Source organism: Meriones unguiculatus, chromosome 3 (assembly GCF_030254825.1).
Source record: "Meriones unguiculatus strain TT.TT164.6M chromosome 3, Bangor_MerUng_6.1, whole genome shotgun sequence".
Classification (NCBI taxonomy): Eukaryota; Metazoa; Chordata; class Mammalia; order Rodentia; family Muridae; genus Meriones; species Meriones unguiculatus.
Genome location: NC_083351.1, coordinates 34,408,346 through 34,552,200, shown reverse-complemented (window position 1 = coordinate 34,552,200; position 143,855 = coordinate 34,408,346). Strand labels below are relative to the sequence as shown.

The 143,855-nt window shown below is 45.0% G+C and overlaps 3 protein-coding genes and 1 pseudogene across 8 annotated transcripts; 1 reads left to right on the top strand and 3 right to left on the bottom strand.

The window, feature by feature from the left end:
- The first annotated feature begins 35,671 nt into the window (after positions 1-35,671).
- Gne (glucosamine (UDP-N-acetyl)-2-epimerase/N-acetylmannosamine kinase) lies at positions 35,672-71,247 on the top strand. Of its 3 annotated transcripts, none has more exons than XM_060379841.1 (12): positions 35,672-35,694; positions 41,335-41,540; positions 45,984-46,435; positions 51,073-51,225; positions 53,170-53,382; positions 60,973-61,060; positions 61,971-62,181; positions 64,583-64,712; positions 65,038-65,259; positions 67,011-67,193; positions 69,356-69,472; positions 70,706-71,247. In XM_060379841.1, the coding sequence occupies exons 2-12, from the start codon at positions 41,377-41,379 to the stop codon at positions 70,939-70,941; spliced, it is 2,169 nt and encodes a 722-aa protein (XP_060235824.1). In that variant the 5' UTR covers positions 35,672-35,694; positions 41,335-41,376; the 3' UTR covers positions 70,942-71,247. The 3 variants fall into 3 exon arrangements, with proteins under 3 accessions (XP_060235824.1, XP_021501641.1, XP_060235823.1); XM_021645966.2 differs by lacking the exon at positions 35,672-35,694 and adding an exon at positions 35,701-35,989; XM_060379840.1 differs by lacking the exon at positions 35,672-35,694 and adding an exon at positions 36,878-36,901.
- A 3,814-nt stretch (positions 71,248-75,061) lies between these two features.
- Positions 75,062-96,133, bottom strand: Clta (clathrin light chain A). Of its 4 annotated transcripts, XM_021645962.2 has the most exons (7): positions 95,397-95,752; positions 89,015-89,052; positions 87,548-87,665; positions 81,933-82,044; positions 77,654-77,707; positions 76,466-76,501; positions 75,062-75,511 (listed from the first exon to the last, which is right to left on the bottom strand). In XM_021645962.2, exons 1-7 carry the CDS (start codon positions 95,611-95,613, stop codon positions 75,340-75,342), a joined length of 747 nt encoding a protein of 248 aa, XP_021501637.1. In that variant the 5' UTR covers positions 95,614-95,752; the 3' UTR covers positions 75,062-75,339. The 4 variants fall into 4 exon arrangements, with proteins under 4 accessions (XP_021501637.1, XP_060235825.1, XP_021501639.1 ...); XM_060379842.1 differs by lacking the exon at positions 76,466-76,501; XM_021645964.2 differs by lacking the exon at positions 77,654-77,707.
- A 14,529-nt stretch (positions 96,134-110,662) lies between these two features.
- On the bottom strand, positions 110,663-112,620 carry Ccin (calicin). The gene has a single exon (XM_021645986.2). It carries the CDS (start codon positions 112,534-112,536, stop codon positions 110,770-110,772), a length of 1,767 nt encoding a protein of 588 aa, XP_021501661.1. The 5' UTR covers positions 112,537-112,620; the 3' UTR covers positions 110,663-110,769.
- Positions 112,621-127,914: 15,294 nt separating this feature from the next.
- On the bottom strand, positions 127,915-129,125 carry LOC110553814 (microtubule-associated protein RP/EB family member 1-like; annotated as a pseudogene).
- Between the last annotated feature and the right edge of the window lie 14,730 nt (positions 129,126-143,855).

Below are 143,855 nucleotides of genomic sequence, written 5' to 3'. Positions count from 1 at the left end.
ACAAAAACAAAAAAACACATCCAAAACAAGTAGATGGCAAGAACAAAACAAAACAAAAGCCTCAGGGCTGAAATCCAGTTTAGTGTTTTTATGGGATTCCTGAGTGCAAATGAGTGAGTGGGTCTCTGGTTTTGGTGCCTTTGGGAGCTGTTTTCCTTCTGTTTATTTGTTTTGTCCAATTCTGATGTGTTAGATTTTGTTTTATCTTATTACATTTATTTTTGGTTTTTTTGAGACAGGGTTCCTCTGTGTAACACCCTTGGCTGTCCTAAATTCACTTTGTAGACCAGGCTGGCCTCGAACTCTCAGAGATCCACCTGCCTCTGCCTCCCTGAGTGCTGTGATTACAGACGTGTGCTCGCACACTTGGCTTTTATTTTATTAACTCTAACATGCCTGTTTTCTATAATGTAGGCAGGAAGGGAGTTGACCTGGAAGGGAGAGCGATGGGGAGCATCTGGGAGATGTAGAGGGGTGAAATGGTAATCAGGACATATAGGAGAAAGAAATTGATTTTCAATAAAAGGAAAAACTATTAGTCCCCGACCCTTGGTTCAGTTAGTGTTGGCTGTGTGTGGACAGATGCGGCTCATACACTGGGCATGAGCAACTTAACCATAGCCACATCCACAGAGCATAGCAACTCTCCCTCCTTCAGCAGCCATCAATCATTTGCCAATAGCTCCTCAATCAGAGGCAGGGCCTTGGATTAGCAGTTTTTGTTTTTTGTTTTTTTAAGGTTTATTTATTTACTCTGTATACAATGTTCTATCTGCATGAACACCTGCATGCCAGAAGAGGACATCAGATCTCATTATGGACAGTTGCGAGCCACCATGGGGTTGCTGGGATTTGAACTCAGGACCTCTGGAAGAGCAGCCAGTGCTCTTAACCTCTGAGCCATCTCTCCAGCCTGATTAGCATTTCTTAACCCGTGTTAAAATTATGACTTGGCTTCATGTTGTGCAGCTCTTCTGCACAAGCCTACACTGGTGTGCATCAGTTGTGCCATGTCCAGAAGATAGGATTCCACAGCTCTCATCCCCATCCGGTGGCCCCTTTGTCTGCAGTGGAGAGGTTCAGAGACAACTTGTCAGAAGGTAGGGACTGGTGTGACACAGCTTATGTCCTTTTATGTTCACAAATCAAAATAGCTACATATTATTTTAAACTGTTTCTTTTAATAAACTAAGGTGGAAAATAGGGGAGGGGAGAAAAGTGGTATTTTTAAATGCCCAGGCTAAAGAAACAGTAATTCATAAGGTAGCCAACAGGTGGCGCTACTATACACTACCAAGAGCAGGGACTGAGCTCTGCACGGCTGTGGTTTAAACGTCTTAAGTGGGATGGTGCATGGGGTGCCAGCATTTGGGAGGCAGAGGCAGGAGGGTCACAAGTTTGAAGCCGGCGTGGGCTACATGGTGTGTTGATGTTCCCCCAAAATAGCCACACGTATGTAAAAGATCCAAGTCTGAGCAGAACTTTGCAATTGTGAAGAGTTGATATGTTGCAGATCTAGAGCCAGTTTACATTGATCTATCTTTAGTTCCCCTATGTGTATCCATTCATTCCCCACCTGTGTCTGTCCTAATTCTTGTAACTTTCAGGGAAAGCGTTTTGGAATATATTAACGTCGCACATCACGAGCTTCCACCAACCAAAAGCCTGAGGCTGTCCTAACATAGCACCTGACTCCTATACAGAGACACTCCACAGCGTAACCAACCTCTGTGGAAAATGCCCTGATTTTTGTTCTTATGCTGCGGAGTGACTATTAGACGTGGAGCAGGCTTTGAACATGAGGAAAGGTAAGGAGGGCAATGTGTAAAACCTGGAGGATCTAGTCTGGAGCAGGAGTGAGTCTGAGTTGTGTTCAACCCCAGAAATCTGGACTCCAAAGTGGGAGGAGTGAGGGCCACTCCTTTCCCTGCCCCGGCCCATTGCATGTAGCCCTGTGCCCACCTTTGTCCAGAGCAGAGGAGGTCAAATAGCAGAAGCCAGGTTAGACTTCCCCTCTCCTTATAAGGCCGTGTCCAGCAAGCACCAGGAACTTTTCTTCAAGCAAATGAGCTATTTGCGGCACCTTAGACCCAGCCAATGATGTACACTCACCCCAAAAGCCTCTACCCATTCCCCAAAGGTTTAGATAGCGTTTGTTCCTCCCAGTTAAACTAGCTGCTGAGCAAAGCCAGCCTCCTGAGAGTCTGTTCTCATTGTGCTCACTTGATGCCTGAGGTCTCCATCACACCTGGCCACTCCTGCCTCACCAGTCTGATCTCTGGTGCTGGGAAGGGAAGGGGAGCAGAGTGGGAATGACAAGAAGGATGGCGGCGAGGGCGCAGGCATCCCAGGATGCGTGGTCTGCTTTGTTTTGACTCAGAGCCTCACTGTGTAGCCCAGTTTTGGCTTGGCCTACAAATTGTGATCCTCCTGCCTCCGCCTCCCCAGTCTGGAATTACAGGCAACACTATGCTCATCTTCCAGCAGACAATTTGAATGTCTGGTAGCCCTCCAGAGACGCCATGGACACAGAGTGCTAGGAACATTTCCACTGTGGCAGCAAGGTTGGTGCAGAAGGTCTCCTCTGTAACACAGCCCCACCGCCCCTTTCCCTCAGAAAGAAATTCTTTCATGCAGGTTAGCTCCCAGCACAAGGCTTCTTCAGAGAGGCCCTCAGAGCTGCAGATGGGTTCCTGGGAGAAGGGTGGCTGACTCAAGGCCTGGGGCAGCTTTGCCTTCTGCGGGAACTGGAGCGTGATGTTCCCAGCAAGGCTTTGTGGCTCTGTGGGTCTGTGCCTGACAGAAAGCAAACAAACACTGCTCAGGCCAGTGGCAGACAGGCTGTGGCTACAACAGTGCCCCAGGCTCTGGGCCTGCTGTCTTTCTCTGATCTGTGGCCAGCAGTTAGGTCCAGGTTAGGGTTAGTCCAGGTGGGGTGAGAGCCGCGCCCACATGCTCAGCACATTCATAAAGGCGCCAAGGCAGGGGCCAGTGTGGCCTGTGCACAGAGCATTAATGCCATCAGCTTCTCCATGGCCTGAGGAGAGGGCTTTAGCAGAGGCAACTGCTCCCAGAGGTCTCACCCGCCCTCCCCAACCATCAGGACTGGCCCCTTGCAACTTTTCCTCGGAATACACCACCCAGATTCCACTCAGAACCAGGTCCCACTTGGAACCCAGACCCCACCTGGAACCATAGTTCACATAGCTGCAGCTGGCCTTCAGATCACTACTCTCCAGGGTTAGCCACTCAGTTCATAATATCCGCCCAGGATCGGCCAGAGGAACAGTCGTACACACGTGGCTAGTGGGTGGCGTCGACAGAATGTGAAACACGGGAAGAAAATGACTTCAGGGCTAAGTTTCTCCCAGAGAGCAGGAAAGCCAGCCCACGAGAGTGAGTGAGCAGAAACGAGGAGAGTGGGTGGATTTGTCCGGCTTGTAGAAATGTCTGCTTTCAACCCCCAGTATCAAACATTTTGAAAGGACTTTCTGGCTGTTCAGTGGCACTTGGTGGCTCATAGTGTAATTCCAGAATTTGGGAGGTAAAGGCAGGAGGATCAGGAGTTGTAAGGCTCACATCATAGAGAGGCCAAGGCTAGATGGGGTTACAGGGAAGCCTCTGGGGGGCCAGAAAGAAGTGGGGAGAGAGGATAGAGAGTGGCCTCAGCCTGTTCCTGTCTGACCCTGGAGCTCCTTGGATTCCTAGCACACATTCCCCACCTGTGACTCAGCTAACTTAGCTACAGACTGAGAATCCTGGTTAACCCTGTTTAGCGTCATGCCTGTATGAATCCTCTGAACCTCCTCAGGCACCATTTCCTTGGCTTCTGTTGGGTAAGGAGACCCTGTACAGCATGATAGGCCCCAAACTGAATTCTTTGGTGCAAATGACAGTGGTGACTATTGAGGGACCCCTATATCAAGCTCTGACTGATGTCTGTCACTAGACGTTCCCTAAATGGACAAAGGCATTCCCTGGAGGTCTGGAGAGAAGATTCTGGAACCATATATTGATGGCAGATGGTTGAAACTCAGCAGTGAGTGGAAAATTAAGTTCCCCATCCCTCAAAATGATTAGAGCATTCTTTCAGTTTCTTCAAAATGATTAGAGCATTCTTTCAGTTTCTTCCATAACTAAGATGACATGGGGTTGAGAATTTAGCTCAGCTGATACTGTTTGCCTAGATGCACGAAGCCCTGGATTTGACCTCTAGCACCTCCTGAAACCAGGCATGGTGGAGCACACCTATAAATTTAGAACTCAAAAGGTGGGGGCAGGAGGGTCAGGAAACCAAGGTCAGCTTCAATCATAAAATGAGTTTGAGGCCAACTGAGGCTACATAAGACCCTGCCTCTAAAATAAATAAATGAATAAATAAATAAATAAATAAATAAGCAAGCACCGTTTATCTGGGTTCTTAGGCTTACAGTTCTAAAGAGTTTGCCTGATGTACTTTTTTCATTACCTATCAGATATCCATTCTCTGCTCCCCTCTTCTTAGGTACTTTGCCCAACAATGCATGTTAGGAGGAAATGCATCCTAAGCCTGGCAGTCAGCCCTGGGACCCACGATAGTGAGGAACATCCATTGCCCTGGGCACAGCCAGGACTTGGAGGCAGCTCTGATTCTTCTGAGGTTTACTTAGAGTGTTGGCCCACCTGTGCTCCATCTGACTGCATTGGGAGCTGGCAGAGCTGCCGTTGGAATGTGTCTGTCCTGTCTGGTTTTCTCTTACAGGGAGAACAAAGCGGATTTCCAAGATGGCCAGTGTGTACCATTCCTGAGTGTCAGAAGATCATGTCGTTATGGTGAGTAACCTGTCGACAAACCCCCAAACACTGGCATTGATGCTTCACCCAGAGTGGAGGGGACATTCTGGTGCAGGGAACACACCAGCACTTTCTGCTCAACCATACAACAAGGACATTTGCTCAACTGTGTTCACACAGCTATTCATAATAGCCAGAACCTGGAAAAAACCTAGATGTTCCTCAGCCAAGGAATGGATACAGAAATTGTGGTACATTTCCACAATGAAATACTACTCAGCAATTAAAAACAAGGAAATGATGAAATTTGTAGGCAAATGGTGAGAACTAGAAAAGATCATCCTGAGTGAGGTAACCCAGAAGCAGAAAGACACATATGGTATATACTCACTTATAAGTGTTTATTAGTCATATAATATAGGTTAAACATACTAAAATCTATAGTCCTAAAGAAGCTAAACAACAAGGAGGACCCGAAGGAAGATGCTTCATTCTCATTCAGAAGGGCAAATGGGATAGACACCAGAAATGGGAGAAGACAGGGAACAGGACAGGAGCCTACCACAGAGGGCTCTACCCAGCAGGGTATGGAAGCAGATGCTGAGACTCATAGCCAAACTTTGGGCAGAGTGCAGAGGATCTTATGGAAGGAGGGAGATAGAAAGACCTGGAGGGGACAGGAGCTTGACAAGGAGATTTTCTGCCTAGCACGGTCCATGTCTGGCGGTGCCTGCACAGTCCTTCCAGCCTATCTGGTGTAGGACATGGATCCCCTCCAGCAACCAGACCTCAGATGACTCCTGCTCACTGGCAACCTGCTGTTTACAGACTTGCTATTCAAGAACTACTCTCAGTTGCATACCCAGGCCAACTGAGAGCTCAGAACTATAGCACAGTCAAGTATCCAAAATGATGTGGTGTAAACCTTGCCGCCCAAATTGTCCCTGATTGGCAAATAAAGTGCCTACACCTGGGCTGGGCAGGTGAGAGGTAGGTGTAGCCTAGGTTCGAGGGCTTTTCTTTTGGTGGGGGAAGGGGGTTGCAGAAGGACCATGAGAGAGAGGGAGAGGAAGGAAGGAAGAAGAGAGGAGCAGGTCGCCATAAGTTAGTGTGAACAAGAAGCACATGGTGGGGAGGAGCCTGCTCTGAGGACTGGCATGATGGGGAGAAGCAGCCCAAACAGATCACATGCAAGTACTTATGGGAAATTTGGATGGGACGTGTGGCTGGAAGATAGCACGCTATCTTAGAGGGTTAAGATCTGCCCAGCCCCAACATTTAAGGCATATTAAAAATCTAACAGGTACCTGGGTCTTTCATTTCTATAGTAGCAGGTTAAATAACAAATGCTTTTAATAATCATATGAACCAATATGAATAATAGCCACACCTACATGTGATAGCACTTTAGAAATGACTTGACTAACGACCATAGCAGCAGCTTTCCACTGCCCTCCTTGTAAGACTCCTACGTCGACCTCTGACTCCATAGTATCCAGGTTCTCTCCCCCACTAAGGAAAAGCCTGGGTGCAGGAGAACATCTTGCTGTCCTTGGCTCCCCCCACCCCGCCAATTGTGTGACACACTCAAGCCAAAACCAAGGGAATGAAAACACACAAAATCAAAGTAGAAAGCACGGCATATAAAGAAATCTATTTCTTAACTTCAGTGAGCCTCGGTTACCTCCTGTGAAAAGTGAGTTTAGTAGTCCTGCCTACTGTCAGGATGCGGGGCTTAATGGGATAAAAGATCACATGAATGCTCTGTTACGGTGGCGGACGTGGCCACCTGTCATCCAGGAGCTGCTTTGAAATGCTGCGGGGAGAGTGGGTATGACATCTTTACCTCCTCCACCAGCCACACATCTTCTCTTCGGCAAGTAAATGGCTTTTTGTTCTCTTATAACACTAGTTCTAGGGGGAAATGAGGCCCGTCATTCCACCTCACCATGCCCCTATGCAAACATCAGCTTCACCAAATAAGAAACAAGGAGGCTCTGTTTGCACTGCAGTTGTCTCCCTACCGCCCCTGCCTCTCCTTCAGATCATTTTAGGGTTACTAGGCAAAGGTACCCGGGGAAGGAAATCTGGTGAAGAGCCCTTGGGCTAAGTCTCGCTCTCCAGCTGCTCACAGGGAGTCCACAAGCCAGCTCAAAGCCTCTGTGCTGGTCCGGCCACGCCCTTTCCTGTTGGCTCAAGGCGACACCCTTCCGTCACTCAGGACCCACTGGAAGACATGGGGTTGGTCCAAAGAGTCATGTGTTCCTGACACGTGGCCAGACTACACTAGCCTTTTGTTGTCGAGTACAGAATCTCATGTACATCAAACCAGGCTAGCCTCAGACTTGCTATGTAGCTTAAGATAAACTACTGATCCTCCTTTACCTCTCTAAACCCTGGGATGACAGGCAGGGGGCCACCACACCAAGTTCCCAAGAGCCTTTTTTTGTTGCATGTTTGTGGCATATGTATGGCACACACATTTGTGTGGGGGGTTTCTTTTTCCCTTGGAAGCTAGAGGAGGAAGAAGAGTGCTGTTTTCATCTGTCACTCGGCTTTATTTCCTTGAGATAGGATGTGTCCCTGACTCTGGAGCCAGGCCAGAAAGTCCCAGCAATACTCTAGTTTCTGCCCTTGCCTGCACTAGGGGTACAGGCCAATAGGATGTAGTCACACTTAGCTTTTACGCATAGGTTCTAGGGATTTGAACCCAGATCCCAATACTTGTGCAGCAGTCGATGGCTTTTACCCCCTGAGCCATCTTTTCAGTCCCCACAAGATCCTTCTTAGGGAAGCAGGGAACCTGTGGTGTTCCGTCTTGGTTCAGTCACACAGTGATGACATCTCAGTGTGGCCGTATCATTAGCTAAAGACCGTCAAATTCATTGTCGCCATTGGGAGGGCAGCTCTCCACAGCAGAGGGAAGGGTCTGAGGCTGGAAAACGCCACAGGGACCAGTGGCCCCTGGTCTAGGCCTCAGAGGATCTTATCGTTCCCAAGCTGTGTGTTGGGGGCTGGGGCAGCAGCAGCAGTGGCCCTTCAGCGTTCGTCTCCCATAGCTTCACCCTCTCCTCCAAGCTGGCTCTTGATCAAATCCAGACGGCAAGAGAGAGAGAAACAAAAGGCTTTGTGTCTTCTAAGAAGGATGTGGAGACGGAACTCCGGTGTCTCCTGCTTCCAGAACCTCCCCTTAGGCAGCAGCTGGTCTTGGCTCTTAACTCTCTGCCTGCCATGAACTCAGTCCTTTCACTGGCTTTTAAGGCCTAATATAAGCACAAGGGGCTCTAGATAAGGCCGGTTCTGTTAAAACACAGTTATCCAAATATAAACAGCTATGGTGGGAAAAGAAAAAAATGACGCAGTGACAACAACTAGCGATAGGCCTAACAGCAGGTTCTAAAAAAAATGAATATAAGAGATATTTTGAGGTTTATGAAACCCAGAAGGGGATTTGAAAGCGTCTGAGCTGTGGCAAAGCTGCAGGTGTCTCTAATGGGCAAGTTTCGTGCCTATCTATACTGCTTTTGTTCATTTTGGTTTTGGTTTTTGTTTTTTAACTTTGAACTATTTTTGGTTTTTGGCCCTCGCTGTCCCAGAATTCACTATGTATTCTAGGCTGGCCTCGAACTCACAGAGATCCGCCTGCCTCTTCTTTCCAAGTGCTAGGATTAAGGCCTACACCACCATGCCCAGCAATTGGCTGGTTTTTTGAGACAAACTCTCATTATATGCACCCTCCCACACACACACATTGACCTGAAACTTACTTTGTAGACCAAGCTGGCCTTGAGCGCACAGAAATCCACCAGCCTTTGCCTCCTGAGTGCTGGGATTAAGAAGCTAGACCCCATGCATGTCCAGCTTGCTTTCTGTAGTTTTTTAGATGCTTTTTGTGTCTCACTTGACGTAGGCTAGCCTTGCTGTGCAGGTGAGGATGACCTTGAGCCTGCCCTTCTGGCCCACGCCTTCTACATGCTGACACACCTGTTGTGTGTCTGTGGTGTGTGGCGTGTGTACGTATGTGTGCATGTGTGCTGTATAGGCCTGAGGCAGGCATAAGGAGTCTTCCTTGAAGACTCCTACTTTACTCACTGAGACAGTTTCAGGCGGCCCAGACTCACACTTCAGGCTCGGCTGGCTAGCCGGCTCGATTGGAGAATCCCATCTGCCCCTTTCGGATGGTGGAGGTAAAGGTGGGCTGTCAGCCCACCCAGACTTTACATGGACTTAGGGTTCCAAACTCCTTTTCTCAGGCTTTCTCAAACTCCTTTTCACCAGCTCAGTCCCTAGCCGCAGGTTGCCCACACTCTTAACTGAAGGAAGCTGCGAAGGTGATAAAATCAGGGTGTCATTGTTTTCTTACAGTTACAGACTCTTAGCTCTAGGGGTTTCTCACAGTGAGCCTCTCAGGGCCTCTCCCTGCAACAGGCTCTTTGGCCTGAAGGTGAGAATTTCCAGGCTGCCAGGCTCTCTTAGGCCCATAACCCCTTACCCCCAGCTTAGTGCTATTCGCTCAGGGCTCAGAGCTTTCAGACTCAGGCCTTGTGGGGACACAACTCTATGTCTCACCAGACCCTAGACTTCAAGGCTGGGTTCTTTACTCAGCACTACAGGGAAACCTTGACCTGTGAACGTTCAAACACTGTCAGACCCAAAGGTGCCCTGGACAGCGCTCTGCCGATCTGCCTGTTCATTCTCTGCAGGACTCTCACCTGGCGTGTGCACTGGGACAGAGGATTTCACAATGGCTGTGAATAAGGATGCAGCTGCTGGGGCTCGGAAAAGAATCTCCTCCACTCTGTATCCGTGAAGAGGCGTCTCTGGACACTTGATCTTCTTTGAGAGCTTTCCTATTCATTCGCAACTTGGCTGTTCAGACGAAGAGGCCCGGCTCCCGCCGCAGGTCGGCCTTCAGCCCACCTTCCTCACGAAACTTAGTTGTGTCTGGATTTTGAAAAACGTAGAAAACGCAGCCTTTCCCCTAAATACTTAGAGGTCACTGTTGGGTTGTTAACTGGCTACTTTCCATGTTATGTGTGTATTTTAATTTTCTTCTCAGCATGACCAGATACCTGGCAAGAACAACATAGAGGAGATTTCTTCGAGCTCCTGGTTTGCGGCGTGCAGCTTGCTCATCGTGCTAAGGGAGGCGTGGAGACGGCCACTCCTGGCTGTGACAGCAGGAACATGTGGCTACTTGCTCCCTCATATCTAGCTGGAACAGGAAATAATAAACAGGAAACAAGACCGAGCTAAAAACTTAAAGTCCTTTCCTCCTCTCCCCAGGACATCCCTCCAGCTGAATCCCACTTCCTAAAGGCCCCCTGTGCTTCCCATCAGCTAAGGCCCAAATGGGCAAATACACAAGCCTGTGGTACAGGGCATTTCACATTGAAATCTTTACATGTCTTAGGGAACAGGGGCCCCTGAGGATGGCAGGAAACGACTGGTGTGGAGCATCAGAATATACAATGCCAAGGCGGTCGATGGTAACGACACCAAACCACCACAGCCTATGTGACAACGAAGTTTGAAATATGATACAAATTGCCCCAGTGTGACACAGGGACATAATGTTGGCAAAGAGCATCGATGGAAGCAGGATTGCCAAAAACCTTCCATGTGCAGTGAAATACCCAGATCGCGAGTCCCCAAAAGACCAACAGGCTTTGAATCCGATGTAAAACACACGAGGGTCCTTTATTACAAACTCGAGCTGGGTGGCTGCCCTTACAAGAACAAAGGAGCAAGCGACCCCCAACTCTAGGGGAACAGGGTTTTTAAGGGGTCAAAACGCAAGCAGGGAAGTGTAGGTCTTGGCATTACAGGATTGGGTGAAAGGGTCTCTAGGGGAGCTGACCTTTAAAATGATTGGCTTTCTTTTTTTGAAACTATGTCTCACGTGGGGCTCAGGTTGGCCTTGAAGTCATGATCCTCCTGCTTTCACTTTCCAAGTGCCAGGCGGGATTGCAGGCGTGCACCACCACGCCCACTTTACAGGGTTTCGTGCATACGAGGCAGGCATCCTACCGACTAAGCTACGTGCCCAGAGTGCTCTCTGAGTCCCCCCTCCCCCGGGGTCTAACCTTCCCCAAGCTGGCTTCAAACTCACCAACTAGCTAAGGCGGACCTTGAATCTTTCTTTTTAAAAGTTGTGTGTGCACGTGTGTCTGCGTGTGGGTGTGTGCACGAGAGTGAAGGTGTTTGTGGAGTCTAGCAGTCGGCACTGGATTCCCCTGGAGCTGGAGCTAGAGGCAGCTGTGAGCTGGCTGATGCGGGTGCTGGATGGTCAACTCGGGCCCTCTGCTAGGACGATACATGCTCTTAACCACTGAGCTCTCTCTCCAGCCCTGACCCTGAATTCCTGAGTCTCTTGCTTCTACTTCCCAAGAGCTGGGTTTAAAGATTTGTGCCATTACACCTGGTTTGTTACCTATCTCCTAACATCCATGCTAGTTGTTTGTAGAGAGAAACGGTTCCTGCTGCCAAAGAAACACATCTTAATCAAGGACATGAGAAATAAGGAAACTTCATAACTATAGATGAGATGAAAACTATGATGCAAGAGACAGCCCGAGGCAGAGCATAATTATAACAAGACACGTGGTTTGCAAAATGAAGGTTACAGTGACTTTCTTCTTCTGGTTCATTTTGAGGGCTTGGAAGGGTGAAAGGTTAACAGTTTGCAATGCAGACAGAAGTGTTTGATTATTATGAGAAACTGTCCAAGACATTGAAATGGGCAAAAGTGATGATAAGAGTTCCCTATTATCCATAGGAGACACATCCCAGGACTCCTGGTGGGGGCCAGAAACCACAAATGGTGCTGTGTCCTATGTATTCTCTCTCTGTATCTATGATCAAATTTAATGTGTAAGCTAGCTGAAGACTTGCTTTGAAAGGTATGATGGTTTGAATGGTATGGCCCCCCAGAGACTCATGTGGCCTTGTAGTAGGTGTGACCATGCTGGAGGAAGTGTCACTGTGGAGACAGGCTTTGAGGTCTCCTACGCTCAAGCTACACAGGTGTGACAGTCTCCTGCTGCCTGCTGATCAAAATGTAGAATTCTCAACTCCTTCTCAAGCACCATGCCTGCCTACATGCAGCCATGTTTCCCATCGTGACAATAACGGACTAAACCTCTGAAACTGTAAGCCAGCCCCGATTAAATGTTTTCTTTTATAAGAGGTTCTGTCCTCATGGAGTCTCTTCACAGCAATAAAACCATAATGAAGACAGGCATCTTTCTTAAACATTTGGTCAACTTAGAAATATGGAAGGAACGTTAGCAGCAGACCCAGGTCCTCCATCACCATCAGACCCAGGCCCTCCATCACCATCAGACCCAGGGCCTCCATCTTCAGATCCAGGCCCTCCATTACCATCAGACCCAGGGCCTCCATCTTCAGACCCAGGCTCTCCATCATAGCAGACCCAGGCCCTTCAGCAGATCCAATCTTTCCAATGCTATGTACACTTTTTAGTCCTCACTAATTCCCAAATACATCCCACTTTTCCATGCTTACAATAAGAGGATTGTCACCCAAGGGGTCCCTTGTGGAATTTGTCTTTGGCCAGGCTCAATACTTTTGGATATAAGGGTTTTTTGTTTTGTTTTGTTTTGTTTTTAAAGATTTATTTATTATTTATACAGTATTCTGCCTGCATGTGTGCCTGCAGGCCAGAAGAGGGCATCAGATCTTATTACAGGTGAGTTATGAGCCACCATGTGGTTGTTGGGAATTGAACTCAGGACCTTTGGAAGAACAGCCAGTGCTCTTAACCTCTGAACCATCTCTTCAGCCCTGGGTATAAGTTTTTAAATAATTATTTGTGGGTCTAGAGAGATGGCTCAGTGGTTAAGAGCACTGCCTGCTTTTCCAGAAGTCCTCAATTCAATTCACATGGTAACTGACAATAATTTATAAAGGAATCTGATGCTTTCTTCTGTCATGCAGGCTTACAAGCAAATAGAGTGAGCACATACATAAATAAATAAACATTTGTAAAAAAAAATAATAAATAATTACTTTCGTTTCATTTTGGGACAGGATCTGTGTAGCTCATGTTGGTCACAAACTCACAATGCTCTTGCCTGAGCCTCCCTGAATGCTAAGGTTACAGGTATGAGCCAAAATAATTTGTTACAAAATCCTGTTTTAACGATTATTGATTATTGTTGTTAATCTTCTATGTGAGGCTGGAGAGATGGTTCAGGGTTAATAGTGCTTACTGTTATTCCAGAAGACCCAAGTTCAGTTTCCAGTGCTCACACCTGGTAACTCACAACCACCGAAACTCCAGCTCCAGGGGATCTGGCATACTCTTTTGGCCTCTGTGGGCACCTACATTCTTGCACACATACATGCACAGAGACACACATACACATAATTAAAAATAGGAGTGGTGTGGTTTGGTGGTACACACCTTTAATCCCAGCACTTGGGAGGTAGAAGCAAGAGAATCTCTGTGAGTTCAAAGCCAGCCTGGTAAGTTCCAGGCCAGCCAGGGCTACACACTAAGACCCTGTATGTGCATATGGGTAAGCATGTAGGAGTGTGCAGAGCCGTATGTGAGAATCCAGCCACATGCATTTGGAGGTCAGAAGATAACCTTCCACCTTGCCTGAGGCAGAGCTTCTTTTCTGGCTTTTGGCTACCTGTTCCCAGCTAGCTGGTGTGAGAGCCTCTGGAGATTCTCCTGTCCCTGGTCCCATCTCCCCATAGGTGCTCACACCACTGCATCTGGCAGCTACGTCAGTTCTTCAGATTCAAACTCACATCCCAGTTCTAGAGCAGGTGCTTTTACCCATAAACCATCTCCCGGTCTCTTCACTTTAAGGTAGGGTCTTACTAAGTAACCCTGACTGGCCTGGAACCCGTGCTTCGGCGATTCTGCTGCCGCGGTGGCTTCCCCATGCTGGGCTACAGATGTGAGCCACCCACCAAGCTTAGCGTCTCAGGAAAACCTTGACTCGGATGCTGCCCTAATTTCACAGATGAACATGGAGGCGCAGACAGTCATGTGAGTGGAAATTTCCAGTGCATGCCAGCGGTTTTAAGGGTGTGCTGGAACAGAATATAAAATCCTGTGAGCAGGTGAGTGAAAGGACAGTCAACAAGATTAACGTCACAAACAAGAAAAGCCAGGGCCCAGCCTTGGGTGGTGCCTTTATTGCTTCCTTTAGAGATCCTGTTTCTGGAGCCCTCGCTTCAGAGCGGAGCCTCCCACACAAACCCTCACTGTCTACCTCCCTTCCTGAACAGGAGAGCAAGTTTAGAGTCCACATCAGCAACTCCTCCCCACCTCAAGTCCTGTGCCGGGGTGCCCCGAGGCTAGTGTCGAAGCAAAGAGATTTGTCAGAAACAGGAGAGCTGTGCTCTCTGACCTTTTCTTTCTCAACCACAAGAGCTGGCACAAAATGTCATCAGGCTGACATTAAAAGCTCGGCTGTATTGCTCTCTCTACTTAACAGATTTCACCAACAGGAAGTTTATTGACAGAGCTGGGCACAGCAGCACTCGGCACTCGTGTGTGCACCTGCCGGAGGGTCGGTGGTTAGGTGCACTTGTTGCTCTTGCAGATGACCTGGGTTCAGTTCCCAGCATTTGCACCATGGTTCTGTAACTCCAGTTCCAGGGGATCCAACAGGCTCACACATAGCAGGTACATGCACACACAGGCAAGACACTCATACACATAAAGTAAAATAAGCAAATCTAAAAAGTTTCAAAGAGTAAGTTCGGTTTGAGCGAGACAGCAAGACTTTATTTCAAATGGATAAGTAGGAAGGGAGGGAAGATGGGAGGGAGGGAAGAAGGAAGCAAGAGAGGAAGGGAGGGAGAGAGGGAGGGAGGAAAGAAAAAAGGTAGGTAGAGGGATGGAGGAAGGATAGAAAAAAGGAAGGGAGAGAGGGAGAAAGGAAGGAATAAAAGAAGGAAGAAGCCAGTCACGGTGGCTCACACCTGTAATCCCAGCACACAGGGAGGCAGAGGCAGAGGTGGATCTCTGTGTGTTTGAGACCAGCCTTGTCTACAAAGCAAGTCCAGGAGAGCCAAGGCTACACAGAAAAATCCTGTTTCGGGTGGGCGGGGGGGGGGAGGGGGAGAGGAAGGGAGGGAGGGAGGAAAGGGAAAGGAAAGAGAAAGATTATTAAGACAAAGAAAATTGGGACAAGGAGAGAATGTTAAATTACTTGCATGACATAGCAGAGGAGAAAAAGGAGATCAGGCGGAGGAGCGGAGGAGCGGAGGAGCGGAGGATTTCCAGTGGCTTCTGCTTATTCAGACCCCAAGCACTAGGAAGCACTCCGGGCTTTGGTGCAGCTGAGGACTGCATCCTTACTCCTTTCCCACACCCCTACCCCCTGTTTGCTGCATGACAGAACAGGGACCTTTCTACCCAGTGCGGCCGAAAACAAGCCTTGCTGTTGCTAGACCCAGGAGAAGACTCGAGGACCCCCAGGTTTCCACAGACATGAGTGAGCAAGGCTGCTGAAACAGCAGCAAGGACCAGTGTCTGCCCAGGAGGCCTCTCCATGTGTTAACCACTTCCCTTCCCTGTGATACCTCGTGAGGAGTCTGGGCCATTCTGACCATCACTGTGCCCTGGAGTCTTTTCTTTTCAGAAGTCCCTTCTGTGGTGCCTCAGGGAAAAGAGATTTACTTCCTGTCTCCTTCCCTGGCCTATAGGGCTGCTATGCTTTGGTTGACTCTGCTCTCAACCCCAGGGTCCTTCCTGCTGTGTGGAGCCTTGAGCAGCTGACTGCACTTGCCTGTCAACAGAAAGCAACGTGGTGGCTCCGGAATGCCTCCCTCTCCACATCTCTTTGTTCTTCTTAGCCACTGGCTCCACAGTCACACTTCCTGCTGAAACCTAAACTGTTCCCACTGGTTTTCCTAGAAGCCTCATCATGAGGTTTTCCAAGTTCCTGTCCTGAGCTCTGGACTCTGAGAGGGAATGAAGATGAATCCTGTTCCTGTCCCTCTAATGAGAAGGCAGACGGTATGTCACACTGCTGAGACAGGAGGACACACACAGGCTTCTTTGAGATAGGAAAGTAGGCCTCACAAGGGTAGAGAGACAGGATAAGTCAGGAACAGCCTTGGAGAGAGTGTGTAAAGCTATCTGGGGCCACAGCTAAGGGAGGGCCAGAGGGTCACTGGCTCCAGAGGTAAACCAAGGTCAGGAGAGGCTGCTACTGACTAAGGACAGTCATATCAGGAAGAACTCAGACTGAAAAAAAAAAAAAAAAAAAAAAGCCAAAGGGTTGATTTCAGTTGACAGTTGAAGGTTTAGTCCACTGCCCTTAGGAACTCACAGCATTTGGCCACACTGTGTTAGCAGGAGGCGGCAAAGAGAGGTGAGTGGTGCGGCTCAGCTTGCTCTTCCCTTCCTGAGGTTCTGGGAGCCCACCCCTTGGAATGGTGCCATGAGCAGCGAGCGTGGATCTTCCCATCCCAACTAGACTAATATGGAAACGCCCTCATGCTCAGGGGACAGCTTCCGTGGTGACCCTGAACCCTATCGGAGTTAACCACCAGGGCTGGCCTCTCCTTCACACCTGTAAAGTCACTTCTTGTGATTTTAAAGATCATTACATGAGCCTCGACACCTGTGACAACATTACGAGGGGAAAGCAGTCAGTAATAAAGCACTGGTCAATTTGACTAGCTTGCCAGGCCCTGCGAGAACTGAATCAGTGAGCCTCATGGAAAAGGGACCTGAGTGGACAAAAAGAACACACACACACACACATACACACACACACACACACACACACACATGGCAGGGGTGTACAGGGGGCTCAAATCTATTTCATTTTTAGTCATTTTTCTGTCAGGAAGAATTAGATGAGGAAGCAAGAACAGATGATTATTTAGTATCGCAAAGGCCCCACTTGGCTTGGCCCAGCTTGGCTTAACTGAGCTAGCTTCTCTGCTCCCGTCCACGTGGAGGGAAATCAAGAGCAGAGCGGAATTCCAGTCTGAAGTGGAGGATCCTGTGCACACTTGCTTGGCTCCTTGTTAAAGACACAACAGAATTTCCTCAGCAGTCAGTCTTCCCATCTGTAGGAATCCAGGGGTTGGGGGCTTAGTCTGGGCACTAAAGGGCTCACAGCAAACTGGGCACTGTGGCACACACCTATATCACAGTGCTTGTGAACCTAATACCAGCCCAGGCTATGTAGCAAGCTCCCACCACAGTCTGAGCCACAAAGAGAGAAACTGACTCCCAAATAAAACAAAAAACAAAACCAGACAGAACTTAAAACCAGGCTGTTAACTAATGTAAAGCGTTTGCCAGTGCCACAAGAAAGTTCAGCAGTAAAAGCACTTGCCACGCAAGCATGACATCCTGAACTCAATGCCTGACACTCACAGCAGAAGGAGAGAAATGGCCCCGCAAAGTTGTCCTCTGACCTCCACAGGTGTGTATTGGCACACACGCACACACATCTTTCACACACATAAAATACAATTATAAACTGAACTAAACACTTGCTACACATATGCTGAATGACTACCAATATATCCTTTATTTATTTATTTTAGAAAAAAAAATACATAGCTAACCTTTTAATCTCTCTAACCATAAATATTTTTCGGTCTTGAATGAGTAACCGAACAAGTATACAATGTACTGGAAAATTATCATGTTAAACATAATTTTGTAAATGTTATTGGTTAAAACTAAGTTTAGAAATTTTTTATTACATTTTTATTTTTTTCTTTCGTGTGCATGTGTGCCTCTGTGGGCATGTGCATGCCGTGGTCCACACGTGGGGGTCAGAGGACAACATTTGGGAATCAGTTCTCTCTCCCATCACGAAGGTTCTAGGGACCGAATCCATTTTGGATCCATTTTGGCAGCAAGAATCTTTACTTAATGTGCCATTTTGCTAGGTCATTTTGTTTGTTTGTTTGTTTGTTTTTGTTTTGATGTAAGGGCTGGAGATGCAGCTCAGTTGGTAGAGTGTTTTCCTGGTATGTGGGCTTCAACCACATAAAGCTGGCCTGGTGGCATGTTGACCTCTGAAGGCGGCAGAACCTGGAAGAATGGTGCCCCAAACCGAGGTAGACCAAAGTCTCATGCGGGAGCCAGCTTTATTCGGAGCATCGGACAGTTTACGCACCGAGGGTTGAGGAAGGCCACTGAATAAAGTTCCCGTGGGCAAACTGCACAGGGCAGAACCATGTTTTTCCATAGAGGCAAATAAGCAAATACCAACAGCCAGTTGTAATGAATAATCTGAAGTGAACTCACTCCTTCCTGTCCGCTACACAGGGTGGAGGGGGCACAAAAGCACATTCTGAGGACAAGTCCACGTTTTTGAAGAAAGTGAGGTTGTAAGAGGCCTGGCTTGTTTCCTTGGTGTTCTCTCACAAGTACGCAGAATTCTCCTCACACAACTCCACGCTTGGGCGGTGTTCTGACGGCCGCGTGCCCCATAAGCACACAGGTCAGCCTGGGCTATGAGACATCATCTCAACAGAATTACGTAAAAATAGAAGAACTGATTTGAATTTGATGTTAAGAGAGAGATAAAATTAAACTGTGACAGACAGTGCTTAGGCAGCTGTGGAGGCCCGGGGTCATCCTTCTGTCCGTGTGGAGAGGAAGGGAACTCAAGGATCGAGCTCGGGAACGAGCTGTGGGTAGGCAGCCAGCCAGCTAACTGCACTCATTGCTTCAGAAGTAGTACTGACCTGAGAAATGCTAAGCTGTCCAGATCATCCAAGGGTAAGTGGCTGGGCCAGAACTCAGGCCGTGGCTGACTGCACAGCCTTATCCCTCTCCCAGTCAGCGGCCTGGGAGGAGGGGTGAGCCACATACAGGAGGGTCAGCTCCGGAAGGCAGGGTGCCGGGGCTTCCCTGCAAGGTTCGTACCTCAGTGATGTCGGGAGTGAGTGTGTCTGATGAGCCACTGTGAGGGACTTGATGAAGGAGTCTCCCCATGGAAGCTGCTCTCTGAGAGAAAATCCAAAGAGTGAAAGCTCTGAGAAAAAAAAGCCCACAGAGGTTGCCACAGCCCATATTGATCAGGGCTCACCAGAGGCACAGAGCAATTGTACACACACACACACACACACACACACACACACACACACACACACACACGAAGAGGTTTACCTTAAGGAGTTGATCACAGTGGCTTGTTGAGACTAAGATCTGATGTCAGGCTAGTTAGACTCAGAAAAACTTGTAGTTCAAATTCAAAGGCAATTAGGCCGGAGATCCAGGAAGTGTTCATGTTGCAGATGACTATGAAGCATACTTCCTGTGTGGGAGAGGTCTTTTCCTTGGCCTGGATTCCCTGCTGTGGAGGACAATCTACCGTACTCAAGCCTATCCAAAACACCCCCAGGAGACCACTTAGCAAATATGTGGGTATTGCAGTTAGGGTTTACCTCAGTGATAGAATATGTGCTTAGGAAGTCTACAACCCTGATTCAGTCGCTAGCAGCCCCTCCCCCCATTACAAAAACCTGGATATGGTGGTCCCGTCAAACTAATGTTACATTTCCACACCCACAGATAGGTCTGCAAATCTCCGAGTATTGTATAATCTGAAAAAAAAAAAAAAAAGTTCCCACAGACTAGACAAAGCATCTTGAGATGGGATTAGCCTCCATCACTGCAGCCGCGAACGCTGCCATTTTGTCAGGATCTAGAGTCCCCTAGGGGATTAATCTTGAACATACCTGCCAGGGCTTCCGGCCTGGGTTGAGAGATGGGATGAGAAGATCCTCTCCAACTACAGGCAGTGCCCTTCCCTGGGTTGGAGTCTCAGGCTGAATAAACCAGGAGAAGACTAGCTGGGGACCAGCGGCCATCTCTCCTCACTCCCCAGCTGCGGATGTGACCAGCTGCCTCCCTCTCCTGCTGCGTGGCTTCCCGACCAGGTGAACTGCAGATCAAAATAAACATTGCTTGAAGTGGCTTTAGGTATTTGTTGCAACGATGAGAAAAGTAACTGATCTGATCACCTACTAAGTCCAGCGGCGAGTGTCCTCCTCAAAAGAGCTACATAAAGGACCATACAGAAGCGAAGAAAGCCTTTTGGCTGCACAGAAGAGGCTGGGGTGACTGACACAAGCACGCCAAATAAGCAAAGGAATGTCTACAGCCTGCAGAAGCTGGAAGAACCAAACAGAAGGTGTCCCCTAGAGTCTGCAAAGGAAGCACAGGTCTGCCGGCATCTTAGTTTTGGGCTTTGGATATCAGGAGTGTGAGAAAATATTTCTGCTGTTCTTCATGGTTGACTAATAGTCCTGAGGGAGCCGACACAATGGCAAACACAATCTTCCTCACTGCCCGTAGCCTGGCTAATCACACATGGGCTTGTGCAGGCATGTGTGCAAATGCGTGGGGATGCACACACAGGAGTCAAGGGCAGGAGGATTCACTTCCTCGGAACCCTTCACCTCCAGACTGCTCTCACCTCCTGACCAAATCCTAATTTGCCAAAGGAGCCCTGTGCTTGCCCACTGTTGGCCAGCATTCCTCACTTGCCCGCACCTGAGTTCTATAGTCTCCACTCTTCTAGCTTCTAGTCTTTAAAGATTAGGTCCGATTCTGTCTTCTGGGCCCAAAAAGTCCTAAGCTTTGCTCAGCCCTGGACATGCCCACTGTCACTGTCTCCCAGGTCAGCGCATTTACCCAAGCAGCACTCTGCAGGGCTAAGCACCTGAAAACCCAAGCTCACTATCTGCTCAGCGATTTCCTTTTGAGAGCACGTGTCCCAGGACTCTAGAAGTCTGCTTAACATCTGCTTCTTCTTGCAAGGACAAGATGCACTCGCTTAGACTCTTAGAACCAGACCCAATCGCAAAGCCCCTTTCCAAAGCACAGTTTCGTTCGTGGATCTTACTGTGGAAAACGTATAGGCCAAATGGAAGCAAGGCCAGGGCTAACTCTAAGGCCTCTCCTTTTTGTTTGTTTTGAGACAGACTCACTATGTATCTCCCACTTGTCTAGACCTCACTAGATAGACCAGGTTGGCCCGAAGGGATCATTCTCCCTCTGCTTTCCAAGTACAGGAGATTCGGGCATGCTCCACCTTGCCTGGCTAAGGCATGCTTTTGTTTGTATAAGAAAAGGTAAAGACACAGAACAATGAAATTATATTTCCTAATCTAGAGTAAAAATTTACCTAAACATTGGTGCCACAAAAATGTGAGGTTAAATCTGATTTAAATTCTTGCTTAGCCATCCTGTTCACCTTTTTTTTTTTCTTTTTAAGGTAGGGTCTCATGTAGCTCAGACTGGCCTTGAACCCACTGTGTAGCTGGGGATGACCTTCAAATCCTAACCCTCAAAACAAATTACACTAGTGTCTATGTGGTGACACGTGCCTTTAATCCCAGCACTTGGGAGACAGAAGCAGGTGAATCTCTGTGAGTTCGAGGCCAGTCTGGTCTACAATGAGAGTCCAGGACAGCCAAGGCTACACAGAGAAATCCTGTCTCAAAAAACCAACTCCCCAGCCCCACCCCCAAAGCCAAAACCCACCAACACCACTATCACCAACAACAAAAATTACATTGTAGCCAGGCATGGTAGCTCTCTCCTTTAATTCCAGTATTTGGGAGGCAGAGGAAAGATCAACATGAGTTTGAGTCAGCTTTGATTATAGGGTGAGACCATGTTTTCCCAAATGTACACTATGACTTTAATCCCAACATTTGGGAGGTGGGAGCAGGAAGATCAGAAGTTCAAGACCAGACTGGGTTATACTCGCAAAAAAAAGAAAAAGTCTCAAAATAATCTTATATGTATATTTGTGCATATAAGCACATTTTCAAACCCTCACTCTCCCTCTTTTCCTCCGAATCCAATCCCCTGGTATTCTCCCTGTACCAGACTACAGATTTTAGCCTTCCTCTCTGCCCCCCTTCCCAGGGAAATCAGCAGATCCTGGAAGCACAGCCAGCTCTGCTCCCCCTGGGGACCATCGTGCACCCTTCTCTAGCCCATAACCCTGAGGGTCAGCCCCCAATGCGAAGAAACATGTTCTGAAAACCTGCAGTCTCTCAGAAGCATTCCCCACCAGGCCACCCAGAGGCACCACACTTTCCTGAGAACCAGAGGGGGCAAACAGACACAAAGGACCTAACATCAAGGACCTAACAAAGACAAGCCCACATATCAGCACCCAGAATTATAGTCATCCTAAACCCAGATGCTTATACAACAGTGTGAAAACACAATCAGTAACAGCCAGGACAGCCACAAAAGCTCAGCAGCCCACTATAAAAGACCCTGAGAAATGCATCGTAGCCAGAGCACAGCACAAGGTCTTTGAAAATGCCTTTATGAAAATGATGGAGGTCTTGAAGAAGAAATAAAGAAATCCCCTTAAAGAAATCTATGAAAAAGCAAACAGTGAAATGATATAAGTCAGTTCAAGACCTGAAAGTGGAAATAAAATCAATAAAGAAAACTGAAACTGAAGGGACTCTGCAGATGAAAAATTTAGACACTTGAACAAGAATCTCAAGGGCAAGCTTTACCAACAGAAAGCAAGAGGTGGAAGAGAGCTCTCAGGCATGGAAGACATGACAGGGGCAATGGATACCCTGGTCAAAGAAAATGTTAAGCCTGAAAAAAACCCTGACACAAAACATCTACAAAATCTAGAACAGTATAAAAATAACCAAATATACAAATAATAGAAATAGAAGGAGAAGAAACCCAGGTCAAAGGCACAGAAACTATTTTTAACAAAAACGTAGAGGAAAAATATCTCCTAGCCTCCTAAGAAGATGCCTGTAAAGGTGCAAGAAGCTTACAGAATGCCAAATAGATTGGACCAGAAAAGAAAGTTCCCTCAGCACAAAACAATCAAAACAGTAAATGTACAGAAGAAAGAAAGAATATTAAAAGCTCCAAGGGAAAAAAGACCAACTTACATATAGAGGCAGACCCATTTTATTAACACCTGATGTCAAAATGGAGACTCTAAAAGACAGAAGGGCCTGGATAGATGTCCTAAAGACTCTAAGAGACCAGAGCACAGATGCCAGCACAGACTGCTAGTTCCAGTGAAACTGCTATACTGCAATAACAATAGATGGAGAAAATAAGACATTCTACAATAAAAAACAAATTTAAACAGCATCTATCTACAAATCCAGCCTGCAGAAGGTGCTGGAAGGGATACTCCAATCTAAAGAGGTAACAATATTTAAAAAAAAAAAACCACAAAGAATAAATAATATCAAAGCAGCAAGTCAAATGGGGGGCACATATCACAACAGCAAAATAATGGGAAGCAACCAAAACTGCTCATTGATATCTCTCAACATCAATGGTCTCGAATCTCCACAGAAAGCGTCTTTCTGCTGCATCCAAGAAATGCACCTTAACTTCAAGGATAGACATAACCTCAGGGTAAAAGGATGAAAAAAAGATACTCAAAGCAGATAGACCTAATGAACAGCCGGTGTAGTCATTTTACTGTCTGAAAAAATAGACTTCAAACCCAAACTAACCATAAAAGATAGAGAAGGGCACTATATGCCCATCAAAGAAAAAACTCACTAAGAGGTCATTTGAATTCTTAACATCTATGCACCAAACACGAGGGCATCCATGTTCATGAAAGAAACACCGCCTCAGCTCAAACCACATGCTGACCCTCACACATGGACAGTGGGAGGCTTCAGTGCCCCACTCTCGTCAATAGACAGGTCATCCAGACAAAAACAAAATAGAGTCTCTACGGACACTATAAAATTTAAATAACACCCTGTATACGATCTGGCCACCACGGATTAAAGATGGATATCAACAACAACAGAAACAACAAAAAACTTATCAAATCATGGAAACGAAAAAACTTACTATTGAATAAAAATGTGTCAAGAAAACTAGGAAAGAAATTAAAGGCTTCCTAAAATTGAGTGAAAATGAATACACAACATACCCAAATTTAAGGGACATGACGAAGGTGATTCTAAGAGGCAAGTTGATAACACCAAGTGCCTACATAAAAGAAAAAAACCAAAAACAAAAAGAGAGAAATGGAGATCTCATACTAGCAACTTGAAGTACAACTGAAAGTTCTAGAACAAAAAGAAACAATAACACCCAAAGGAGTAGAAGGCAAGAAATGACCAAACTCAGGGCTGAAAGCAACAAAACTGAAACAAACACAATCAAGAAGTTGATTTTTGAGAAAATTACTAGGATTGACAAATCCTTAGCCAAGTCAAGATGGAAAAGAGAAGATCCAAGTTAACAAAATTAGAGATAAAAGGGGCCATAACTACAGAGACTGAGGAAGTCCAGAGAAGCATAAAGGAATACTTTGTGGAAGCATTTCCTCCATTTTCGGAGAGGGGGCCTGTGGACTGCTGAGAGAGTGCAGGCTGGCACCACAGCGCCCAGCAAGGCACGTTACACTTTAGTTATAGATCTCCTCAGGTGGAAAGGAAGGTTGTGTGGTGGATATGGCTGAATGTAATAGGAAACTGTGCAAATAATTGTTTGCCATTGAAATGGAGGATTGTATTTGATAACAAGCAGATCATTAGCCAGGAACCCTTTGTGGGGGTTCCAGGGCACTAAAATCACAAAGTGTATTCTTTGTAAGCTGAAGTAATTTTCTGTGCAAACATAGTTCAGATGAACGTGATTTGATTTTTCTTCAGTCTAATGGAGCTAAAGGTTCAAAATATGGAGACGTTTGCTAAGGAATCCTAAATAACTCTGGCTTAGTCTCTCTCTCTCAGTTTTTTTTGAGACAGGGTTTCTCTGTGTAGCCTTGGCTGTCCTGGACTCACTTTGTGGACCAGGCAATCTGCCTCTGCCTCCCTGTGTGCTGGGAGTCCAGCCATCCACCACCAGGCCCGGTTTAATCTCTTAATTGCTTGGGCAGATGTTCTGGGTAGATATACCTATGCGAAAAGGACGACACAGATTTTCATTGTAGATATCATTGAGTTTGTATTCAGAAACTCAGAAGAAACTTTTTTTTTTAATTGGAAATAAAATCACTGAGTTGAGTCATCTATCAAGAACAGGGAAGTGACCCTTAGGTGCCAGCTCCCCTCCTACTTCAAAACCAATGTCCAGGAACACAGGAAGAACTCAGAGCCACACTTTTTTTTTTTTCCTTTTGCAGGAGGCGGAGCTTAAGAGTCAGTCTGGAATGAAGGTGCTTACTAATGACCACTTCGTGGCAGCTAAACCAAGAGGACAGACAGCTGCTCACTGGGTCTAACCACACTTCGGGATGGAAACACACACACATTTCCACAGGGAGCAGCCCTTCCCTGGACCTCATGTGAGTAAGGCAGGGCCACTAGGGCACTGTGGCTTTGCTGTCAGAGACAAAGGCCATCAAAATGAGGAAGGGGAGGAATCTGTCACACCTACTATTTTTTAAACGTCTTTTCCTCTTGCTCACTCCGGTCAGTCTAGAGTTAGTCACTGAACAGTCTGGGTTGGTTTCTCTGTCATCACCCTGGCACTCACAACCTCTTTGCATTTCCCAGCAGAGCGATAAAAGCAAACTCTTTCCTCCTCCTCATTCCTGTTTCTTCCGTCAGATGAAAAAGGTTTTGCTGTTGCCCTTTTGCTTTATAAATACTGTTTCTTTTCAAAAGGTATAGTGCTTGCTGAGACTTAATTTTGCTTTTGAAACATGACAGGCAGGCCCTCCTTCACTGATACCCCTCACACCGGAGTTATTGAACAACCACATTGGGGGTGTGTGTCTGAGTTAACCAGGATCTAAGCTGTCAGCCTTGTTTATCAATATTTGGATGCACCACACTGCATGTTATGTTAGAATGTGGTATGTTTAAGCTAAGTTTTGATCGGAACAGATGAGCAGCTACATGCTCTAGGGCACCATCACATGTAAATTGGATGTTTCAGTGTGAGGATCAGCTCTAGTTAAGGAACACTTCTGAGAACTTGTCGGGGGCGGGGAGCATAAGACAGGAGGAAGAAGGAAGGGAGTGTGGGAGGGGGCCAGGATGAATATGGCCAAACTCTGGACAGAAACTGTCTTTATGAAGGCCATTACTATGGCTCATGGTTATCACAAAAATATGTGCCAGGTTTTTATTTTATTTTTTTAATAAAGAAATAAGAAAAAAGTTTTAAAAAAAGAACTTCAGTGGGGTGGTGTCCTTCATTCCAATACAGTGTAGGTGGAGAGGTGAGCGCAGCTGTCTTCCCCCACAGTCTAAAGCTAGCTGTGTCAAGGCAGCGAGACCCGATTTCAATTTGCCTTCAATGAAAATGTATTATTTTATTGTTTAACAATTAAATTCAGGTTTAGACTTTCTGAGCTTCCAGCTGAAACTAAGTTCTTTTTTCCCCCTCATGGTTTTCAGTGAAATCTAGTATGCAATGGTTATCTGTAATTACAGGGGCAAGAGTCACTCTAAGTAACCGCTGTGCCTATTTTTAAGTCTCATAAGATTTTTATGGTCTACAGTACATAAGAGATAAAGGACAGTTTACTGAAAAGACTCAAATGCCACGCACTGGGAACTGTGGTTGAGGAGAACGCCCAGGTTTATGAGGTTAAAGAAATCTTTGTTCGGATCAGTTTGACTTGAGGTATCTGGGACAAGTGGAGCTGACCTATAAGCTGCTGGAGGTTGGAGTAGGAAGCCTTGGCTAGATTTTCAGATTCGGAACAATTTTAAATTATGGCTAAGACACACAAGCAAATGAGGTCAAGCATGGATATTCAAATGACACATGTAGAAGACTAGATACATAATCCTGGGGGCCAACTTTTTGCACCAGGATTTGAGGAAGTGCAGTGGCCAGAGGGTAGAGACAGATCGGAAGCTAGGTGTCCAGGAAGCTCAGAAAGTGGGATGTTTCCAGAACAAGGCAAAAAGCCCGGGTGTTGTGGCATACACCTGTAATCCCAGCACTTAAAAGTGAGAGGCAGGAGGATTGGCATTTAAGTCATCCTTGACTCCACAGTGAGTTTCAGGCCAGTGTGTCGCAAAAAGAAAAAAAAAAAGTTCAATAAATCCTAATGTAAAGGAAACGTTAAGTGAAGAGATGCTGGAGAAAAGGGGAAACAGGTGCCTGGACTGTTGGAAGAAGCAAAAGTGAGTTAGAAAAAGGCGCACGTCCAGAAAAGTCCTGCTTTGTCTAGGACAGAGCCTCACAGAGCGAGGTGCCAGTTTCCATGGAAATTTCTACCTTATTAAATTCAGCTTCGTAATGTTTGAGTCTAGTTGTCTGAGGCCCAGCTAAAATATGTAACAAACGTCAGCAGTCAGCCTTTCGTATCCATGGGGGCATTGGTTTGAAGAAGCCTCAACGGCATCAAAAACGTGGGTATTTAGCCCCTTATAGAAAATGCAGGTATTTTTTCATATAGCGATAATGTCACAATTCTCCTGTACAGTTAAATCTCCTCTAAGTCACTCACAATGCTCAGTACAGTGGAGACACTGTGTCCCTGTTATGCTATATTATTTAGCAAATAATGACACGGAAAGAAGACATGCGCCTCAGTACAAACACATCTTTTCTGAATGTTCCTATTGAAAACTCTTTAAATCTACTGAGGTGGAGCTTGCAAGGAGAGAAGGCTATTTTATAAGAAGAGTTGACCAAATAGTAACAGTAACTGGGAGTCTGGGCAGAGAAGTGGGATGGTAAAAAGTATGGTTGGACACTCAACCTTGCAAGGGAGATGCCATGATCACACAGGTAAGGCTTTCCCAGAATGAGGTTCATCCACTGCACTCTAAGATGTCCCCAATGTGGGAAGTTTGACTGGAAAACAAAAACAAAAATAGCCCCCACCCCCACCCCGAAGATAGTCAGTGGTACTTTGGACGAAGACTGAGAAGTATATTAAAAACAAAAACAAAAACAAAAAAAAAAACCCTAACAGACACTAATCAGGTAGTGGAACCAATCATGTCATGACACGTCAATATTTCTGACCCGTGCTTTTCTCTGGATCCTTAACCTCACGAAAAGCTCCTAGGATTCTACAGACTCATCAAATGCAAAGCTAGAGCACCCATCTTCCCCTCTCCAGCTGTTTACCCTTACTCTGTCTCTCACAGGGCTCAGATCAAAGCTTGCCAAGCACCCACACCCTGAAACAGGAGCTTTGGTCACTCACTCACCCCTCGCTACCATTTCTACCATCTGCTTCTATCCATTCCTTCTCCACATTCTTTCTTTCTCCACATTCTTTCTCTTCTTTTTCCTCCCCACTCCTCTCTCTTCGGGGGCAGGATCTCATGATCTAGCTCATGCTGTCCTGGAGCTCACTCTGCTCTTCCTACTTCAGCTTCCCAAGTATTACAAGTGTGTGCCACCACGTCCGGAGGATTTGGAAATGTTCCTCTCCTCTAGTCCTCCCTCTTCCCAGTCCTTCACCATAAGGGGAGTGTCTGACTTCCTGTGTATGGCACTATGCAAAGCTCTTGTTGACCCAGCCTTGCCTGTATTTCAGCCACGTCACGTCTCCTGTTACTTTCCGAGCCCCCGTCTGTCTTATAACAACACTGAATTTCTCTTTGTTCTTCCAGCTCATTACTATTTTTTATACTTGATCGTGCTAATAAAGAGTATTGTGGGGCCAGCTAGATGGTTCAGTGGATAAAGGTGCTTACTATGTAAGCCTGACAACATGAGTTTGATTCTTTGGATCCCACGATGGAAGGAGAGAACCACTTCCCCAGAATCGTCCCCTGACTTCCACATATGTGTCATAGCATGTGTGAGTGCACACATACACATGCACACACCGTCGTAATGATTTTTATTTTTGAGAAAAAAGCTATTTAAACCTAGATGGTGGAGGATGACTAGGAGGGGGTTGATTACAGAGTGATGTGAGCCTTAGAGAAAAACCAGGGATGTCCAGGACCACCGTTAAATGACTCAGTTTTTACGGACTACATTTCTTACTGATTCAGGATACTATTAGATGCACACAGGGCGAACTTCAAGGAATTTATGATCTGATTATAGAACTAGGTCACAGATGAGGAGATAGCTACTATGACTTATTTTCACAGAATACCAACTGTGATGTTTAACATCACGGTTATAAATGTGTCCACTTAAAAACCTTCTGTAGTCAATAAGTATAAAATGGCCACTCAAGCCAAGTGCAGGAAAGCCAGTGAAGGGAGGGCCATCTTCAGACAGGGTTCAGATGAAGTTTCACAACAGATGGGGTTTGAAATGCAAGTAAGGCACAGGAAGCAAAGACAAGGCCGGGCCTTGCAAATGTTCAACTCAAACAGGGGGGCAAAGCAGGAAGTGCCCATGACAGAAGGATTCAGGCTGGGGAGGACACTCAGTTGATGGAACACTTTCACAAAGCCCTGGGCTCAATCCCCAGCACCACATAAACCTGAGTGTGGGGGAAGCAGCAGTGTAAATCTCAGCACTGGGGAGGTGAGGCATGGGGATTAACATTTCAAAGTTGTTCTCTACAATAGAGCGAGTGTGCAGCTAGCCTGGTATACATGAGATCCTGGAGAGAAGAAGGAGCAGGGGGAGAGGAAAGGAAGAGGAGAGGAAAGGAGAGGAGTAGACAAAGGTGGGGGGGGGAGAGAATGCAGAAGGGGAAAAACAGAACTGAACTTTCTCTGTATTGAGGTTGAGGTAGGGAAGTCCTTGAAGGCAAGTGTAAGTGTGGGTCCATACTGGGGAGGCTGCTGCAGGGCTGTGTATACAAGACTCTGTCTAATGGAAGTCAAAAGAGAAAGCTTAAGAATGAAAGAAGTTCTGAAACCGAGTATATAGAGAACCATGGACAGACAGAGGCACAGTCAAGGCAGTCCTAACATCCAGGGACCAGACAAACTAAAGAAGAAAAAGAAATTATTTGAAACATAGAATTGATTTTTATCCAAGTCAGGGCATGAAAGACACATAACAGAGAAGTTGAGGCCTTATGTTCATGCCGAGGTTTTAGAGATGTTAGTTACGTGTGTTTGGATATGCCTTCGGCATTCATGCAGCATTGTTTTGTTTTTGATGGAGTCTTAATGTTATAGCCCTAGCTAGTCTCCTGAACTTGAGGCTTCCTCCAGGAATGAGCCACTATATCCAGTTTCATACAGACATTAAGCAGCCCACGTGCACTACCAGGCATGGGATCACATTCCTGTAATCCCAGGGTTCAAGGATGAGGTGAAAGGACAGTAACGTTTGATGGCAGTTTGGGCTACAGAGCTGAGGCCAACCTGGGCTACACAGCAAGATCCTGCAGGGCCTTTCCTTCATCCTTAGCTGTATGCTTACTAATGAATATGACTGGGATGCTCCAGTAGCACAATGGATTAAAATGTGGTACTTCTACAACACACACAGGCTATTCCTCAGCCAAGAGTGGACCAATACCAGATTATCCCCTTAGCCTCTGCTGGGGAACCATGAAATTTCTCCAAAGCTTTGCTGCTGATTAAGTGCTATTGACTATAGCTAAGTACCAGAAGGTTCAACGGAACAAACTTGTACCACTTTCAGTGAGACATTATATTTTAGAGAACAATTATGTTGACCCAGTGTTTTATTGCAGAGTCAAAGTTAAAAAAACAAACTACCTCCCCAACTTTTCCAGCTTTTGTGCCAATTTCTAAACTTATATTAGTGCTTTCTTTATTTCTCTAACTTCCAAATGATAAAATTATTTATCTTCATAGTCCACAGTGAAAACCACAGTTTAAAATCCCAATAAAGGACAACATCCAATGGAAACAACAACACTGAGTTTATGCATGTCTTACTGTGCACGTCTCTTCTACAGTGGGAGCACTAGCACAGAGTCAGTGTGTCATCACAGAACTCTGAAAAGCGCAATGACTAGTAACTACAGCTATGAAGAATCATTTAATGGCTCTGAACTATGAGTTTCAAAAAGGCCCCTCTTGCCGGGCACTGGTGACACACATCTTTGATCCCAGCACCCGGGAGGCAGAGGCAGGCAGATCTCTGTGAGTTTGAGGCCAGCCTGGTCTACAAAGCGAGTGCAGGACAGCCAAGGCTGTTGTTACATAGAGAAACCCTGTCTCAAGACACTAAACAAAAACAAACATACACACACACACACAAAAAGGCTTCCCTTGCTGCTAATAGTACCTTACCTAGTCTTTTTGTCAGCCTATCTTTTAACCTCAAACTGAAGTTGACTCGTACACTTTAGGGTAATTCTGAATTCTTTCTCTCGTTGTGTGTGTTCATGTGTGTGAGTGCATGCTATATGCAGGCCCACTTGCTCATTGTGGGTAACTGTGTGTAGAGGTCAGAAGTTACCCTCGGGTGTCATTTCTCAAATGCTCTTCACTTGTTCAGTTTTGCTTTAGGCAGTCTCCCACCGACCTGGAACTCCCCAGAGTAGGCTACTTGGTCAGACAATGTAATCTTAATCTTTATGGGTTTTCCTGGGGCAAGAACATTGCTTCCCTGTGTACGGTAGCGACATAATGCCACTTAGCACCATAGGAGCCACGCTCTGTCCTGAGTGCTGTGAGAACCCTCCGGGACAAGCTGTCTAACACCAATGAGAGCAGAGGAGAGGAGGTGTCCCGGGTGGGCGGAAGCCAGGGTGGCTCCTGAAAGCCCCCGGTACTGGGTCCAGTTTGTGCTCCCATTTTATACTCTAACACCGCAAGCTGAGGTGGACAAGCGAGATTGGTCAGGTTAAGAGCAACGACCCATTGTTTCAGCTACTCCAGGTAGCTGCGAAGCCACGCTTGGCGGCAGGCTATACTAGCCATGCTTTCGACAAATCAGAGCCTAATAATTGGTCTTTTTACATACCTTATTCTGCTTCCTGAGAAGGTTATAAACAACAGAGTCCACAGCCCTAGGTACTCCAGAGACCCTTCAGTCAAGAGCATTATGAGTGAGAACAACTAAGTGGAAGGTGTTTACTCAGTGTGACTTATGCAGATGACTATGATAACTGGTCGCTCACTGTAGCCCAGGCTGGCCTTAAACCCACATTGATTCTTTGCCTCTGGAGGGCTGGGATTCCAGACAGGCCTATCCATCATGCCCAGCTGATTACTTACTCTTTTCCTGCCCCTTGATTGCCTTTGTCATGATTCAAAGCAGAGATGGAAAATACACGACACCATTTCTGCCTCCCTTCTGGCCCTTCCAAACAATAGGGCACACACACACAAGTCCTCTTTCCTGTCACAATTGTATTCCGTCCCTGAGTCATTTTTGACATGGTTCTCCAGGCAGCCATCATCAGTGAGTTGGAGTCCAGGACCAAAATAATGGATGTGGGGGTTCTCCCTGACTTTCAGCTTAGTTGTATTTTCTCACTGCATGATTGCGAGGAAAAGGCATTTGAAGAAAAAGAGGGTTTATTGTAATGATAAAAATGAATTGACACCATGGCTAAGAAGGGGGCACAGTGGTAGATCACTAGCATTGCAAAAAAACCTGAAAACTGGGGAAAAATAAGCCTACCTTCTAAATGGATTGAAGCCAGAAAGCTGCTCAGGCTCCTAGACAAATCAGGCACTGTATTCTCTCCACGAGCACCACCTGTCCTGCCTCTTACGTAATACCTGTGTCTGTGCTTCCAACATTCCCCCCTTTCCCCACTCATACCCAACCAGCTAATCACTGTCTCCTCCTGTCTAAACGCTTCAGAGCGTTAGTGTAACAAACCCAGCTGTTACTGATGTGTTTACCAACTAACCGTAGTCTTGGTGCTAGGTCTTTTAGGGATTATGGACCGGCACCTCCTGAGTAGGCACAGATAATCTGTTCTTTCTTTAGCTTAATGGTAGTGTCAGTTTTATGAAAATGCAAAAGCCACACTTGATTTAGCTATTTATTGACACCTCAGTAAAATGTGTGTGTGTAAGGTCCTGGGTCAGTTAGCCTGGCACACAGAGTAAAAAAAAAAATGTGTATTTCTTCAGCTGCTATGTCCTTATAAGAGAGCTGGGATTAGTTGGCTTCTAGGGATATGATTTTAGGTCTTCACACTTCATGTCAAGTACTTTAACTCACTGATCCATTTCCCCAGCCTACATCTTCGATTGTTAATGGTTTCTAAGAGTTTCAAGGGAAATATTCAAGAATCTCTAACTTTAGAGTTTCTGCTAAATCAGCATGCCTTTTAGAAGCAAAGGCTCTATCAGAATTCTTTTTGTCCTGGCTCTCTCTCTCTCCCCCCATCCATATGACAGCATGGGCCACCATGCCCAGCTAAACATTATTTTTGAAGTTCGTTTGTTTTAACTTTCCACACTGGCTGTGTAGTGATAGAGCGTGTAACTTTAAAAGTCAGATCCTTTCCTGGCCATCTTCCACAACTTTCTTCTATATCACCAATGACAGACAGAATGTCCAAGAGCTCCTTACCCCTTCTTTTGAGACAGCTTTTGCTAATGTGATCAAGTATTTTGTGCCAGGAAGATTTTTCTGAACCATTGGGTAGGCTCAACTTTATTATTCTAAGAGTCTCTTTAAATGAAGGGAAGGCAGGAGAGTCGTAGCCAGGAAAAGCCTTGCTGAGAGAATGTTCACACGGCAAGGAATGCTGTCTCCAGGAGGAAAGGGCAAGGACATAAATTCTCTCCTTCAGCCTCAAAGGGCGGGTCCCCTGCTGCCACCTGTATGCTAGTTTCTGAAAACTCCGTGCTAACTCTTGACCTCCAGAAGCACAGGAATGTATGTTATCCTCAGCCAGCCAGCTTGTGGCACTGTGTTACAGCAATGGTAGGAAGCTAGTAAATAATTTACTCTCTGGTGGGTTCTGAGTTCAGGTCCAGCTTTGAATCTCTTATTAGCTCTCCATAGCTGCCTGTGGCTCTCAAGCGGATCATACTCCAAACGAAAGCTTTTACCTTTCCTTCCCAAACTTGTTCATCACTCTAGCCCAAGTCACCCTAGGAAGTGCCACAATCACCAGCCGATTACTGAATAGAAATCTGGAAGTAATTTTTATTTCTCCCTTATGACTAATCATAAGGGAGACTAATCATAATAATAAGTTTCATCAGTTTTACATTCAAATGAATTATGTATCTATCTACTTCAGTCAAACTTTCATTGGTACCAATGACTGATTCGCAGCTAATCTGGTTTCCACTCGGCAGTATAAATACCCAATAAACACCCAAGAGGTATTTAGAAAAGATGTATACTATGAAATGTGTTAGAAATGGATGTTATTAGAACAGATATGGATGGCAACTTGGTTAGCTTCCAAATAAATGATTTCTCTGTCCTCAGACAGAAAGGTAGTTGATGGATGGCACCTCCTTGTACAAAACCATCCACTGTCTGTACTTTCAGGATCATGTTACCCTTGCTGGATCCAACAAAGCTTCACAAACACCATGCAAAACCAGAGCTTCATTCTTAACTGAAATAGGCCATAAGCTGCAAAAGCTTAATGTGCTTTTCAATCAGCTTTATGTCGGGAAACCCAGTGGACTGCCAGACTGTTTAAATAGCGTCATTGGTCAGGCCGGTGGGTGGGGCATTAATCCCAGCATCTGGAAGCGGAGGCAGGGAGACTGACATGGGTTTGAGACCAGTCTGGACTGTACAGGGAATTCTCTGCTAGCTTCAGCTAGGTAAGATCCTGTCTCAAAAAACTAGAAAATAGATTTGAAAGTTTCACTTGTGCTTTTTTTGTTGTTGTTTGAGACATGGGCTCAGCTGTATTGCTCAGAACACTGCCTGGCTTCTCTTTCTCCTGCACCTAGTTGTGGTAAATTTCACCCTTGTCAGGAGGCTCGCAGCAACCTGTTCTTCCAGATTCTGAGGTATCTGATGCCTTCTTCTGGACTCCACGGGCACCTGCGCTCTAAAGTTCACACACCACAAACTCACTCACATATACAGAATACAAATAAAATAAAATCTCAAATAAATAAACAAACAAACAAACCTTAGGCGCTGGCTGCACAGACCCCTCTCCCCACTTCCTAGGACTTGGAGCCGCAATCAGCCTGACAAAGATGAGGATATTCTAAAGACATCTGTGTCCCTCAGTCTATCAGGCTATTGAAACAACGGACTCAAAGAAGCTGGAATTTCTCCAAGAATCTCATGCTGGAAGAAAGAAAAGGCTGAATTCTGGTGCTGGAAAGAGACTTCACACAGAGCCGACAATTTGCTACGGCCACTTTACTGGAGGAGTTGGGAGTCCAGACAGTGCTGGCCAGACTACAGCTTGAACTGGGCCACTTAGATGTGCTCATCCCTAACTCTCTCTAATATCTGAACCTCAATTTAGGGCTTCGAAAATGGACCTGGGAGCATATCTTTGACCCTCTTTGTCCCTCTTCCCAATATGGCCACACTGAATGACTCCCCATTGTCTGCTGTTTTAATTTATTAGGCTGTTCTCCTTGACTTAGGGAGACAGGTGACAGAACCTGGCTTCCTAGGCACAAACGGTGACGCCCCAAATTCGGTAATAGAATTGCCTAGATCCCTGGAGTGGTTGGCAACTCGGGGTTGGCAGTTACGGTCAGCTAGTACGTGTTTTGTCAGTCCGCACTCCAGAACCTCGTGGCAGACGTGGCAAGGCTTAAATTCCAGGAATCATCTGAGACCGCGTTTGCAGCGTTTGCAGCGGTCGCCTTGGTAGCTTGGTCTGTGAGATGGCTCCCAGCTTGGGTACAACTGTCAAGCGGGAGACCTCGGGCTTCACTGTGGGTTTCCCCAGAGGAGAGGAGATCCCAGGCGAGAACTTGGGTCAACAAACCGAGCGACCGCCACTAGCAGAGCTGACACGACCGCGGAAAGCGCCTGGGCGAAGGCGACCGGCCGCTCCTGGCTAACACAAACTCGCCTAGGAGGGGGCAGTGCCGGGGCGATCGACGGCTCGACGCTCGGCCGGAGCTGGGATCGCGACTGCAGGAGCAACGACTGGGGCTGGGTCGAGCGCCGAGTCGTCGAGCGAGCGGCGCCAGGTAGCGGAAGCCTGGGGGAGCGCTTGCCGGGGCTCGCCGTGCGGGCGGCCGGACGCGAGCCTGCCGAGTGCGGAGGTGGCGCCGGAGGCAGCCAACCCGGCGAGGGCCACGAGGCAGCCGGTGACTCACGGACACCGTGCCAGGCTCCGACACGGCCCGCTGCAGTTGCGGGCCTCGCGCTCCGAGCCTCGGGCTGCGCGGCAAGGCGCCCCTCCCGCCGGTGCGAGGCTCCGGCGTGTGATCCCGGAGCTGTTAGGCTCGGCGTGCCGGCAAATGGGGCCTGGGGCGCGCAGAGGTAGGCCTGGACAGCCTCCAGCCCGTTCCTGCGGGCCTCCCGCGGCCCCGCCGTGGGTGCCGGGGCGGAGGCGTGAGGGAGCTCCAGGGCCCACCACGGCCCAGGGCGGGGAGGGTTTGCCCTGGGAGACATCTCCGAGGCCCGCCCAACTCTGACCGTCTGGACTCTAGGCCTCCTTGGAAATTGATAGGCATTTATATCCATCCCTGAACAGGCTTATAAAATCGTTAGAGCACAGGGGTAGGCTTTGCTCCTTGATAGAAGGGGTGTGGTGGGGGTACAGTAGGGGCGGTGGGAGGAGCACCCAACTGAATTATAGCTCGTCAGAGGGTTCAGAGAACTCTTTGCAGCCCTTCTTTCTTTTTTTCTTTTCTTTCTTTTCTTTCTCTGTCTTTCTTTTCTTTTCTATCTTTTTTTTTTTTCTTTTTCTTATTGCGGTGATTTCCATCTGCTCTGCGTGAAAGGAGGGTGTGTCTCCAGTTCTCCAGAACGGCTTGGATGATTGTGGACTGTACACACAGGGCAAGGGTGTGCAGGGCAGTGACCTGAGTGCAGGAAGGTCATCTACACCTGGGTTTGAATGGAGGCTCTGTCGGTTATAAACTATTTAGCTGTGATTTAGAGCAAGTAGATTTTTCTCTATACCTCAGTGTCCCTGTCTGTATAGGGGAGTGAAGGAGAGGGCTGAGAGGATGAAAAAAAAAAAAATGCTTATAACGCTATGTTAGCACACTGCGGGGTGAAAGCGCTTAGCAAATGTTTGCTGTTGCTTTCTCTGCTGGTGACTACTTGCACAAGTGTACTTAGAGAAAACACTATCTCGTGGTTGGGACATTCGTTTATCACCCGTGGCAGCATTTATAAAGCACAGTTGAGTGTAGCATGTGAGCATTGCCATTTCTTGGAGCCGGGGTGAGTGTGTGTGTGTGTGTGTGTGTGTGTTTTGGGGTGAGGGAGGGGGACTGTAAAGCTGAAAACTTGACTTGAGTTTGAGTCTTCAGAACCCAGTGAAATCAGTCATATAATTCGAGTGGCTGTAATCCCAGCAATCCGAAGGAATCTTGGGAGGGGTGTCGGGCAGAGAACAGAACGCCTGTCTCCAACCAGGTGCAAGTGTAGTGGGGAGCTGGTGAGATTGTTCTGTGAGACAGGCGTAGGCTTGACAGAACACCCGAAGGCAGAGGAGGCGAAGTAAAACCTCTTCTGATGCAAGCCGGCAGCACCCGTTGGGACGGAATGGGCCCCAGGTTTGGGAGTCCTGGCAGGTGGGCTCTGGGTAGGGCATTAAAAAAAACCCTGCATCCTCCCATGCCCTTTATTGGCTGGTCCACCCATCCAGGTGTTAGCCCCGGGCAGCCTTTCCTCCCTGGTGGTTTTGTTTGTTTGGGTGTTTGCTGTTGTGTCTCTCTCACGCTGCCATCCCCCAGGTCTTACAGAAGCTCACTCCTGCACTCCTGTCCACCCTCACTCCTCTTGTAATTCTCCCTCAGCTGAGGAGGACTGATACGGGAGGTTGGCCTTTGAACTACACTTTTGCCCACACAGCCAGCCTGACCCCAGTGCTGGAAACCATTTGCATTTTGCAATGTTTGGGACCTCAGACTTTTGGATGGGGATACAAAGTGCACCCTGACAAATATAAATACAGTTACTCAATTTTAATATTTTGTCCATTATTCCACTATGTAGAGAAGCAAGTTTTATCTTGCTTTACAAAACTTAAAATCCCTTTAGGTAGCTTAAGTCTATTTTGTCACATCACTCATATGTGACAAAATGAAGATGCTGGTCACTATCTTCAGTATAAAAATGTGTCTTTAGTGGTTCAAGTCTTTAATTCCAGTATTCAAGAAGCAGAGACGGGCAAACCTCAGTGAGTTTCAGGCCAGCCTGTTCTATGGAGAAAAATCCCAGGACAGTTAGGGCTATATGTAGAGACCTTGTCCTAAAATAACAAAAAAAAAAAAAACAAAAAACAAAAAACCAAAAAAAGTGCCTTTAGGAATATTTTATGCAGAACAAATAACAGATAATTTGTTAAAGTTCCTAATTTCTGTTGCTCTTGTTTGTGAAAGCAAAATAGTTGGGGTCTGTTGTATTCTGGGTAGCCTTCCACAATGTTAGTTCCTAAAATCAGAAACGAGACCTCTCAGCCCTATACCCGTGCATCTCAGAATTCTGTACAGTGCCCCACATGGAGGAAAGACTTAGTGCCTCTTCACCCAGCATTTTATTTTAAGACTCTCATAACCCTTCACTTATTTGAAAAGCTGATACCTTGCACAGTTGGTTTGGTATTTCCATTGCCTTTAAAATTTTCCATGTTCCGATTTAATTCAGAAACAAAATTATAAATATTTAAAAAGTAAAGAATGTAGCAACAGTTTGTAAAATGTTACCGATTGCATAATATGCATTATGTATATAAATAAATAAGTATGTATAGGAGGATGGCGCATGCCTATAATTCCTGTACTTCGGAGGCTTAGACAGGTAGGTTGCCATGAGTTGGAGGCTTATGTAATGAGTGCCAGGCCAACCAGGACTAAATAGGGCTGTCTCAAAACAGACAGACAAAAAAACCAACTAACCAACCAAACAAAAAACACCACAAATAAGCCCAAGTAACAAATGGTGAGGTCAAGGGGAGGAGAAGAGATGGAAAAGGAAAGGAAAGGAAAGGAAACCAAACCAGTACTGTGGGCTGCTGATTGAGAGCACAGCCTGGCAGATTCTTTATTCTGAGGTGTGTTGTGGCTTTTTCATCTGAAGCCACCTAATCATGAATTTGTATATTTATCTATTTATTGGGTCTTACTATAGAACTCTGGCTGACCTGGAACCTGCATGTAGACCAGGCTGGTCTGGAACTCATGGAGATCTGCCTACCTCTGCCTCCTGAGTGCTGGGATTACAGGCGTGCCACACCATGTCCAGTATGAAAGAATTAATTTTGTGTGTGTATATCTTTATTTTTAATAATTTTTATTCTTCACTTTATATTACATCCCAACTGCAGGTTCCCCTTCCTTTCCTTCCCACAGCTTCCCCATTCCCTCATCTCCTTTCCCCCAGATCCAAAGCCCCTTGCCCCTGAAATAATTAATTTTTAAAATCCAGGAAACATTCTTCTTTAAAAGGTTTTAAGATTTAATCAATTTTCCTAAAAAGATTTGAGTTTAAAAATTAAAGAACGCTTGTGTTTTTCCTCGTTTGTACATCTGGCTTACGTGGGTTAGTCAGAACAATGTTCACTAAGCTGGCAAACAGAGCACCAGCAGATGGAAAGTTTACTGTCCCATGTAAAATAAATAGAAATTGACCAACTGACAATCATTTGCTTTGCCTCACCCATCAAATTAAATATCACCAGCAATTTAGTCAGTTCATATTTGGTCAGTGGAGGGAAGATTATGGACATGAACACTTAAGACAGCCAATATTAAAGAATAGTTTAGTCTTTAATGATTAAGTAGTTCTTGGACTCTTGGCAGAATGCTCGTTTGACATCTTAAAGGAGCTTTTCATTGGGTAGAATTAGCCTTTCCTGGGTATTGTGCTTTGTGAATGTGGGACTGGGCCTCACCATGGGACAGTCTTCATGGTCAGAGAACTCCACACTGATGAATAGATGCTTTAGATGGTGTACCCACTGCAGAAGACTCCTGACAGGCTGTGTAGTGAGTGTCCGAGGACAATGCTGCTCCTATCACATTCTTATCCAAGCTGCCCGGATTCTTAGTTCAGGTTCCAAATATTGATGTACTTCCTCAAACCTAAGCACTGAGGCCAGAGTCCATGAGGTAAAACTTAACATTGCTTTTGGGAAGTTCCCAGTGTTTCATAAAACAAATCCCTCCCCCATCCCTTTCTTGTAGCTCTTTACTTTTGCTCTGTCTCTTTGCCCCTTCCCCATCTTATGTCTCACCATATAGCCCAGACTGGCTTCTAATTCAAGATCTTTGGATCCTTCTGCCTCAGCCTTCCAGGTGTTGGGATTACATGACTTATGGCATATAGGGACAAGTTCTACAAAATAAACATTTCTTGTTCTGATTTTGAGGTTGTGAGGAAGGATGTGGCATGAGGACAGATGAGAAAATAGGTTGGCAGAAGAGTTAAACTAGAGTCTTTTTGTGTATGTGGTAGGACCATAGTGCTGAGAGGAAGATGGCATCTGTGAGGGATGGGGTGAGAAGGACCTGGGGTTTATGTGAATCTTGTCCAGAAGAGGTGACACTTGGCTGTGTTTTGAAGCCTGAGTAGGTGTCTGAGCAAGAGGAAAGGAAGTTTTAGGTAAGCTAGAGGTGCTTACATCTATGAATGGCATAGATCCACTAGTGAAACCACAGGCATTTTGATAAGCTCTGATGCATTGACTGTTAGTAGAGGTAGGGAGATATGGTTTAAAAAACTGGGTGGGATCCAGATTAGCAATTAGGATTTTATCCCATAGTGAGGTATGCTGGTTGCTGTGACAATAGGATCTATGGACTTGGAAGCATCACTTTGAAAGTCTGTGAGAGAAGGGCAGGACTAGAGACAGCACAGCACTTTGACCATTATCTCAGACCCAAGACAAGAGACTGGTCTAAGGAAAATGCTGGTGGGAATCAAGAGGAGACAGATTGAAAGCTCAAGGGTGAATTAACAGGGACTAGGGATATTGGTAATGAAGGAAGCAGCAAGTTATTAGAGCATTTGGATGAGTAGCATGTAACTGAGTTAGAGAGCAAACAAGGAAAATCAGGTTTGTAGCAGAAAATAAGTTCAGTTTAGGACACTGACTTTCAGGTGGCTTGGGGACATATAGCAGAGGTATCTGTGGGCATTTGGAGTCAACTTTGAGGCCCAGCATGGGATCTTAGAGGTCAGGTTTCCTCCTAAGTATCTTTATCTTCCCAAGGGACTGTGTAGTGTGAGAGCAAAGACTTGTTCTTTGAAGATGTGGTCTTGAATCTTGGGGAAGTAATTGTCTTTCTCTAGACCTGCATTTCCCTTTTCGTAAAATGAGGGAGTTAACCAGATGGATGGGTCTCTACTCAAATTCTCTAAGAGTCAACTTTGTTGGTCTCACTTGTAAGTACACCAAATAGTTTTTAATTTTTTAGTCAAACTAAAGAGCTGATATTTGTTTATCTTTTGAATGGAAATTGTGAGAGAAAAGGATGGAGTTGGGCCAGCCTGCTGGAATCTCGTCACGTGACACATCAGTGAGAGTGTCTTGCAGGAGGAGCAGGGGCGGCCCAGATCACAGGCCAGGCAGCAGTGCTTCCAGCCAGCCAGTTCTGTTCTGCTTAGTAGGGATTCAGCTATAAACACTGACTTATTTTTTGTATCATTAGGAACTCTATTTTAAGAAACTCTCAAGTAAAAAAAAGCAAGTCATGGAGAAGAACGGGAATAACCGAAAGCTCCGGGTTTGTGTTGCTACCTGCAACCGCGCTGATTACTCCAAACTGGCCCCGATAATGTTCGGCATTAAGACGGAGCCTGCATTCTTCGAGCTGGATGTGGTGGTGCTGGGCTCCCACCTGATAGACGACTATGGGTGAGATGAGTGTTCTCTTGCTGTCTGGTCTCTGTGTACCTTGGAGAACTTGGGGACCATCTTAGAGTCAGCTTCTTCAGTTATAAAACAGGGTAAAAACCAATATGGTGATGAAGCCTGTCACAGCAGTTCTGTTCAGTAGATTCTTGATAATTGACAGCTGAAAATATTACTGTTTGTGACTACAATCAGAAGAAACATCATATATGTGTATATAATTATATATTATTTATATATTGTATATTATATATACATATAATTGGGCTATAATATGGCTTCGTGGCATACTTTTTCTGATGTTGGGGCTTGAGCCCAGAGCCTCAGACATGCTAAACTTGCTTTACCGCTGGGCAGCCCTTACTTTACTGCAATGTGTCTTGTGAGTTCTAATGGCAATTTTTCAAAACTGGTTTATTGAACTGAGTGTATTGGTATATGTCTATAATCTTACCACTTGGGAAGCAGAGGCAGGAGGATTGCTTTAGATTGAGGCCTGCTCAGATTACATAGTGAGTTTTAGTCCAGTAAGGCCTATATAATAAGACCCTGTCTCCAAACAGACAAAAAAAATTACCAAAAAACAAAAAAATGACAACAAAGCCCAACCCTGGTTTACAGGTCAATCACAAAAAAAGTAGTATTTATGAAACAAAAGTTAGATTTACAAAAATTAATGTATTTTGAGGAAAATTAAAATGTTATATTAGCAAGATTGTTGGTATCATGTGTGTGACATTAAGGTCTGGACTGTATGCAGGGTAATCTGAGAGCCGTGCAGTGAAAAAACCAGAAGGGAGCCTTGGCTTTGCTCTCTGTGTGCATCTACTGCACCCTTGTGGTGTAAACATGTTCATGCCGTCTCCAAAGACTGTTGGGACAACATGACCATGGGAAAGAATCCCCCTAAATCAAACTGTCCCTTTCAGAGCACTTTAAAGAGCAGGACATAATGCACATCGAGAGCAATAAGCTGAGGACCCACCTGTCTCCAAAACTCCACGCAGCAGCTTGCTGTAAGCAGAAAGTTAAGGGGCAGCCAGGAGGCTTATGGGTAGCTCCCACAGACTTTTTTAATTGAAATGAATTCTTGCTTTCTAAGACAATCTACTTGAGTGGTAGGACGGAGTCTGAGCCAGAAGTGAAAGTCTCAGTAGGTTCTCTTGGGTGACAAAGCTCGGGCAGGAAGGCTAGCTGGAAGGAGGCGCTCCAGGAAGTGGTAGCAGCCACAGCAACGGAGGTAAAAAGGTAATATTTGATAGTGAAATATTGAATAAAATAATCAGCTAGTACTTAAGGAAAATTATATGCTTGAGACACCTTCTAACTTGAGGAACTGGGTAATAAGACAAGAATGTAGGAGACTTCATATTACCTTTTTGTACTTTTTCATCTTTAAACTATGAGAATACATTTTCACAAATTTTATTTCATTTTTAGTTTTGTTCAGGGAGGTTTTTTTTTTTTTTTTAGTTTTATGAGATAGTTTGTTTTTGTAGCCCAGGAAGGCAAGGATGACCTTGTTCTGTGCCACCATACCTGGCTTATTTTTGTTTGTTTGTCTAGAGACAGTCTGTATATATAGCCCTGGCTAACCTGGAAACCACTAGGTAGCCCAAGCTAGACTTGAACTTGTGTCCTCCTGTCTCTGCCTCCCAAGTCATGGGATGTATCACTATGCCACCTTTTCATTTTCTTAGGCTTGTTGCTGAGGCTGGCTCCCAAGTCTTGGACTTAATTGATCTTCTGCCTTTCGTTCCCAGATTGGTGGGATGTAGGTACACATTCCCATTCCTGGCTTGTGTAATTTACTTTTACAAGCCAGTCACAGTAAATTACACAAACAAATTCACAGACATTACAACAGTGTGGGCTGGTGAGACAGCTCCTCAGAAAGCCCAGTGACCTGAGTTTGATACCTGGAGTCCACTTAGAGGGGGAGGGGAGAGTCCCTTCATGCATCTCAGCAACCATGTGCTACACTCACACACACATGGTGCGTAGACACGCTCACAATGATACAAAACTTTAAAAAGAAGCTTACCTTCTATTTCAACTCACATAGAGCCAGACTTATGTTTATTAAACTTTAAGAATATTTTAACTTCTTGATTAATTTGAAGGGATAGGAATTCAGTTGAAACTACACTTGAGATTTTGAATTCGGATTTTTCCTGGGCTAGAAATATACAATAAGGAACTCAGGGTGCTGAGGCACACAAACTAGCATTCTGCTTCCCAAATGTGGTAGCAGGTAGGTGTTTACTTACAAGGACAGCCTGAACGCATTTTCAGTTTGTGGTATTTTTAATTTACAGTAGGACTATAAGGATTTACTGTCAGGATTGTTTTCAGTTGGTGTTCTTATACTCTTTAAGAGTTGAATATGAGCCGGAGTGAAGACTCAGCAGTTAGGGGCACTTGTTGCTCTTCAAGAGGACCCAGACTCAGTTCCACCACCTACATGGTAGCTCACAACCGTCTGTAACTCCAGTTCCAGGGCATCTGATTCTTTCCTCCAAACTCCAAACACTGGCACCAGGAACACAAATGTGCATAGACATGCACTCAGGCAGAATACTCACACACATAAAATAAGTAAATCTAAGAAAATGTTTAGAGTTGAATGTGAAAAGAAATCAAATTAATATCAGCAGCATGCTTGTAGATTCATCCATTCGCTCAGGTAGTTACTGTAGACGTGGACTGTACACAGTGGCGAGAAGACAGACCCTGCTAGAACCTGCCTTCTAGTGGGGAAACTGATGGTATACCGATAAGTAATAAAATGCAGAAGCTGAAGTGATAGTTTATGTGTCATGTTCTTCCCTCATAACAAATAAATTCTTAGCCTGCAGTGCTGTCATTACTGGGAGATATTAGGAGTAAATATTAGACTCAAATTATAAAATACTTTTTGAGAAAAACAAGTACAGTTTCTAGGAGTGTCAGAATAGCTCATAGGAGATTATTTCCCCCACATCTATCCCTTAAAAGCTCTGAAAAAATAATTTAAAATACTGGATGACTGTAGTGGTACAGGCCTATAATCCCACCTACTCTCCAAGTTTAGGTAGGAGGATTTTAAGTTCAAGCCTGCCCAGACATCTTAGTGAGACATTGTCTCAAAATGAAAAATAAAACCAGGGCAGGAGGCCCTATGTTCAGTCTCTAGTAACACACACACACACACACACACGCACACGCACACGCACGCACGCGCACACACACACACACACACACACACGCACACGCACGCACACACACACACACGCACACGCACGCACACACACACACACAGGCGCGCACACACACATGCACACATGCGGGCCAGGGGCAGGGAAGGGAAGATGAGAAACAGTCACTCATTCAGTCACAAAAAGACAACTAGAAATGTTTGAAACTGTTGGCAGTTAAACCCCGTGTTTCTCAGAGGTGTCTTAGCACATGACAGACACTTGCATGCTGTGCTCATTATGGCACTTAGCCAAGCTATGGAACCAGCCTGGCTTTTGACCAGTAGACAAGCAGGTCAAGGAAAAGTAGTTTGTATATACAATGGCATTTTATCCAGCCTAAAATTGAAATTATGACTCAAAAAATAGATGGAACTGCTAAGAATTATGTTAAGTAAGATAAGCCATATCCAAAAAGACAGACTGACTGACTGCTGTCTCATGTAGATTATAGATTTGAATTAATATATAAGCATATCTATGTTACATACATAGACATGAAAGTAGAAAGTGAACTGAGGGGGATAATGTCTAAAAGAGAGGAAAAGAGGAGACAGGAGAGGGTTATAGACTGTATGTGATATGAAAGCAGAAAAGACTATCAAGGGGTGGGCAGAAGAAGGGCAGTGGGAGACTGAGGAAGAACAAAATGTAATGACATGTATGTGTAAAAATGTCATGATGACCCCATTACTTTTTGCATACTAGCTAAAAATTTAATTTAAAAAATGGTATAGTATGGTGTCATGCCAGGCATCCTGGATCCCTGCATTTTAATTTTATTTTTTTATTTTTCGTTTAAAAAAAAAAAAGCTTTTTTTTTTTTTTTTGGAAACTTTCCCCATATTATAGTGCCAGTTTCTTCCTAAGGAAAAAAATAGATGGGTGATAAAAAGTAAAAAGCCTGACCATTATTAAAAGTTGAATTTATTTCTGCCCCCAAAAGAAAATTTCTCCCTTACTATTTTTCTGTCTTGGCCCTGCCTGGGAGGGACACAGTTGAGCTTCCGAAGGAAAGGCTGTTGACTATTTATGTAACAGTGAGAATCATGTGTAGGTATATTTGTGGCCTTTGCACTCTATTTGTAGCTTATACTTCCTTGTAATTGTTTTAGCAAGCAAAAGTGTCAGCAAGTGTCCTGCTTCAGGGTTAGCATTGCTGCTTTCTTACATAAGAACATGGCGTCACATCTTGTTGCTCCTGCTTTAGGAACACGTACCGCATGATTGAGCAAGATGACTTTGACATTAACACCAGACTCCACACGATTGTTAGAGGGGAAGATGAAGCAGCCATGGTAGAGTCAGTGGGCCTTGCTCTAGTAAAGCTACCAGATGTCCTCAATCGCCTGAAGCCTGATATCATGATTGTTCACGGAGACCGATTTGATGCCCTTGCTCTGGCTACATCTGCTGCCTTGATGAACATCCGAATCCTTCACATTGAAGGAGGAGAGGTCAGTGGGACTATTGATGACTCTATCAGACATGCCATAACAAAGCTGGCTCACTACCACGTGTGCTGCACCCGAAGTGCCGAGCAACACCTCATCTCCATGTGTGAGGACCACGACCGCATTCTGCTGGCAGGCTGCCCTTCTTACGACAAACTGCTCTCGGCCAAGAACAAAGATTATATGAGCATCATCCGCATGTGGCTAGGTATGTATGCCAAACGTTATTCAGGCTAATGGCTGTTTTCCTTAGAAAATATTGGGTATGTTTCAATCTTTTTGGAAACGCATGGACACAATATTCTGTTAGAGACCAGAGAGTGAAGATTTTATTTCATAGTTCTTGCCTTGAGGTTATCTATAAAAAGACATGCTGGATTGATCTTAAAATCTGTGCTATGTTTCTACAATGGAATGCTTTTGCTCTATTAAATATTTTAGTGAATAGTATTCCCAGAATTCCTTATTCTTTTAACAGTTTTAATATATGTGTTGATGAGGTAATAAGCGAATTTATTTTTAAATTACTTTTATTTTATATTTTTATTTATTTTTATTCACACGTGTATGTGTTTAAACATGAATATACACATGTGCATATGTATGGACATATGTCTGCATATGTATACATTCCTCTGGAGTCAGGTCAGCAGACTTGAGCACTTTAACCTGATGGCCTTCTGTTTTCTTTTTCCTTTTTAGACAGGATCTAGTGTAGTATGGCCTTGAACTTGCTATATAGCCCAGGATACCTTGAACTCCTGAGCCTCTTGTGTCTACGATTGTAGGCATATGCTACCACCATACCTGTCTGTGAGCACAATTCTTACTTTATTGAAAAATTGGGGAAAGGATAAGGAGATTGTTCTCTGGGTCAAATGTTTGTCATATAAGCATGAAGACCTGAGACTGATCCCTAAAGACTCACATAAAAATCCACTGTGGCAGTGTGCCCGTGTCCCAGCATGAGGGGAGACGGAGACAGTAAGGCCAGCCAGTCTAGCTGAGTTGGTAAGCTCTGGTTTGGTGAGAGAGACTGTCTCAGGAGGTAAGCTGGAGTAAGTTGAAGAACACCAACTTCTGGCCCCACACGTGCCTGTACACAAGTATACAGGCACACAGCGTTGGGAGTAAGCTGTGAAACTGTGTATATAATATGAGGCCATTTCTGTAACGCTACAGTGGAAAGGGTGGCAAGTGTATAAACCTAGTCAGTTACTACTTTCCAGTGTGACATCAGCGTACTTTTACTTCTTTCTGCATTTTATTTTTTAGTATAATGGAAATTGTTGTTTTTACTTTTGTGTGTGTGTGTGTGTGTGTGTGTGTGTGTATGTGTGTGCATGTGGTATATGTACATGCTGAGTGTGCACATGTCTGGAGACCAGAGGTTGATGTCCAGTGTTTTCCTCTGTTGCTTATTGTTTGAAACGTGGTCTCTCTCTGAAACTGCCGCTGTTTGATTTGGCCAGACTGGCTGGGCAACCAGCCAAGAGTGTCTTGTCTCTCTCCCCATATCTCAGTGCTGGGATTATGGGCAGACCCTGCTATAACTGGTGTGTGTGTGTGTGTGTGTGTGTGTGTGTGTGTGTGTGTGTTTTGAGACTGGGTCTACTGTGTAGCCCTGGCTAGCCTAGAACTTGCTGTTTAAACTCGGCCAGCCATGAACTACCAGAGTTCCCCCTTTTGCCTCTTTTTAAGTCCTACGATAAAGATATGTGCTTCCATGCTTGGTTCAACCCCGCACCTCCCACCTCCTGGGTTCTAGGGCTCTGAACACTGGTCCTCTTGCTTGCACACCAAGCAGTTTACCAACCAAATCATCATCCCAGCTCCCGTTTTTACTTTTGTGGGATGTGTGGTGTTTGGTGTTAAAGATCAAACCCAGGGCCTTTTGCATGCTGCGCAAGCACTTTACTATTGAGCTGTATCCCTAGACCCCGTTTTTACCTTAATGTCTTTCTAATAGTATTCTCAGAATAGTCAGATGAGATAATGAGTGTTGAAACAGTAACCCTTAAGTACTTACTCATGTAAGGGAAATTGAAATTATTAAAAAGTGACAAGTGTAGTATTGGATTTTGTTGTATTCATAAATAAGCCTTGAAATATGAAATTTTCATTGATTTAGCCTCCTAGGAATTACCTTTTGTTAATAGAGGTAAAGAAAACCAGCTTACAAACGGAAATTTGAATGAGCCAAGTTAATAGTAAAAATACTAAACCTGCTGGGCAGTGATAGTGCACAGCATTAATCTCAGCACTTGGGAGGCAGAGGCAGGTAAATCTCCAGGTTCAAGGCCAACCTGGTTTACAGAGTGAGTTCCAGGACAACCAGGGATACACAGAGAAACAAACAAACAAACAACCAGAAAAAAACCCTAAACCTACAGTGAGAGTACTATGTTGGGGGGATCAGGAATAATTGTCTATTTAGGACTTTTTATGGAAATCATATCTGTTGAATAATGGAATTAGGGAATGGAAAATTGGTAATTGCATAATCGAAGAAATAAATCATTATTTTTGTCCATTTTTTATTGTGTGTGTGAACGTGTGTGCCTCACACACTGAGAGGTCATATAAAACCGTGTAAGAGTCAAGTCTTTCACCTTGTGGGCCCTTGGGCTCAAACTCAGGTTGTCGTTTTCAGCAGCAAGTACCTTTACCTGCTGAGCCTCTGGGTGGGCCCAAATTAGCTACATTTTAATCTAGGCATATTACAACAGGAAAGGAATTAGACTTTCTCATAGGTAAATTAATCCATATGATATATAAGTCTTACCCTTGGATAGATGTGCAGTCATCAAGGATTCCATGTAGATAGTGCTGGTGGAGAGAGCGTGTCTCTTCACTTTGGTTCATGGGTTTTGAGTAAAACTCCCGAATTCTGCTCAGACCATTAGCTTTCCCTTTATCATGGAAAATATGTCACTGAAAAACTCTAATGAATAAAAAATGACTATAAGAAAGCAGAGATGGCTCAGCAGGTAAGGCTCTTGCTCCTGACAGTGCAGTCCTGACAACCCATATAAAGGTGGAAAGAGTACTGGTTCCACAGAATTGTCCTCTGACCCTACATGTATGCAGTGGTGTATATGCTAACCCATATCATGCTCACAAAAGAATACTAATTTTTCAAAAATGAATAAACAGTGCGATACAATTGTAATTACAAGCTTAAAGCCCCATTTGACCATTTATACTTCATTATAAAAAGAGCAAAACCTGGATATTTAGTTTATTTATTTATTTGTTTGTTTGTTTGTTGACAGAGCCTTGCTGTATAGCTCTGGCTATCTTGGTACTTATTGCCTGGCCCAGCTAGTGTTGAACTTGTGGCATTCCTGCCTCATCTTCCCATATGCTCGGCTTACAAGTGTGCACACAACACTCAGCTTTTTGTTTTTTTAAACTGGTGAAAAAGAAAACACAAGACAGTGAACCAGAACTGCCTATCTGACAATAATACATTTTGTACAAATAACACATTTTGCTTCTCCACTAGCAGCTTATGTTTTCACTCTGCTTACAGGAAAATAAATTGTGCAGGTCACTTATGATAATGTGCAACTGTATAGCCTGAGCATTAATATGATCCTAATGAAATCTTAGCAAGGTCAAAAAGATACATTAAGTTTTAATGAGAGACATTCCACAGTAAATGTCAGACTTTGCTGCCAGGAATAGATGGTTCTGGATCAATGGCTTTAGCTTTTTTTCTTCAAAAGTTAAAGATACACACACACGCACACACACACACACACACACCAGGCAAACATAAACAACAAACAAACAAGCATACCTATCCAGGGTTGGTGGCACATGCCTGTAATCCCAGCATTTGGGAGGAGATCAAGAGTTGGGTAATCTTTGGCTATTTAAGAGTTCAAGGCTAACCTGGAATGTACAAGATCCTGTGACAAAGAAAAAAAGTCAAGGAGGGGGAAATGGCTCAGATGCTAAGGTGCTTGACACCAACCCTGGGACCCATGTGGTAGAAATAGACTATTGCAAGTTATCCTATGCATGCCATACCCCTCACTAATAATAATAATAATAATAATAATAATAATAATAATAATAGGTTAATAAAACCAAGTTGTAAAACAGTTATGCTCAAAGTAGAAGGTAAATGAGAAGTGGCAATCACTCATGGAGAAAACTGCTACAATTCTTCCCTGAGTCTTGTGCTTACTCTGTACCAATACATTGTAGAGAATGGCCCTTTGCATGGGACTATAGAAGCTCTTTAGCTTCCCAACCTCCAGGGCTAGTGATGATTGGTGAACCCTGGGTTTAATTCCCACACCCCTGAAGTTGAGGAGGATCCCCTCACTTTCAAAGAAAACACTCTGAAGAGCCCAGAGACAGAGAGTTGCCTTTTAAGTGTTTTCAAAGAATAAAGGTAAAGCATAAAGGGTGAAGAGACTGGGAGAGGAGATTGTACCCTTTGTAGCTTATTGCCCGCGTAGACATCAGTGCTCTGTTACTACTGGGAAGAATTACGAGTACCTCAACTACGTGTTAAAGGCTGACAGCATCCCTCTATTTACCAGTCAGGAATGAGCTTATTCTCATTACAGCACCACGGGTTGTAGCTGTGGGCTAGAGTATAGCTGTACATAGTATTGCCCTATGGATTATGGTACAGGCACTTAGATTACCTCATTTACATTAGCTTGTCCTTTAGACTTCTGCTAACCATAATGGAGAGGCTGTCTCCCTTTTCACCTTTGAAAATGTGTTCCAGGCCAGCCAAGATTACATAGTGAGACCCTGCCTCAAAACCAAGAACAAGAGTCTTAACTAATGAAGCACTCTGGTTCACCTCCTATTAAACAGGTGATGATGTGAAGTGTAAAGATTACATTGTCGCGCTGCAGCATCCTGTGACCACTGACATTAAGCATTCCATAAAGATGTTTGAACTAACACTGGATGCACTTATCTCATTTAACAAGAGGACCCTGGTTCTGTTTCCAAATATTGATGCAGGTAATGGAACGTGAAAATGAAATTATGCCATCTGCCTTTTCACACCTTAATTTCTGTCACCTCTTTTCTTGACTGTCACCTTTTCTTGCCCATGTTTCATTAGAGGCTTTTCTAAAATGCATCCTGGTCAAAGGTTACCTATCAAAATGCTGTGATATTTTTGTCAAGTCTAGTGGAGACAGCAGGAAATAAATACTTTTTAAGGATCTCACTGATCTGCAGTTTGCTCTCATGTTTAGACTTTTCCCTCCAGTTTCCACTAAGAAGACGCTCTTAAGGGCTGTGAGACAAACCTCAGAAGTCAGGGGAAGGAGTGTCTCAGGGCAAGTGTTGATACCAGTGTTGCAGTAAGATAACTTCTATTATTATTTTTTGTTTTCTTTCCTTTGTCAGCTATGCTTCAAAGTATAATCTTGAGTATAAGTAGTTTGGATCTGGGTCCCCAGCCTGTCAATCCTTAGGCCTGCTGTGGATGATCGCCTGCCTGATAGCTGTAAACTTTAGTGCTAATCAAGATCTTAGGCAGGTTGACAGGGATCTGAGATATAAAAGATGGAGGTTAGACTAAGGGATTTTCAAATACTGGTTACTGTAGCTGACATTACTCACTGCAGAACTCTTAGGGTTCTTTTGTTAACAGAGGGGGGACCTTTTCTTTGCTAAGATATTGCCATTTTACTCCAGAAAATCTTTTCTGTTAGAAGAAACAGCACTTTCAGCCCAGACTTTGATCAGATAATACAGCAATATTTCAAAAAACTTTATCCTTCAAGTTCTGTATAAGTAATTATATCTGCTTACCTCCAGATGATGTATTCTGATTGTAGTACACTTAAGAATTAGAGATGGTTCCTTCTGTTAAAGATGGACCCTGATATGTAGTGTGGGATGCATCTGTAGTCACAGCTCCTCAGGAGGCTGAGGGGCGGACACCTGGAGACACCAACCCAAAGAAAAACAATTTCCGATTTAAAGGAAACTTTCTTGAGTCACGTCTTGCATGTGCCTCTACTTTCCATGCAGCAACCCAGAACTTTGTCAGTTCCTGGCTCAGTGCCCCAGTATGCCTGTGATTGCCCGTGGTGGGCTCTTGGGAAGACTAGAATAGTGCATGTGGCCTAGGCTCCAAACCAAAGTGGAGGGACCCTCTGGAGTGCCATATTCTGTAATTGTAGATGAGGGTTGGCATAGAAAGAGGAAAGTGGCCACTTGTCTTGCAGGAGGTTGGACCTTGAGCCTATTTACCTATCTTGGCACATAATTTTTTTTTTTTTTTTTAAAGAAGAGATGCATGCATAGCTTCTGGTGGCTCAATGACGTCTATGCACTGGGGAGCATTGTGTGGGCATTGTCTCGCCTTCCAGTCAGATGAACAATGCACACACCAGCATGTATGCCTACAAACACTCACTCACTCACTCACACACACACACCAGGAAAAAAAGAACGGGAGGGAAGACCACTAAATACTGTTTGTTTGTTTTAAGGTGGTGCATTTTAAAATAAAATACCAGCTGTAGTATTGGTCCCTATCCATATTGCTTTGGCGTTTAGTTCACAGAGGTGGGAGTTTGTGGAAATGTGAGCAGTTGGGCAAAACCAGTCTAATCTGCTCATGTGTGAAACTTCTGACGTTCCTGCTTAGAGACTGCTGGCTTGTTGTTAGACTCTAAGTATGGTGGAAGTTTTTACTAAGGTATTAATACAATATATTGATTTTGCTAAGTTGTGTGAAACCTCCAGCTGCTGATGAGAGGCAGAGAGCTAGTCACACATATGCTGCTCATGAAAGTCTCAGCACCAAAAAGGGGAAAGAGGAATGGTCTGCCACTATTTTCCTAATAGCTGGTACGAGGATTAGGGCTACACTTGTCAGTAAAATGATTTCTTTATCTCGTTCATTAAATGGTTGCATTCCATCATTCAGTCTTTTCATTTTCTCAGGGAGCAAAGAGATGGTCCGAGTGATGCGGAAGAAGGGCGTCGAGCACCACCCTAATTTCCGTGCGGTCAAGCATGTTCCGTTTGACCAGTTTATACAGCTGGTCGCCCATGCTGGCTGTGTGATTGGGAACAGCAGCTGTGGGGTGCGAGAGGTTGGTGCTTTTGGAACACCCGTGATCAACCTGGGAACACGCCAGATAGGAAGAGAAACAGGTATTTACCTTTGCCTATATCTCTGCTAACGAACTAACTTTATCTATTTGTGAGATGGACTGGTGCTGGCAACATTCTTTAAATTTACCTTTTTCTCATTTTTCTTGAGAACTTCATACATGAGTACATGTCTACTCCTCATCCCTCTCCAGTTTTTTCCCACTCTCTCTCAGATTCATGACTTCTGATTTACTATTTTACACACACACTCAAACATACCTACTGCATCCATTTACTGTTGCTTATTTGTACATATGTTTTGGGCTGACCTGGGATTAGAGAATCTATGGGGGAGCTTGTCCCTGGGGAAAACTGACTCTTCCTCTTTCAGCAACCATTGATGGCCTGTAGTCCTTCCATTTAAGGTGAGGCCTTTGTGAAGTTTCCCCCACCCACACTGTAATGCCAGCTGGTGTTGACACTGTGCAGGTCTTGTTTAGGCAGCCATACTGTTGAGATTTAATGGATGCGGCTTCCTTGACACCTCTAGAAGACACTATTTTAAAGTAGGTGTGCTGGTCCTCTGGCTCTTAAAATCTTTCTGTGCTCTCTTCCATGATTTCCCCTCAGCCTTAAGTGTAGGGTTGCTTTGTAGATGTACCAGTTGGGGTTGGCCACCCCATAGTCACTTATGCTCTGCATTTTGACCAGTTATGAATCTCTGGAACAGTCTCCATCTGGCGAAAAAAAAAACTTCTTTATTGATGGATGGGTGAGAGCTACACATATCTGTGGGTATAAGGGTAATTATTTAGAGGGAAGTTAGAAATTATATTGGTTTAGGAAGATGGTGGTAGTAGGTTCTCCCGTAGGGCCTGTGATCTCTCTAGCTACTGCCAGTTGATGAAGTTTACAGTACTAGTCATGACTCCCTCCTGGTGAGTGGCCTTAAGTCCAGTTAAACAGCTTCTGGTTCCCCCAAGATAAAATGCCAGACAGTCATTGTTGTAGGACTGCTGATTGCTTTTCTCCCTTGGCAGCTTGCATGGCACCTTCCAATACTATGGGAGCCACTCCTCAGAGCAGAGGCTCCATTCCTCCAAGTCCTGTGTCCTGGTGTATCCAGCAATAGGTCTTTGTGTTCCAGCTCTAGAAGGCAACCAGGGACAAGGCATTGGCTTATATTGTTTAGGAATCTTTTGAACCCCCTGACCAACAAGTCAAATGGAGGTTTCCCATTCTTAGCTCTGGGGCTTTTGTTAGATATTTTGTGGCTCCTGTGTGGGTAGGGGGGAGATGAGGACATTATCACCTCATGTGGCAGAACTCTACTTTTAAAAAAGTATGTGTGTGTTTTTAAGGAATCTTATGAAATAATGCATTTTCTTAGGGCTTTTTCAAACATCCTTGATGTTATCTCCTTCCCTCTCCCTCTGTATTATCTTCCCTCTACACTCCTCAGCTCAAGCCTCCCCCAGTTTTCCCCTCCCTCACATAGCACCTGTGTCATATTATCCCTCTCTCCCATGGTCCCTTTCTACTTTTCTGGCTTATATGGTTAGTCCAGGTTATATACTCAGATCTAAAGAGTGAGCTGGGGATCCACAAATATGAAACACAGTGTTTATGTTTTTACATCTGGGTTAGCTCATTTGGTGTAGTGTTTTCCAATACTTATCTGTTTACCTGCACATTTCATGATTTGTCTATCCATCAGTTGACAGTCTTGTGGGTTGTTTCCATTTCCTACCTCTTGTGAATAGAGTGGCTGTGAACTTGGATGAGCATGTACCTGTGTCAAGGATATTAGGTTCTTAAGTGTACATGGCCGCATTTGGGGACAATAGGTGAGTGAAGTGAATTGGCAGCTGTAGCCTAAGATCTATAAATAACTCGGAAGATTACCACATTTATAGCTCTACTTGCACTTTTACTGCTTTGTAAGACCAATTAGAGTTAAATACTTGATTATGGTCTTTAGCCTTGTTTAAAAGAGACTAGAGTTGAATGTGTCTTGAGTGTATGAGTGAATGCTGGCCTGTTTTCAGAGCCTGGTATAGTGTCCTTTCAGTCAGTCCTTAGAGTGTGGCAATCATAAATAATGAAAGTGCAAGCAGGATTATTAATGCATGTGCTAACTGAGCTATGTATGTTTTAATATTAACTTATAATGCTGTTTACATGCAAATATGTATCTACAGCTAGTGGGAAAATGCATGTCATTATTGGAAAAAGAACTGGACTAGAACTAAGGATATTAGTTCCAGCTCTGCTATTCATTTCATTTTTTTTTTCATTGCTACCCTAAGAGTCTATTATCTTTATGTCATTCCCAGAATATTATTTTGCTTCCTGTTTTATAGGAAAAATAGAAGTCCAAGATGGAAATTCTTTCAGATTTGTTAATTAAATATATAAAAACACTTACTTCGTGTGAGGCCTTGGGATATGGCCGTACTAAGGAGCTCAGGACAGAGCACAGCTGGTAGAGTGCTCCCCAGCATGCAGGAAGCCCTGGGTTCAGTCCCCAGCACCAAGGCAAGATAATGCACACCTGAAGTCCCAGCACGTGGGAGGTAGAGAGAGAAGTATCAGAAGTTCAAGGCCAGCCTGTGCTACATGAGAACCTTCCTTTGTGGGAGAAAGCACAAGAACGCCCAGTGCCACATGGTGAGAGGAACACTTTAGAAAAGGAGAAGCTCAGATTACCAGGAAAAAAATGTACTTGGGCCCTAGCTAGCATCCGAAAAGAAAGAAAGAGAAAGGAAAAGGGAAGGAAACGGGAAAATTACGGCTTTCTCAATAAGAACTCAGAAAGATGGGCAGACCTAACAGAACTTCATGGTAGTTTGTAGGGACTGCCAAGTGCTGAGCTCTTATATAATTGACATTTTAGTGGGCTGGGGAAGATAAATAAGCAACCCAAAAGGAAAGGACTAGGGTTTCTAGGTGCCATGTAGACTGTAATGCAAGGTAATGGGATGGGTTACATTGAATACGTAAAGGAAGGCCTCTTTGAAAGATGACACTTTAAGTTGAGATCAGCTTTATGGGGATCAGGCAGGAGCAGATGACTAGCCCAAGTCAAGGATGTAAGGTAAGAATAATCTTGATATTGGGGAAACAGAAGCCTGACTGTAAACTACTGGCTAAAAACCAGACAAGAGTTGGGTGTGGTGCTGCACATCTTTAAAGCCAGTACTCGGGAGGTAGAGGCAGGAGGATTTCTGTGAGCTGAGACCAGCTTAGTCTATATAGCAAGCTCCAGGACAGCCAGTACTACATAGAGACCCTCTTTATTCCCCTGGCCCCCAAAAGAGAGGGAAACATTTTTTCTCTCCCAGATGAGGTCTTATCACTAGGCTGTCTCAACCTAACAGCTGCCCAAGTAATGGCATGGAGACTTTAATTTATTAATATGAAAGCTTGGCCATAGCTTAGCTTGTTCCCAACTAGCTCATAGCACAGAAATTAGCCTGTTTATACTAATCTGCATTCTGCCACTTGGCTCATTACCTCTCCCCAGTTTCTTCTAGAGTCTGGCTGGCAAATCCTTCCCCCAACCCCCATTTTTTTTCAAGAGTCCTGTCTCTGCCTGAAAGTCCCGTCTAGCTTATCCTCTCCTGCTTTGGTATAGGCTGTTCAGCTCTTTAATAAACCAAATCAGAAGGTGATGGAGATGTTTACAAAACACTGAGACAGGTGATGCTTCATAAAATTAACAGTACCAGAGTCAGCCTGTCCTCAGTCTTTGCCAGTACAGAAATCAGAATTTGAATACTACAAAGACAACCTTTACACATTGCACAAAAAGAAAATAATAATAATTCCAACAGAGTCTCTATGTAGCACTGGCTTTCCAGGGACTTGCTATATAGATCAGGCTGGCCTCAAACTCAGGAATCCACCTGTCTTCCAAGTGCTGGGATTGAAGGCATGTGCCACCACACCGAACTGAGACAGACTTTTCCTCCTCAAGTTGCTTTGGTCCTGGAATTTCATCACAGCATAGTAACCCAAACAAAGACAGTGGTGTATTGAAGATAGAGAAAAGTTAGGTTTGGGTTTTGTTACTAAGATTACTGGTGCATGTGAGCAGCAAAAGGAGGAAGAGATATAGATAGCCTAGTTTGCCTTCTTTTGCTGTAGCAAACACTTGGGGAGAAAACGGTTTACTTCTCTTATAGCTTATATAGTTCATCATGAAGGGAAGCAGGGGTAGGAACTCAAGATAGGAATCTGGAGGCAGGAACTGAAGCAGAAGCTATGGAGGAAAACTACTTACTGGCTTGCTTGTTCAGTTTGCTTTCTTACATCTACACTCTAGGATCACTTGCCCAAGAATGGCATCACCCATAGTGGGCTGGGACCTTCCACATCAATCATCAATCAATAAAATGTTCCACAGACTTTCCTACAGGTTAATCTGAGGAAGGCAGTTCCTCAATTCAGGCTCCATCTTCCCAGATAACTTCAGCTTATGGCAAGCTGAGCAAAATAACAAAATAAATGAATAATGAAATAAAACAGATCCAACCAACCAGAACAGATGACTTGTAATTTCTTCTAACTATATGGGAAGCCTTTTAAGGGAGGGAATGATACAATATGACTTGCATTTGGAAAAGCTTATAGGGAAAGGAGAGTGTGATATGAAGGAAGGGGTCAGTGCTGTGTCCACTGCTCAGATGAGAGATAACAGTAGCTTAGACTAAGTGGTTGCACTTTGTCAGCTTGACACAGGCTAAAGTCATCTGAGAGGAGGGAGTCTCAATTAAGAAAATTCCTGCATAACATCCCACAGTAGATGAGCCTGTGGGACATTTTCTTAATTAGTGATTGATGGGGGAGGGCCTGGCCCACTGTGGGTGGTACTGTCCATGGGGAGGTGGTCCTGGGTTCTGTAAGAAAGCAGGCTGAACAAGGCATGAGGAGCAAGCCAGTAAGCAGCACCTCTCCATGGCCTCTGCATCTGCTCCTGCCTCCAGGTTCCTGCCCTGCTTGAGTTCCTGTCCTGACTTCCTTTGAGGATAACAGTGATGTGGAAGCACAAGCTGAATAAACCCTTTCTTCCTCAAGTTGCTTTGGTCCTGGAATTTCATCACAGCATAGTAACCCAAACAAAGACAGTGGTGTATTGAAGATAGAGAAAAGTTAGGTTTGGGTTTTGTTACTAAGATTACTGGTGCATGTGAGCAGCAAAAGGAGGAAGAGAATAAATGGTGATGTTTAAGTTTTGTGCTGAGCAGTGGGCATACTTTCATGACATGAGAACACTGAGGAAGGAAAAGACTGGGGAAGGAATGAAATTAAGAGTTTTCTTATGGCCATGTTCAGTTGATGCTAATTAGACCATTGTATTAGTTAGGGTTTTATTGCTGTGAAGAGACACCATGACCAAGGCATCTCTTATAAAGGAAAATATTTAATTGTGGCTGGATTATAGTTTTAGAGGTTTAGTCCACCATCACCATGGTGGGAAGTATGACAGCATCCAGGCAGACATGGTGCTGGAGGAGCCCAGAGTTCTACATCTTGATCTGCAGGCAGCAGACAGAGACTGTGTGCTGCATGGGGTGTAGCTTGAGCATAGGAGACCTCAAAGTCTGTCCCCCACAGTGACACAGCTCCTCCGAGACCATACCTCCTCCAATGAGGCCATACCTCCTAATTAATGCTACTCCCTCTGGCCAAGCATTCAAACGTACCTATTCAAACCACCACAATCATCAAAGCAGAGAGGACAAGGAGCTGGACTGTACCAGGGCGATTTAGAGTTGGAGATAAATTTGAGAATTGGTGGTTATAGATGGTGGTTATATCAATTTGCTTGCTGTTAACAGAGATGCATCCTAAACAGCAAGAAGTTAAAAGATTTTTTTTCTTCCTGGTGTGGCAGCTCCACAGCCATCAGAATTAGCTTATGTTCTAAGTGGTTATTCTAGCCTTTTTTTGTCTAGTCTATATTTAGCCATTTGGAGGGAAGGAAGGGGCAATTTTGTTAAAAGTTGCAAATATTTCCTCTCACATCTTTCTGGACCTAGTCATCACAGACTACATCTAGCAGCAAGGGAAGCTAAAGAATAGTTTTTTTGGTAGACAGTTACATTCCTAGCTAAAACTTTCATCAAGAGTACTGCAAAGTTCCTGGAAATAATTTATACCAGCCTCTTCGTTGTAGGGAAGTAAATCTAGCAGCTCAAAATTGATGTTTTAAGAGAATATCAGATTAGTAAAGTTAAATTTGTGAAGGCTGGATAGAACTCAACAGTGATTATGAAAGAATTGCTTTGTTGTAACACACACACACACACACACACACACACACACACGAGTGCTGCAGAGAAGATAATGAGAATAATGGCCCTCTGCTATAGATAGTGTTTAAAACCAAGGCACTAATGACATTACCCAGGAAGAATGTCTTAAATAGGGCAGAAAATGCAGCCCTGGACCAGCCTTAGAACTCTTCAACATTTAGTGAAATACAAGGCCAGAAAAGGAACTTCCAATGATGTCACAGGAAAATCAGAAAGGTGTTGTCTTTAGAGTCCGAAAGGAGATGGTTTCCAGGAGATGGTGTTGGAAACTACAATGACCCCAAAATAAGAGGTGAAGGAGCTGGATGTGATGGTATGGGCCTGGTGGCACACACCTGTAATCATTGAACTCTGGAGATGGATTTGGTAGTATAATCTCTGCCTTATGTAAGTGGCTGTCACTGTACTTATATAACTGTATGTGCCCCATTCAGGATCCCCTTCCTTCTAATCTTTCAGTAGAGCCAGAGGCCACAGATATGAAGGTGTTTCCTGCTTATCTACTGCTCCTCCTCTTACCTGTGCTCAAAATCCCTACCCTTCTTGCCTCTTCTGGGAATCCACATGCCCATCAGTCAGCCGTTCTCTTCCATGTATGTTTAACATCTTCATCATTTAAACATGCTTAGGCTCTCCTAATTTTGGGAAAAACAAAAGCAGAACTCCCCTTTGACCCCTTATGTCTTTCCAGCCACCTCTCTACTCTTCCTACCTTCTTCTAATCCTTTTAACCAAGACTGTTGAAAACCTGGCTATTGGTGATGTTTACTCTTTCACACTGGCCACAAGATGTCTAAAAAGTGCCTACATAGTGGCTGGCTGGCCAGCCCTGCCGGAGAATGGACTTGGCAGATACCTAGACAAACAGTTTGTCCGAGTTAGATTAATACTCCCTACTCAGGTGTGGTGTTGTATGCCGGTAGACCTACCAGGAGTCTGAAGTAGGAAGGTTATGAGTTTGAGGCCAATTTAGATTGTAGAGCAAGAATGCCAAAATAAAAGAACAAGCCTCTGTGTGGTGGCATATGCCTGTGACCTTAGCACTTAGGGGAGAAGTGGGGGAGTGCCACAAGTTAGAAGCCAGCCAGGTCTACATAGTTAGACCTTGTCTCTAAAATCAAAATCAAACACATTAATCTATCTGATTTCATTGAATGAGCAAAACTGTGATTTCTTTTCTTTGGGCATAAAGACATTGTGTGCTGTAAGGTATTCTGCAATCTGCTGGGTTTTAGGACTAAATTATGAATCCAGCACACTGCTATTTGTTTTTCTTTGGACAGTCACACTTCAAGTCAAGTCATTCTAACATGTCCCTGGATTTATTTAGGGGAGAATGTTCTTCATGTCCGGGATGCCGATACCCAAGACAAAATATTACAAGCGCTACACCTCCAGTTCGGGAAACAGTACCCTTGGTGTGTATACAGCCTTTCATATCAGACTGCTTAAAAGAGGAGCTAACTTAGGCACCAGTTGAAGCTGTGGTCCATCACCCTTTAACCATCTTACTAGAACTTTCCTTCGTCTGCTGGCATGCCCTGGCAGCCCTGGCAGCCAGAGCATGGGAGGACGCCCGCTCCCATGCTCTGCCTAGGTCCCAGCAGAGAATTTTTAAGACGGGACTGCTCATTACAGTAGTACTGCCCTACACTGTGTTTCTCTGCTATAATTGGACTAGAAATAGTGTATCTGATTTTCTTTAAAACTCAGCTTTGGCTGCCATCCTTTAATTTCAATGTGGTAATTTCCCAGAAATGTAAAAATAAAACTTCTAAAATAGCAAAACCACAAACTAAGACAGAAAGCCCCAAATTCAGGTACTAAGTTACAATGTATCTGGTTCTGTGTTATTATGATTTGTAGGGCTGTTGTAGTTTTGTTTTTGTCTTTGTGTTTTGAACAGAGTCTTTCTTCTGTGCAGCCCTGGCTGTTCTAGAACTCACTATGTAAGCCAGGCTGGCCTCAAGCTCAGATCTCTCTGCCTCTATCTCCCAAGTGCTGAGAATAGAAGTCTGTGTCACCATACCCATTGTAATTTTTGTTTTAACTGACAGAAAATAAATTCATGGAGTGATTGATCATATATCACATTTTAAAACAATAGGGTGGGATGTTGTTTTATTTTCTTGTGGTGCAGGAGACTGACTCAGGGCCTCATGCATGCAGGGAAGTGCTCTGCTGCTAGGTAGTTCCCAGCCCAGAGAGGTCATTTTATCAAGAACAGATTATTTCTCCCTGAGGACTCTGATTTCAATGCACTTGCTATATCAGCTGTCATGTATGGCAGAACCATTTCACTGAACTGGCTTTTTTGGATTATTGCAGCTCAAAGATATATGGGGATGGAAATGCTGTTCCAAGGATTTTAAAGTTTCTCAAATCTATTGACCTTCAAGAGCCACTACAGAAGAAATTCTGCTTTCCTCCTGTAAAGGAGAACATCTCTCAAGATATTGACCATATTCTTGAAACTCTGAGTGCCTTGGCTGTCGACCTTGGAGGGACAAATCTCAGAGTGGCAATAGTTAGCATGAAGGTAAAGTCACTGCTAAGCACTTAGCTTCATATGTCACATGTATTCATATTTAAATGTATGCATGGAAGATGGAAGCAGAAAACAGAGGGAGTTTGTCATCATTGCCCGTAGTGCTTTTGGGTCCATTATAGTGTGTGTCTCTTATCTTCTGATTGTTAACATTTCAAGCTGCTGTGGTGCTAATGCTTATAATCCTAGTACTTAGAAGGCTGAGGCAGGAGGATTCCCACAAGTTTGAGGCCAGCCTACACTACAATGTGAAACCTTGTCTCAAAAAACCAAAAACACAGCTAAACTGTTAGGGAATCCAAATCAGTAGATCTTGAGCTGGCAATGGGGAAACCGCTTTAGGCGTGAAAGAGGGCTTTGCCACTCAGGAGGACTGAAATTATATAGTTGAAGTGTGGAGTCCACTGGTCACTTCCCCACCTAGATAAGAGTCTCTATAGGTAAAGAAGTGTGCCTCATTTAGGGAGTGGTCAGCTGGGTACTTCCCCATTTTTCATTCTTATAAGCCTGATCTTAACAGAGTACCACATAGACCATCATTCTGCTAACCAAAACATTGCCAGACTTCTGGCAGGGTGAAAAAGCTTTCATGAAAATAGCAGAAAATAAAAGAAAATAGTGTTAAAATGATCTACCTACTTAATGAAAAATAAGCCTCCCAGAAATATCTGTTTGCAGTATGATAGATATGTAAAGTTTCAACAGTCCTTGAGAAATAGCAGTGGTTTTAAACACAAATTAATAGAAATTTAATGATACTAGGACAATTAATGAAAAGCAAAACAAAACATAACAGCTGTCTCAAGAGAAGTTTAAAGCCTCCCTATATTTTAAAAGTCAATAGACTATTCTTCTAACATAGGATTTTTATCAGTGACCAACACCTTTTTAGAGGTGAAATTTCTATTGCAATCAAGAAAAAAATGTTTTCTGTCTTGTAAGGAATAAAGCAAAGGACAGCAAAAATGAAAATATTATTTATGGGCCATGTGAATAAATTAACTGGCTTCTAGAGTTAGGGTGATTTAGTAAATGGGTATATAGTATAACTAATATGTTCAGTAATTTTCTGATTATATGAATCTGTGACAAGGATTTTGGGTTCCTTTGTGTGAATGTCTGTCAAACGTTCCTGCACATTAGCATCACTCAAGTGCTGTAAGACTCCAGATGTCTGGCTCCTGTCCAGACTCATTAGTTTGGAATCTCTGGAGACATCATGGTTGCACTAAGCTTACTTTATCACACAGTAAACACTGAGAAGCACTCCTGTGGATTTATTTTTAATGATAAATGGCTTTAACTCTTGTATTTCATATGTAAAGGTCAATTAATACAAAGGGAAAAGGTGATCCAATTCAGAGCAACCCAGACTCCTAAGAATAATTAAAACCATAAACCATGATTTACATAAGTAAAATTATGAAATAGTGCCAAAGTCCTGAAAAGGTATACTTGGTGAAAGTGTTGAGTGTTTTTTAAATGTCAGCACCTCACAAATTGGATTACAAATTTAACATAAATATAGTCAACATTTCAATGAGAGTTTCATAAAATTACCATAAGCTATTGGTTGTTTTTTTTTTTTAAATAGCATTATTCTGAAACAAAATAATACACGGTTGAGGTGAATAACAAAACAAAACCCTGGAACACCAAGAATAATTAGGAGGGACTATCTGTGTTTTGTATTAAATTGCAGCATCCAGCACAGTATTTTATACAATGTGGCAATGTGGCAGTCCACATAGAAGTTTGTCCTGAGTTGAGTATTCATACCATTACAGGCTTCAGTACAGTAGATGACTACAATGCAAACATTAGGGTAACTATATGGTTGTCTCAGTATTGAAGTTAGATAATTGTTTTTGTTTGTTTGTTTTGTTTTTTCCAGACAGGGTTTCTCTGTGTAGCCTTGGCTGCCCTAGACTCACTTTGCAGACCAGGCTGGCCTTAGGATCTGCCTGCCTCTGCCTCCCTGAGTGCTGGGATGACAGGCCTGTGCCACTGAGCCTGGCTGAAGTTAGATAGTTGTGTTAGATAGTTGTATCAACCTGTATCAACCTGAAAAGAGGAATTATGAAGTAATTCCTTTTTAATGAAGTAGGCTTAGATTGCCCACTGTTGACCACAAGTCTCAGAGGATCTTCTTTGATGGCTGTGGAGTTGCCATTGTGTCAGCAAGCTTTTGTTGGGGTGGGTTCTCAGGAAATTACTTAGGTTCATCTCAGGGACAGGCATCTACATGTAGGCACTTCTGTCTGCAGCAGCACCGTCTCTGCAAAGGCTGAGTATCCCTGAAAGGCCACCTAACATCCACAAAATGATTGTGCTCCCTAGCTGGGGCACTGAAACAGGCCTGTGCTTTGTTTTTTCTCTCTCCCTCTTTCAGGGTGAAATAGTTAAGAAGTACACTCAGTTCAACCCTAAGACCTATGAAGAAAGGATTAATTTAATCCTGCAGATGTGTGTGGAAGCTGCAGCAGAAGCTGTGAAACTAAACTGCAGAATTCTGGGAGTAGGTGAGATTTTAAACTACAAATACAAGAAACATTCCTTTCTGTGTTCATAGTTCACCAAGTTCTTACAGTTAACCTCAGGCCAGTGTCTGCCTGTGACTAGGTTCCAGGTTCTCCTTGGGCCCCAAGCATTCCTCAAATGCCAGCATTAGGGAGAAGCATGGATGGTTCTGTAGGTCTATGGGACAGTCCCTCAGAACTGTCCTTGAAGTCCTTGCTAATGTTCAGGATGTTGGGTGAATTAATTTATGTTTGGAGCCAAGAGGGTTGGCAGGCTTTCCTAAAATGGGTAACCAAAATTGTCTTCCATGTTTGGGGTGGAGCTCAGGCATCTCCACAGGTGGCCGTGTGAATCCCCAGGAAGGAATTGTGCTGCATTCAACCAAACTGATACAGGAATGGAACTCTGTGGACCTCAGAACACCGCTCTCCGACACCTTGCATCTTCCTGTGTGGGTGGACAATGATGGCAACTGTGCTGCCATGGCAGAAAGGAAGTTTGGCCAAGGAAAAGGACAGGAAAACTTTGTGACCCTCATCACAGGGACAGGTGAGAGGGAAAGAAAAAGCACTTCAGAATGGACCAGAACTGGCTTCAACCCTCAGTAAGGCACCTACAGCTACACCTTAGCCTTCACTTGCAGCTGGGAGTATGCACACACTGAGGTCAGGGCCTCCTCAGCCCTTTTCTGGGGAGGTAGTTCAATGGTAGGAGCACATGTCCACCATGTATGAAGCCATCCCCAGTATCATTAAGAAGAAAAAGAAAAAAAGAATTTTGGCTAGGCATGGTGGCTCACACGTGAAATCCCAGCACTTGAAAAGCAGAAGAAAGAGAATGCTGTAAATTTCCAGGTCAGCCAGGGCTATATTAACCCTTAAATTTTGTATTATTACACTTTCCTTTTAGGCTCCTGTTGTTTGTTGTTTTGATTGACAAAGATCTCATGTAGCCCAGGCTGGCTTTGAACCCTTGAGCCTACTGCCTTGACCTTCCAAACTCTAGGGCTCTGATTGGTTGTTTTTTTTTTTTCTTCTTGCAAGTCCTCTTTTTGTGTTGAACAACTTAACAAACCTGGATACCATTTTCTAGCTCAGAGCAGTCAGTAAGCTACAGAGAAAGAGGAAGAAGAATTGAGAAATAAGTTCTGGAGACATGATTCAGCAGCTAAGGGTACTTAGGCTTCTCTTCAGAGGATCCAGGTTTGATTCCCATAATCGCACATGACCATCTGGAACTCCGTTCCAGGGGATCCAATACACCCTTCTGACCTCTGCAGGCTACCAGGCACACATGTGTTGCTCCTAGATATATACAGGAAAAATACCCATATACATAAATTTTAAAGTTAAAAAGTAATAGTTGGTGGGGCCTACTGTAGCACACCTTTAATCCCAGCATTTTGGAGGCAGAGGCAGACAGATCTCTGAGTTTAAAGCCAGCCTGATTTACAAAGTGAGTCCAGGACAGTCAAGGCTCTGTTACTCAGAGAAACCTGGTCTCAAAAAACCAAAAGAAAAACAAAGGTAATAGTTGGCAGGACAGCTCTTAAAAATGGTGGCTTCTAAGGAAAAATGTCTTTTACCTCCTTAATGAGAGAGTTAATGTGTTAGTACTCCATATAGGACAGTCATTTTCTTTGTTCTTTTAGAATGGTAGAATTTCAGTTGTGGCCTCAGAATCACATTCTATGTTCTGTGCTTCTGGAAGCAAGCACTGTAACACCACTAGGCAAATGATTGTCTTACCTTGCTTTTCCTGAGGCAGAGCTTGCACAAGGACTTAGGTATGGGCCTTTTCTTATGGAGGAGGTTCTGAGAAGCAGGAGGGAGGCAAAGGGGGAGGGAGGTAAAGTGGAGTACAGCCACTTAAAGGTGTGATGTAAGGGTCACATCTCCCAGGACCCTGAAAAAGCTTCCCACAGCAGCGTCTGGAGTGTCCAATTCCTGCTGGCTCTGTCTCACCTGGGCATCAGTCTGCCAGCTTATAAGGTCTCACTCAGTGCAGAGTAGGCAGTGTGTGCTTGAGGGACCACCCAGCCAACACAGGGTGGGTCAGAAGCCGCAGCTGGTTGAAGCCATAGTAAGCCAGCCAGATGGGCAATGAGATCTCAGAAGATCTACAAATACTTCCTTCCAAAGTCGTACCAAACACACCTTTGGTGCTCCGTGAGCCTCAACCATGTAGAGAAGTGGACGTTTTAAACCTTACACTCAGAGGTTAGGCTAAGCAGATGGGAGCATTGGCACATCCTAGCTGTCTTGTTTCAGGCAGTGCCACAGTGATCTGTCTCCCTACAGGGATTGGTGGAGGGATCATCCACCAGCATGAGCTGATCCATGGCAGCTCCTTCTGTGCTGCAGAGCTTGGCCACCTCGTGGTATCTTTGGATGGGCCTGACTGTTCCTGTGGAAGCCATGGCTGTATTGAAGCATATGCCTCTGGAATGGCATTGCAGAGGGAAGCAAAGAAGCTCCATGATGGTTGGTATTTCTCTTCTTCTGAAGTAACTAACTAAGTGGCAGACAGGTACTTTTAGGAGGAGAAATTACAGAGAGCTGATCATGGAAGCTATGGTTCTCAACTAACTCTTTTTTTTTTCTTCATCCTGGTGCTCCAGGGTATTCTCACCGAGATCTACACTTGTCCTGGGGAGAGCTGGACAGGGCCTACTGCCCCAAGATAGTAGAGGAGTTCTTTTAATTTTGTTTCTCAGCCACTGGTTGACACATTTTAGTGAAGAAATAAGCGGTGAACATCTTTCAGTTTCAGTGTGTCAAATGCAGGGAGAACAATGACCAAGGAGGTGGCTACCTGTACAGGGGACACCAAGTACCCTCCATACAGGAAAAGAGGGGGTGTCATGCAGGAGAGAGCAGGGGTGCAGTCCCTGTGATGGGCCCCTCATGAGGTGGGAAGAGGTGAGCTGCAAAGAGAGGTGGAGGATCGAAGAGAAGGAAGAAAGTGAAGATGTGCAGGTGTGGGGTGGAAAAGCATGAGACCACTGCCTTGTCTGAGAGGTGTGTGTGGCAGCCTGGTGAAAAGTGACAGACAGCCGGTAGCTGTGAGGCCCAGACAGCAGAGCTTGGCATGACACCTAAGGAGGGTGGTAGGACATTGTCTTCCTTTAGACTCAGGAGTAATAGTATTTTACTTTTCGACGTAACCAGCTTAAAAAGAGGCAGCTCAGCAAATAAAAGCACCTGCCACCAAGCCTAGCAACCTGAGTTTTATCCTCAGGACCCACATTTGGAAGGAGAGAACCAACTCTGCACACACCACACACACACACACACGCACGCACGCACGCACGCACGCACGCACGCACGCGCGTGCTAACCTGGTGTGGTGCACACCTTTAACCCCAGCACTCAGGAAGTAGAGGCAGGTGAATCTCTGTGAGTTTGAGGTCAGCCTGGTCTATATTAAGATCCTGTCTCAAAAAACTTGAAACAGGTGCTGGGGGTGAGAAAGGCCCTTTCTTTTCTCTCATAGTTTCAGGCTTTAGGCTGACTAGCCAGTCCTGGTGCCATGGGCCCATGGCAGCACAGGCTATCATGGCAGGAGTGTGTGCCAGATTCCTGTTCACTTCATGGACAGAGGCAGAAAGGAAGGGCTAGGGACCCAGAATCTGAGTGTGTCCCCAGTGGCTTAACCTACCCTAACACAGCAGTTCCTGACTGACTGAAAGACAAGGACTCCAGATTGTAGCAGAGTAGTGTCCACTGTTGGGGTGTGGGGATGGCTCAGTCAGTGAAGCACCTGCCTCACAAGCATGAGGACTTTGTTGGAATCCTCAGCACTCACACCAGGCATGGTGGTGCACATCTGCAATCCCAGCAGCCATGATTTAGACAGGAGGGTGCCTGGGGCTTGCAGGCCAGACAGTCTAGACAGAATGGTGTTTTAGGTTCCATGAGAGACCTTGCCTCAAAAAAATAATGTGGACTGAGGGAGACAGCCAAATCCACTTCTGGTTTACAACACACACACACACACACACGTACACGTGAACATACCTACAGACACATATAGCACTCACACAGAAAAAAAATGTATTTAGTTGAGCCAACTTTGTACATAATCCAGGTCCACTGTCTAATTCCTAAAATAATTCCAGTTACCATTCTAGTCTTCTAGAAAAGAGAGGCAGAAATGAAACAACGTGGGCAGGCCTATGCAGCCAGTAGTGACAGCTGGAACAGATCTGAGCTGGAGCTGGCCAGGCCTGTCACTCTACCCACTGAACCTTGCTGTTGTAGACCACCTCAGAGCTGTGGCAAGGAGTGTAGCGTTGTTTGCGGTGAATGAGGGTGGAGAGGGAGAAGGAAGAGTCAGGTGGGGAGAATAATCATATAATAATAATATTATAATATTGCAAATGACAAGTGAGGGAAGCAGCAGGCAAGAGGCTGTATTCAGATTGGAACATCTTCCAAGTGGGTAAGTTCAGAATTGTCCTAGCAAGAGGGCAGCAAAGGCTTCGGCAATGTATGGGTATGTACAAGTGATAAATAGCTCCGCCACTGTGAAAAGAAACACCTCCTTGCTTAGAGCTGCTGCTGGTGAGTACATGGTGGGTGTAACTGAGGCCTCCCTCAGGGCTGCGCACTGCTCACTAATGACTGCTCCTTCTGTTTCTCAGAGGATCTGCTCTTGGTGGAAGGGATGTCAGTGCCAAAAGATGAAGCTGTGGGCGCCCTCCATCTCATCCAAGCTGCCAAGCTCGGCAATGTGAAGGCCCAGAGCATCTTAAGAACAGGTGAGCCTGCAGTCCCAGACACCCACGGCTCCTACAGAGGGCCTCAGTTTCCCTCAGCTGCAGTGCTCTGCATTGTGCACTCTGAGACACTTTTCCTAGTCACTGAGATAGGGAAAGGTGTGGAGATGTTTAGAAGCACTGCCTTTAATTGTGTTTAATTCTCAGGCATGGTGACGCATGCCTTTAATACCAGCACTTGGGGGCCAGAGGCAGAGGATGAGGGCAGAGGTTGCTTGGTCTGTAGAGCGAGTTCCAGGACAGCCAGCGCTATTACACAGAGAAACCCTATCTCGTAAGAAAACAACAAAACAAACAAAAACAAAAAAAGAACAAGAAAAAAAAAACTATCCTGAGTTTTACCAGTCACCAACAGTTAGAATGTCTTCCCAATTTTTGTTTGTTCTTGTAATGCTCACATAAGATTATATCTTACAGTATATATAAAATTTGTTTAGTTTTGCAGTGCTTAGAATGAACACAGGGTCTTACACATTCTGGCAAGTACTATATAGACTCCCATTCCTTTCTTTTTCTCCGATGAGGTTTCCTTTGTTGTCTGTGCTGACACCAGGAAAGAAATGGGAAATAAAGATAGTAGCAGAGGCCTTACCTCTAGACATCTAGGTAGCAGCTTGCATGATTAGGTGAGTTCAAGACCAGCCTTGGCTACAGAATGAGAGCCTGTCTTACAGAGGATAAGAAATCATGACACTCTCCTATGGGCCTCTCTTCTCAGCAGGCTGAGGCAAGAGAATTGCTTGATTCCAGGAGTTCTGAGCCATGTTGTGAGACCTCTGTCTCAAAGCAAAACAAAAAGCCAGCTTGTACACAGGTGTTTGCAACTGAGGCAAGAAGCCTGCTGAGCGGGACACCTACCTGGATTATGCAGTAAGAGGCTTTGTCAAAATAGAAACCAAAAAAAAAAAAAAAGGAAGAAAGAAAAGCCAGGAAAATGTTTGGTTTGGTTTAAGACTGTCTGTGTACATAGTGCTAGAACTCACTGCATAGACCAGGCTGGCCTACTCAAAAGACCCACCCATCCGTCTCCTGAGTGGTAGAACTAAGGCTGTGTGCCATCATACCTAGCCTTCATGAATGGCTTTTTAAAATTATTTTTTTATTTTTATTACAGTTTATTCACTGTATCCCCATGAACAGCTTTAAAATACAGCACTTCCTGATGCCTGGTTTAGCGTTTTCTTAGAAACATTTTTGCTTTTTGCTCTCCTCCAGCCGGAACTGCTTTGGGCCTTGGGGTAGTGAACATCCTCCACACCATGAACCCCTCCCTGGTGATCCTGTCTGGAGTCCTGGCCGGCCACTACATCCACATCGTAAAGGACGTCATCCGTCAGCAAGCCTTGTCCTCTGTGCAGGATGTGGATGTGGTGGTTTCAGACTTGGTTGACCCAGCCCTGCTTGGCGCTGCCAGCATGGTGCTGGACTACACAACGCGCAGAGTCCACTAGTCCCCTGGGAGTGGACGTGGACTGAGACCCAAAAGCTGCTTAGTGGAACCAGGTTCTTTTAGGTCAGTATTTCTTCAAAGGAAAATTTGGGGAGGTGCTGAGACAGGTCAGTGTTAAGAGCCTGTACTGCTCTTGCCAAGGACCCTAGTTCAGTTCCCAGTACCCATGTCAGGCAGCTCAACTGCCTGAAAGCCAAGCTCCAGGGGATCCAATGCCTCGGCTGCCTAGGGCATCTGCACTCAAATGTACATACCCTTTCCCAAATACACATAATTAAGAATAAATCTTATTTTTAAAAAAGGCAAATTTGATATTTAATCTGCAGAAACACCAGAGTATCTTTGCTTTTTTTCCCTTCCTTTCTATATTGGTCAGGGTTTTCTAGAAGAAGAGAACGGATAGACATGACTCTCTTGCTCTCCAAAGGGGATTATTAGACTGGCCACAGACGGTGGTCAGCTAGTCCAGCAATGGCTGTCTTCTGAAGGAGAGCCCAAGAATCCAGTACTTGGTCAGTACATGAGGCTGCATGTCTCAGTTGGTCTTCAGTATATATCAAAATTGTGAAGCAGGCTTTGATACTAGTGAATGGAGAGCAAGGGCAACGAGGCAAAAGCAATCCTTTCCTTCTTCCATGTACTTTATGTAGGTTGTCACCACAAAGTGTGGCCTAGATTAAAGGTAGACCTTCCCACCTCAAAAGGCCTGAATTAGAGGTGGAACTTACTATTTAAAATGATTTAACTAAAATTTCCTTCTAGGGGTACCTAGGCTCTTGGGTTTTAGTTAATTCAAGGCAGTCAAGTTGACAACCAAGGATAGTATCACACCTTCCAAATCCATGTTTCCCCATGAGCTCTTGCAAAGGTTTGCTCTTACTGCAAACCCTGGTGTGGGTTTCAGGGACACCTTTTGCAGCAAAAGGAGCAACAGCAACTGACCCAGAAGCCTGAGGACTCCTCATAGACCTTGGGATGCTAGCACCATGAGAAGATTTGGTTAGAAGTGCTTCCTCAGACCACAGGAAGAGATCCTGTTACACAACAGCTCACCAGGAAATGCCATTTTTTAGCAACATAACTTTATACATTTCATGAAGTCATGCTCCTGTTAAACAGCCACCACGTCAAGGGACTGGACAGATGTGTCACACCCCAGTGTCTGCTGAAAGATGCTTTACTTGAGGCATTTGTTACACTTCAGACTGGGGTCCAAGTTATGGTGGCCTTAGTGGGTGTCCTTATCTTCCCAGAGAAAGCAAGCAGGACTGAGAGCTTCTGAAGGAGGGCCGCTGTCCTCAAAGGCTCTTTGCTTCTGACCAGCAGATGCTTCTACCCTCCTTGACTTTCACTGTTCTCTGTGACCCACAATGTCTGCGGAGGCAGTGTGGCTGTGTGCGTGTGCACGGCTGTGCATGTGTGTGTGACAGAGCCACAAATCTAAAGCTCAGAGCCACGAATCTGGATTCTGACAAAATGAGAATCTGTGCTTTCCTTTTGTTGTTTGTTTTTGAGACAGAATCTCATGTTCTACTCTGTATCCATGGTTCATCTTGAACTCTAAACAAGCCTCCTGCCCCAGCTTCTAGAGTGCTGGGATTATAGATAATGAGTCACCATACCTAGCTGAAAAAGTTCTGCCTGGAGAGATGGCTCAGTGGTTAAGAGCACCATCCCTTCTTTCAAAGGACCCAGGTTCAAATCTCAGCACCCACATGGTAGCTAACAACTGTAATGCCAATTCCAAGAGGTCTAACGCCTTCACACTAATGTGCCTAAAATTAAAAATGCCACTGCATCGGTCCCTTCCTGTTGCTGTGCTAATACAGTGACCAAAGCAACTTACACCAGAAAGTTTCTTTCAGCTTACAGTTCTAGAGCATCCGTAATGGCAGGGAAGGCCCAGGAGGAGGCCAGGGAAGGCAGCTTGAGAAATCACGTCTTCAACTACAAGCAAAAAGCAGGATAAGTGAACTGGAAGTGGGGGAAGGCTATGAACTCACCCGCAGGGATGCATTTCTTCCAGCAAGGCTGCGCCCCTCAAAAAGCACCATCAAAAAAAAAAAAAAAAAAGCACCATCAACTGGGGGTCATGTATTGAAATACCTGAGCCTATGGCGGTCACTCTCATTCCAACTACCACACCCACTCCTGACTCCCATAAACACATGGACCTATCATGTAAAATGCAGTTAGTTGGTCCACCTTCAAAAATCTGTCATCTCTAACAGTCTCAACACCATTTAAAAGTCCCAAGTTTCTTCTGAGATACAAGGCAATCTCTCAGTTATAACCCCCTGGTAAAATGAAAATTACAGAAATCCAACCCACAATAGCAGAATGTACATTCCTTTTCCAAAGGGAGCAATGGGGCACAGAAGGAATAGGGACACTGCAAAAACATGACATAAACCAAGCTCAGCTGGATAAACTCCAAATCTTGCAGCTTCATGTGTGCACCTGGGCCATCAGTTTCAAAGGGCTTAGATGGCTCAGATCCTCCAGCTTTGCTGTCTCCAGCACACATATCTTTCTTGGGCTAATTATATCCAGACCTTAAATCTGTGGTTCTCAACCCCCCTAATGCTGTGACCCTTTAATGCAGGTCCTCATGTGGTGGTGATCCCAAACGATAACTTCGCTGCTATTTCGTAACTGTAATTCTGCTGTTATGAATCATATCGTAAATATCTGATATGCAGAATATCTGATGTGGGACCACCACCCCCGGGTTTTTTAGGGGTCATGACCCACAGGTTGAGAACTGCTGCCTTAAACATCATCTGAGCTTGTTTACTCTCCAGAAGCTGAGTTTGGGGCCGAGGCTGGCATGGAGGGGCATCGACACTCACTAATGGCTAAACCTGTACAACTGCACACCAAGCAACTGGACTGCTATCAAGCTGTGAGCCAAGTATTTGAAAAGATGGTACCACTGAAAGCCAAATTGAAAGCCAAATTTGTTTTAATCAAATTTGTGGAAATAATATACTGACATAAATTATCACATAAGGTTAAATTACATCTTGAGTATAAATTTTGTTGCGATTCTGAACCAAATTTAAAAAAGTACATTTCCTTGTCCCATTGCTTTCTTAACCAAGGGGAAGGAAGCTATTAATAGAAAGCATTATTAAACTAGCATTTAGTATTTGACAGAGAAAAGGTAGCCCTAAGAAGGAAGCTCAAAACTAAATGTTGAACACCCAATACTTGCTCTTCTTCTTTTTTTTTTTTTAAAGGCAAGGTCTCACTGTGCAATCTTAGTGGGCCTGGAACTCACTATGTAGATCAGGGAGGCCTTGAACTCAAGAGATCCATTTACCTCTGCTTCCCTAGTCCTGGGATGAAAGGCGTGTACTATCCCTGGGCAGCCTATTCTCCCATTCCCTCGCCTTAGGAAGCTACGTGTGGTTAAATAAGAAATGTAAATTCTGTGTAACGAAAGAAAGATGCAAAGGGTTCCAAGCAGTAATTCCATCTATGATGTCTGTGGTCAGGAGTCGGGAAGGCCTTTGCTCGGCAGGTCTGGCTCCGAAGTCGTGCACTTGCAGTTAGTGCCTAGAGCTGATACGAAGGACTTACAGCTCTTAGGGGTTCTCTTGGGTGGGTCTCTCTGGGCAAGCTTGGGTGCACAGTGCCTTTACAGCAGTAGAACTTTTCAGGGCTACCAGGCAGAGATCTGAACACATCAGCCATGAACTGTGCTAGCCTGGAAACTCACGGGCCATTATTCCATCTGGACAATATCAGATTTTAAAACTGTCACTTCTTTAACTGTCACTCCAGACAGTGACATGTAGACAATACCAGAACCAAGGGCCGTGTTCTAGGGCCACGGGAGTTCAGGGTTGAGGAGTAAGGCATGGAGGGGCCTTTAAACTGGTTCTTCAACTGGACCTGTTTTAAAAAGGGGCTGTTGATGGGGCTATGGAAGCATACCCAAGACCCCAGGTCCACACTGCTATACCGCCATCCCCACAAGACATCAGCAAATTGGAGTTACTCTAGTTTAAGGAGGGTGGATGCTCAATGGCAGAAATAACCAAGAATCACTCGTCCCTTTAAGCCTGCCCTAAGTTGCAGCACCATTTTGAGATCAATTAAAGATGCTTCATGTATATTGTTTGAAACAGAAATTTATTCTTAGAATAATGCACAAAAGCACGGGTTGAGGCTACTGTAGGGAGCATCCCTCCCTTCCTCTTCCTCCTCCCCTCTCTTCTCTGTATGCCAGGGAGAACACAGCTGAAGGAAACATGCAATCACAAACAATGATCAACTCTAAAGACAAAAGGTTTGGTCCAAAAGAACTCAACATAATTAATCCAATTACGTGAACAGCTTCACTGAGTAGGATTAAGATATTGCAGACGTAGTGTTTCCACAGGGTGGCTCTTCAATGCACCAGAGGGGCCTGCTTCAGGGAGATGAGGACTGAGCGCATGCGAGAGACATCTTTGGCCTGTTTGCTGGACTTGGGGTTAAAGTCACACAGGCGGGCCACCCGCTCCCACTCAGTGCCGGGGGATGACTCATCAATGTCGTTTACAAAGGCTTCTTCTGCTGCCCTGGAAGCAATAACAAAATATGTTGGTTTAATGTAAAAAACCTTTTGAGCAATCTGGTGGCTACCTTGCCATATAACTTACTACAGAGTAAGCGACTGTCTCTTTGGTTCAGTGGCATTCTGGTTTTCCAGAATACCAGCCGCTAGCTCAGGGCAGAAGCAGGGGCGGGTAACTGGTCAGCTCTCCTAGGTACAGGTACCTAGGCTGCTGTGTGAAATGGTGGAATACAGGTGTTTGGTTCAGGGCTCAGTCTATCTCTATGGCTGTCTTTGCTGATCAGAGCATGAAAAACCAAGTCCTTGGCCACCTGCACACTGCTTTTCTGAAGAAGAGCAAAGCAGCAGACTAATCAAGGGCTTTCAGAGTAGCTTGTGCTCGGCTATCCTGAGGTTCAAAGAAATTAAGACTTCTAAGAAGCCCTTGAGTCATTGCACAAAACTTAGTTCTAAGGCTGGAGAGAAACAGGGCAGAGCAAAAGGCATTCAATTCAAGACCAAGCTCCCATGCTAGCAGGCACTAGAGACTGAAGCCATTCTAGAAGGGGTTGTTAGGACATTCGCCAGTTCAGCCAAGTCTACCATTTCTCTCCAGCCAGGTGCCTGGTGCCACTCAGGGAATATCCTGGCAGGAGAGCCAACACGAGCTGCTTTTTTGGGCAGGATGCCACTCCAACATTCTTTCACATCAAGATCAGCCCACCCCCAGTGGGGAACTAACTGGCAGGAGCAACAGCCCCAAAAGGACAGTGGTAGAAGTGGGAAAGACAATGTAATTCATCTACTCCAACAAGCACCACGGGCAAAGCAAAAGCAATGGAGATGACCGGTCTGTGGGGACAGAGGGTGGCACTATCACAGGGATGGCCGTGGCAAACACTGCTGAAGCCCAGAGCCACTACAACACTGCGACTTCATGGCACACACAGTTAGGGGCAGTGAGAAAAGTTTACTTAACTGTTCTAGGCTGTAGCAAGGATGGTTTATGTTTGTGCTTAAGGGTGAAGAGAAGAAAAGAAACAAGGAGAAACTTTAGGTCAGATATAGAAAATGAGAATGAGCTCAATGCAGATGGTCAGTAAGCTAGACATGCCCTTGCCGTTCTACCTATGCCTGGGAACGTGCAGCTGGTTTTGCCGGGCCAGCCTGCTGTCCAGCAAACCCAGACTTAACCTTTCCAGTCTCCATTTCTACTCCAGAAAATGAATAAAAGTCAAATGAAACACCACCTGTAAGTCCAGCATTTCACAAGTCTCACTGCAAGCTCCTCCAGCGGCCCAGGAAACCCAGGCTGTCTTCTAATGAGGTGGCCACCTGAGCGTCATGGGCCCTAAGACTCTCTCCACCTACCACCCACCTTCCAGAAGGAGTTGCTATTTTCCCTCGAATTCTGTTGTAAAAAGGAAAACAAGACTATTTCCAAGTCTGTAGCAATACAGTTTTTATTAACAAGGATCCTTATTAAAAACAAAAAAGGTTTTTCCAAAAAGATACAGTTCTTACTGGACAGTCTTGACCTCACAGCTGGGGGCCTCTGTGCTGGGGGTTGGGATATAGGACACCAGAAGCTGGCCACTGTAATAGCAATATCTGGTATGTAAGACCAGAGAAAAACAGTGACAGATACCCACTCTGCCTGAGTCAGTGACACCTCACAGGTTTTAAGGATCAAAAATTGGCCAGGCAGAGACACCACCCTGCCCCCTTCCCAGTTCTGACTCTGTAATATATGGTGCTGTGTGGTCCATGGAACATCGCAGGTCATCACCTACGATGAAGGGAGACTCCTTCTCATCTTAGGCAGACAGGCAGGCAACAGGGCCTGGAAGCAGCACCAGTAGCAGAAACACGAAGTGGTCAGATCCATCCAAGCCCCAAACTCTTCCCAGAGAGAGCACAAGAACCATGTTTTGAACGCCTGTATCCCTCCAGGACCCCAAGTATGCAAATGGTCATCAGGGAGTGCATGGAGTGACAATTCTTCAAGATTAGCAATGGTCATATCTAGCTTATCAACTCTCAAGCAGCCCCACAGAGCCAATGTGAAGTATTTTAAAAAGCAAAGCAACTCGTGACAAAAAGGAGCATTAACTCTAAACAGAAAGAAAGAATCAAAACGAGAAAAGAAATTAGTTTTGCAACATACACATAACCAATCACGTCAGCGAAGGGTTGTTTGTAGAAAGCTTCATCTGCCACCCTAGACAGCAAGAAGTCCAAAAGGCAGGCAAGCAGGCAGGAAAAAAGAGAAAACATTGAGAAGCAGAAACATCTAAAATCCACAATAGAGGTGGGACAGCGCCCTGGGGAGCTGCTCCCAAGGCTCCATCCTAACCCCAGGGGGGTTTCCAGCGGTGGACACTTCAGTGGACAGAGATATCTTGGAAGCCGGCCTTCATGGGCTTTCCAGAAGAGAGCACTGCGCTTCAGCTTTGGGTCTTACCAGCAACGACCTTTCTGAGGCACTTTATTATGAGCTATTTGCCATTCCTCAAGCCTCAACCTTGACCACCCATGCTGCCAGTGTTCTTAGCCTATTCCCCAGGTACGATGACTGAGGCTCAGTGATGAAGATCTGGCCAACTACAGCAGTGGCAGTGTGGCTTGTGGGGTACATATTTTACTCAGTATAAGAGTTATTTCCCAGCTCAGGATGCCAAGCTACCTTTATGCCAGCCTCAGTAAATTATCATTGGGGATGATCACTGCCAGGTAACAGATGGGCACAGTCCCAAAGATTTAATCCCAAATCTTGGACCCAATCACTGCTTTCCAACACTGGCTTGGTGGAATAAAAAACCTGCAGTTGTTGCAAAACGTCTTAACAGATTTAAAAAAAAAAAAAAGGCTGGAGAGTAAGGACTAGGAAATTGAAGCAGGTTTGGTGTCTGGCTCTGGGCTTCTGTGTCTGGACAGTTTCTAAATACCTCTATTTGACAAAGTGTAGCTTAAAATCCTGACTTTCACCAGGTCTTTATAAACCTGGGCAGGAAGTGGATCAACTGACAAGATCTGGACTAACCAGGGGACAATGTGTCAAAAAGGTACACTGACAATAACCTCGCTAAGTCTCAGCCGTCCTTCGCCAGGTTGTTTTAGGGAAAAAATAAACAAAAACCAAAAAACCAACCAACCAAACAAAAAAACCCTGGAAACTTTGGGGTTTGTGGAACAGGCTCTCACTTTGCAGCTCTGGCTAGACTCGAGCTCACTTGCAATGCCCCTGCCTTGGCCTCCAAGAGTAGGCAGTAACTTGCTGGAAGGTTCATTTGTAAAGGACAGTGATGCTCACTCATTAACTTAAGCACACATTTATCTCAAAGCAAATTCTAGTAACATTTTTGAGTTTATATTTATTTCATTTTGATCAGAGTTTCATGTAGCCCAGGCTGGCTTTAAAATTGATAAGTAAGTGTGGATGACCTTGAAGTTCTGGTTCTCCTGCCAACACATTCCCAGTCTTAGCAATGCTGGGATTATGAGTATGCTCCATCACAACTATTTCATGCAGTGCTGTGGAACAAGACCAGGGCCTCACCTATACTATGCCATCACTACTGACTGAACTCCAGCAGTTTCAGCTTATTTTTAAAATGCACACATACCCTTCATTCTTTTCTACTTCTTTACACAGAAGGTATTTGTGGAAATTTAAAGAAAGCAAAAGGAGCAGCCGGGTTGTAACTTGGTGACTCAGCAGGCAGACATCTGTTCGTGAGTCAAGTAAGTGGGAGGCAAAGAAGGGCAGACAGCTTGTCCACCCTAATCCTTTAGTTCACAGAAGGCTTCGCCTAATCCATTCAACTCTGCCTGCTCTAACTGGAGGACAATAGAGGTTTACTGCCCCCATCAAGGCATCACTTGACAACAAAGGCTTTTTCTGCCTCCTGGCAACTAGTCCCAAGACTAAAGAGCTTGTCAGAGCCAAGCAGGGCCTCTGAGGGACAAAGAGGAAGTTACACAAACAGGCACTGCATCTGCTTGCTCTTCTCCCAGCCAGCCTAGGGTAGACCTGGAATCAGCGCTGTCAGGGTGCTCAGGGAAGCCTGGAGAGGGGAGAGGAATGCCTGACCACAGCCCTGAAATAACAATTCGGAATTTCAGTCTATAAATAGCTCCACGGTAGTCTGGGAAGAAGTCTACCACTGCTGAGAATAATGGATTTAGAGTCCTCAAATGGTTTTAGGCCTTCGTAGAGCTGAAAGTCCTACCACAAGAGATCTCCAACAAGGGGAATGCTTCTTTTCTTGCTTGGGAAGAGAGATGTTCTAGTGTTACTGCCACTGTTCTGAGTCTCTGGAGTTCTTTCTCATAGGCCACCACCGAATGATTTATGCTGTGGTGCAATGACAGGTAAGCTATAACTTGGGATAAAGGCACTGACAACACAGTGTACATGGGGACCAAAGACCCCTGTTCCTCCTGTCTGCTGACTCTTCCACTCCCCACTCAGCAGGACTGGTCTGGCCTGGCTCTGAATGTCTTGGTGATGTGTTGTTGTCTCACCCTCAGGGCATGGGGTTATAGTAGTGTGGCATCACAACTGGCCTGATCTCGACCCTCCTTCTTTCTGTGGTGTTGGGGACGGAAAGGGGACCCTGCATGTTAGGCGAATGCTCGACCAGAGCTTCACTGCCAGCCCTCACATGATCTGTAAAGTTTCCTAACCACCATCCTTTGATCCTCTCAAGAAACCACTGGAAGCCAGGCATGGTGGCAGACACCTTTAATCCCAGCAGAGCAGAGGCTGGCAGATCTCTCTCTGCGTTCGAGGCCGGCCACCAGGACTAAAGAGAGCTCTGTCTCGAAAAACAGAAACTATGGGAATAAAGCGAGAAAAACATCTCTGCCCTAGGACTACGGGGACAGTGGCTAGCATACCACGAACTTTATATGCACAGACTCAAGCTTGTGAGGCATGTATGTAAGCTGGTTTCTGACAGTGCTATGTTAACACTCCAGGAAAAATCTCTCCTCTCTGAAACCAGGAAGTCAATATTCTACAATTCCAAGTAGACTATACTACTGTCTGACTACATGTTCAGAAGCTCAACCTCTAATGTTAAGTACCTACAACAAACATGGGGTACTCCTTTAGATAAAGGGAGTAGGAAAACGTCTGCCACAGAAAGCCGGTTCCTAATATATTCATTATTAAATTTGAAAGTCTATTTGTCAAGTTGCTGAAGCCTTGGGCACCTGATGCAGGGAGAGTTAGTGCATTTGGCCCAGGAACTTCAGAATAGATGGAGTCCTGAGGCAGCTTTGCTGGGAGCATCACCACACTGCAGCATCTTTCTTTACGCAGAGGAGCCTGGCACGTCACCTGACATCAGCACAGCAGCAGCTCTGGTACCTGAATGGCAGCTGTCCCCTTCGCAACTGACACTGACCAGATAGCAGTTCCCGCCCTATTGACGCAAAACTTCCAACTAGAAAGGCACTGTTTCAGAGCATATCCCCCAGAGAACTGAGCAGGCTGAGAGGCCTGGGCCTGCGTAAAAGGACAGTGCCGAGGACCAAGAAACACAGGAGGTTTTAAAGGACTGTCATATAGGAGAGCCCACCTATTCTGTCACACTTGCCTCACACTGCCATCAGCTGGCGGTCAAGGGGTTGGCAATTTCCATCTAAAAGCCGCCCCTAAAACGCCAGACCCAGCTCACAAGAGAGTAATCCAAGGCCCAGTCTGCCTTGGGCTCTATTTTAACAATGATAAACTAACAAAGTAGTGGCATGCCTCCTATTCAATGAAAGGTGGCTTTGAATCCAGCAGAAAGTATCTGCCTTGTTGGCAAGGGCTATACTACAACTATCATTCTAGGCTACCTCTAAGAAGGAGGATATTCCAAGAAGGAAGGTCCAAGAAATGAGCACATATATCTCAGTTACTACTTGGTAATAATAGGAGAATGAGTATTTTCTCCCCAGTGTTAACTTTCAGTTAAGTATAAAATGTATTCTGAAAAAAAGCATTTTTAGGAAACCAATTTCAGGCTTAAGTACAGTGAACCCTTAATTCTGCAGTCCATGTTGGAACATTTTGAGCTACCTAATTACAGAGCATGTCCATAGTAACAACCCTCAGGAGCCTCTTTAGGAGGGCAAGGCTACATTTAGGGTACAGTATAAGTTGGTCTGTAATTGTCTTCAAATTAACAAGACCCTGCAGCTGGCCTTTCATCTCAGGGCTCCCCAGTGCCTATCTTTCCTGGATAACCCAGTTTAAGAGCCAAACTTGATCCAAGCTGAATTTTGCTCACAAGACTCAAGAGGCCCACAACCTCTGTTTCTAGCAGCTTCCTCCAAATCGCCAAGATCTTTCATACGAAGACAGGCACTGCCAAGAACCTAGACTGGGTACTGGAAAATGGGTTTGATTCAGTCTCAGAGAACAGGCTATTGTAGAAGCACAGTAGACCAACCTGTTGCTTGCTTTTGTTTTCTGTAGCTGCTCATCCTGTCTTGCATACCATTCTTCTAGCTCCTTTATTGCTTTTTCTTTCCACTCCGCTTCTTGCTTCCGAGAGTTGGCATCTTTTAAAGAAAAGAAAAGAATATAACTGAGGGAAAGCAAAATAAAAGCTCATTTCAACATGCAACACTTTTTTTTGTGTGTGTGTGTGTGTGTGTTTTCAAGACAGGGTTTCTCTGTGTAGTCTTGGCTGTGCTGGACTCACTTTGTAGACAAGGCTGGCCTCAAGATCACACAGATGTGCCTGCCTCTGCCTCCTGTGCTGGGATTACAGGCGTGCGTTATCATGCCAAGCTTCCAACATGTAACATTTTCATCTTACTGAATTTACCTACGTATGGAAATGTGTGTATACATATATGTTGGAGGAAAAAAATGACAAGAAATGGCTTAGAGAGATGCCTCATCAGTTAAGAGCACTGGCTGCTCTTCCAGAGGACTAGGGTTCGATTTCCGTCACCTACATCATGTGGTGTATCACTGTTGGGGTGATCTCTTCACGCACTGTGTAAAGACTGTCCTTGTTTTATTCAAATGCTGATTTTTATATCTGGGAGTTGAGTACAGGCTGGACTTTGATACTGTCATTTTTATGAAGCATCTTCTAGCTTTGTATTTTCTAAACATTGTTCTCCTTCACCTTCTGCTTGGTTGAATAAAGAACTGAATGGCCTATAGCAAAGACAGGACAAAATAAGCAGAACTTCCAGAGAGACAGGAACTCTGGAAAAGAAGTAGGCATGGGGGATTCACCTACGAGACATGAAGGAAATTGTGTGAAACTGAGGCGAGGTAATGAGCCTTATGACAGAACATAGATTAATATTAATGGGTTAACACAGGTTATAAGAGCTAGTTGGGAACAAGGATAAGCTAAGGCCCAAAGCTGTTATAAATATAAGTCCCTTGTCATTATTCAGAGCAGGGGTGGGCACAGAAAGTCCATTTGGTTTTAGTTCACAAACATTTGCAGCTCCAGTTTCAGGGGATCGAGCTGACACCCTCTTCTGGCCTCTACATGTACTTTACACATATGGTGCACAGGCATACATACAACGTTTCTCTTTGAGTCAGTATTTCATGTTGCCCAGGATGGCTCTGAACCTAGGACACTAGTGAAGACCTTGAACTTCTGGCCCTCCTGCACGCTACACACACACGTACTACATGTACAGCTATGCCCAGTTTGTGCCGTGCTTCGGACTGACCTCAGGGCTTGGTGCATGCTGGGCAAGTGCTCTCCCACGGGAACAGTATCTTCTAGCTGTACTCACAACTATGCACAGTCCACACCCCCGTCATCATGTTTTCATGAAACTATAAGTACGGTAGAAACACTTGCACGAGGTAGGACACTAACCTCTACCTAGCAGAGGTAGAAATGATTCATGAATCAGAGAATGGGAGGCTACGGGACCACAAAATCCCTACTCCACTCAGTCTGTAACAGAGCTAACAGAGAAAACAGGAATGGTGGGACTGCAGGGGCAGAGGACACAGGATCACTAATCAACAATCAGCCAAAAGGGTCAAAACACAAAGGTGAGAAAAGTCACTAGGCAGGTCTGCTGCTCTGGATTCTCAAACATAAAATTTCTTTTTTAAGCTTTTAAGTGTGCACACACACACACAGGCACAAATGCAGGTGCCCCGGGGAGGTGGAGTTACACACAGTTATGAGCTGCCATGTGGGTGCTGGGAACTTGAATGGGGTCCTTCGCATGAGCAGCAAGTGCTCTTAACCACTGAGCCAGCTCTCCAACTCCAATGTGAAATTCTTAAGATTAAATGTAGTTTTCCTACAATGTTTAGTTGAAGACCACCTGTCACTAAAGTGGGAGGGAGGTAGTGGAGCTAGGGTGCATTTTGTCACCTACGTCACACTAACAGTTAAGCATGTTCTTAAGGACAGCCTCTCCAGAAGGTGTTTTATATGCATCTCAATCCTTACAGTACTCCTAAGAAGGTAAATTCTAGGTCTTTTTCAGCAGCGAGGGGGGAAAAGAAACTAAGAGCCACAGACAAAGGGAGACAAAGACTTAGCGCGCCCCGAGCTCACACCTGACTGACTTCAGCATGCAAGCCTGGAGAAAATCCCATGATGTGGCCATCAAGGCTACTAGTAATCCAGAGGATCTGCAAAGTGCAGAGCACGAGCTCACCCTGTAGTTAGTGTCTCAGAGCTGGGAAGTAGGAAGCAGCGTGGCATTGAGCAGTGACCTAAAGAACAGAAAGCACTCCTGGGCACTTTATGCCCTTTGCAAGAAATGCAGTAACAAACTGTGCAAGGCTATGCACAGGAGACCTAATTACTCTGATGATCCTGTCCACGGCACACACAGAACAGAGGACAGACTCTACTGCTATCAGATTCTGGAAGCTGAGGAAGCCATGTGAGCTTCAAGGAAATAAAAATCTACTACCAAACCTAAATGCAAAGTGGAATTACTTTCCAAAAAGCCCTTTCGGGCCTGGCAAGATGGCTCAGAGTTGTAAAAGCACGTACTGTGCTTTCTCACAGTTCTTGCAGAGAAAAAGGTGAAACTGCAGAAACCCTTCATCTGCCAACAACCTGTCTGGACTATAAGGCAAAACACCTTGAGACTCCTTGAAAGCAGCCACCTTGAGCTGGGAGTGGGGATGAACACATGATCTCAGTGCTCAGGAGGATTCTAAGTTTAAAGCCACTTTGGTGTATATACAAGTTCCAGGCCAAGCAAGGCTACACTTTGACACTCCGTGGTAGAGGTAGGGGATAAAAAAATACAAACTTAATAGTTAAATAAAAATAAAAAATAAATTTCCTACTACCAAAATGCACCCTTTCTGTAAAAACAAATTGTCTCCAAGCCTTCACTAAAGACACACAAAAAAGCAAGCGTCAAAGACAATGGCTGCTAAGACCTGACAGCCTGCCTTCCTCTCCTAATGCTGCACGCTCCAGTGCAATAGTTTCCATCTACACATGGCTCCTGGAGGGCACGCTTACTAAAAACGAACAAAGTATAAAACTCAACTTCTGAATTCCAGTCACAAGTACTTGAATACTCACGTATGCTGAGGGGCTACTGTTTTGCAGCCACACTCAGCACAAACATTATTGTATACGAGGAGCAAACTGGCCAAAGTATAGATACCACGTATTTCCACTGAGGAAAGGACATTTAGGTCCTGCTACTCAGGGCCACTCTTTATACTGACAGCTTTGGAAACTAGACAAGAGATAACAATCTGGCACTGACTAAGGTTAGGTTATTTGAGTCAAGTTTTTTCCTATTTCCAGGTGTCAGTTTCCCCATCTGAAAAACAAAGGAGTCATGTTTTCATTAGTTCAGTGTTCTTGGGAGAATACTACTACTGGCATGTGTACATGAAGAATTCACTATTCCTAGGACTTATGGAATAAAATAGACAGGAAGTTAAGTCTGTATGGTAGAGCTGATCAGCCAAAACGAAGGGGGTATGTGCATACATCTCTATAAAACATATGTGCAGAACTAGAGAGATGTCTTAGTAGTTAAGAATATTTGTTCTTTTTAAAAAATATATAATTTACTAATTTTTATTTTATGTGCATTGATGTTTTACCTACATGTATGTCTGTGTGAGGGTATCAGATCTTGGAGTTACAGAAAGCTGTGAGCTGCCATGTGGATGCTGGGATTTGAATCTGGGTCCTCTAGAAGAGCTATCAGTGCTCTTCACCCCTGAGCCATCTCTCCAGCCTATACTTGTTATTCTTACAAAGGATCCAGGTTAGGTTCCTAGGACCCACATGGTGGCTCACATCTGTCTTGGCTCCAAGGGACCACACACCCTCTTCTGGCCTCTGAAGGTACACATAAGGTACATGTGCATAGATGTAAGCAAAACACTTATGCACAAACCTAACAATAAATGCAGACACACACAGATACATAAGATAACTAAACTGAAAACCATTTAAGCACTGGGTGTGATAGTACACATCTTTAATCTCAACACTTAGTAGGCTAAGGCAGGCAGAATCTCTGTGAGCTCTAGGATTATACAGTGAGCTCCCAGCTAGCCCCAAGTCTATATTAAGAAACCTGGTCTCAAAAATAAAAATAAAGATCACTTAATGTTACTTTTTGTACTGTTGGGTTTGACATTTTAATAATTGAAAATAGGAAACACTATTGATTACCTCCTCACACTGCTAAACCACTAGATCCTCCTGATCTTGAAGGAATAGGTGACACTCAGGTATAGAATTCTACCAGAAGCTGATGCCAAAGAGGGGTTGGCCTGCCCAGCTAGATGGCCAGGTACACAAGATGCATTTAGAAAGCCATATGGCTGATGAGGATGAATGTGGATCATGAAGTAAAGCAGACAAATTTGTTTTACCACTTGAAGCTGCGTGCTTCAAATAATCTAGTTATAATCCTCAATTCCTTTACTCATAAAAATGGAAAAAACCCTTACCTCATGGGGACAGTAAGGTTAAAAAAAAAAATTCATGTTTCCTGCTATGACTTGGATAGGAAGGGCCCCTAAAAGGCTCATGTAGGGAGCCCGAGAGAAGACTCAGGAATTTAGAGCACTCGTTGATCTTCCCGAGCACCAGCAGCCACATAATGGCTCCCAACCATCGGTTACCCCCAGTCCAGAGGATCCAGTATCCTCTTCTGACCTCGGCAGGCACAGGCACTAGACACACATCAAACACGCAGCCAAAACATTCCTACACATAAATTCAATTATGAACCTAAAAAAAAAAAAAAAAAAAGAAAGAAAGAAAAGAAAAAAGACAAGAAATAAGGGTCCTGGGCTATTTGTTAGGAAGTGACTAGACCACAGGACCACAAGAGATCCATCCAACCAAACTGATGGTTTAATCCATGACTGATTGACAATTTAATGGACGACTGGGAGATGATGGTAACAGTGAAAAGTAAGGCCTGAAAGAAGTGGTGGCTGTGGAAAGTGCCTTTGACGAAGTCTGTTGTCCTTGGCCTCCTAAGCTGTTTCCTAGATGCCATGAAGTGGACAGAGTTCCTGTCTTTTCTACCATAATGTTTCTGTCTTACCAGTACTAAAGTAATAGAGACAAAATAAAGTAATAGAGTGGCCCATTTCTAAAACTGGGAGCCAAATTAACCCTTCCTCCTCAAGTTGATTTTCTCCATATTGTCACAGCAACGGGAAGCTACTAACACACTTTCTAACATTAGATCCGTCTTTCAAATAGTAAGTGAACTGTGGACGCCACTCACTTCAAGTGAGTAAAGAGCACTCAGCTTGAGGCCAGGAACACTGATTTCCCTTCAGCTGATGACACAAAATTTGAATCAAGTGCCCACACACAGTCGAAATCTTAAACTGAGCCTTTCACTGCAAATCCAGGGCTCTTCCTGGAGAAGATGGCTCCCTATACTACTGTGTTCCTCATGTAATAGCTTATAATGAAGCTTGTCAGTGACCTTATGACCTTTAGGATGAAATATACCTTCCCAAAAACCAGACAGAGACACTGTGCTAAAGTCAGGTCAACTACTCTATTGAAAACAGACACCCAAAGGCAAAAATGGGATTCCTTACCAAGGGCTTCCAAGCGCTCCGTTTGCTCTTCTCTCCATTTACGGATACTTTCAGGCTCTGACTGCAATCGATCCACTTCTGAAATGGCTGCATAACTGTCTGTTGGACCATTACTTTCCTTAACACAAAACAATTACATACTCTATCAGTACCCAAATACCTTCCTGAAATGCTCTTCATAAAAGTTAAAACCTCAGGTCACACAGCAGGCTTTCGTAAAATGTTAAAGGATTATTTAAAACAACAACAAAACTTTACAAGCCAACAGAGCTTTCAGCATTACTATGCTGAACCCTTGCACTCTCATGAGGGAGGCAGAGTGGTTGATATCTCAAAGAATTGGACATAAGTGGGTGATAAGAAAGTTGAGGTTGGATGGGTAAGAGACATATTCGGAACACCATTATCAGTTTGTTTTCTCACTTGACAGAGAGATTATGTGTTATCTCCAAGCAACAGAGGTAAGTACATAGCAGAGCCAAGCCTAGTGCCGAAGACTTCAAACCCTCTACCATGCAGGAAACAGTCATTTACTACTATCTAACCAAACAATAAATTCTAAGAAAGAATCCAAAAGAAAATGGATAGCAACTGTATAGTCAAACCAGGGAGGGGGAAAAAAAGGTGGGCAACTACAAGTCAGAGGTCAAAGGAACGCTTCTTTACAGTGGATAAAGACTTGAGAGCTAATAACACGCTGACAAAAACTCACAGCTGCTAACTGATTTGAGAGTTATACTCTCAACTGGAGACTGGACACTATTACCAGCTTAATCTTATCAGATTCTAACAAAGACAGAGAATTCTTTAAAGCTCTAGTGACTGCCAGACTTGATGGTAAATCCCAGCACGTAGGATGCAGAGGCCGAGAAAGCTCTGTGAGGTAACCTAGCCTGGTCTATCCAGTGAATCCAGAATAGCCAGGGCTGTGCTGGTTTTGTTTGTCTCAAACAAAGAAAAATAAAAAGTCCTAGTGACTTTTCTAGTGTCTGATATAGTACACGGCACGCAGCGTTTAAATTGGCCACCGCCACTGCCACCACCACCACCAAGAAGGATCAATTCTCGGGGGGGAAAAAAGACAATGAAATGAGCTAAACTTTAAAACAGTGCTTTCACCGTTGGGACGTAGTAGCTTATACCTATAACCCAAAACATTTGGGAAACTGAGGCAGGAGAAATGCCATGAGTTCAAGGCCAACCTGGGCTACAGAATAACGACCTTGTTTAAAAAAGTACAGACTTTTAATCCCAGCACTCAGAAGGCACAGGCAGGCTGATCTGTGTTAAAGTCAAGACCAGCCTGGTCTACACAGTAAGTCAGAGACTAGCCAGGGCTCGTCCTATCAATGTCATTTTCTACTTTGATAGATAATATGCCAGCACTGGGATCTCTTTTCAGGTCAATCAATTCAAATCACAGTTAAGACTCTAGTTTACTATCATTTAATATAGAGTTCTCTGTACCTGATAGTATTCACCATTCATCACTCCATCAACGGCATCTGCAAGACATAAGGTTTCAGCCTGTCAGTCAGGGCTACTCAAATGCTAGACTAAAGCATTAAGGATTATGTAGTAGAATACAATTACTGTGTGCTGCAGAGACTATGAGCTACTAAGTAGTCTTGAAGTGATGTTAGGGCTAGAGTATGGCTCAAAGGCATACAGACTGCCTAGCAGGCATACCTCAGTGAGGCCCTGAGATCAACAGGCAAAATATTTTCCTGGAGGAGGGTAGCCGGAAAGATGGTTCAGTGTAAAGAGCACTTGGCGGCTCCTTTGGAGGACCCAAGTTTGATTCCCAGCACCTGCATGACAGCTTACAATCATCTGTAATTTCAGTTCCAAGGGTACCAATACCCTCCTTCTGGCCTCTATGGATGCCAGGCACCCTAGTGGTGCAGAAACATACATGCAGGCAAAACATTCATATATATATGCACACACACGCACACAAAAATGCCTGACATCGAGTTCATTCCCTGTGACCCAAACAGTAGGTGAGAACAGGGTCCCTGCAAGCTTTCCACTGACCCGCCCCAATACACACATGGGTAAGGGGGTGGATTCCAACTGTGTATGGTGATACATGCCTGTAGCACTCAGAAGCTAAGGTAGGAGATTACAGATTGTGAGGCCAGTCTGGGCAAATTCCAGATGAGCTCATGCCACACAGCAAGAAACTATACATAGGTGGCATACATCCTAACAATTTTAACAAAGTTTTTTTAACAGTGAATGACGGTATTTGGCTGGTGCTGTCAAGGACTCCTCTGCTAAAGTCCTTGTAGAACTGCTGGGTCACATTTATTGTAAGGGTCCTTATTCACTATAAGATAATAATATATCTTTTATTTCTTTACTGACTTATCTGATATTTGCCTATTTTTACTGTCTTTTGATGTCTAATTTTTCTTTATTAAATACTGTACTTTTTTCCATGTTGTCCACCTCCCTCCTAGGCACCTCTGTGTACCTGTGCATGTTAGCATACATGTGGAGGTCAGAGGTTCTTGTTGGACATCTTCCCCAATTACTCTCCAACCTTATTTTTTAAGACAAGGCCCGCTGGTTGACCAGCAAGCACCATTCATCCATGCCACTGTCTCCTCCTCCCAGCTCTCGGATTATAAGCATACACCACAGCAGCCAGATTTTACATAAATACTTGGGATCTAAACTCAGCTTCTCAAATACCTGCAGGAAGCACTTTACCAGCGGAGCCATCTCCCAAGTTCACCAATTTTTTTTTTTTTGTGGGTTTTTTTAAAGCTTAAAAGAAATGACATAGGCTTTCACTGTAGCTCAGGCTGGCCTCAAACATGTTGCTGAGAATGACTGTAAACTTAAGACTATGCCTCCACCTCCAAAGTGCTAGAACTACAGGCATATACCACTACACTCAGGCTGTATGGTACTGGGAACTGACCCCAGGGCTTCACACATAGTAGGAAAACACTCTACCAACAAAGTTACACTGAAACACCTATTTTGCTTTCAATCCGACTTATGACATTAAGACTTTAGAACTACAATTTAATTTGTATGAAAATGTTACCAACTCTTCCTTTGTGACTTCTGCAATAGGCTATCCCACAACAGTATTATTTCTTCTGGTACTTAAAAATATTTTATTACACCTTATTTATTTAAGACAATCAGGGGCCTTTTACCTGCTAAGCCAGCTCTCTGGCTCTCTTCTGGTACTTTTCAAATGTCTCTTTAATTCACCTTTAATTTACTTTTGTGTGAGGTAGAAGAGTGAGACAATTTTATTCCTAGAGCCTCTAATGACTAGCTAACTACTCGTACAGTACGGTTAATATATTACAGATAACAGAGTATCCAGTTAACCTATAGTCCAGCCCAGGGGCATTTTCAAAAGAAGACTTTGGCCATTACTCCATACATAAAAGCAGAGAGACACACACTCCATACCTCCTAAACTACTTGCAGCTTGTTCTCTGGTGTAAGGATTCATCCAGACCCTCTGACACATGCTTTGAGCTCTTTATTAGATAGCGTATTATTCTTTTGACATTACTTTTAAAAATTTATTTATTATGATTTATTCACTTTGTGTCCCAGCTGCAGACCCCTCCCTCATCTCCTCCCAGTCCTACCCACCCTCCCTCTTCTTGCCCTATGCCTTTTTCCTAGTCCCCTGATAGGGGAGGACCTCTTCCCTTTTATCTGAGCCTCGCTTATCAGGTCTCATCAAGACTGGCTGTATCATCTTCCTCTGTGGCCTGAGAAGGCTGCACTCCCCAGGGGGAGGTGTTCAAAGAGTTTGATCGGTTGATCAAAGGTGATCAAAGAGTTCATGTCAGACACAGCCCCTGTTCTCCTCACTAGGAAACTCACTTGGAAACTGAGCAGCCTATGGGCTTCCTTTGGACAAGGGGTCTAGGTCCCCTCCATGCATGGCCCTTGGTTGGAGTAATCAGTCTCAGAAAAAAACCCTGGGCCCAGGTTTTTTGGCTCTGTTGTTCTCCCTGTAGAGTTCCTGTGCCCTCCAGGACTTTATTTATCCTTCTGCTTCCATAAGGATTCTGGCACTCTGCCCAAAGTTTGGCTGAGTCTCAGTATTTCCTTTAATACCTTGGTGGGTGGAGTCTTTCAGAGGTCTTCTGTGGAAGGCTCCTGTCCTGTTCCTTGTCTTCTCCCTACTTCTGATGTCTATCCTGTTTGCCCTTCTAAATGAGGATTAAGCATCTTCCCTAGGGTCCTCCTTGTTGTTTAGCTTCTTTAGGACTGTTTGACATTATTTTTTAAAGACTTATTTTATGCATATGGGTGTTTTGTTTGTATGTCTATGCCTCCATGTGTGCAAATCCACATGCAGGAACTGGAGTTACAGCTATGTGATGCTAGGAACTGAACCCAGACCCTTCGGAAGAGCAGTCAGTTATCTTAAGCACTGAGCCACCTCTCCAGTCCTGTTCTCACATTCTTACATGAATTAAATGACCCAAGTCAAAGGACAGGGTACAGAAACAATAAAAATTATATCCATGGCCCTTGATTTAGGACAGCTATGTTAACTCTAATGATCCAGAAAAAAACAAAACAAAACAAAACAAAAAAAACCCAAGAAACAAAAACTCTCAGGCATCCTAAGAAGCCAGGTGGTGGTGGTGCATGCCTTTAGTCCCAACACCCAGGGAGGCAGAGGCAGGTGGTTCTCTGTGAGTTAAGAGGCTGGCCTGTCTACAGAATAAGTACCAAGACAGCAAAGGCTACAGAGAAACCCTGTCTTGGAAATAAACAAACAAACAAACCCACCAACCAACAAACAAAAAAGCTTTGGAAAGAAACAAGGGCCAAGCCAGGCACAACAGCACACACCTTTAATTCCATGACTTGGGAGACAGAGCAGGTGGAGTTTTGTTCAACCACCCTGGTTTATACCCAAGTTCCAGGACAGCCCAGGCTTACAGGGAGAAAACCTGTCTCAAACAACCACCTCCCCAAAAAAGAAAAAGAATCAAGGGCCAGGGTGACATTTCCATGGAGCAAAACACCGTTAACTTATTTTCTCAGTGTGAGAAGTCAAGCAGATCTGGAGCTGAACCCTACTTGAGCCACTGATTAGGGGCTACCTTAGGACACTGCTTAACTTGCACAGCAATCCGTTCCCATCTGACCTGTGCTGGCACTTCAGCTTAACTGTCAGTTACTGCATGGAGCCAGAGGTACGAGGAGTGTTTGGCATGCAGTAAATACACAGCATATTTAAGTATCACGGGTAATATTCTCTTAATTTCTGTCTTCCACTTCTACCAATAAAGTTAATCTCCCTTTAGAAAACCTCTTAATTCCTCTATCTCCCCTCTCTCCTAAAAGAAAGGACTTGTGAGAAACAGTACCTTGTGGCCACTCTCTGTAGTTCCTCAATTCCTTCAGTATTCCTCTCCTGACCCACCACTCAGGGACACCCCCCCCCCATACCTGGCCTTGTGCTGCCTCCATCCTGACCATCTGTTCTTCCTCAATAACCCCAGCCACTTCACCTAGTTGGTTACCTCCTACCTCTAAACTCCTTCTGTTCAACCCGTGCTCATCTCCCATGGAAATTTTCCCACAGACGGAGCGAGCAAGTTTACGTCTTTTTCTCTGCCCCTATGGAGAGTACAGGAAACAGAGCTCCCACCTACTTTCAATCTATTCAGTAAGCCTCAAAGCTTCTAAGCCCTATAACTTCTCTTCCTGCTCCTAGGGTAGTAGCAGCTAAAACTCACTGATCACTTACTTACTACACAGCAGTAAGCACTTTACAGACAAATTAATGTACTTCTAAGTCATGTGGTGTATATCAAGAAGAAAACAGGGTGGGCAGTGATGGTAGTTACATAAATTGTCTCAATTCACGCTCAAGCCTTACAGGATAACCCAACATCCAAAGAGTACTGTGTTGAGTATGGAAGTTCTCTAATCCCAAAAGGAAGTCCTGAGACTACACGTTACCAACCTCAACACAGCAGGATCTTAAGTCACTAAATGCTTAGTTCATAAAAATGTCTTTCCTAGGAACTAAGTCAGCAATCACCCCTTTCCTTCCCTTTGCTGAACAAAAGGCTGAATTGTGTGCAGCTCTAGTCTCTCCCTTTTACCTTCCTCAACTGCCTAGCCCCAAAAGCTGTGTTCTGTACAGGGCTCTTTTTGCCCACTTCTCCGTCACATGAACACCTACTATAGGCCACACTGTTCAGTAATCCAAAGGTGACACTGAACACCCAAAACACTGACTGTAGAGTCACTAACATCTTCTAACTGTGGGTTCAAATTCTCCCAATTCCTGCCTGCCCGGAACACCCAAGACACCCTGTTAAAGCATCTGCCACAGGACAGTAGATTGAGGCTCAGCCTCCTTTCTTAACCAAGTTACATCTCTCTCTAGGATTCAGTTTTCTAGTAAATGAAGGAAGTTATAAGGCTAAAAAGCAAAATTTATAATTGGCAAATGCCAAAGACCGCCCCAAGAAAACAGCCTCTGCCAATAAAAATCAACCTCAGCTTTAGGATACAAACCTGTCCAATCAGCTTGCTGTACACTGCAGACCTGGAGCACAGACCTTCCCATGGAAGTTCCTGCTGGGGCTGACTAGTGTAGGAGATAGCATAATGTCCTGTTTTTTGTTTTTGTTAAAAACAAAGAAAAACTCACAGAGGCTGCAATCCAGGAGCACTTCTCTACCAAAATATTCTGCTTGCTTAGAACGGCATTTGAGTTCACTGGGTCACAAATACACACAAAGCATTTCTGTGGTTCACCAAAGCCTAAGTCTGCTGGCTGTTCTCATCTGTTACCTGGGCTCAGAGTTTACAGTGTAGCTATTCCTCCTTGCCTAGGCAGTGCATTTTTTGATTGAGGGGTCGCCCTGTGTTACAAAGGCTGATGTCGAACCTCTGGCACCAACCTCCAAAATACCTAAGTGAATGCCCACAATGCCAAAGTTTTTTGTTTGTTTGTAAATGAAAAGCTATTGTCATTTTTTTTTTCAGCGAACTTCCTACTTCCTTATTCTACTGAATAGGTCTTTTCCACTCAATCTTTCCTCCCACATCACAATCCTAAGCATCATACAAATTAAGGCCAAACTGTCATCCTATGCCTGTCCCTCTTTTGCTTAAGTTTTACTATGGAAAGCCCCACATTGCACTCTACATTCTCTCTCGCCCCCACCCCCTTTGATTGGTCCAGACTATACCTGACTTTCCTGAGGCAATACTTCCTTCCAAAGCTGTTTCCAAAGAAAAGCACAAGGAGTCCTCGCCTCGAGACACTCAACCGTGTATGTAATGTAACACCTATCCTTCTAGGCCAGCTTCTCTTTACATGGCCAGACTACCTTCTCTGAGCTCCTTATTTTCCTCTCTTCCTCCCCACAAGCCAACATTTCATGTACCTTAACTTCTAAACTACGTTGCCATTTTTGTCTGCACGTGTCTCAACATTTTTTTTTTCATTCTTACTTTTTCCTAATAAGCAGTTCTTTCTGGGTGGACTCAGACATGTCGGTAAATCTGGCCAAAGTGCGGCAATGCGGCAGCTCCCGAGACCAGGCTTCAAGCACAGCAAGTGCTTAGTGAAAACTTGGGACTGAACGGGCCCGGCTCCCGACACCGCTGCTCCCCTCCGCCCCGGTCAGCAGCATTCAGGCACTCGGGACGGGATCAGCTTGCAGCAGCGGAGGTCTGTGCATGACCCAGGCGGGGTCTCACTTCCTCTTTGCGCTCCTAATCTCCGCTTTAGCCTGGAGCCCGAGTCCCGCGGAAGAGCTCCGACCCGCCCCGGCCCCGGAGTGCCCGAAGTCCTCCCGCCCTAACGCCGTCGCCCTCTCACCCGGACCCCCCGGCGGCTCGCCGTGCGGCTGCGGCCCGGGGGCGCCGCCGTCCAGGATGGCGAAGGCCTCATCGTTCTCGATGCCCGCAATCTCACTCTCCTGCTGCGCCAAGAAGGCCGCGGCCGGGTCTTCCTCCCCGGCGCCCGCCACTCCGTTCCCCAGCGCGGGGCCACCGGGCGCACCGGCGGGAGCGCCAAAAGGATCCAGCTCAGCCATGACGGCCCAACTCGACCGCAGCGACACCGAAGCCGAAGCCAACCGACCACAAGCCGACACCGCGTCCGGCAGCGGACACCGTGCTGGCAGCAGCTACCGCAGGACGAGCGAGAGGAGGGAGAAGGAGAAAGCGGAAGCCCTGCTTCTATATCCGGTCGGGTTGGCGAGCCGCAAGAGGAACAGCCAATCAGAGGACAGGGACGGCCCAATCAGCTGGCGAAGAGGCGGAGCCCTGGAGACAACTCGTGACTAGGCTCGGAGGGAGGAGCGGAAGTGCCACCAGATCGAAGCTGCGGCTCGTCAAATGTCAGGAGCGGAGCGACCGGGGACAGCCATTTGTGGGGCTTGTTTGAAGGGGCTTGTGAGCTCTTCCCGACTACGGAAAACGCAACCGCTTTCTGAACCTCAGTGTCTCCACTTGGAAAGCAGGGGTTAGAATCCTGCGTTGCCTCTCTCCTGCGTTATTGACATTTTAATGGGCACATAAGCCAAGAAAAGTACGTTTCTCTTTTACTGTCAACGTCCTAAAAAGAAACAAACAGAAAGCAAAGGTCACTTTACTACTTTGAGGCTAGCCTGGGCATCATGTGGAAACCCCCATTTTACAGAAAAGCAAAAAACAAAACCTGATGTCAAAGATGCCTCCAGAAATAGGAAGGGCGCCGGGTGGTGGTGGCTGCGGTGGCGGTGCTTGTCTTTAATCCCAGGCAGAGGCAGGAAGATCTCTGTGAGTTTGAGGCCAGCTTGGACTACAGAGTGAGTTCCAGACAGCCAAGGCTACACAGAGAAACCCTGTCTCGAGAAACTAAACATTTAAAATTATAGGTAAGTTATATCTAAATTATTTGTTGATTTAATTAGGTTATTATTTAAATTGTAGTCAAATTATTTAAATTAGATCAGAGGCCATCTTGTTGGGAGGCAGTTCTACCGTGTGTGTGCCTTGGTTGGAGCTGAATTATCAGGCTTCATGGCAAGCACCTTTATCCAGTGTGCCATCTTTCCAGGCCTGTGGGTTTTAATACACATATCTTCGATTGTTTTGTTTGTTGTTGTTTTCCAAGTAACTACATAAAACATTTCTTTCTGCTGTTTTGCTGAACAGAGACAGAAGGCTTCACAATTGTGAGGCAAGCACTGTACCACTGAACTACATCCCCAAACCTTCTAAAGCCATTTCAAGTATGGAATGTAAGACGTTTAGAAGAAGACTGGTGGGATGGCTCAGCAGGTAAAAATGTTGGTTGTAAGGCCTTATGACCTGAGTTGGCTACCATGGCGTAATCAAATACTCCACATGAACACACACAACGCAGTACGCACAAGATAAGTGTAAAAACAACAATTTAAACAAGAGTTGAGAAGAAAAGCTTGGGGGAAGGTAATGCATATCCATAATGCCAGTACATATCCATAATGTCAGTACAGAAGTGGGGATGTACTGAAGGAGTCTTGTGTCAGCTTGACACAAGATCGAGTCATCTGAAAGAAGGGAAAAAGCTGAGAAAAACGAATTTTTCTTAGTGATTAACGTGAGAGGGCCCAGCCAATGGGCTGGTGGTCCTGGCTTCTATAAGAAACAAGCCAGTAAGCAGCATCTCTCTCCATCACCCCCCACACACACACATGGCTTCCTGCTCCTGTCTCCAGGATCCTGTCATGTTCGAGTTCTTGTTCTTGTCCTGACTTCCTTTAATGATGAACAGCAATATAGAAGTATAAACCAAATAAACTCTTTTCTCCCCAACTTGCTTTTTGGTCATAGTGTCTCTTCACAGCAATAAAAACCTTAACTAAGACTAGGAGAAACACATAAGTTTGAAGCCAGCGTGGTCTACATATTGGCTATGCAGGGCAGATGTATGAAATATTTCCCTCATTCATTTCTGGAACATCCCTATGGCTAGTATGGACTACAGGAGAGGGTCCCAGGAAAACAACTTTTGGTTGCTTGACATCAACTTGACACAAGCTAGAGTCATTTGAGGATTGAGAAAATGCCTCTAAGTTCCCTATAATCAAGTCTTTCCCCCATTTTTTTTTTTACATCTTTAAGTATTAGTTTCTTTTAAAAATAAAGTTATTTTTATACAATATATTTCAATTATGGTTCCCTCCCTCATCTCCCACCCTTCAAATTCCACTTCTCTCTCACTCTCTTAAAAACAAACAACAAACAGAAAAATAAAGACAAACAGGGATAAAACAAAATGAACAGGCTAACAACAACAACAAAAAACCTAAAAGCACAAAACACACACACACACACACACACCATGCGCACGTGAACAAAGCCCATAAAAATTCAAAAGTGAGAACCCTAATATACAAGAAAAAGACCCGTAAGGTTAAAAATGCAATATAAGAAAAAACAACAAAACAAAAAAGCAAAACCAAACAATGTACATATAGACTGTGAGTTTGTATGTGTGTCGGCACTGTTGCATCTGGAAGACAATTTTTTTGGTATCATCCATCTATTCTGGCTCTGAGAATCTTTGTGCCTCTTCTTCAGAGTTCCCTGAGCCCTGAGAGGAAGGATTTGATGGAGACATCCCAATCAGGACTAAGTGTTCCAAGGTCTGTCACTCTCTTCTGCCTTCTACTGCAAAAGAAAGTCTCTTTGATGACAGCTGAGTGAGACACTGATCTGTGGATACAGCAGAATGTTCTTAGAACGTTTTATTGCTATGGTACTTTAGCAGCATTTGTTTTTTCCCTAGGTTTATTACCGGTGTAGTCTCAGGTCCTTGGCCACCTGAACAGTGTCAGGCATGGGTTCCATCTCATGGAGTGGGCCTGAAATCCAACTGGTGTGTAGTTGGTTACTCCAAACACACCTAAGCCATTGTTGTACCAGTGTATCACACAGGCAGGTCGCCATTGTAGATCCAAGGTTTATAGTTTGGTGAGTGTTTACCTATCTCTTCTGGTAGGGCACAGAGTACCTTCCAGAACAATGGACACTCTTTGAAAAAGCTTGTACTGTAGTTGGTTTCCATATGACCCCCTCAAACAACCTTACTGTTAGCTGTTCCTATATTTCTTTGCTTATCCCTTTTCCCTCCCTCTCTCCATTTAATTCTCCTGTTCTAATCTCCTTCTTGCTATTTCTCTCTACATATCTATTTTTCTATCTTTGGGGTACTTTTTTCCTCTCCCCTAGTTCCTTAATATACGCTAACCTCTGTGGTTACTTATAGAGTAACATGCCTTCCAAAGCTAATATCCACAGATAGAAGAATACAGACCTGATAGTTATTATTCTATTGCTGTGCAGAGACACCATGACCAAGGCAACTCTTACAAAAGAAGAATTTACTTGGAGGCTTACTTACAGTTTCAGATGGTTAGTCCATTTTCCTCATGGAGAGAGAGCAGACAGGCATGGTGCTGGAGCAACAGCTGGTAGCTTTACATCCTGATCCACGGGCAGCAGAGAGGGAGGGACACTAGGATGGACATGGGCTTTTGAAACCTCAAAGCCTATTTCCAGTTACGCACAGCCTCCAACAAGGCCACACATGCTAATCAGTCCCAAACAATTCATCAACTGGAGACTAAACATGCAAAAATGAGGGCCATTCTCACTCAAACCATCACAATACCGTATTTGACTTTTGAACTCAGCATTACCTCACTCAGGAATGGGTTTACTGGGAGGTGTGGCCCTCTGCAGTACCACATCTGACTGCATGCCACCATGCTTCCCACCATGATGATATGGACTAAATTTCTGAACTGTAAGGCAGACCCAGTTAAATGTTTTCCTTTGTAAGAGTTGCTGTGGTCATGGTGTCTCTTCACAGCAATAGAGACCCTAAGACAGGCATCAAGGCTGTTTCCAATTTTGGCTATTATGAATAGAGCAGCAATGAACATGGTTGAGCAAGTGTCTCTATAGTATAGTAGTTCTCAACCTTCCTAATGCTGTGACTCTTTAACACAGTTCCTCATGTTGTGGTGCACCCAACCATAAAATTATTTTTCTTTCATTGCTACTTCATAACTGTAATTTTGCTACTATGATGAATTGTAATATAAATCCCTGTATCTTCTGATGGTCTTAAGTGACCCCCATGAAACACCCTAGTGGGTTGGGACCCACAGGTAGAGAACCACTGTTCTCTATAGTAGGCTATGGAGTCCTTTGCATCTATACCAAAGAGTGGTGCGGCTGAGTTTTGAGGTAGACCTGGTCTCAGCTTCCTGAGGCACTGCACACTGGTTTCTTTAAGGACTATACAGTGTGCACTGCCACCGTGAATGGATGAGTGCTTCCCTCACTCCATAGCCTGACCAGAATGAGCTGTCATTTGTTTTATTAAAATTTCCCATTCTTCCTGGTGTGAATGAAATCTCAAAGTAGTTTTGATTTGCATTTCTCTAATGACTAAGGATGTCAAATATTTAATTTTAAAGATATTAAAGATGGGGCTGGAGAAATGGCTCAGTGGTTAAGAGCACTGACTGCTCGTCCAGAGGTCCTGAGTTCAGTTCCCAGCAACCACAAACCTCAAAAGGTATCTTAACCCCAACTTTGGGGCCATGGAAATGCCCTATGATACACTGCCCAAACAATTGGATCAGTAGTCACAGGATGGCCCACCAGTCTAAGAGCTGTGGCAGCTACTGTTAGTCTAATGGGAAAAACATAAAACAAAAAACAAAAAAAAATCAGAGTCAAGATCATATGCCATAGCACTCCATGGCGTTAAGGGCCTCCTCCAAGGAACACCAGAACACTGTTTATCTAATGACTGTGTGACCCAGAGTCCAGTAAAGAGTGGTTAGGTCTCTTTCCTTTGCCTTGCTTTGGGCCCCTGCACCCACATAGGGAAGGATTTATCCCCTGTGAGGTTATGTTTGGAAGACCTCCCCCACTGCTTCCCAGGCTCAGAGACCAGCAGTTGGCAGAAATCTCTAACCGTTCCTTTCTCAAGTCACTCCAGGCCCTCCAGTTCTCCACACAGACTATTTATCAGACTATCTGATGGACCCAGCCAACCTCTTAAGTCCACCATCAGTTTCCCCATGTTTGAGTCCAGCGATACCATCTAGGTCAAGCAGGTAGCCTAAGGAACTAACCTGGGAAGGACCCTACAAGGTGCTTCTCTCCACTCCTGTGGCTGCGAAGGAGGCTAACATTGCACCATGGATCCACACGTCAAGGTCAAGAAAGCAGAAGCCACAGACACAGCTGCCAAGGGGACTTTCTCACAGACCATGGACCCATTAAAATTAAGGTTTCATTGGGCATGGTTCAATTCACACCTCCCTCAGGCCTGCATCTGGGAATTGAGAAAGACAGATACAGGGAAGGTATTATGGTGTGGCTACAGACCAGCAGCCCATATATTCATGTTGGCCTTTGCCCACTGATGCCCGCTTCAAGTGTCTGGTTGAATTGGAAAGATATGGGAGTTTATCTGAGATAGAAATACAGAGTTTACAATTCTAACATGCCCTGTGGCTAGGTCCCCTGGTTCCCAGAAACAAGGGAGTTTCCATCACAAAATTGGGGTCATGAAAATAAAGTTTCCTGGAAAATTCATTTAAAAATATTTTGACTTTTGGGAAACAGGGAAGATTTGGGGAATCAAACTCTGTGTCACAGGAAGGAACCCTAGGGATAGAGTTTATCATTCTCAGTGAGAAATTGGCCAGGATTGCTGGTTATGCTTAGACATTTGGCCTAAGTTCCTAAGGATAGGTACTTAAAATTTTCATGAGATAAAGGAGGCTACACAGAGCTTTGGGAGAAACCTGATGTTTTATGTTAATTAATAAGGAGTAATTTAAAAAAAATCTTACTATGGTTTGGGAAAACCTCAAAAACAAAAAGACATAAATCAGATAATTGGTACCAGTCTCTGTTCTCTTGGTCCCCCAGCTAACTACTCTGCGGTCAGCACTGGCTGGACCTTTAATTTTCATTCTGATTGAAGTAATGGTGGGAACCTCCATCTTAAACTATATGGCCAATTATGTATCAATTCAGCGAAAATTAATGGCCATTAGGACCAACTACACCTTTTTAAAGCAGGGTGAGCCCACGATTTGACTGATTCACTGTGCCCAGACCTTAGGCACATATAACATCATGATGGGAGTACAATTCAAGCATTAAAATTCAGCACATAGACAGTACTATCTGCCAAAACTAAAACAAAGGCTAATCCATCAAAGTCTACAGTTCTGGGGAAGTCTGCAAATATACTAAACTTGCTCTTTGGCTTCCATGGTTCCACCTCTAGCTAACTGTTCTTGTTAACTGAAGTATGTTAACCCAAAACATAGTTTTGTTTCCTAAAAGCTTACCCTGAGAAAGGCTCAGGGCTACACTGGCATTCTAAACCCCCAATGTAGTCTCCAGTTGGCTAACAAAGACTTTCTTTTGGCTTTAATCCATGTCTGAGCAGTCTCACACTACAGAATCTTTCTCTGCAACTAAGGAAGATCTTCAAGGGCCCAAGGTAGACCCAGTGATTTTCTTCTCTTCCTGCTACCTTCCAATCCAGAAGTAGAACTCTCAGCTACTTCTCCAGCACCATATCTGTCTGCATGCTACCATGTTCCCTGCCAGGACAATGGGCTCTGAAACTGTAAGCCAGCCCAATTAAATGCTTGCCTTTGTAAGAGTCACCACAGTTATGGTGTCTCTTCACAGCAATAAAACATTGACTAAGACATGATTTTGTTGCAAATATTTTCAGTGCCTCTAACCTGGGTTTCTTCTCCTTCCTCTATTCTTATAATTTATGTATTTGGTCTTTTCATAGTGTTCCAGATTTCCTGGATATTTTTTACTTTTTCAGATTTAACATTTTCTTTGACTGAGGTATCCATTTCTTCTATCGTGTCATCAATGTCTGAGATTCTCTCTTCCATCTCTTGTTTCCAGAATTCCAGACATTGTACAATCGCAAAAACTATCTGCAGCTGGCAGAAACATGCCTCTGCTAGAGCATGAGGCAAATCACAGTCAGCTGCTAATCACCCCTGGGATTAAAACAAATTCATATATATATAATATATAATATATATTATATATATATATTTTTTTAAGAAACCAAAATTCCAGAATCCTCATCACAAGATGGTATTTGAGATGGCTCTCAGGAGGGAATCATGAAAGATAAGGACAGAGGACTCTATGGTTGCAACCCAGAGACTTAATTCTGGATGCATGCTTATCTTATTCAGTGTTCTGTTGCTGTGAAGAGATAACATGACCATGGCAGCTCTTTTAAAGAAAAGCATTCAGTTGGGGCTAGCTTAGTTTCAGGGGTTTAGTCCATTATCAGCATGGCAGCATGCAGGCAGATATGGTGCCTGAGAGTTCTGGATTCATAGGCAGCAGGAGGAGACACTGGCCTGTCTTGGGCTTCTGAAACCTCAAAGCCCACCCTAAGTAATACTTTCTTCAACAAGGCTACACCTACTTCCAAGGCCACACCTACTCCCTGTCATAAAACTCCCTAATGACCAAGCAGTCAAATATATGTGCCTCTGGGAGTCATTTCTATTCAAACCACCACTCTGGTGATGTCGCTGAAAGTGCTGGAACTTGTAAGAGGTAGAACCTGATGGGACGTGCTAGGATTAGAAGAGAAGGTTGAGGGTTGATGGTGGTCCCAGGAAGTGATTAGGTCTTACAGGATTGAATAAACTCCCTCAAGAGCAGATTATAAAAGAACAATGTTGGGGGCTGGAGAAGATGGCTTAGAGGTTAAGAGCACTGGTTGCTCTTCCAGAGGACCCAAGTTTAATTCCTAGCACCCACAAGGCAGCTCACAACTTTTTGTACCTCCTGTTCCAGGAGATCTGACAGCCTCAGAGAGACATACATGCAGTCAAATCAACAATGCACATAAAATAATAAGTTATTTTAAAAGAGTGCATTTAAAAGAAATCTGCCTTAAAAAACAATCTTGGCTTCTTTGTGGTTTTCCTCTTATCACATGACCTCTAGCTCATCCATTATTTAATGTCATCTTTCATGCTATGGCAGAGCCAGGGGTCCCTTGCCATACACTGATATCATGCTGTTAGAACTTAATGGCTACCAGAATCCCGAGTCCCCCGTCCTCCACGAAATAGTTTCTTTACATATTATCTACTGTCCAATGTTGTTCCAGTGTCAGTGAGATGGCTTCCTGGGTAAAGGTGCTTGCCATCAAACCTTATGATCTGAGTTCAGTCCCAGGGACACACACGCTGGAAGGAGAGAACCAGCTTCCTCAACGTGTCCTTTGACCTCTACACGTGCACTCTGCATGTGCCTTCCCTCTGCACACACAGAATAAAAATTAAAAAAATTTTAAACGGACTAATACAGGATGTTAGAGAGTGCTCAGGAATGTGATTTGGTTAGATTGTGGGAAGAAATCAGGAGACCAGGTACACAGAGGTAGAAGTATATTGTAACCAAATCACAAAAGGCCTGAATATCAAGGGGGGAGTGTTTACGTGTAGAGGCTTGAGGCGGCTTTAAGCAAGCCGTGATCTGGCCTGAGCCCCTGGTTTGGAAGAGTATCTACAGCTTCCCAGGGAAAGCCCAGGGAGAGTTCTGAAAGAGTGGAAACTGCCACAGGGTTGAAGAGGGAGGTGAGTGGCCAAAGACGACTGACACATACTTTTTTTAAACTTTTATTTACGTTTCTTATCTCGTTCTCCCCCCTCCACCCCAATCCCTTCCAATACCCCAACACCAGGTAGGAGAGAGAAAAGGGATAGTGGGAGAGGGGGCACAGTTCTTTTAGCTGCTTCCTGCTGGATAGGGTTATTGGGTTCTTTGGAGCCAGTCCAGTCTTTGTTTCAGGAGACCTCCAACTTCTTGTCTCACAACAGCAACAAGGGGCAACAGGATTTCTCTGTGTAGCCCTGGCTGTCCTGGAACTCACTCTGTAGACCAGGGTGGCCTCAAACTCACAGAGTTCCTCTGCCTATGCCTCCCAAGTGCTGGAATTAAAGGCATCCACCACTGTGCCCAGCTCCATCCCATTTTTTTTTAAGATTTATTTATGTATATGAAGTGGTCTATCTGCATGCCAGAAGGCAGCATCAGATCACATTATAGATGGTTGTGGGCCACCATGTGGTTGCTGGGAATTGAACTCAGGACCTCTGGAAGAGGAGCCAGTGAGTGCTTCTAACCGCTGAGCCATCTCTCCAGCCCCCCATCCCATTTTTTGAGACCGCGTTTCTCAGTGAATCTGGAGTAGGCTGGCTTGACCATTGAGCCCTCAGGGACCCACCTGTCTCTGCCTTGCCCAGCACTGGACTTACATACAGATGAGCATTACCACAGCCAGGAGTTATAGTACTGGGGATGAGAACTCAGGCCCTCATGTTTGTGCAGCAGGTAGTTTACAGACTGGCTGATCCACCAACCCAAACCTGTGTTGCTTCTAGTGGGATCTCAGGGTCTGGAGATAGTTCAGCCATTGAGAGCACTGGTGGCTCTTATAGAGGACCAGAGTTTGGTTCCCAGCACCAACATCAGGTGGTACACAACCACCTGTACCTCCATCTTCAGGAGATCCAACCCTTTCTTTTGGTCTCTGTGGGCACCTGCACACATGTGAAATACACACACACTTTCGTAATTTTTAAAATATATTTAATGGAGCAGAGTCAGGTGGATTTCCTGGACAGGGCTACTCAATGAAACTGTTTATAAAAAACTAAACTAAATGTAATGGAATCTAAATTTGAGATCTGCCTTCATCCACTAAAAATACCAGTGAATGGTGATGTGGTTCATTGGTAAAATTCTTACCTAGAATGTAGGAGGCCCTAGGTTTTATCTCCAACACAGCAGAAAGAAAAGCCCTTGAGATAAAGGCATTTCAGACCCTCACTTGTGTTCTAGCATACATTCCGCCATTGTACTTGACTTCTGAACTCTGTCTTACTAGAATTTTTTGTGTGCTTGCCTGACTGTTACTGATCCATCCTCTTCCCATCTCCCCCCTCTTTGGCAGTTTGAGAGAAAAGTTCGCGCTGTGATCCATGTTGGCCCTGAACTCATGGCCATTTTCCTCCTTTAGCTTCCTGAATGCTGGGATTACCAGTGTTGACCACCACATTCTATTGATCCTTCTTTTAAAAAACATCTATGGTTGTAAAGCTCTAATTGTTAAAATTTTTGTGGTAGGGACTGGAGATAGCATTACGAGGACCTTAGTAGGCCCCTGGACCTTAGCACATCCAACTCCATGATGGAAGTACCACAGCTAGAATCAAAACAAAGACCTAATTCATCAAAGTCCATATAGTTCTTTGAAAGCCTCTAAATGTACTAACCTTGCCTTTTGGCTTCTTTAGTTCTGCTTTTGGCTAACAAGTTTTGTTAACCGAAACATGTACAACTCAGAACATGGTTTTTGTGCTTAAAAGCTCACCCTGAGAAAGTCTCAGGGCTAGACTAAGATCCTGAACACCCAGTGTGCTTTCTGTCTGGCTAGTAAAGATTTTCTATTGGTTTAAACCCATGTCCTAGCAGTCTTATCTGGCGGATTCCCCACATTTCCACCTACAGTGCACATTTCATCAGAGGTTCATAGTATATGAGAAACATAATAACAAGTTGTAGCAGAAAGCCACCTGTAGTGGGTCTTTTTCTTAACTCTACTTTATTTGGGATGTTTAGTCCTCTACCTCCTTTCCACCAATTCCCCAAACTTTTAAGTAGGTGAGAAACAAGGTTAGTGGGTAGAGAGGGCCCAGACCCCTTTACTTCTCCTGGCTGTTTAGGGTCAGGGGTTCTCTCAGAGCTCTATACCAATCTCCATCTACTGCAGATCAGCCAGCAGTCTCCTCCACACCGCTGTGCCCAAAGCATCTCTCCATCTGTCTGCCCCAAACTGTCACGCCATCTCTGATCTCTCTCTCCAGACTGCTCATGTCACACACCAACACAGAATGCCAGCACTGATCACCACTTAACACCACCCAGTCTCTTTTTTGGCCTCATATTTATACTCTCCATCCCAGACCACGCCCCTCTCTGTGCAGCACATGGAAGGCCATTACAAACTGGCAAAGATTACACCCCGCATCTTAATTGTCATTAACAGGTGTGGACAAACTATAGCTTAATTAAAATCCCACATTTGGGATTAAAACAAAAGCATTTTTACATAATATACAAAGAAACCAAAACTTCCATTATGACAAGAAGCTATTAAATGTAATTTATACATACATTCCTGTCTTAAAGGTATGGATAACCTGTATTTTCTTTATTGTTGTATACTGATCATCTCAAAACTCGGCACCTTCATAACAAACATCATTTCATGTGGTCTATAAGGCCAGAGCTCCAGGTGAGCTTAGCCAGAGCTTAGCTGTGGCTCAGGGGCTCTTCTGAGGCTGGAGTCCAAGCTGTTGATCAGAGCTTTAGCCCTTAAAACTTTGACTGAGGCAGGACAAGACTCAGACAGTACAGAACTTGGCATTCCTCAGGGTAAGTGATGCACATGAGAATGACTGACACAGAACTCATGATCATTTTTAAACAGCTTTATTGAGATAGAATTTACATGCCCTACCATGCTTTCATGTAGTCAGAGGCTTTTAATCTACTAGTGGTGTGCAATTACAAGCATGCCCATCACGTGCAGAGGAAGACCTTAGCCTTTGACAGTGGCTTCTTCAAACCCCTCCAGCCCTGGGCAACCACTGTCTACAGGATCTCACTCAGCAGGCCCGGCCTGCCTAGAACTCTCTATACAGCCAGGAATGACCTCTTATTCCTGATGCTCCTGCCTCCACCTCCCAATTGCTGGGATTACAGGCCTGTGCCACCAGCTGTGGCCATCATTGAACTTTTTAACCTTAAACTCAGCAGGTTAAGGTGCTTGTCAAGCCTGACAGCTTTGATTCCTGGGACCCATATGGTGGAAGGAGAAAACTGACTCCTGAAGGTGGCCCTCTATGATTCCCACAAGTGTGATTGTGCACACGCACACACACACAACACAGAATCAGTGTAATAAAATTTTAAAGCCATTGTAAAGGTAACAAGATACAGAAACTTTATGGGCCAGATGTAGTAGTTCACAACCATAATCCCAACACTGGAAGGCTGAGGCAGGAGGATATCTACTCACCCAAGGACAATCTGGAGCATATTGTGAGAACCTATCTCAAAAAAACAAACAATGAGAACTATAATTGACTATTTTTCTCAGCACTAAATGCAATGCTATATTAAAATATCACACATATGCAAAAACTTTATTCATCTTTATTATTGAAAACTTCGGTCTTCGTTACTTTGAAAACTTCTTTAAAATGGCATATATTCCTCAACTAATTATACGGACTTAGCACAATCTTGATAAGAAACAAAACTACGAGCCAGGCCTCGTGGCTCATGCCTATAATCCCAGCACTCTAGAGTGGCAGAGGAAGGCTGATCACTGTGAGTTTGGGGCCAGCCTGGTCAACAAATCTAGTCAGAGACAGCCAAGGATACACAGAGAAACCCTGTCTTGAAAAACCAAAAAAAAAAAAAAAAAAAAAAAAAAAAAAAGGAAAGGAAAGAAAGAAACAAAACCACAGACTAGTTTCACTGGAAAAGCTCTAGGTGGCAGACCTAGATGACATAAGCACATTCCTGGTCGTGACTAATGAAGCTATCAAAGCATCGCAGAGTTCATGGAAGTGTGTGTGTGTGGGGGGGAGTGTTTGGCAAAACGTCTCCCTCTATATAACCTATATAACCTAGAACTATGTAAATCAGCCTGACCTTGAACTTGTGGCAAACTCTTGTCTTAGTGTTGGGGGTGCCAGACTACAGGTGTGGGCACCTCGCCCAGGGTTCAGTGTTTCTTTCTAGGAGAGACTGTATTCTAAAGTTGTGGTGATGACTACACAGCTCTGTGAACGACTAAGAACCAAATAGTTGCATGCTTTAACAACATAAATTATTATTTGAGAAGGGGTCTCAGAGTGTAGTCCCAGATGACTTGAAACTAGCTCTGTTGACCAGCTGGCCTCAAATTCCCAGAGACCCACCCGCCTCTGCTTCCCAAGTGCGTGGCATAAAAATCATTTGCCACTAACATCAACTTTTTTTTTTTTGACAGTGTTCTTATGCAATCCAGGCTGTTTTCAAACTTGCTTTTGTTCACAACTTGTAGTTGTGAATGACTGAACTTCCAATCCTCCCAACTCCAGGGAATGCGGGAGTCACAGCGGTGCACCACCACACCCCTAAAGCTGCCTAGCCTTTGTTTACTGGTTGGGCTTTGGTTTGGTTTTGTTTTATGCCTCTTGGTGTTTTGCTTGCTTGTCTGTGTGTCTGTCTATGTACTATGTGTATTGTGTGCTGTGCCTGTGGAGGCCGGAAGGAGGGCTGCAGATGCTAAGATCTGAAGCTGTAGGTGGTTGTGAGCCACTATGTGTTTTCTGTGAGTAGAACTTGGGTCCTCTGCAAGAGGAGAGGTGAGCTTATCTCTCCAGCTTCCTTTCTGAAACAGGGTCTCCCCTGAAGCTCAGCCAGGCCTGAGACCCAGCATGTAACCCAGGCTTTCCTTTATCTGCTGAGAATATAGACTTGAGCCACTGTGTCCTGCTAAGCTGTATATTTTAAATCAGTCCACTGGAGGGAATGTAAGTTATTTTTTCCTAAAGCTTTTAAAAACACATCAACATTCCATTCTGCTGCATTTCTAAACAATGAAATTTGGACCAAAATACTCCATTTTTCAAACTCCAGACTTTATATCTTAACAGAGATCTAAAGAGGTAAATTAGAAAAAGATGAGAAATTCTTTAGTTAATTGGTTTAAAAGACCTTCTTGACACTGGGTTTTTACCCTTCTGTGGCATCCTGGGGCATCTTGGGAATATCTGGACAAAGCAAAGCTCACCTTTTAGCAAGGTGATTCTGATGCAGGCGTGGGAATGCACACCTGTGATCCCTGGATTAGAGACTATAAATGAGACACTAGGTGAAGGCAAGAGGGTCATGGCTTCACCTCAGCCTCAGCTATGTAGTGAGTTCCTGAAAGACCTGAGCTACAGAGAGACCCCGTGACAGAAGGGGGGGCGGTGGAGGAAATATCAGCACTCCAATCCTGGAGACCATCTGTCCTAGGCATTCCACTCTTTAAGGGGCTGGAGAGATGGCTCAGTGGTTAAGAGCACTGTCTGCTCTTCCATAGCTCCTGAGTTCAATTCCCAGCAACCACATGGTGGCTCACAACCATCTGTAATGGAATCCAATTCCCTCTTAACAAACAAACAAAAAAAAAAAAAAAAAGAAAAGAAAAAGAAAAGCACAAACCCTCCACATTTTAGGTAGGTAGTATCACTACTGTTATAGAAAAGAAAATTAAGGATATAAATTACCCAGAATAACCTAGTGGGTACTTAAATTGGTACTCTAACTATGTCACCTGGTCCTCATGTCACCTGCAAGCTTCACTCCACTATGGAGGTGGATTTTTCTTTACTGGCAACCCCTGATCAAAGCTCACATTCCTGGAGAAAGTTCTCTGTGAACCTTGACTTTCCTACTGGAAGCAGCTGTACGTAATCCTCAGCTCTTCCCCATAACTGAGAACAAACTACACACACAATAGGCTACTGACCCAGGGTGTCCCTCAGCTTGCCCACAGGCCTCCTTCCTCCCCAGCCCACGAGGGTTGGGTTCTTTCCTGCCTCCCCAGAAACCTGAAGCATGCTAGTACTGGAGGAGCCCACAGCATCACAACTTTAAGCACAGGATACGTGCCTGTCTAGCAGATGGAGGAGTAACCACAGGGGTTGAGATTAGGGGGGTTTCAAAGAACCTTAATCCCCGCCCTAAAGCACCAAGTATTCTTTTTCCTGCCTCAGGTTAGAGACCTCCAATGCTGGCATAACTAAAGAAAAAAATCTACCCACTGAAAGACAAGTCCCTGAGAGATGTTGCCACCCACCAACCAGAGACTCCATGCTAGTCTCTGCCTGTTACCTCCAGTGAGACAGTAACCCTGACTTCTTCCCACTGGGAGCATCCCTGGCTCAGAGCCCCACATCCAGACCCACGCATTGACTACCACTAAAAGGGACCCAAAGGCCACATTCCTCTCTTGCTCTCTCTCGTTAAACTGTGAATAATAATGCATTTACTTATTCTCCCACTTAATAAGTTGTTTAAATTCTTTGAAGAATCTTGCAAGGTAGCTTGGCTAGACAACAGGCGGGACAGTCCAGTGCCTCAGGTGGGGAGGCGAGGGTCTTCCATTCACCTATCTTTTGGTCCAGTAAGTAAGCGTTAGGATTGATGGTATAGTCCTTTGTCTGGACATCGCTGGCTGTGGTGACACCCCCACATACAAATACCTTGTTGTCTCCGATGGAGCAGATAGCATGGGACACGTCTAAGGGGCAGCCATTGGGTAGCAGAGGAACTGAGGTCGTTGACTTGTTGGCCTTTATCTTCTGTAAGTTGATTTCCACGCTCTGCCGGTGGCTGTGCACACGGAGAATGTTGTCTTGATGGAAAGAGAGCAGGGGCCGGTGGTTGAACTCGATGGGGAAAGTGATACACTGGACCACTTCCCCCGTGTTGGTGTCAAAGCAGTCCACCACCCCAACCCGGGAGATGTAGCCTTTCACCAGGCATCGCCCAGTGACAATGTACAGGTTCCGGTCACCCTTGGTGATCACCGCCGTGCCGTCCATCGGGATGCTCATCTTGCCCGCCAGACACCAGGCTTCCTTGCGCTCATCGTAGCGATAGATGTTGGAGACGTACCGGCGCGGGGCGATGCTCCCGCCCACTGAGTAAACGGTGCCGCCACAGGTCACCATGGTGTGGAAGACAAGCCCGATGGGCAGGTCAGGCAGCTTGGTCCAGGAGTTGTCGTCCATGTCATACCGCCAGGCCGTCTTCAGTCCCGAGATCTGCTCCGTGGTGCCGCCGGATATGTAGATGTAGCGGCCGGCGGCCGTGGCGCTGAGCGCCGCTGCCCGGTAGGGCATCTCCGAGAGCTTCAGCCACAGGTTCTCCTGGATGATATATGCAAACACGCCGTCGTTGAACTTGCCATGGGCCTTCTGGCCGCCAAGGATGACCACTGAATCAAGCAGGGCCCCTTTCCGCTGGTAGCTCAGCAGGCTGCACGGCCGTTCCTGCTTTCGGTCCACCAGGACGCTCTCGATCAAGGTCGCGTGGGCCGAGTTGTTCTCCAAGCCCATCAGCTTGTTGCTGGCAAACATGAGCGTCTTGTTGGAGACGGCGTTGAGGTTGATGTAATTGAAGAACTTCTTGAAGTATTTTTCCCGCTCCTCCTTCCGGAAGTACACCCAGTTGATGAGCGCACTGAGAGCCTGGTCCTCGTTGAGCACGTGGAGGTTTTCGTCGCGGAGCAGGCGGCCGAAGATGACAGGGGGGCAGCGCATGAAGTGCATGGAGCCCTCGGGACTGGCCCAGAAGTGGAAGTTGTCCCGAATGCCGGAGTAGGCCAAGTCTGACACTTCTTTGAGCTCGAACAGCTCAGCCAAGAAGAGGTAGCGCAAGCAGTTGGCACGGCGGATGGACTTAATGAGGAAGTCGTTGCAGTGGATCCGGAGGCGCGGGGTGTTGAAATACTGCGCGCCGCGAAGCAGCTCCTCCACGTTCTGCTCCGAGATCACCACCTTGCCGCTGTAGAAGTAGTCCAGAAGCTGGTCCACGGTGCCTGGGCTCAGGTAGTTGGGGTCAATGGTGATGAAGAGCTCGTCGGTGGTCTTCATGTCATTGCTGGAGATGAGGCTTTTCACTAGTGGAGAGACGGCAGCCAGCACGTTGCGGTGTGCGAAGAAGACGTGGTGGTCCACAGTCAGGGCCATGTCCCAGTACTCTTTGCGCTTCCTCTGTTTGTTCAAGTTTTGCAGCACGAAGCTGTTGTAGTTTTTCTCCGTGAATTCCAGTTTCATGGTGGCTTCTTGTTGGCTGAGACAGATCAACGGCAGGTACTGGAGGACAGAATTTTTCAGGCCTTTTGGGATTTGTACTGATGGTTGTTTGCAGAGCAGCTGACCAGAGAGGAGTGGGGGTGGGAGCGAGGGTGATGTCATAGAATGGTCATCATAATGCAGCTCTCTCCCTCCCCCCAGGCCTTTGTCAGGGCCGCGGGGTTTTTCTCTCCTCACAGCTCCAGAGGAAGCTCAGGAATGGTCCATGGTGTTCACCTCGGGCTTTCAAGCCACGATTCAAGCTTCACCAGGAATGTCAGAGCTGGTTTGGGTGGGGCAGAAGGCGGCTGTGTATAGCGGAGAGAACAGGGTGGGAGAAGAGGGAAGGTGGTTGCCATTATCTAGAAGCTTCCCTCTTTAGCAGGAAGGCTGAAGGGCTCCCCAATGTCCTCGTGGCAGTTGGAAGAAAAGCAGTCCTAGGACTTTACCTTTGTGTCGGGCACGGCTCCTTTCACTCCTCCAGAAAGAGGGAACCACCCAGTTTCCACGGTCTGATCGATTCTTAGGCTCTAAAAGCGCTTTCTTACCAAGTTTCCTGGACACCTGAGAAGACAAAACCCTGACCTCTGACCTCTGTAGTCAGGGTACCGTTTTCATTCAAAATGGAGAAGCGGTGACACTCACTGCAGCAGAAATGGAAGGGCCAGTCAGCCCCAGGGAGATGGGAGCTCTTGGAAATGCCCTGCTCCAGATCTCTAAGTATCCTGGGGGCAGCCCCGGTAGCTTCTACCTAGAGTTAGACCAGTTGGCTCAGGCCTCAGATTCCTCTTTTGTGAGATGGGAATAACACTCGCTTTAAAGCAAGTTTAAATGAATAAATAACTGGACAGCAGTGGGCACAGTACTTAGCTTGTAGCAAAAGTTCAAATAAATGGCAACTGTTGTTTCTTAGTATTACCGCAGTAAATGGGTGGTGGGAGGTTGTGGGCATCCTCGAAGCTCTTGGCGGGTTGTAGAAGCCTGCTTTGGACACGCGGTGGCGCTGCAGGATCACCTCCCGGGCGGGAGCAGGCGGTCTGCGTGCTCTACTGCCCCCTTCTGCCTGTTTTGTTGTGCCCGGGGCTCCTTGGCGTAGGAGCAACTCGGAACATGCGCGTCTGGCCCCGGGGCTCACAGTCTGACAGACCCCACCAGTTCTCATTTTACAGATGTGGACAGAACCCGACAGGGTGCATGACTGCTAGAGAAGAGCCATCCCCGGGACCCTTGCACTAGTCAGGAAGACCTGGCTCAGACCCTGATCTCCGTTCTGGGCTCTAAGCCCCACTCCAGACCTGGTTCTCCTGAGTGCTCCTCCCAGAGAGACTGTGTCCTCCTCTTCATTCCACCTACTCTCCAAGGCCTCCTCTCCCTGGCCTTGATTCTAAGTCATCTTTTCATTCCACACTTAGCCTTTCCCTTATCTGGGAACGTGGTAATCTGAAGTTTGTTTTTAAAACAATTACACTTCAATACTAAAGTTACGCGTCTTGACACCTGATTTCCGGGACAGATAGCCTCCTTGGATGTGATGCATGTGAAAGCCTCAGAACTTCCTCAGTTTGGAGGAGTACTTAGATTCCAGCCCCACTTCAGAAAATTCAATCCCCATTGCCCAGCCTGTCGCTGTCTCTCTCTCTCTCTCCCTCCCTCTCTCCCTTCTTCTCTCTTCTGTCTCTCTCTCCCAGCTCCGCTCTTTCTCCAGCTCTCTTCAGCTGAGAAGCAGTAGCCACTTGCTTGGAGGAAGCCTCATGATGCTGATAAGGACGCTGGATCCCAGCAGCATCCTGGCTGCCAGAGCCTACTTCCTGGGACATTTACCAGAAACAGAAGGTCATCAGATCTCTGAGGACAAAGAAAGAAAGGAGCACACTCACTGCACGCCTCTAGCCAGAAGTCAGGGTGGTCTGGGAGGATCTGACAGGTCTGACTGTGGCCTGGAGAGAAGAGGCTTGCTTGGCAGCTCACCATCATCTGCTGTGTGCACCAGTCTTAACTGCAGAGTTGGTCATCCTCCACAAACCCAAGACTGAAAGCTCAGAATCCTGTTACTTGGTGGGCAGAGGCAGGAAGATCTTTGGGCTCAGGAGTTTAAGGTCAGCCTGAGCAATAGAGACCTTAAGACAAAACAAAAAGTGGTATGCGGTGTGTGCCTCGGCCCTGGGAGACTAAGCAAGGAGATCCTAAGTTCAAGCCATCCTGGGAAAGGTAATAGACTGCCTCAACATTAATTTAAAAAGGAAAACGCTCGTTAAACTGGACTAGGGATATAGCTCAGTGGGTAGAATGCTTGTCTACCAAGCACGAAGCCTTGGGTTTGATCGCCAGAACCACATAAACTAGGCAAGGTGTTTTGGTTGACTTGGATACATCTGGGAAGAAGGAACCTCAGTTGGAAAATATCTCATTACATTGTCCTGTATGCAAGTCTTGGAGGTACTGCTTGGTTAATGGTTGATGTGCGAGGGCCTAGCTCACTGTAGGTTCGTGCCATCATTGGGTAGGTGGTCCAGAAAGCAGGCCGAGCAGCCAGTAAACAACAGCCCTTCATGGACTCTGCTTTCGTTCCTGTCTCTAGATTCCTGCTCTGACTTCCTCAGTGACGGACTGTTACCTGAAAGTATAAGGTGAACTAACTCCTTTCCTCCTCTTGGTCACGGTGTTTTAGCACAATAAAAACCCTAAGACACAGGGTCTCTTTATGTAGCCCTGGCTGCCCTAGAACTTGCTAGGTAGCCCAGACTGGCTTAGAACTCACAGAGAACTGCCTGTGTCTGCCTCTGCTGGATCTAAAGGTGTACTCACCCACACCTCGTTAGTAAAATGTTCTTTTGAAGTTAAAGAAGGAATGAGCCAGGGCAGAACTGCCAGTTAGGAGCCAGCCTAAGTCTACATAGCAAGTGCTAGGCCAGCCTGAGACCGTCAGACTATAAAAAGGAAAGTGGGCCAGCATCGTCATCTGGCTCCTTTTCAGTCCTGGAAAGTAGTTTTTTTCCTTAGGCCCAACCGGCTGTGGAAACAGACTAGCTTAGAGACCGGCTTTATGATTATATGGATACATTGGTGCTCGTAGGAGTCACCAGGAAGTTCATTGCTTGCTTGGTATGGACAGAAAAGGGCCTCTGCCTGATCTCTCTCTGCCTGATCTACTCACTCTCTTCCTGCCCTGCTCAGCATTTTCCATTTATGGGGATTTCCTGGGGAGGAGACCCTAGTATTCTAATTTTTATAGATTGATACTATCATATTGCAAACCTTTAAAAACAATGAGGGCATTTTCAAAGATATACAGAATTATAAGCAGGAAGCTCAGGAGAGCCTCTTGGGCCATGTAAGCGTCAGGCATGCAAGCAACATTCCTACCTTCCTTTTTTAAGACAGGGTCTCTGTTGATCTTCTTCTGGAACTCCTGTCACCTCCAGGTCATTTTTTCTTTCTTCCCACGTTACAATCACCCAACGTTTGGCTGTGAGTCTCAGCATCTGTTTTGAGGCACTGCTGGGTAGCACCTCTCAGAGGACAATTCTCTCACGCTCCTGTCTGCAAGTTTAGCAGAGCATTGTTCATATGTTAGGGGTTGGCACTCTCGTAATAAGGTGTGTCTTTGGTTGGGCCAGGCATTTGTTGGGCAGTCTCTCAATCTCTGCCCTATCCCCTATCTGTTCTATCTGTATCCCTGCACATCTTGTAGGCAGGGTAAATTTTGGGTTGAAATTTTTGTGTGTGGGTTGGTGTTCCCCTCCCTCTGCTAGGAGACTAGTCTAGTTAGAGGGTGTCCTCTTCTGTGGCCTCTGCTACTAGGAGGCTGTTTGAGTCCCCCTCATATCCTCCTAGGAACCCACCCTGACTTAGAGAGCCAACTAACCAGGGCCCAGAGAAACTTGCTGAGACTGAAGCATCAACCAAGGTTTAGCCACAAACTGGCCCGAGGCCCCCTACAAAGATGTAGCAAATGAGCAGCTTAGGCCTCATATAGGTCCTGTAGTAATGGAAGTGGTGACTGCTTTGGACACAGGCTCACTTGCCAGCTTTTTGATCACTTTCCCCTGGCAGAGCTGCCTTACCGGGTGACAGGGGATGAGGACACATTCAGTCCTGATGCAACTTGATGAGGTAGCCAGGATGGGAAAGGGAGCTCCCTTTTCTGAGGAAAAGGCGAGGGGGAAGGAAGGAAGAGGGGGGTAGGGGAAAGAAGGGAAGGTGGGACTGGCAGGGGAGGAGGGATGGGCTACAACAAGGATGTAAAGTGAATAAAAAATAAAAACAAAAAATAAAAAACAACTTAAAAAAAAAAAAAAAAAGACAAGGTCTCACTAAGTTGTTGAGCCTGGCCCTGAACTTTCGATCTTCCTGCCTCAGTTTTCAGAGCAGCTAGGACTTTAGGCTTCTCTTCCAGGCCAGGCTCGCCTGTCTTTACCATTAGTAACTGGACTACATCTGGCTTATATTTTGGGACTCTTATTTTAAGCTTGCACCATCCCATGTGTTCAGTTCCACCAGGAAATTCTCTCCCCTCGTCTAAACTCAAATTCCTTGTCCTGGCCTGCCTGGGGGCCGTCTGCCTGAGCTCGGATCAGGTACTCCATCAGTGAGTCCACTCATCGTGATGCCGCATGCTTCCTAAAGCAGAGAGATATGTAGGCAGTGCCCTCTCCAGGAGAGGGGCTGGAGAGGTGGAGTCGTTGAAGACAGATTCAGAGTACTGAACTGCCTCAGCCATAAACTAAGAGCATGGCTTGCATTAGAAATTACATGAAAGGAAAGGATTTTATTGTCTCATTAGTTAATATCCCTGGATGAACCACCTGTATGGTCCTCACCAGTGGTGTCACTATGACACGCACCCCAGTGGGGTCACTGTGACGTCCTTCCCATTGAAGTCACTGTGATGCCCTCCCTGTGGAAGGCACTGTAATGCCTTCCCCATTGATGTCACCTCCTGTGATGTCACCATAATGTCCTCCCCAGGGGGGTCACTGTAACCTCTTCCACAGTGACATAACTGTCGTGTCCTCCCCAGTCCAGTCACTGAAACATCTTCCACAGTGACATAACTGTCGTGTCCTCCCCAGTCCAGTCACTGAAACATCCTCTTCCATCCGGTCACTGTAAGTCTCCCTAGTGCAGTCACCTTGATGTCCTTCCCAGTGGGGTCACTGCAACGTCCTCTCCCATCTGGTCACTGTAACATCATCCCCAGCAGATTCACTGTAATGTTGTCTCTAGTGTGGTAACTGTGATGTTGCGTGTGCCTGTTCATGTTTGTGTGTGCCTTAATAGGCTTGTGTCTGTTCATGCCTGTAGCATGCGTATACGTGCTTGTTTGTGCCTGGGCATGCTTTTCTTGTGTGCATGCTTGTGCTTTTGCATGCTTCTGTGTGACTATACATGTTTGTACATGTCTGTGCATTCTTGTGTGTGCCTCGAAGTGACTGAGCATGAACAAAGGCTTGTGTGCCTTTGCATGGTTCTGAGTACCTGAGCATACTGTGTGTTCCTGTGCATGATTGTGTGTTGCTGTGCATGCATGTTTGTTAGTGCATTCTTATGTGTCTAAGCATGTTTTTCTGTGCCTTAGAATGCTTGTGCCTGTACATGCATGTAGCATGCCTCTACATGCTTGTTTGTGCATGGCCATGTTTTTCTGTGCATACATGCTTATATGTGCTTTTGCATGCTTGTGTCTGTACATGCTTGTAAAAGTGCATTCTTGCGTGTGCCTGTCAGTGTCTGAGCATGCCTGTGTGTGCCTGTCCATGTTTACATGTGCCTGTGCATGTTTGTGTGGCTCTGTGCACTTTTCTGTGTGCCTGTGCATGCTTATGTGTAACTGTGCCTGCTTGTGTGTGTGAGTGCATGCTTGTGAGTGGATGTTGCATGCCTGAGCATGCTGTGTTTGGGGGATACATCTGCATGCCTCTGCATTTTTCTGTGTGCCTTGCATGCTTGTCACTGTCAAGCATGCATATTTGTGTCTATATAGACTTGTGTGCGTGTGTGCGTGTGTGCCTCTGCATGCTTTTGTGGATCTGTGGATGCTTGTGTGTGTACTCATGCTTTTGTGTGCCCATGCATGCTTGTTTCTATGTGCACTCATTTTTGCCTGTGAGTGGTTGTGCATGCTCGTGTATGACTGTGCATGCTTGTGGGAACTTTTGGATACATGTGTGTGCTCATGCATTTTGTGTGCCTATGTATGACTGTCTGTACCTGTGCATGCTTGTGTTTGTGCATGCTTGAATATGTTCACATGTGAGTGCCTTAGCATGCTTGTGCCTGTACATGCATGTAGTGTCTCTACATGATTGTGCCTGTGCATGATTGTGTCCATGCTTGTGTGCTTATGCATGCTTGTGTGTGTGTGTGTGTGTGTGTGCATGCTGTGTGTCAGCATGCTTGTGCGTGTATGTCTGTGGAGGTTGTATGTCTGAGCATGTGATTTCAGCAGACACTTGTGTATGCCTCGACATTTTGTGTGTGCCTGTGCATGCTTGTGTGTGTGTGTGTATATTTGTGTGTGCTTGTACATACTTGTCAATGCCTGAGCATGCCTATTTGTGCCTGTGCAGGTTGGCATGTATGTGTGTGTGTGTGCATGTTTTGTGCCTGTGCATTCTTTTGTGGATCTGCATGTGTTTATGCGTGCCAGTGAAAGCTTATGAACACCTCTGCATTATTGTGTGTGCTTGCTTGTGTCTCTGCATGCTTGTGAATGCATGTGCATGGATGTTTTGTGTCTGAGCATGCCTGTGGTTTTTGTGGATACATGTGCACCTCTGCATGCTTGTTTCAGTCTGTGCATGCCTGGGCGTGTGTGAGCATGCTTTTGAGTGCCCGTGCATGGTGCTGAGTGCCTGCACATGCTTCTACATTCCAGTGCATGCTTCTGTTACTGTGCATGCAAGTGTGCTAGTGTATGCTTGTGTCATTTGTGAATGTTTGTGTGTGCCTTCACATTATTATGTGTGTGTATACATGTTTGTGTGTTCCTGTGCATCCTTTTCAGGATCTGTGCATGCTTGTGCCTGTACATGATTGTGTGTATATTCATAATCATGTTTGTCTCTGCATGCTTGTGAGTACATGTGCTTTGATATTGCCTGAGCATGCTTGTGTTTCATGTGGATATCTGTGTGTGCCTCTGCATGCTTGTGAATCTGTGCATGCTTGTGTGTGTGTGCACTCTTGTGTGAGCCTGAGTCAGAGCATGCTTGTGTATATCTGTGCATGCTTATGAGTGCCTGTACATGCTTATGTGTTCCTGTGTGTGCTTCTGTGGTGCTCTACATACATGTTATGTGCTAGTGCATGCTTGTGTGTGTCAGTACATGCTTGTGTAAGCTCCCAAAACAAAGACAATCCCTCCATTTCCCACTCTGGAAATGCCATTGAACTTATAAATATCCAGGAACAACACACCAACTCTGAGTGCTGTCATCTGAGGTTCCTCACTTTATTTATAGAAGGTTCCTGAAAACGAGCATGACTGCCATCTGCCATCTCAGCTCTTCCGGTGATGTGTCCTTCAGCCCAGTTTCTCACCCATTGTCACAGCCACTCTGTTCATCCATAGACCTGTACCCCAGACTCCATCTCATGCTTCTGAATCTTGTTTCTGTGTCTGAGAAGGTTCAGAGTGACTGCTGGAATGTAGGATGTATGATCTCACAGGGCCTGGTTAGAAACCCCACAAGTGCTGGAAGGATTTTGCTGGTGAGTGATGAGAATGTCTCTAGCATAGTATGATTCCATGCAGCCTTTTCACAAGCTCTTCAGTGTTATCTTCCCCACATACCCTCCCCTTCTTGTCCTTTTATCCTCCATCACAATTTCACCCTTCTTGTTCTATTATCCCCTTTAATCCTTTAAACCACGGTGTTCTAGACAGCTTGCCTTGGAAACCCCTCTAGCTAGGACCCTAAATAGCTATACTTCATAAGAATTCCAGAACAAAACAAAACGTGACTCGGGATTCAAAGCAAATGCTCATTAAGGAAAGAAAATGTACAAGCCATATCTTAATCTGTGAGTTACCTCACAGAGGAGTATTTATAGCTTTATCAATTTACCTACAAATTTCACAACTAATAATATCCCATTGTGCAAATATTCCACATTTTCATTATCCATTCATCAGCTAATGAACAGCTAGGATGTTCCCAATTCCTAGTGACTGAACAGAGCACCAGTGAAAATGGCTAATTCTCTATATTCTGAAGGACTGCTCAATCCATATTCTTGCTCTAGGTTTGGGATTACTTCTTTACACAGTAGACTCTCTAAAATGTGCGACAGTCTATTAGGCCTCAGATAAGGTTCAAGGATATCCCTGAAATGAATTTGTGGTTGATTGCAAAGGAATGGACATTGGAATAGCTCAAGGACTCAGAGAGGAAACACAAACTTCAGCTGACACATTTTTCAGACGAAATATCCTGAGCCACACATGGAAAAATACCAGACTCCTGATGATAGGTTGATGGTCTTCCTGGAGCACATCAGATCAACATGAATTTGCAAGTGTGAAACAGTACTGTGCTGCACAGTACCCAGGAAATTCACCTAACAAATCCCTTGATATACCTCGTAGTGTGCTTCCCCACAGCTGATGAAAACACCAATTTAAAACTTAGATTCTCCCAAACGAAACATGGAAAACTTTTCTATTTTCTGCTCAGCTTTTTCTTAACATCTACCAAACTCCCAAATATTGACAGGCTCCAGGGACGATATGGGGGTGACTGTAGCTGAGACCCCTTAGTTCAGGAGTCATAGAAACTGAAGAGGTCACCTTCTATCTAGAAAGGGATCCATATACTCCCAAAACAGGAAGAGGCCCTGCCTATGCTTATCTATTCATGGTATTAGAAGACCATCTGCAGACAGAGGGTAAACACCCTCTGAGAGAAGACAGGAGACCCATCAGGAATACACTCCATCTGTGTGTCCCATGGAAACCAGCTCTGTAAATCCCAGCCAGAGCCCCAGAAGCTCGGACTGATTGACATCCCCCTTATGGAGAAAACCTTTTTTCTATCTGCAGGTTCCTAAGTTTTTCAGGAGAATACTAGAAGGGGAGCATAGTCTCTTCACTTAGGACCCCTGAGTCCAAGCGACACAATTCCAAGAGTGACAAGGCAGGTTATTTGCTGACAGGTAGACAGGCTAAAACCAGAGCCCTCACTTTGCCTCAAAGACAAGAGAGGGCAGAAGCAGTCACTTCCAAGTGTTGGGATCCCAGCCAAGTTGGTCACTCACCCGTAGGAGACAGATTCCTCAGTCAGCTTCTTGTCTGAGGCCTCACTTATCTGCTTGGACAATTTCTGACACTCTGACCTGTTCACCTGTTCATGCCTCATCTTCAGTATCTCAAGCTCATGGTAGGGCATGGCCCCAGGAACAAAAAAACCCCATGACGCTGGGCCTCAGGGATTATAAGGATGCAAACTACGTCCTGGACTACAGCAGCCCAGTGGCTGTCACATTCTGGGGCATATTCACACCAGGGGACATCCTGGTGCTTATTAACTTTGCTGTCCTGGCACCAAGCCAGCAGAGGCAGGGGTTACAAATGGAGGGAGCCAGGTTGCATGAGCCACCTGAGTGGGCCTGGAGAAAGACTAACTCTCTAAAATGATCCTAAGCTTCTGTGTGATCGTGTGCTCTCCAACCCCCTACTGAAAACTGTGATTATATGGCTCCTGCCTTCACAATAGAGATTCTCAATCCTGGATTGCTATTGCTACACAAATACCCAGAGCACATAGTCAGTGTTCCCAGGGAAGAGGCCCAACATCAGAATGGCTTTATAAACTCTCCAGGGGATTCCAGTGTGCCACCAAGGCGAGCACAAGGGCCAAAGGCAGTGCTGCTCACAGTGGGGCTCCCAGGCCTCAGCACTGGTATCACCTGGCAAGTGTGAGACCCAGCACATGCCCTACCACAGACCCTGGAGCCCCAGGATCCAGAGGGACACCAACACCCACATAGGCACAGACCCACAGACCCATACAATTAGAATTCTGAAAAATGCGGGGAACTGGCATTGTCTCAGAGTATAAGGAGTAAGACCAGAGAGGAGCAGCGATGAGCTCCAGGCCTCCCAGTCTCACCAAGATGGACCGAATGGAACCAGGCCCATCCAGCTGCTCCTAGGAGCAACTGGTACCCAAGCACCTTCTGATTACGCACAATGATTAATCATGAACTAGCAGAGCCTAGCATCTCCCACAAGCCAATGCCAGCCAAGGCACCCTGAAATGCCTGGTGAGAGATCACACATTCCTTCCTGGAAGGCTGGAGCTGAGGCAATCTGCCTCCCTAAGCCCACTGCAGGAGATGCCCCAGGCTGAGGCAATTCCAAGCCTCGGCCATCTCAACCGGCCCCAAGCTGAGGTAGCAGGCTACCCCAAGCAGTTCTGATGCCTCACAAGCTGTGGTGACCTACTGCGGCCTCTTCCCCCTTGAGGCAGCCGGGAATCCAAACCGCCGCCCACTGCACTCTCCAACAAGTAGGGTTAGAGGCTAATTAAATTCATAGTAGCAAGCGGCTCCCTGCCAGTTCCCTTCACCACCTCTGGGGCGGTGGAAAACTGAGAGGAAAGGGCAGCAGCTCCTCAGTGGGAGGTGTCCATGGTGACTCTTCCTGCCTCAGCCGAAGGGAACCGGACTCATTTCCTGCCGCAGAAGGCCTACTGCCGCTGCCACGGGAGCTGTCCGTGATGGTAACCTTTCCTGCTTCAGCCTACCACCTTCACGGCGGACTCTTTCTTAATTTTGGACACTCTGTAGACTTTCTAACCCCTCAAGGTGAAAGCAGCCAGACCTCTGCCTGAGGAAGCTCCAGCAGCCCAGTTCCCCCCCCCCCCCCCCCCGTAACTGTCATCTCCAGCCCCTCTGTAGGACTGATCCCACACTATGCAAATTTGAGGCGAAAAGACTGGACAAACCCCACCAATCCCTGAGCAGGAAAACAGACCAATCCCTGGACAGGAAAGCCCACCAATCCCTGAGCAGGAAAACAGACCAATCCCTGGACAGGAAAGCCCACCAACCCCTGAGCAGGAAAACAGACCAATCCCTGGACAGGAAAGCCCACCAATCCCTGAGCTTCCCACATTTGAGGACTTGGAATCCCACCAATCCACACTCTGGAAACCCCTGCCCCCCCCCAGAAAGCTCCACCCCCTAAGAATTCCTACAGAAAGGCTGTGTTTGCCCCGTCCTCCCCACCCTGGTCCCTGCTGCCTTCTCCCAGGGGCAGGTGTGGTTGCAGCTGTGTTTGTTTCATCCACTCCTGGATTTGTCGCTTCAATAAATCTCTTTTAAGAGATTTACTGCGTGCTGTGACTCACTCATCCAAGGGAGAAGAAGAAACAAAGAAGGATCAGAGCTCAGGCTCCTGGGTGCCTCAGCTTCTCAGGGTTGGGACAATCCTCCCTGGGAGCTGCAGTGTTTCTTTTGAGGTGGCCTTCTCTCAGAGCTGTGAGGTTCCAGACTCCTGTGTCTCACTGTCCCACCTCAGAGCTGAGGTACCTTCCCAGTCCTCATAGCACTTGACTCAGATTTGCAGCCTCAGAGATGTGGGCTTCCTGGACACCCTTCCACCCGAGTACCAGAAGGCTGGACACCTTCCCACCTGATCAGGAAGGCAGGCCAAAAATAACAGACACTCCTAATAAATCTTTGAGATTTGCTGCCCGGTGTCTCTCATTAGAAGTCAAGAAGCAAAGACTCGAACAAGTGGAGCTAGGCTGAGGCTCCTGAGATACCCTCCCCGGGGGCTGCAATGCCTGTGCTGAGATAACTTCTTCTCAGAGTCACCATCAGAAATCCTTGACTCTGCTCTGCTCTCTAGGAACTCAGAGAAGCAGGATAGGCCCTTTGCTTCTCAGAGGTTCCCAGGTTCTGAACCCTTCTCCTGAAGGCTCCAGCCCATCACATCCAAAAAGCTCCCAGGCCCTTCCCAGAATTCACTGTGCTTTCCCCAGGACCATTAACTTCTTGCTGTTTTACACTGAGACCAAAGGCCAGCTTCCTTCTGCCTCATGCTAGTCTGTCGATACGTTCTCTCTCCCAAGTAGCCCACTTGGTCTTGCCAACATGTCTAGGGTGAATCCTATAGGCAATGAATGAATACCCCAAGAGCAGATGGCATCATTACAATACTAGTGACGTCATAGAGGATGCCAGAACTCCCCAAGGTACAAGAGACAGTTGAGGGAAGGAACTGATGATGTCCTGTGGGACAGTCCTCATCCTCACCTGCTTACTAGCTCTCCTGCCAAGTCACAAGAAGCCAAGATTTCTTTTCCAGGAGCCTCTTTGGGGTCACAAGGGAAGCCCTTCAGCACTTCCTTCTTCCACAGTCAGAAATGTAGCTCTCTGTTTCATTACAAACTTTTTATCTTTGGGGAGTTGAAGGTTCACTTTTGAAATACTGTCCAAGCATGGCTCTCCCCCTCTTTAAGATTTATACTCAATGAAAAATAAAGGATTCTGGAAAGCAGCTCAGGGTGATGAGGAGAAAAGATAATCCCCTGAAGTGAATAAGCACCTGCATTTTGGGAGTGGGAGTCAAAACAAAGAGGAGTAACATGCCGTGATGAAAATTCCCCTCAAAGCCTCAGCATAGTTTGCTCCAGCCACGAGGCTGCTAGTGAAGATGTGATAATCTGTTCTCTGGTCTGGGTAGAGACACTTGAGCACTAGGTCACTGCAGGTGGGTCCTAGACACAGAACCAAACACTCCCAAGGAGTATGATGTCCCAAACCTGGAATTGGGAGGCTGGGCAAAGTATAGTGGCAAGTACAAGGTCAGCCTTGGCTGTGGAGATGTTATCATGAGTGGGAAAAACACACACATGCATACACATACATGTGTGATGCACCCTCACCAACACAGTGATCTGGTAGGCCATGTTGTAGATCCCTGCTGTGGTGCTTCAAGCAAATAAGGAATGTCAGATTCCTTGGAAGGGAACTGCACGTGGAAACTGACATGCTCTTGAAAGGCGGCACTGTTTAACTAACAGCAATTAGATGAACACAAGGGCAGGGAAGGAGCAGGCAAGGGGAGAGACTCAGGTTCTTAAACCACACAGCTCTGTTAAAGCCACACCTTTCTGCTTATCCCGACGGCCCCTGTAAAGAGGATCCCACCCACGGCCAGCCTGGAATGCTTGTTCTCCAGGTCTCTGAAGCTTTTCCTCCGAAGCGTGTTCCTTGGACCCTAGGCATGATGGGGGCTGTGGAGTGATCTGTGTCTTTTCAGATGTTGATATTTAATCTGGTAAAGTTGGGTAGGAACTCTAAATAGGGTTTTGTAAAGACCATCAAGATGGGGTCACACTGACATTTAGGAGCAAGGCATGTGCCTAAACTGGCATTTAAAGTGCATTTCTGGGCATAGTTAGCAGCTTGGAGAGAGGGAGACAGAAGAAAAGATTAATCAATTAGAGAGTATTGCTTCTGCACATGAAGCCAGAGATGAGGCAGTGGATCTAGAAGGCAAAGTATAAAACATTGCCTACAAATCCCAGAAACTAAGAGGCCTGGAACAGTGGTGTTCTTGGGACTTCAGACAGTTTGGCTTTTCTAGCAAATAAATGTGACATCACATTTCCATGAACAAAACCCCATCTTGGGAGATATAGTTACTTCGGCCACGCAAACTCACACTGAACCCCTTTGTGTATCTGCCTGCCTTCTATCAACTGATCTTCCACAGCAGAAGAGGCTCAGTGATCTTCCTGGAGACCCAGCTGATGAAGGACAGCACCTGCCCTCACAGTGCTTCAGCTGAGCCCCTCCTGGGCACATGGAGGGTGTTCAGGAAAGGGAACTGCACATGAGACTTTGCCTAGTTGCTTCTCAAAGATTAGACTTGAGACTTCCCATTTGTGGATGTCAAGTCTCTCATCTCTCTGGAGAGGCTGTCTCAGTGGTGAGCTTGTTTCTTCTACCTTCACACGCTTACAGGTCACGTGCTTCAGGTGAATGCAGTGAAAGGCTCCTCATGTTTTTGCACAGCTGCACATAATGCAGCTTCTCGACACACAGCCCTCAAATCTTGCCTCAGAGTCCAGTAGAAAATCTGCAGAGTTCACAAACACTCAGGTGGTGTGGAGATGTCCAGGTTATTATCCTGGTCACTCTAGAGCATTGCTTGAAAAGACAGGAAGGGCCAGAATATGGCCAGATTAAGCAAGCCATCTTTCCTTAGGTCAGCCCAAGACATGCAGAGCTGGCAGCAATGATCCAGGCTCTTTCCCTGTCCACTGCCTCTTAAAGACCTTCAGAAAGTGAGCTAACTGTGTGTCATTTCCACTGGACCACTTGCTTAGCAAAGAAAACTCTCTAAATTTGATCAGGGAAGTTGAGGTGTTTAGAACAAGTCATTTAAAACAAGTCAAATCACCTTATGCTTGTATCTCAGTTTGCTGTAATTATGGGTTATTTTGACCATTTCACAAATTATGACCCAGCACAAATCACATTGAGCCATGTGGGCCTGTCTGTGATGTTCATCCCCAGGACTCAGAGGAAGGGTCAGGTGGACACACCAGGGACACCAGTACCCTGCCACCCATCTGAATGCCTTATGCTGCTTCCTCCCAGCCTCCTTATTGGTTGGCCACACATAAAAGTTTTTCTTCACCTTGTTCACCTGTCTTTGCTGCTGCATCTTGTTCCTTAGCTTGTAAGGTTTCTGTAAAGGGGGGAAAACATCCAGCTGTCATAACTTTGGTTGTTGTTAAAAGCAGTGATACCATCTATACCAACTCCTCCACCCTGGGGTCAGGGAACACAGAGGGAAAGGGGGCAGAAAAAAAGCAAGAGCTGGAGGATGGGGAGGAAAGCTGTGAAATGCTGTCCTCTGGACACGACACAGCTGTTGTACACATGACGTCATGCAGCTATGATCACCTGCACAAGATCAAGACAAAATTCCATAACAGATTGGGCTTCTGAGGAAGTATCAGCATTTGGAGTCTTTTTTCTGTAGGAGTGTGTCCTCTGGTTGGTTTTCTATGTTCTCTGTCTGTACATGTATGGGCAGGTCTATGTGCATGGATACACACACACCTATACATGCATATATACACATACATGTATATACATGTGTGTATATAGATAAACACACATATATATGTGTACATATATACATCTGTACATATGTTGAAATATAGAAGCAAATTTTAAATACTCTTCAGGTATTTATTTATTAATTTGTTCTCTGACAAAATTTCACATTAACTTAAAGTTCAATTCAGTCTTTACATTTCTCTGGGGTTGTCACCTCATGTATTATAAATTTCCCCCTTCTCCATCAGTCCAGCACCCACATAAAGAGCCCCATACTGGCCTTTCTGTTCCCCTGGTGAACCAACTAGATGTTAATACTATCCTACTACAAGGCAACAGCTCCTAACTCAAACTCCTCTGAAAAGGTGAGACTTCTGCCAAGTGCACTTTGAAGAAGAGGTACTTTTTGCTTATGAAAAGAAACCAGTGAATCCTCGAAGAATCATAAAAGGGAGTATTTAACAGTTAAGCACGTGATTAAGAGGGAAGACTTCGGATGTTGCTCTGCTGGTTCAGGCTGCTTAATTCTCTCTCTTCTTGTTCCTCCTTTGGGCCCTCTTCATCAGGTATCACAAAGCCTTCTTCTGTGGCATAAAGAATATCTACAATTCTCTGCAGTACAGGGTCATTTTTTCCCCTCATTCTTCTGGCAAACCAGTTCAATGTTCCTTAGCTCTCCGAAGTAGAAGTCTTTCTCTTTCTCCAAGTCTTCAACAGTAAGCTTCAATTCTTTGACCTGCTGCATCAATTCTGCTGCTTCTTCATCCCCACTGGCCACACCAGGATTCTTTTGCACCATCCCTGGGCCAGCCTTAAGAGCTGCAGTAGTTCTCTGTGTTGCAATGGTCTCCATGGAGCAGTGCTGGAGCCGAGAGGCTTCGTTAGTTTACTCAGAGTTGGAGTTTCTTGACCTTGTCTGTCAGCTACAGGGTCACACCCCTTTCCACGATAATTTGCATTAAAAAAAAACTTATTGAACTATTGAATGAAATTTTCCTTTTACTAATGCATCCACAGGAATTATTTTGTCAACACCCATCTTCTTGTAACCCACTTGTAGTATTTGAAGTTCTGAATATATTCATGTTCTAGCTTGGTTTGAAATTTCACTTTCTTCAAGGCAGTGGAGCCAGGGAAGAGCATGTCCATAAACTGACAGTATGCAGCCCCTGAACACAACAGTTCTATCTTTGTCAGATTCAACTGCAGAGATTCATTGATCCAAACCAGCTTCTTGTGTCAACTTAGGTTATCTCTGGTGACTAACGTCAAGTACTTATTCACTGCCATCCTCTGCTCTCAGGGGACCCATGTCTGCTGTCCACATGACCGGCTCCAGTTCTGTCTTTATCTCATTCAAACTGTCGGACCAACTTCAAGTCTTTGAAGAAATAAATTGAAGAATATATCAGACAATGGAAAGGTTTCCCATGCTCAAGTATTGGTAGGATCAACACAGTAAAAATGGCCGTTTTACCAAAAGCAATTACAGATCCAACACAATTCCATCAAAATTGCAACACAAATCTGTACAGACCTTGAAAGAACAATACTCTGCTCCAAATGGAAAAACAAACAAACAAAAAAAAAAAAACCCAGGATAGCTAAAACAATCCTGAACAATAAAAACTTCTGGAGGTATCACCATCCCTTATTTTAAGCTGTGACTATTGACCAATAATAATAAAATCCACATGGTATTGGCATAAAAACAGACAGACTGATCAATGGGATCAAATCAAAGACCCAGATGCAAATCCACACACCTATGAACACCTTATTTTTTATAAAGAAGCCAGAAATACACAATGGAAAAGAGAAGGCATCTTTAGGAAACGGTCTAACTAGATGTCTGCATGTAGAAGAATGGAAATAGATCTATATCTGTCACCCTGCACAAAACTCAAGTCCAAGTGAATTCAAGATTTCAACATAAAACCAGATATACCAAACCTGCTAGAAGAGAAAGCCAGGAGTAGCTCCAAACACATTGGCTTAGGACACAACTTCCTGAACAGAACACCAAGGCACTAAGATCAACAATCAATAAATGGGGCCTCATGAAACTGACCTCATGTAAGTCATTTATCAAAAGGACAAAACAGCACACTACAGAATGGGAAAATGTTTTCATCAACTCCACATCTGACAGAGGGCTAAATTAACAAATATATAAAGAACTCAAGAAACTAGACATCAACAAACCAAGTAATCCAATTAAAAACAGAGTATAGATCTAAACAATTCTCAACAGAGGAATCTCAAATGGCCGAGAAGTACTTCAACATTCACTATTCTTAGCCATCAGGGAAATGCAAATCAAAATGATTCTGAGATTCCAACTTACATCTGTCAGAATGGTGACAGCTCCTTCTGACAAGGATGTGGATCAAAGTGTGAGTAAAAATTTGTACAGCCACTATGGAAATCAATCTGGTGGTTTCTCAGAAAATTGAAAATCTATCTACCACAAGACACAGCCATACCACTCCTGGGCAAATACCCTAGAAAACTCCATCATACCACAAGTACAGTTGCTCAACTACATAACAGCTTCATTCATAATAGCCAGAAACTCAGAACAACCTAAATTTGTCTCTCAGTTGAACAATGGATAAAGAAAACATGGTATACTTACACAATGAAGTATTATTCAGTTGTTAAAAAAATCATGAAATTTGTAGACAAATGAATGAAACTAGAAAAAATATATTATCCTGAGTGAAGTAACACAGACCTAGAAAGACAAACATAGTATGTGATTACTTAGAGGTGGTTATTAGCTGTAAATTAAGGGATAATCATGCTACAATACACAGACCCAAAGAAACTAAGTAACAAGGAAGACACAAGGGGGGCCCATGGATCTCCCTGGGATGGGGAAATAGAATAGATATCATGGGAACACTGGGGCAGGTGAGTAAAGGAGGGATGAGGTGAAAGAGGAAGAGGAGAGAGTACTGGGAGAGACAACTGGAATTGGGGGTCATTTGGGAGGCAGGGTAGAAATCTAATACAATGGAAACTGCCAGGAATCCATTAAGGGCGATCTAGGTAAGAATCCTAGCAATGGGGGATACAGAGCCTGAACTGGCCTTCTCCTGTAACCAGGCAAGTCTTCCTGTGAAGGGATTGGGACACCAACCCAGCCTCAAAGCCTTCCACCTACAATAGGTCTTGCCTACAAAATGTGCTATGGTAAATAAAGGTGGCACAGAAATTGGGGGAGCAGTCAACCAATGACTAGTCCATGCCACCAGAGGGAGCCCATGTCTGACACTGCCTGGAGGACTAGGACCCAGAGGCTGGATAGCTTAGAGACCTAACACAAAAACAAACAAGACAAAAAGTCAATGATTCCCAAAGATATTCTGCTATACTCATAAATAGGAGCTTAGCCCAACTGCCGCCAGACAGGCTTCATCCAGCATCTGATGAAAACAAATGCAGAGGCCCATGGCTAAACATTAGGAGGAGCTTGGGGAACCCTATAGAAGTAGGGGAGGAAGGATTGTAGGGGCTAGAGGTGTCAAGGACACCAGGAGAATATGGACCACAAAAATCAACTGAGCAGGGTTCCTGTGGGCTCAGGAGACTGAGGCAGCAACCATGGGGTCTGCATTGGTCTGCGCTAGGTCTTCTGCACACATGCTGTGGTTGTTGAGCTTGAGGTGTTTGTGGAACTCCTCACAAAGGGAGTGTGGGCTGTCTCCGACTTTCTTGCCTGCTCTTGGGACCTTTTCATCCCACTGGGTCCCTTCATCCACCCTTGGTATGAGGGGAGGTGCCCAGTCTTATTGCAACTTGATAGGCCATGTTTGATTGACATCCCTGGGAGGCCTGCCCTTTTCTGAAGGGAAATGGAGGAGGAGGAGCTGGGGGGTGGGGTGGGGGGAAGGGAATGAGAGGAGAGGAAGGAGGGGAAACTGCAGTTGGGATGTGGTAGAAGAAAATTTTTTAAAAATTAACTCAAAGGCTATCAAGATGGTGCACCACTCAGGTTCAATCCATGGGACGCCAATGGTGGAAGGAGAGAACTCAGTCCTGAAAGTTGTCCTCAGATCTCCACAGGCAGGCACACGTAAAATAAAAACAAACGGAAACATCAGTCCAACCTAAATATAGATAAGAAAACCCCAATATGACCAGCAAGATGGCTCGGAGGGTGAAGACATTTGTCATAGAATCCTGGTGACCTGAGTTTGATCCCTGGAACCCATGGAAAGGGGTGGAAGGACAGAATCTACACCACAAAGTTATTCTGATGTCCACACATGCAGTGTGGCATGTGCACATACACAGAAAAAAAATTAAGGCCTCCAATCAAGAGACAGGTTAAGGATATGAGTAGAAATTTCTCCAAAGCAGCTGCCCAGGTGGACAATGAACACATGCCAATCCTGCTATGTCACCAGCCACCACAGACAGATTTGATTCCTCATCAAGCACCAGCTCAGTTCTGGCTATACAGTCCTACACTTCTCGTGCCTTCTCAGTGCCGCCTTTGATGACAGCCCTAAGAAGCAGCATAATGTATTCCTAACATCCAGGAGGAATTGAAACGGCCTCCTTTGTTATTGTATGATGCCTATAAAAACCAACACTCTGCTAATTGGTCATTTTGGCTATTTTCTACCACAACTCTTGCCTTGTGGTGGAAAAGAAATCAATTGAGGAGATCCCATATAATTAGAGCTTAAAGAAATTGCCTTGAGGTTCCATCCGGGTCAGGATGACTGTCATGAGAAAAGGAATGACTGGTGAGGATCCAGGGGAAGGTAAATTCTTATTCACTGCTAGCAGACACATAAATTGCTGCAGCCACCATGGAAATCTATGTGGAAGCTCCTCCAAAAACTAAAACAAAAACCCAAAAACATATAATGTATCTACATGGCAGGTAATTGAACCTGTCCCCGAGGCTGCCATCTTCTCTCCTGAACTGGAATCAGAGTCCCACCTCTCCAAAGCCGTGGTGAGCACCACTTGAATTCAGGTAAGTGGACAAGAGGAGGGCTGCTGGGTGTCACCATAGACCATTTGAGACAGGGTCTCATCAAAAGCTCTTAGCTGCTCTAGAACTTGTTATGTAGACTAGGCTGGCCTTGAGCTCAGAGTGGCTCTGTCTCCTAATCCAAGCACTGCCATTAACGGTGTGCATTATCACGACTGGCTCATCAGAAGGCTCTCAAATGACTCCTGCTACTCAAAGACGACACCTGCTCCTTGCCTCAAAAATCAAAACAATAAAAACAAATTAAGTTTTGTGGATATGAAGGGCAAGGCTTGGATATCCTTATAACTACCCAATGTCTGAAATTCACGACATAGAACATTTAAGACCAACAGAGTCTGTCCATTTTTATAAGATTATGACTTCATCAAAGAAGGTCAGGAAATTTTTTTGTAAGTGCTAGAGATGATTGAAGCCACAGCCTCATGAGCACGCTACCACCAGAGTGAAACCTAGCACCTCACTCATGCTGTGCACACACAATCACTCGGGATTGAAACCAGGGCCTCCTCACACTACGCACACACTACCAGAGACGGCAGTCAGAGCCTTATGCACGCTGCACACACACAACCACTAGGGATCAGCAGTGTCTAGGAAGTGCGGAGAGCAGGACAAACAGGGAAAACAAGAACAAACACCCAGGCAAGGAGCAGGTGTCATTTTTGACTAGCAGGAGTCAATAAGTCAAGAGGCTTATTATGGACCAAGTGTAGTAGCGCACCCCTTTAATCCCAGCACTTGGGAGGCATAGGCAGGTGGATCTCTGTGAGTTCCAGGCCAGCCTGCTCTACAGTGCAAGTTCCAGGACAGCCAGGGCTACGCAAGAATCCCTGTCTCAAAAAACAAAACAAGACAAAAAAAAAAAAAAAAAAAAAGACATCAAGTTAGAAGAGAGACAGATTGTTGGGCCTCAAGAGGACACGGAAAAAAGCATTATGGGTAAATATGGTCAAAATACACAACAGACATGTTACGTATTCAAAGAATAAAAATATTACTAAAAAAGACAAAGTTGCTGTTTCTCCAAGTTGAAGAGAACAGATGTCCTAAATCAGTGGTTCTCACTGTTCCTAGCTATGACCCCAACCATAAAATTATTTTTGTTACTACTGTTACGAATCAGAATGTGAATAACAGTGCTTTCCACTGTTCTTTGGTGACCCCTGTGAAAGGGTCATTTGACTCCCAAAGTTTCACAACCCATATTTTGAGAACCATAGCACTAAAGTCTAAAATGTCTATATGCACAGATTTCTTTATATCTAACCCATAAATAACTCAGATAAATACAACATCAGTCTTTTTTTTCCCCCTCTCTTTCTAAACAGAACCTTACGTATCTCAGGCTGGGCTTGAACTTACTATGTGGCAGAGATTTTATTTTAACTTCTGGTCTTCCAGCTGGGTGCTGGGGACTTGAAGACAAGCACTCTACCTAATCTGAGCTATTTCACCGGCCCTAACATCGCAATCTGAGAGTACGAACAAGACAACCAAAATGAATCCAATTCACTTCCTCCATTCTAAAACTATAAAGTAATTAAAGGTCACTAGACCTTAATGCTTCCTTGGGCGGGGCAATAAACAGAGGGCGTCCGATCCCCTGGAATCGGAGTAATGGGTGGTTGTGAGTTGCCACATGGGTGATGGGAACCAAACCAAGGTCCTCTGCAAGAACAGTAAGTGTTCTTACCCACGAGCCATCTTTCTGGCCCAGACATTTTTTAAAAGGCAGTATCTAGTTCTGGCTTGAAGCTCACAACCTTTCTAAGTCAGGGGTTCTCAGCCAGTCCTCATTTTTTCACAGTGTGCCATTTCCACAGCCCCTAAAATATATAATTCTTAGTTTTAAAATTTTACATTTATTTACCATGTTTGTGTGCACATACCTGGGTGCCATTGTGTGCATATATATATGTATATATATATATATATATGCATGTTTGTGCACGAGTGTGTGCATATGTGTGTGTATGTGTCTGTACACCAGAGCATTTGTGGGAACCAATTCTCTCCTTCTTCCATGTGAGACACAGGGATTGAACTTGAGTCATCAGGTTTGGCAGCACTTTTACCCTCTAAGCTAGTTGGTTCTCAACCTCCTTAATACTGCAGCTCTTTAATACAGTTCCTCATGTTGTGGTGACCCCCAACCGTAAGATTATTTCATTGCTACCTCATAACTGTAATTTTGCTACTGTTATGAATCGTGATGTAAATATCTGTGTTTTGTGATGGTCTTAGGCTGTTCAGCTCACAGGTTGAGAACCACTGCAAGCCATTTTGCCAGCTTGCATTACACCTACATATTGTTGCTCCACTGTGTAACAGGACTCCTGCTTGAAGCGTTATACATTCTGCTTCCAAACCCCTCTCTCGCCAGCCATTGATGACTACACTTTCCTTCTTGGTCCACTGGCTTGGTGACGTGAAGTGTTTGTCTTTCTGCGCCTATTAGACTTCACTGAGTATCATGCTTTCTATTAACATTCCATCCATGTTGTTGCAGGTGACAGCATTTCTTTCATTGTAGTGGCTGAGCACTCTTCTGTTGTGTTTATAGACCACAATTTATTTATCCGCTCACCCACTGATGGATAGTCAGATTAATTCCCCTTCTTGGCTATTATGAATATTACCTTAACAAGGTATTAGATATCAGTATGTCATTAAAACCTTAACTTTTTACTTACGTACGTATGTGACTGCAGTAGTTTGTATGTACCGAGTGAGTAAAGGTGCCCGTGGAAGGCAGAAGAGGATGTCAAATCCCTAGAACTGGAATTAAAGGCAGTTATGAGATACCCAATGTGGGTTCTGGGTCCTCCGCAATAACAGTAAGTGCTCGTAACATCTGAGGCCGCATTCTATCCCTGTACCATTCTACACCCATTATGGTATTTTGAACAAGGTATATTTTAGCAGATTTTCCTCCCCTCCTCACCACCTCCACCCTGTTGTGATATGTTGATTATCTTGACTTAATCATTCCACAGTGAATTTATGTAACATCATAATCATGCCATACACACTGACAACAATGATGTCTGATGCCTCAATATGCTAATGGCTGCTTGACTGCCGCAGCTCAAATGAACTAAAAGAAAAAAAAAAGATGATGAAAATAAGGAAAAATGGCTTCAGTTGCTTAGTAAAAATGATTGTAGAAACCTTCTGTATTTCCTTTATGTGTTTGTGCAGTCTATATGGGGATAAGTGAAATGTTTGTTCTGGTTTGAGGAAGGGTTGGGGAGATGGCTCAGCATTTGCTGCTCTTGCAGAAGGTTTGATCTCAGTTCCCAGCACCCACCAGGATTCTCTCACCCACACTCCAGCTCCAGGGGATTGGATATCTTCTTCTGGCCTCTGTAGGCACCTGCACTCATGAATATAGCCCCCCCCAGAACAAAATAGCAAAAACCAGATTGATTTATAATAATGAAGCAAATTGGGAAGAGGATGCAGCTCAGTTAGTTGACAGAGTACTTACCTATTGTACACAAAGCCCTGGGTTTGAACCCCAGCATTTCGGAAAACTGGGCATGGTGGCGCAGACCTGTAATCCCACAGCTGATTGGTAGAAGAAGGAAGATCAGAAGTTCAAGGCTAGTCTGGTCTAAAAGGACAAATGATCAAAGTGCCTTCTATATGTATTTGTTTACTTATTGACGGATTGACTTTGTGTGTATGTGCCCATGTCACATGTCAGGCTTAGTGTCAAGCACCCTGACCCATCTCACTGACTCAGACAACTCTATTTAAAAATAATTGATAGATCATTTTACTGTGGCAGTTCATGACCCAGGTCATGGGATCAGCCTTGGTGCCTGCCAACAGATATATGGTAATAGATCTCATCTATGTATTAAAAAGTATCTGCACATTGGTATGAAGGCTCTTCAAAAAACAGAACTACTCTGTGCTACAGCTGCACTACTTCTGGGTACATACTCATGCCTGTAACCCTGGTACTCAGGAAGCTGAGGCAGGAGGATGATGAGTTTGAGGCCAGCAGACATTCTCATCCTCTGAGCTGTCTCTATAGCCCCATAATGTAGTTCAGCTCCAGTAAACATGGATGTGCAGGTGTCTCGCTGTTTACTAACTCTGTTAATGTCTCAGGGAGAAGGCACACACAGTCACACCTCCCTTTGTAGACGCCTTTTGTCTCTGTACATCTCTGTCTCTGTCTGTGTGACTGTGTCTGCATCCCTGTACCCCTTAGAGTGGCCACTGTGTATTGTCTGCTGGGTTTTGTTTTTTTTGTTTTTTTTTTTTTTTTTTTTTTTGTCTTTTTCTCCATGTGTCCTGTGTATGGCTCACTTTCTCTGCCTCACTATTTGTATATCTTTGTGTTTCTTTTTATATTTCTGTTTCCCCATCTTTTTCTGTGTCTCTGTATCTTTTTTTAAATCTTCATCTCTATTATCTCTCTGCCAGTGTATCTCTATATCTATCTCTCTGTCTGTTTGTTCATCTTAAATACCATGGTTCGTGAGACCCCCAAAGACCACAAGTACTTGATTCTGCTGCAAAACACGAGCGTGTATTTAATACAAGCTCGAGCCCAGGTTGTAGCAACCTCCTTGGTGAAGAGGAAGAGTGCAGTGGGGCTGTCTAGGGGAACAAGGTTTTTAAAGGGAAAAACCCACAAGCAGTGGGTTTGACTTTATATGATTGGGTAAGGGAAACTGACTTTTGAAATGATTGGTTTACTTTAGGTGCCAAGTTCATAAATGGTTCTGGCCTGGCCATCTGGGTCGGTTTCCTAGCAACTGTATCTCTAGTGGGCAGGTAAAGAATGCAGTAAAGCTAGTTCCTTTCCCCAGGTGGCTGGACATATCTCACCTGGCTGGCCTTTGTTCAGGCTTGTGCTTTAAACTTTAAACCAATATCCCAAAATCTAATTTTTTAATTCTTTGGTCTCTCAGTGTCACTTCCCTTGGAAATTTCCTGTGATAACTAACTTTCAGACAAGGAGCAGGTTTCTTTCTTCTGACCAGTGCATGTTCTGGGAAACTGGTACATGATGAACATTTTTTCACGCTGCATCTATACCCACTCTTTAGTTCTCCCAGCACCCCAGCAGGTGAAACCAGCTGGTCCTACTTAAGTGACTGATCTGCATATGAACATAGTGATAGTCCCTAACCCGGAGGGGCTGTGGAGGCCATACCTGACCATACCCCAGAACAAACTGGGCTCTTCTAGATTAAGAAAGGCCTGCAGACCAGTGGCTGCTTCCCTTTTTATTAGAAAGTGTGTGTCCAGAGGATCTTTAGATGCATTTGCCTCATGACATCTTCAGGCATTAAGAGTTCCAGTCTTCCATGATCTTTAGCTGGCCATCCTTCACCTCCATGCACACCTCTTGTATACATGTCCACTTAACGATTTGCTTTCCTCTGCCTGGGAAGGGCAGGCACAGAACAAGGCTTTGTGTCTTACATTTAAGATTCCTTTGACATGTCTCTGACATGAACTCAGTGGTGGGCTTTTTGACCCTCCCCTCCCCCCGAGGGAGGAGCTGCCTTGCTAGGCCATAGAGAAGGACATTGCAGCCAGTCTTGATGGGACCTGATAAACTAGGGTCAGATGGAAGGGGAGGAGGACTCCCCTATCAGTGGACTTAGAGAGGGGCAGGGAGGAGATGAGGGAGGGAGGAAGGGAGGGTAGGATTGGGAGGGAATGAAGGAGGGGACTACAGCTGGGATATAAAGTAAATAACCTGTAATTAATATAAAAAATAAAAATTATAAAAAAAGATTCCTTTGAAATTCCTGAAAAGCCACAAAAATTCCAGCATAGGAAGGTGTCACCCAGGAGACCAGCCTGAGGCTATGACCAGATAAATAGTAGCAGGGCTCTGGCTTGGCCTGTTGTAGTGACACACACCTTTAATTCTAGCAGAGGGGAGGCAAAGGCTGGATCTCTATGTCTGAGGCTAGCCTGGTCAGCACTATAAAACCATGTCAACAAAGAAATAAATAAACAAAAAAGTGCTGGGCCTGGAGTCCTTTGCTGTGATGCACCTGCTTGAGAGATGTAGTAATTTCTCATGGCCTGAGAGCACCAGGCCTGAGGATATGATTGACTAGACTAAACAGTCAGTGAGCCTACTGGTCCTTCTGTCTCTGCCTTTCTTTGCTGAGATTATAGTGGGTCTAGCCCTGCCTGACTTCTGTGTGGGAGTTGGGAATAAGAACTGAGATCTCTGTGGTTGTGTATGAGACTGTTTTGATTTATCCAGTTCTCCAGCTCCCTCGGTGTCCTTTTTGTGATATGGTAGGCACGCACTACACAGGAGACAATAATAGCTATTGTAACAGAAGAAAAAAGGCAGTCAGAGCCCAGCCAAGGCCCACGTGAGGCCTAGATTTTGGTTTTAAGGAAGGACCAGTAGTTTGTTTATGTGATAAATTAGTAGTTTTCTTGATCTTAAAAGTCACAGGGATTGGGTGCATGGTCTAACAGCCAATAGAACTGACTATAGAGTTAGGTCTCTTTTAATAAGGAAAGAACTTAAACTCTCTCTCTCTCTCTCTCTCTCTGTGCGTGTGTGTGTGTGTGTGTGTGTGTGTGTACATGTGTGTGTGTCCACAGAAGCCAGAAGGGCATTTTTCTAGAGCTAGAGTTCAGGTTGGTGTGCGCTGCCCAGCATGGGTGTTGGGAATCCAACTCAGGTCATCTGCAAGAGCAGCAAGTGTTCTTAACCACTGTGCCATCGCTCCAGCCTCAGGGTTAGAGTTTCACAATTTTATTCTTTGCCAGGCAGTAGTGGAGCACACCTTTAATCCCAGCACTCAGGAGGCAGAGGCAGGCCTGTCTCTGAGTTCCGGTCCAGCTTGGTCTGCAGAGTGAGTTCTAGAACAGCCAAGATTACACAGAGAAACCCTGTCTTAGAAAAACAAATATATATATATATATATATATTTTTTTTTTAATTCTTTGGGACATGGTCTCATAAATCTCAGGTCAGCTTTGAACTTACTATGTAGTAAAAAAAATGGCCTTAAACTCCACATCCTCCTGCCTCAAACTTTAAGTGCAACAATTACAGTGTGCCATCACGCCTGCATTGAGTGTGCAGCTTTAATCAGCACTTAATACTAGCTCTGCACCCCCACACCTTTATTTTTTCATCTGTGAAATGGGGTTCCAACTTAGAGTAGTTGTGAGTTTCATGAGTGCCTGAGACAAGCCACCAGATGATAACTTGCCATAAAAGTTTGCCGTTACAGTTTGTGTGAGTGAGGGCTGGTGACAGAGTTAAGTGGGTAAAGGCCCTTGCTACCAAACTTAATGACCTCAGTTAGAGTCTAGATTACAAATGGTGGAAGGAGAGAATGGACTCTAACAGGTTGTTCTGTGTCCTCATGTGTCCATATGTAAGTGTACTCTGGAAATAGTGTTAAAGCCATAACGAGTTCTAGACAGCACTCCTCTCAGGCATGGGTCTCTGGGCCCTTCTACATGCCTATATTTAACCTTCTCAACATTATTACCCTTTAAAATTACTACTACGATTACTACTACTTTGGTTTTTTTGAGGTAGGGTCTCACTATGTAGCCCTGGGTTGGTCCGGAGTTCAGCATGCAGAATCCACTGGCCTCAGAGGCATACCTGCTAATGTCTCTTAAATGCTGAAATTAAAGGTGTGCACTGCGCCACCCAGTTGTTATTATTATTATTATTAATGTGTGTGCACACATGCATACATGTGTTTAGTGTGTGTGTGTGTGTGTGTGTGTGTGTGTAATAAACTTATGTAAAGACAACAAATGTGTGCAGGTGCCCACAAGGCCAGAAAAGGACATCTAATCCCTTGGTGTTGAAATTATAGGTGCTTGTAAACTGTCCAATGTGGGTTCTGGAAACTGAACTGAGATCCTCTGCAAGATCAGTACAAGCTCTTCACCACGGAGCCACCTCTCCATGTCACACTGCTATCCTTTTAAGGTTGCCAGCAAATTGACACATATCAGGGCATTTTAGGAGAAAAAAAACCAATAACCGATTATACAATCTGCTCACCTGGCACTCATGAAGCCGATCATCAGCAAGATAGGAACTGAGGTGACTCCTGGCTCCCTAGGATGTGGTTTCATTCACCTAGCACCTCAAATTCACTTTTTGAACACAGTAATTGTCCTATTGAAAACTGAACATGGCATAGTCTCAGGAGATGAACGGGTAGAAAAAAAATGGTATATGTACAACTAAACACTGTAATGGAAGTTCTGTTTCTTTAAAAAACTCAGTTATGTTATATACATACATTTTTTGGGTTAATCCCAAGTATGGGATTTTAGTTGGGGGCTTTAGTTTGTCCACAGCTGTCAATTGCTCCCCTTGGGGCGTGGTCTTTGCCAGCTGGTGAAAGGCTGCCTCGTGAGCACAGAAGAGGGGCTTGGTCCAGGACTCTGAGGATTATAAATATGAGAGCCCAGAAAGAGTTTTGTGGGTCATGGGGCAGTTTGAACAGATATGGGAGAGACGCTTCATGGCTCAGCAGCTTAGAGGAGACTGCTTGCTGCAGGGGAGATAGGTGTAGCCCCTAAAAGAACCCATCGACATGAAACAGCTGGGAGAAGTAAAGGGGTCTGTGGTCCTTCTCCCACTAACCTTCTCTCTCCTACCTAGGGTTGGGGGTTGGAAGGGAGAGGCTTTAAGGAACCCCCAAATAAAAAAGAGTTTTAAAAAACGAGCACAAAAGAACACTATTTAGCCTTTAGAAAGAGTGAAATCAGGGCTGGGGAGATGCTGCGTGGGGTAAAGTGCTTGCCACACAAGCACGAGGAATTACAAAGCAGGGTATTTTTATAATCCAGTGTTTTGGAGAAAGAAACAGGAGCATCTTTTGGCTAGCCAGCCTAGCTGAATGAGTAAGCTTTAGGTTCAGAGACAGACCCTGTCTCAAAAAGAGGGAGGGAGCATTGAAGATGCCCACCACTGGCCCCTGGCCATCACACTCTCATAGACACATGCACACACAGGCAAACATCTACACATATAACAACAAAAGAAAATATGTATGAAACACATCACAAATATAAAGCATTGACAGCCACTAAAATGAAGCAATTACTTAAAAAATTAGTTTAATACACGTGCTCTGAAGAAGTTAAATGAAAATGGATGTTTCCACAGACTCCCTTCTGGCCAGGAAGTGGTCACTGTTGTCTGGGCTACACAGTAGCTTATCTTCGGTACCTGCTGGGATTTGACTGTGAAATATCTCTTATGGGTTCATGTTTTTGAACACTTGGTCTATGGTTGGTGGTACCACTTGGCAAGGTTGTGGAACCTTTAAGGGGTGGAGTCTCGCTGGAAGAATTATGTCACTGGGGGTGGGTTTTAAGGTTTAATAGCTCAGACCCACTTCCTCTTCTCCACAGCTGTCTTCCTGCTCCTGCCGCTGTGTCTTTCCTGCATGTTGTCATGTCTTCCCCAGCATGATAGGCTCCATTTCTTTGGAGCTGTGAGCTAACATAAGCCCTTTCTTCTTTCAGTGGCTTTTTGTCAGGGTATTTTATCAGGGTGTATTATTTTAAAAGAAAAGTAAATAAACACAATACGGTACCCACTGTAGTCTTCGCAGTTTATACGAAGGCTGCTTGAGGGTGGTGGTGAACACTGCATGAATGGGGCCTCCATGACACAGTCAGTCAGAGTCAGCACTTCCAAACCCTTATTCGTTCCGAACAGAGCAGACATCTTGCCACCAGCCTATAAAAGAATGCCGTTCCCTTTCACTCTAAGCGAAGAGAGACAAAAAGAGGCCCAGGTTGAGCCAGTGGTGTACGCCTGTGATCCCAGCACTTGGGGAGCCAGAGGCAGGAGATCTCTGTGAGTTCGAGGCCAGCCTGGTCCACAAAGCGAGTCCAGGACAGCCAAGGCTACATAGAGAAACCCTGTCTTGAAAAACAAAACAAACAAACAAACAAACAAAAACAACAACAACAACAAAAGGAGGGGGCAAGACTGACATTAAACTCATGGAAATCTTGAGTTTAAAGCTGAATGAACAGCACGGGAACCTGCAGGCCACTCCAGCCAGGGAAGCAGGTAGGCTGACTACAGAGCTTCAGCTCCTAGTCAGCTCCTCCAAAACGACTCTCCCAGTCTCACCCACACCTGCTCCATCCTCCCACTCCTAATTATGAGTGGATCAAGCAGATCTCCCTCTCCAAACTTCCTTCCCCCTACTCATTGTTTTATCTCAGCCTTCAACTTCCAACAGGAACTCACAGACCACTCTGTCCAGCTAAGCTGGTAGGCTTGCTGCAGGTCTTCACCTCTGCCTCCATTTCTCCGCGTTCAGTCCTCCAGTCTCATCCCCAGACTTGCAGCAGAGTGTCTGCTGTGGCCTCTCCTTGCTCTCTGCCCTCATTTCCAGGGAACGAAGCACATCCTGGTGGAGCATCCTACTGTCCTCTCATCTCTGGACCCCTCCGTTGCCCACACCTAATCTAACCCCATTCCTAACTGTCATCTCTTAATACCTGGAAACAAATTCTACCTGGAACCCCAGTGGTCACACCTATCAGGATTCTAGAATTTCCTGCCAAGCAACACACAACCACCACACCCTCCTAAGAACCAGAAAAAGCAGAAACCAAGGATCAAAACATCCACCCAAAATAGACAAGACATCAGTGCCTAGAATTATAATCTTCTCAATAGCAACATAAAAATATAATAAAACCCAGCCAGAATATGTCTCTACTAGAGCCCAGCAACCCTACCATACCAGGCACTGGGTGTTCCAACATAGCTAAAACACAAGAGAAAGACCTTAAAATAGGCTTTATGCTATAACAGAAGCCACAGGAAATCAATAAATCCCTTGAAGAAACCTACAAAGACACAGTGAAGGAAATGAATAAAATAGTTCAAGACTTGAAAATGGAAATAGAATCAATACGGAAAAACCAAACCAAGGGAAATCTGAAAGTGAAAAATTTAGGAACAAAAATAGTAACCTTAGAAGCAAGCTTCACCAACAGAATATAAGAGATGGAAGAGAGCTGGAAGAAATAAATACAACAGTTAAAAAATGTTAAATCTAAAAAAAAATCCTGGCACAAGACATTCAAGAAACCTGGGACACCATGAAAAAACAACAACAACAACAAACTAAGAATAATAGGATTAGAGGAACGAGAAAAAAAAAAAACATCAAAGGCAAAGAAA

Excerpts from the sequence above, each read along its gene's own strand:
- Clta (XM_021645962.2), bottom strand. The coding sequence starts at position 95,613 with ATGGCTGAGCTGGATCCTTTTGGCGCTCCCGCCGGTGCGCCCGGTGGC. Across the intron at positions 82,045-87,547 it reads GGAGCGCTTGGAAGCCCTTG|ATGCCAACTCTCGGAAGCAA; the intron begins GTAAGGAATCCC and ends TTTCTTTAAAAG. Across the intron at positions 76,502-77,653 it reads GCTGACGTGATTGGTTATGT|CACAAACATAAACCATCCTT; the intron begins GTATGTTGCAAA and ends TTCACCCTTAAG.
- Ccin (XM_021645986.2), bottom strand. The coding sequence starts at position 112,536 with ATGAAACTGGAATTCACGGAGAAAAACTACAACAGCTTCGTGCTGCAA.
- Gne (XM_060379841.1), top strand. The coding sequence starts at position 41,377 with ATGGAGAAGAACGGGAATAACCGAAAGCTCCGGGTTTGTGTTGCTACC. Across the intron at positions 46,436-51,072 it reads CATCATCCGCATGTGGCTAG|GTGATGATGTGAAGTGTAAA; the intron begins GTATGTATGCCA and ends CCTATTAAACAG. Across the intron at positions 67,194-69,355 it reads AGCAAAGAAGCTCCATGATG|AGGATCTGCTCTTGGTGGAA; the intron begins GTTGGTATTTCT and ends TCTGTTTCTCAG.